A 141855-nucleotide genomic window follows, 5' to 3' on the forward strand; every position below is an offset into this window, starting at 1 on the left:
ACAGCCAGAGAAAACTCTTCAAAATTTACTTGGATTGTGGGGTGCCTGGGCGGCCCAGTTGGTTAAGTGTCTCACTTCAGCTCAGGTCATGATCTCATGGTTCATGGGGTCGAGCCCCGCATCGGGCTCTGTGCTAACAGCTCAGAGTCTGGAGCCTGCTTCGGATTCTGTGGCCCTCTCTCTCTCTGCTCCTGCTCCGTTCACACTCTGTCTCTGTCTCTCTGTCTCAAAAATGAATGAACATTAAAAAAAAATTTTTTTTTTAATTTACTTAGATGGTTGTCTACCTGGTTATCAATTTATATCAATTTGATACATAGATTCATCTGCTTCTTTCCCTGCACCTTTGAGAAGCCTTCAGAGGGCTGGGGAGACTTCCTAAATAGTCACACGGTAAATACGGGCAAAGTGACTTGGAGACGGGGGAGCAAGATGACACGAGAGGGCATCACGGACCAAGAAGACGTGGCTTGCTGCAAAAGCACCAGTGATCTCAGCGGAGGCAAAGCCAAAACCAAAAGCGCATTAAAGCCCAATATCCATTAGGGAGCCAGACTCTCCGGACGCGGTTTTGACTGATGAGCAGGGGCGAAGCGACCGGCAGGACAGAGTCTCAGCCAGGACGGTCTGGTGGGAAACAGGGGTTTCGGTCATTTTTCACTGAGCTCATTTGTCACTGCAGTATTGGGCCTACAGACTGTTCTGCCCAACATTTGGCAGCCGAGGCGCTCAGTCTCAGTCTTGATTTTCCCAAAGTGTAATACACAGGTAATTAAATTTTCGAGTCTCCTGAGATTCACAGATCTCAAAATTTTTAAGCCTCGTGTCATTTCTTACGTTGCAATCCAACTAATGCTGACCTCCCCGAGGAGTCACTTCAGAGAACACTGAACTGGCAACGAAATGAAAACGTCAGGGGTGAGGGAGATACACGTCTCTGCTTTAATAAACAGCTCCCTGCTTGTATGCCGTGAGTTCAAATACGTTCCTCTGTGCCTCGTCTTAAAGTTACCTCGCAAGGCCTCAATTCATCATCCTGGGTTTCCCTGGAAACCATTGATAAGATTTCAAAACACTTCAAAACAACATAACCGCCCTCTTGAGATGTTTCCTCGGTTGCTGAGGAAACCTGTCTCTTATTTTGGCCTCGGAGTGGAAGGAAGGGAGATTCCTATGCCAGGGGCAGAACGGAATCTGAAAATTCCCGAGAGGATCAGCCCTGAGGACGCGGACCCTCGGATGCTTCCAGCCCTCCGCCCTTACCCTCCCGTGGGGGGCCCCCAGGCAGGCCCCAGGCTGGCAATGCTGTGTGAGACCTCTGTTCCGAAGGCCCCAGCCCTGCTCCCTCAACTCCCCTGCGTACCTAGAGATGCAAACTTTGGGGAAATGTATAGGCAGGGTAGTGGGTCGTGCGGTGGGTCCCTCCTCCGGGTTTCTTGCTGCTCTGCAGATAATTAATAGAAAGCATGCAAGACCAGATTCCACCCTCTCCTTCTGCTCCAGCCCACCTTCCCGGTTGTGAGAAAGGGTCTGGGGTGGGAGGCAGGGGTTGGTTAATGCTGCAGGAGGAAACGGCAGCTGGCCCGGAGAGGGGCACAATCAACGAGAGCCTTTCCTGTCCGCGCCAGCCGGGGTGCCCAGCTCCCCAGGGAGCAGAAGGGAGCTCAGCCAAGGTCAGCCTCCGCCCCTGGTCTAGGCGTATGGTGCAAGGGAGCTGCAGGAACAGGGAGGGGGGCACCCACCACGGGAGGGGTGGACAAGGGGGAAGTGCAGGGAACGGGGGGCACACCCTTGGCATCCAGGAATGGGCATGACCGGGCATGGGGCCAGGGCGGGGTGAGGTCTGAAGTAGGGGAGCCCAGCCCCCACTGGCAGGAGGCTCCTTGAGGGGGAGGAGGAAGGAGAGGGTGTTTAGCAGGGCGTGCCCAAGATGAACCCTGGAGGAAGGTTCCAGAAGGAGTCGGAGGTATCTGTTTCCAGCTTGGGGTTAAGAACTGCGTCACAGACGCCGAAGTCCACTTTTCAAAGAACGAAGACTTTTCAGGAAAAGTAGAACTGTGCGTCGCCCAGGCTCGGTTTTGACTGATGAGCTTGACTCAGGGTTAGGCCTCATTCCCGGCTCCCCCAGCCTCTCTCTGTGGGCCCGCTGCTTGGGAGGGCAGAAGAGGGCCTTGGCAGCCTGGCTCCTGTGGGGACCCGAGATGGCGGGGGACACAGAGGTACGGGCGGCAGGGGAAAGGCAGGGCGGGGCAGGCAGAGGGGAGGCCGGGGATGCTTCATGTGGGAGGCAGCTTTTGAACTAAGCTTAAAATGGTAGGTACCGTTTCTTACAAATGAGAAGGAGGAAAGACCTTCGGGAGCAGAATGATGGAGGAAGTTCAGTGCCCAGCTGTCTGGAGCTCAGGTCTTGGGGACGGGGGAGCTGTGGGGGGGGTCTGAGCAGGTACAGGGGACTCGGGGCCCCTCTCTGCACAGGTGGGGCAGCCCACAAACCCTCTGGTGGCTTAATGGCTGCCTAGTGTGCCCCCCTTGGAAAGATGGTGTACCTGGCTCTCCCAGGAGGATGGCGACCGAGGCAGGATTCAGAGGAAAGACGGCCGGGTGGATGGGGACAGTCTGGCTTTTCAGACCCTGCCAATGAGAAGACGCCACCCGTGTCAATGGTGGCTGGTAAGCTGAGCCACGTGGGCATGAGGGAGAAGTCTCAGTTAGCACCCCCCTTGCTGGAGGCCGTACCCTACCAGGCGGGGACAAGGCTCCTTCGCGGATACATGGGGAAGGAGAAGAATTTGCTCCAAAGGGTGACTCTCATGCGGCCCCGGGTCGCATTCCGTCTTGCCTCCTCGAGGATCTGGGTCCTGAACCTCCCTGTCGCCTGCATCTATAGTCTTTCCGGCTACCGCGCTGTTCCCGTGAAGCAAGCAACTCAAAACGAGCACCCGCGGAACCACCTTGTGAACTTGTCCGCTCCCCGGGCTGCGGTCACAGCCCGCCTTCCACCCTTCCCTCCCGCCACGTTCCTGCCCTCGCTTTGCTGTGTCAAGCCTCGCGCACACGGAATTGGATACAGCACAGTCCTTGCTCCCCGGGGCACCCACGCGTCCTTGGCCCCTGGGTGACGCCCCCTTGTGCATTTGCTCATTGAGGCGTCTGTAAGTACCTGAGAACTCCCCGTCCCCAGCGACAGGTGGCAGGTGAGCAACGACCCCGCACCCAGGTGGTTTCGCCTCCCTCCACGTGCCTTCTCCCACCCGAGGCGAATCGTCGCCGGAACCCGGCTCTGCTGCCGGCAGTCTTACCGCAGAGCCGTGGACCAACAGAGCTCCTCTGTCCACCCTTCCCCCTGACGGCCCGGGGGTCGTTCCCATGTCGCGGCGAAGGCCACCGGGGCTGCGGTGAATACTCCTGTCCAAGCTCCCTGCTGCACGTGGGCACTATGTGCCGGGTTTGTCTCTCTTCTTTCTAAACTGCTCTTAGGACTCTTTCCGGGGCCCTCGGGGCTGTTTCGCTCCGCAGGTGCACACCACAGCCTCTGCTGTCCCCACTCCATCATTCTAAGCGGAGTTCACGACTCCGTCACAGGGACGAAGCCGTCTCCCGGACAGCCACCTCTGTGCGTGACTCAGGGCGGATGCGGCTAAATCCACCACGAGCGTGCTGACGGCGCGACTTGCCTTGTACTGAGATTCGTTTCTGCTGCTCAGCTCTCTGTCACCTCAGATAGTTGAGAACGGGGGTCAGCGAAGCAAATGGTCACCCCGGACCTTCCGTCCACCTCAGCCGCCTGTGCCCCTGCGGGCTCTCTCGCTGGCACGTTTCCAGAGACTTGTGAAGGATGGACTGTTGATTGTTAAACGCCTGAGAGATGCTCCTTTGGCTTTTCTAGAAGGGCCTGGAAAGTTCAGGGTTTCCCCAGACATAACGGATGCCAGGCAAAAGAGAGGGAAGACGGAAGGAGGAGGAGATAAAAGAGAGAGACCACCCACGCATGGGTGGAGACCGAGGAGGAGAGCCACCGAGCGAGACTCTAGTTTTTGGGCATCACAGGAAAAAACTCCCTAAACGCGGAGGTGGAAGGCAATGGCCACGTTACTATGTTGATGAATTTTGTGGGTCTGGAATTCACGGGGGCCCAGTCAGGATGGCTTGTCCTTGTTCCACAGGGTGAGAAGCTTGAGTGACTGGAACCTTCTGGAATGTTCTTCACCTTCACCCTCTTGTCTGGTGCCTGGGACAGGCTGACCCGAAGGCTGGTCTCAGCTGGGACTGTTGACCAGAACGTGTCCTCATGGCCTCCTCGTGGTGTGGACTTGCTCAGAATAATTGGACTTCTCACATGGCAGTCGGGACTTCAAGAGCAGATGTTCCCGAAACCATGTGGTCTCTTGTCCCGACTTCAGACGTCACACAGCCTCACATTTGCCATACTGTCCTCCCAGCTTCGGGGTGCGGGGTGCAGAGAATGTGCATCAGCATGGGAGGAATGACTAACGCCCCTCTAAGAACTGCAGAGAGCAGGGGAAGGAACCTGAATCTGGAAGAAAGGGTAGCTCGCCATTCTGAGGAGTCCCAGGAGATAGCGGATAGTGGCTGGAGGTGGGGTGGTGGGACCCCGACCCGGGGAGCCTGAAGACTTGGTGCCCGTGGCCCCACTCCCCCAGAAGACAAGGGCTGGGGGGCTGCACAGAGCCCCAATCCAGCCACATATGGCAAAGAGCCGACTGTCCAGACACAAAATTGCTCAGCGGTCCACGGCTCATTCCGGTCAGATGTCCTCACCAGCTGTCATTGGGGCTTGGCGACTCCTCCCCGAGTGAGATAGAATGAGCTGAGATTCAACTGGAATAAATCCACTCTGAGAAAGAGGAGAATCTTTGCCAGCTCTAGGGAAATAGTGTTTGGGATCCATTGGCTTTCCGGCTGGAGAAAGGAAGCGGCCCAGGGCGCTGGCAGCAGGGGAATCCGCCTGGGGACCGAGATGTCCGGTGGTCTGGACGAGGCCGTGGGGCCAGCAGCGCAGTGGGAGCTGATGGTTTGTCAGTGGCTGAAATGGAAGGGACTGCCTCTGTTATTCCAAAGAAAAAACAAAGCGTTATGTGAACAATGAGTAAGACAGCCCGCGTTCTTCATGTTGCTGGTTTCCAAGGTGTGACTATTCCCCCCCTTGGAGCAGGGGGCGCTGGAATCAGAGCCTTTTTGAGAGAGGCGTCTGTGACCCCAGGCTGGTGCTGGGGACAAGATTCTGACTCAAGGGCTTGCTGATCTCGTCGTGATCCCCCAGCATGCTCTGTGAATGTTTAAATGTCACTGGGACGGTGGTCATGGCAGTGAGTGACCTTGGGTCCATCCCGGAGCCCCTCACAGTGACTGTGCGTTGGAATTCTCTCAGAGCTGCGGAAGACGCGACGTGGCCCAAACTACACCCGGTTCGAAACGTGTCGTTGATGAGGGCCTGCGGCTTGAGGGAGTTTCTCATGGGGGGGGGGGGGGGGTGTGGGGGGGGGCAAACGGAAAGAGCCTTCTGGGTGCTCTGCCCAGTCCCGGAGGGAGAGCTGCACAGGTCCTGTAGATTTCCTAGGGAGATGTGTAGGAACTCCTAGAGGGGGTTTTCAACATTTTTCACAGACACCTGGATTACTAAAAAGATTTTCTTCCATTGTTTTCCTTTAGAACAAAACAAAACAACCCTTTGGAAAAGCATTCTTTACACCGCACTTAGCATCTCTCCGTGGGTAGTGACCTCATTGCTTCCTGGTACCGTGTAGGCAGGGGCGGGGCTCCCGCAGGCCGGCCTAGCCTCTGCTCAGCCTAGGGCTCGGCCAGACCTCGACGGGTCTCTGTGGCCTGTGTACATGGCCTCTGGGGTCAGCCCACCAAGGATACATTTGGAAATAACTCATCTGAAGACGGAGGAGAGTAGGAGATCACAGAGCGGAGAGGGGAGACCCATCTGGACTCCGGACGGTGTCTGTCCCATACACTGGTCCACGGCCCAACCCATGCACACTCATACCTGTGTCTGAGGAAGGGGATCTGGAAATTAAAAAGTGGTTAGGAACGAGTGTGGTGACCTCAGCGGCTCTCTTGCGGCACCATTGGCTTCAAAGACATTGTAGACCTCCCCTCGCACAGCCGGAAGCAAGGTCTGGCATCTCGTACTTACCTGTGGCCTGGAACGTGGACAGGTCCTGGGGGCTGAGCACAGAATGGCTTCCACATCCAGCAGACCAAAGGGCCTGATGAGATGGGAAAGACAAGGAGTAGAGCGGAGATGATAAAGACCCAGCGAGGAGGCCTGGCAAGGAGGCGAGGACCTCCCGGGTCCTCGACAAATAGGCAATGAATCCACAACTGACCGAGTAAAAACTGGTCCAATTTCTCAGCTGTCAAGTTGGCAAAGATACTTAAAAATTATAATTCCAAGGGAGGTCTAAGAGACCTCACCTCCGGTCAAGAGGTGATGGGGTCTTAAAATGGATGGATTAGGCTGGCAATAGCTGATCCCTTTCATCTATCTTCAAGTCACCAAGGGAGGGCCAGGCGTCAGGCGCTTCCCAAAGCTCTGCGGTGAGAAGTCTGCGGCACCCCCTGTGAAGCACGATCGCCCGTAAATTGAACTGGAACCTAATCAAGCCTCTAGATCTAGCCATTCACAGGAAATAGGAGGTTTAGAATAAATTTAAATGATGCCCCAGTGACTCAGCCGGCCGAATCGGGAAGTGAGACATTCTGTCGGGCAAATGACCTGGAAAATGATCAGCTTGTTTCCAGCAAATAACTGACATGGAAAAACCAGAGGAGGAGGTGAAACTGTGAAGATTACAGGCGAATTAAGAGACACGTGAACTGAAAGCAATAAAGAGGGCAGATGAACCATTAAGGCCAAGTCCAGTTTCTTGGGACAATCAGGAAAGTTGAAGAATGAGTAGTTACTATGTAATATGAAGAAATCACTGATAGTGTTTTGAGTGGAATAATGGTATTAGGTGTGCATTTAAGCTTCGATCACCTATTTGTTAGGTGTAAATATTGGAGTATTTATGAGTGAGATGATATGATATCTGGCATTTATTTTAATTGCTCCAAAAAAAAAAAAAAAGAAAAAAGTTTTAGGAGGACATAGAAATACAAAGAACGGAAGGTGGGTGAATGTTGAAATAGGTGACGAGCGCTGTGAGGTCATCGTATTCTTCTCTCTACCTTCGTGTGTTTGAAATGTTTTCATGTTAAAAGATTAAAAAAAAAATCATTCCCTTGGTTTCGCAAAGGTGTAGAGATTTTTTTATTTCAGGTATTGTATTATCCAGCCCAGCAGTTTCCTATGGTTCCATATTTTATTTCTCTCCTCATTATAGTCTGCTTGCCTGAAAATGGTGGGACCCTATTATTATAGTAACTGTTTTAAAGGTCTTCTCTGCTAGGGCCATCGTCTCTCTGTCATCTATAGCATTTCTGGGTCTGTCTCTATGACTGATTTTTATCCTGCCCATGTGTCACGTTTTCTCACTCCTTTCTTTGTCTAGTACGTTTTGATTGGATATCGGACATTGTGTATGTTACATTACCGAGTGTCCAGATTTTGTTGTCTTCCTTTAAAGAGTATGGCAGGGTTTTGTTTTTGGCTTTTTTGTGGGTTTCTTTTTTGCTTTGTGGAAGCCAGTGAAATTATTTTTGCATCAGATTGATCTCTTTGAGTGTTGTTTTCATTCATTCATTCATTTTTTTTGGTGATAGGCTTAGAATCATCTTTATTCTGGGGCTAGTTTTGTCTGCGACTCAAGCATGACTTTTCTGAATTCTTTTCCGAACGCCTTGTGTCTTCAGTGGGGTCTCTCCACTGGGCTGGTTGCAACTGTACGATCTCTGGAAATTGCTTGCCTTCCAAATCTCCAGAGTGGCTCTTTAAAAAGTCTTTTTTATTTTTTAATTTTTTTATGTGGCGTTACTGGAGACTTTGTCGCTTACATTTCATCCAGTTTTATAGTTGGTTAGGTTTTTCAGCACTGGTTTCACCTCGTGGCTGGAAGCAAGAGTCCAATTTTACCATTTCTTAAAAACAAACAAACAAACAAACAAACAAACACATTTAATCAGTCTAGAAACTCCTTCTTCTAAATGAACCAAGGCAGAAATGAGGTCTAGACAGAAGTATGGTTAGTGTTTTATGGCCAGCATGAAGGACACCTAAGGTAAGAAGTGGCCATGACTCATTATATTGTCTTATTCTTTTTTTTTTAATTTTTTTAACGTTTATTTATTTTTGAGACAGAGAGAGACACAGCATGAATGGGGGAGGGGCAGAGAGAGAGGGAGACACAGAATTGGAAGCAGGCTCCAGGCTCTGAGCCATCACCCCAGAGCCCGACGCGGGGCTCGAACTCGCGGACTGTGAGATCGTGACCTGAGCTGAAGTCGGACGCTTAACTGACTGAGCCACCCAGGCGCCCCTATATTGTCTTATTCTTATATTACATTTGTGATCTTTGTAGGAAGAAAAAAAAAAGGACAGATAAAGAAAACAACCATAAATCAGAATAGAAAGGAACCAGTTCCCATAGGCTTCAAAGTTTAAAAAAGTGTTTTTTTTATGTTTCTTTATTTTTGAGAAAGAGAGAGACAGAGCATGAGCGGGGGGCGGGGGGCAGAGAGAGAGAGGGAGACACAGAATCCGAGCAGCTCCAACCTCTGAGCTGTCAGCCCAGAGCCCGACGTGGGGATCAAACCCACAGACCGCAAGATCATGACCTGAGCTGAAGTCAGGAGCTTAAGTGACTGAGCCACCCAGGCACCCCAGGCCTCGAAGACTTTTAAAAAAATGTTTATTTATTTTAAGAGAGAAAGAGAGTTCTTGTGTAAGCCTGAGGAGGGGAGGGACAGAGAGAGAAGAACAGAGAGAATCCCAAGCAGGATCCACGCTGTCAGCTCAGAGCCCTGCTCGGGGCTCGATCCCATGAACCGTGAGATCATGACCTGAGCCAAAACCCAGACGCTCAACCAACTGGGCCACCCAGGTGCCCCTCAAAGAGCTTTAAAAGAAATCCGATCCTTAGAGTGAACGATGAGCAAGCAGCCCTGCAGAAACCCGGAAGTCTCCCTCCTCCCCCCGAGGACACACTCGATACCCACACATAATAGCGTCTGGACCCAACACATTATAACCACGCATTGCTCTCAGTGGCATGCAGAAAGCTTTGAATTGCCAATAACCGTCCTTGAGTGGAGAGATGTTGGTAGAAACCACTTTTATCACGAGTGTGAATTCAAAAGAAACGAGCCTGTTCAAGAGCACAGAGAGGAGGGGAAAGAGAATCCCCATAGGTTTCTTCTTCAGGACCGCCCACCTGCTCCCTCAGGCTCTCGGGTCCAGGGCAGAGCGGGCTTCTCTGTGTCCCCGTGGGGTGGTTGGCCTGATGGAGCTCCCATCTGACACTCCAGGGTGGGAGGAGGTATGCTAGAACGCGGGGCAGGTGGGGAGGGTGCTAGCCAGCGACAGCCCCTCTCCGTCACGGACTGGGCTGTATCTCCAACATTCTGAGCTGTGCTCCTCCCTGATTTCCACTTGCAACACAGAGGATCCTGTTTCCCTCGATGTGAGGTTCAGGCTGACGTCGCGGAGGTAAGGAAGGCATCATTTTGTCTTTCCTCATTTAGCTCCGGTTATGTGCGGATGACTCGGGGAGCAAAAGCAGCCGTGGAAAACACTTGTTGCAAGGCAGCAGGTGGTTAGGTGCAGCTCAAGGCCGTAAGTTTTCCCGGCGGACTAAAAGGAACTTCAGCCGACTTCCTGTTTGTTGACGGCTTGACCAAGTTGAGCCCTAAAGCCACAGGTAATGTATTAGAAGCAGATATTCCTGCAGGCAGTTTTCAGGAGCCTACCATACGTTCGGATCTCTGAGTATGAAAGGGTTTTATAAACTAGGACGGCGCTTTTGTTCCTTGAAGCGGCTCCAAGCACAATAGAGGCTGCTGCTTAAAAGCGACATGAACGACGGTGAAGGAGCCAGGAGTTGGGCTGAGTTCTTCCAAGGAAGGAGAGTCGCACTGTTGGCCATGTGGATGGGATCAAAGTAACCCGACAAAACCAATACTGTGCTCGGCAAGTTTGGGGCTCTGCAGGCTGTCAGAGCAGACCATCCAGGTGAGAGTTTGAGCCACTCCCCGGCGAGACCCTCCCTTCCGCTCCCCTGCTTCCTCCCACCAGTGATTACTGCGCTGCCCAACGCTGGCCACCAGGGGGCCCAGCGGTGAGCGGAGCCAGACAAGGCGTCAGCCCAGAGTCCTGCAGGAGAGGCAGACAGTGTAGGGGCGTCTGGGTTAAGCGTCTGACTCTTACTTTGGGCTCAGGTTGTGTGTGATCTTACAGTTTGCGAGACCGAGTTCTGGGTTCTGGGCCGTCAGCGTGGAGCCTGCTTGGGCTTCTCTCTCTCCCTCTCTCTTTCTGTCCCTCCCCCACTCGTGCTTGTTCTCTCTCTAAATACATTGCCTTAAAAAAAAATAAAGATGGTGTAAATGACCAAGTGAGGTGAGTTCTCAGGAGGAAAGAGTCACGGATCTACGTACGAGTGGTTTACAAAGGAACCTGGCCGAGGCCACAGCTGGGAGGGTAACCCTAGGGAGGTGCCGGAGAAGGAGCCACCCAGGGGTGGGCCCGGAGGGGTGCAAGAGAGAGAGCCATCTCAAAGAGGGGGACCCCACTTGTGCCTCGGAAGCGTCAGAGAACCGAGAGCGGGTCTCAGATGTGACCCTTCTGTTCCTCTTGTCCTCAAGGACATCTCGGCCAAGGTTCAGCCTTCTCCGGGCTGGCAAGATGCCATTGCCTCCCAAGTCTATCCAGATAAGAGAGTTCTGGCTACCCATTCTCAGAGGGAGTGGAGCCCCCCGAGGAGGGGCCGGGCAGACACCCTGGACATGAGTGTGGGCGTTCTCAACAAAAGCACTCACGGCTCCCTACGTTTTTTAGTGGGTATCTCTTTAATTTTTTACGCAACTCCCACAGGGACGTTTTAAAGATTCACAAGCTGTCAGAGAATGTTTCAAAGTACTCTAAAGAACCAGACTCCATGAAACCTACCTCTTTAAAACGTTTTAGGGCTACGATAAACAAGGAGTATTTATGTCAGGGAGACAGATTTAAATTTATCTTCAGAAACTAAAGCCAAATGAAACCAAATGGAAGAACTGATGTTTCCTCCCCAACTACAGCTTTTGAATCACCTTACAGCTACTCCCGTGGGTGTGTAGAAAGCATAAATCGAAGGTGCCTTGTGTGGTTTAAAAAAATACCATCATGTGTAACCATAAAAGGCAAGCTCTATCTGAACTCATTCTCCAATCATTTCCCCCAAAGGCGGAACAGGTGCCGTGTATTCGAGTCGTTTTTTGTTTTTTTTTTTTTTTCCTTTTGGAACATGAACTCTTACACCTTTCCCTCACCTGTGGCCATTTCTGCAAAGACAGACTCCGGCAAGTTTTCCTCACCTAGGAAATCCGGATCCAGACGCACTCTTAGAGTTGAGGACAGATATCACATTGCAACAGACAGGGGAGACGAAGTCTGAAGATTTGGCTTTGCGGCAGCATCTCTTTCAAATACGAGGTTTTTAAACGAACGCTTCAGCGTTACTGTCATGAAAATGGAAGATTTCCAAGGGGGGGGAGGGTTTTAAGTTTATATTCAGACTCGGCATCTGGCGGGGCGGGGCTGCTCATCAGTGGGGCCTTGGCCTCTGCAGAAATGTCTTAGCAAAACGTCCCCCAGAGCAACCCTTCTCAGCTCAGCCGAGGAGTTCCCTGGCTGTTTGGTGGGGCCGCTTGGACCGTGGGCGGCTGGGGTCCGGAGGGGGGTGGGCGTGCGAGGGGTGAGCCCGGCGGGCCGCCTGCTGGTCCCCCGGGAAGATGCTTCTATTGCAACTGGAGACGACATCGTGTGTCAGGTCAACAGACGCCGGTCGTACGTGAGTGCGGTTCTGCTCCTTCCGTGGCCAGTCACGGCCCGTTCCTTTAGGGACCTGTTGGCTCACTATGGTTCAAGACTCTCTCACATCACCTCCAGCTCCCGCTTGCTCCGCTCAAACCACCTCACGGTTCGCAGGTTCGTTCCCGGGAGCAGCCCCGGCCCCGGGCCTCCTGTCCTCAGTTAGGAGGGGTTCTAGCATCTGGCGGTGTCTGGGAAAGGAGCTCAGGTCAAAGGCATCCTTGTTTTTTTATCGTAGTGAAGAACGCGGACAGAATCTGCCCACGGGCCAGGCTCCTGGCACGTCGGGGCGGTAACAGGTGCCCTCGGTTGACTCTGATCCGAGCTCTGTGTGGCTCCAGTGAAGCAGCCCCTGCTGTTTGTTTCATTTATTTCCTTGAATGTCAGGGTCGGTTTTATTAGGATGCGTTTTGCTTACGCATAAAAAAAAAACTTAAAGAAAAAAGCGAGCGCCTGGGTGGCTCAGTCGGTTAAGCGTCTGACTTCGGCTCAGGTCATGATCTCGAGGTTCGTGGGTTCAAACCCCACGTCGGGCTCTGTGCTGACGGCTCAGAGCCTGGAGCCTGCTTTGATTCTGTTTCCCTCTCTCTCTCTCTCTCTCTCTGCCCCTGCCCTGCTTGTGCTCTGTCTCAAAACTAAATATATAGATAAATAACATGTAAAAAAAATCATGCAATTATGTTCATCTCCGATTCCAACGGCACTAATAAATGCAGGTTCGTGAGTTATAACCCCTGACTGCACCCTCACAATGAGGGCGTTAGGCCAGTTTTTAGGGCCAATTGACCAACGAATCCCCGCTTGCCAACTCGCGGCAGAAAAATAGGTCCATCCACACACGCTCCGCACGGGGCCTTGCAGTCTCCACTGGCCCCCCTCTCATCCCAGCAGGATTTCTAGTTAGCCTCTGGTTACTGCAACCAACCAGCGGACACAGTGCTCCCCACCCCCAGCCTCCTCGGAGCGGGCGGTGGCCGTGTGACCGTGCCCTGGCTAAAGAAAGGCCAGAAGGGAAGGGAATTCTGCTGAGTGCCGTTGCCGGGAAAGTCCTGGTTTCCCTTGTAAAGGAGCCAAGCTTAGCTGACGACCCCACGCCACGTGCCCCCTGCCCTTATGCCTGCCTGGAAAACAGACCTGGCACCTCGAGAGTCGACAGCAGTCTCGGCGAGGGGACAAAGCCACACGCTAAGGATGGCCGCGCAGGGAGAACGGGAGGTTGGTTCCCTGAGCAAGGGCGCCAGCCCCCAAGCACTCTCCCTCCCTGGCCACCTTGTCAGGTGACAAAAACGAACCGCTTCCTTGACCCAGCCCCTCTTAGGTTTCTGTGACAGGCAGCCAGCTGCCGTCCCTGCGGATTGAATGATGATGATACGTGTCACACGTAGGCTGTTCGTGATGTGCGGCTGCCGAGAGCCTCTGTGTGGGGCGTGCCCCGGGCACAGGCTGGCAGGCTGCATCGGACCATGGCCCGGGTGCCGGCCTCTCCCTACTTTATGTTTCCTTAGCTGGAGGCTGCAGGATCCCTCTGGGATACTCATTTAAAAGCCTGGATAGTATAGGGGCACCTGGGTGGCTCACTCGGTTAAGCGTCCGACCCCACATCATGGTCTCGCGGTTCGTGAGTTCGAGCCCCGCGTGGGGCCCTGTGCTGACAGCTCAGAGCCTGCTTGGGATTCGGTCTCCCTCTCTCTCTGCCCCAACCCTGCTCTCTCTCTCTCTCTCTCTCTAAATAAATAAGTGACAAAAACCCAATTCTGAATAGTATAGTCTTCTACATGGACATCATCTTTTTGCACAGCTTCTAGGCAAGTGGTTGTTAAACTTTTGTGGATTATCGACCTGCAGGACAAGCCATTCAAAACTCCACGTAGCCTCCTCAAAAGATACACAGAGCAGAATGAACAAAAACGCAGCGCACCCCCTTGAGGGTCTCCTAGACGCCCCCGGACCCATCCGGGGACCCTGTCTGCAAACATCCTGTTGGAGGCACATAAATCAGTTTTGATCATCTGCCTCTCTATGCCCACTTTGCCGATTAACAATATGCAACGTAGGTACTTGCTTGATCTTTTTTAATTCTGCGGATTGGGGTATTCGTTCTATCCCCGCAGCCGATTCTAAATGACTCTCATTTCATAAATTATTACCTGGAGCAGAAGATAGATAGAATCATGAAAGTATCACCACGAGACAGTAGGAAATCAAAAGGCACGAGAAGAAAGGCCTTCCCCCAGGTGCAGCTTCTCCAGGATCCAGGAACCCCCTGAGCTTCCTTCTTTGGTGTCAGTCTAGGGGTGCTTTGTGGATGGCCCTATTTTTTCCCTTGTAACATAAATGAAAGCTTCTGTACCCACCGTTCTATTCTGTTCCGCTTACTGGGTCTTGGAGACCGTTTCGCGCCGACGATTATAGAGCGCCCTGTTCCCGTTAACGGTTGGACGGTATTCCACTGTGGAAATGGACGGCAATTTATTTCACTGCCCCATTATTGGCGGGCATTCATGATGTGGCAAGTTCTAGAGTCACTCTTACTCCAGCCAGCCTCTGTGCGGGCTCCACACCAGCCCCTGACGTCTGCGGACAGCACGCAAACTAATCACATCCGCCCGACCCAAGGAAAGTAAGAACGAAGAGGCTATTGCAAACCCTTCTCCGCTTCTCATCATCCCCACGTAAAACATTCTGAAGTCAGAAATACAATCTGTGCCGCGTATCACTTTCAGTGAGGCAGGCGACAGCTTCCTTCTCTTGCCAGGGGGTTTGGCTCACAGGAAAACATCACCTGGCCGTGGCAGGAATGGGCTACAGCAAGGACCTCAGAGCCAAGCTGCCCGGGCCTTGAATCTCAGCTCCACACCTGGATGCTGTGTGACCTTGGGAAGGTTACTTACCCTCCCTGGGCCTCACTTTCTCATCTGTCAGCTGTGGCTAATAATGATACGTATCTCACAGGGATGTTGCAAGGATCAAGCGAGTTAAAGCCTCTCGAGTTCTTAGGACCATGGCAAGGCACAAAGCAAGTGCTAAGTGTTGGCTGTTATTAGTCTGGGTGGCCTTGGCACAAAGCTGAAGGGCCGGTTGCTTTGTGGCGGTGACGTCGCCCCAGGTAAGCAATGCAGGGGCCTGCCTCAGAGTCCTCCTGGACGTCTGGTGGAGACACAACACGCACGCTCACACGCTCACGCACACACACACGCGAGAACACCCCCACACTTCCCGGGGACATCTGAGCCCGTCGAGCCTGCACTGGCCAGCGGGAGGGACTTCTCCGGAGTCCTGCCTAACGACCAGCGTTAACCAAATGACAAGACTTGCTTCTGCCCGCAAGAGGCCTCCCACTCGGCAGCTGTAAATCCCCACAGCCGGTGTGGACCGTGGTCCCTGCATTCAGAACACTGGGTGAGGCCCAAACCCGGGCCCGGAGCTGCAGAGCACAGTCTCCAGCAGGGGGCAGAAATCCCTGCCTGCCAACCAGGAGGCCTGGGAAGGCACAGGACAGGGAGGGCTTGCCTGCCGCTAAGCACCGGCGGCCCCCTTATGTCCTCGGCGGGGACGGGGGCCTGCGACACGGCTCGCGTCCGAGAAGCCTCCCAAACAATCGGCTGGATTTGAGTTCAAGTTCAGCGGGAGGGCGAGGGAACATGGGACGATGGCCCGAGTCCAGGGGTCTCAGAAGCGGGGAGCTGTGGCTGCGGAAACACGCGGACCCCACTAAACAGAATCCGCACCTGTCCTTCCTGCCCAGGAACGGAAGTCACTTCCATTTCTTTTCTGCCAGGGGTTTTACCGTGAAATCAAAAATTGAGCCTGGTCTTCACACGTTAGCCCACCCCAGACTCAGATGGAAAGCCTGGTAAAAAAATGCAGACTCCTGGGCTGCCACAAGCATCAGTAGGGGGGCGCCTGGGTGGTGCAGTCGGTTAAGCGGCCGACTTCGGCTCAGGTCGCGATCTCGCGGTCCGAGAGTTCGAGCCCCGCGTCGGGCTCTGGGCTGATGGCTCAGAGCCTGGAGCCTATTTCCGATTCTGTGTCTCCCTCTCTCTCTGCCCCTCCCCCGTTCATGCTCTGTCTCTCTCTGTCCCAAAAATAAATAAACGTTGAAAAAAAAAAAAATCAGGTGAGAGGCACCAGCGTTGAGCGTCCGACTTTGGCTCAGGTCGTGATCTCGCAGTTCGTGGGTTCGAGCCCCGCGTCGGGCTCTGTGCCGACGGCTCGGAGCCCAGAGCCTGCTTCGGATTCCGTGTCTCCCTCTCTCTCTCTGCCCCTCCCCTGCTTGTGCTCTGTCTCTGTCTCTGTCTCTCTCTCAAAAACAAATGACACATTAAAAAAATAAAGAAATAAAAACAGGCGAGTGGTCACAGCAATTACGGTTTTGAAAAAATAATCTGAAGTAGCTGAATTTTCTTTCTCAAGATTGGTAGGCTGGGACCCGTTTCACTTCCGCCCAGAGCTGTGGGTGGAAGATGTATAGGAATCCAAAATAATAATGTCTCAACCAGACTTCTGTTGTAATCTGATTGACTTGCAAAACACCCCAATCGGAGCGAATATTAAAAACACTTGAATGACACAGAGTGAAGTTTTATGTTTTGAAAACATTTTGAAAATAAGGCCGCTAATTGTCAGAAGGGAGGCAGGAGCATTGTGCAAAGCTGTTTTTTTTTTTTTTTTTTTTTTTGTCATTTAGGAAGAAAATGCTGCCCGAGTGCGTCAAAGATATCCAATAACACTTTAAGCACAATTTTGGGATACATTACATGCCACAAACAGAAAAGGGAGCTGCTTTTACTTAGGTATGGATTTATGAATGCAAAACCAATTTATTTTTGTGTTGATAGCTCTGATTGTCCTGTGCGTGGCATCGTGACGCTGGCCATCACCAGGTACCAAGGTACCTCTCTATGTATTTTGCACAAATCTATTATTTGAAAAATGATCGCTAACTCCCGGGGCCTGGGAACAATACATAAATCTCCAAGGGCTGTATAAATTAGTTCTAACTAGGTCAAGTGCCTGCATCCCTCACTCACATCCATTACCTTCTGTGTCTTTAATTTTCTCAACTCATCTCTCACATGGAAAATGTGATAATTAGGTATCGGTGGAGGTGTTTTGCAAAAATACTTGGAGAACTGGAATCTAATTTTCCGAAGAGATTTTTAAAAATATTTATTTATTTTTGGGAGAGAGAGACAGAGCACGAGCAGGGGAGGGGCAGAGAGAGAGGGAGACACAGAATCCGAAGCAGGCTCCAGGCTCCGAGCCATCAGCACAGAGCCCGATGCGGGGTTCAAACCCATGGACTACAAGATCATGACCTGAGCCCAAGTCGGACGCTTAACCGACTGAGCTACCCAGGCGCCCCCTGATTTTCCGAAGAGATTTTTAAAAATATTTATTTATTTTTGGGAGAGAGAGACAGAGCACGAGCAGGGGAGGGGCAGAGAGAGAGGGAGACACAGAATCGGAAACAGGCTCCGGGCTCCGAGCCATCAGCACAGAGCCCGACGCGGGGCTCAGACCCATGGACTACAAGATCATGACCTGAGCCCGAGTCGGACGCTTAACCGACCGAGCCACCCAGGCGCCCCCTGATTTTCCGAAGAGATTTTTAAAAATATTTATTTATTTTTGGGAGAGAGAGACAGAGCACGAGCAGGGGAGGGGCAGAGAGAGAGGGAGACACAGAATCCGAAGCAGGCTCCAGGCTCCGAGCCATCAGCACAGAGCCCGATGCGGGGTTCAAACCCATGGACTACAAGATCATGACCTGAGCCCAAGTCGGACGCTTAACCGACTGAGCTACCCAGGCGCCCCCTGATTTTCCGAAGAGATTTTTAAAAATATTTATTTTTGGGAGAGAGAGACAGAGCACGAGCAGGGGAGGGGCAGAGAGAGAGGGAGACACAGAATCGGAAACAGGCTCCGGGCTCCGAGCCATCAGCACAGAGCCCGACGCGGGGCTCAGACCCATGGACTACAAGATCATGACCTGAGCCCGAGTCGGACGCTTAACCGACCGAGCCACCCAGGCGCCCCCTGATTTTCCGAAGAGATTTTTAAAAATATTTATTTATTTTTGGGAGAGAGAGACAGAGCACGAGCAGGGGAGGGGCAGAGAGAGAGGGAGACACAGAATCCGAAGCAGGCTCCAGGCTCCGAGCCATCAGCACAGAGCCCGATGCGGGGTTCAAACCCATGGACTACAAGATCATGACCTGAGCCCAAGTCGGACGCTTAACCGACCGAGCTACCCAGGCGCCCCCTGATTTTCCGAAGAGATTTTTAAAAATATTTATTTATTTTTGGGAGAGAGAGACAGAGCACGAGCAGGGGAGGGGCAGAGAGAGAGGGAGACACAGAATCCGAAGCAGGCTCCAGGCTCCGAGCCATCAGCACAGAGCCCGATGCGGGGTTCAAACCCATGGACTACAAGATCATGACCTGAGCCCAAGTCGGACGCTTAACCGACTGAGCTACCCAGGCGCCCCCTGATTTTCCGAAGAGATTTTTAAAAATATTTATTTATTTTTGGGAGAGAGAGACAGAGCACGAGCAGGGGAGGGGCAGAGAGAGAGGGAGACACAGAATCGGAAACAGGCTCCGGGCTCCGAGCCATCAGCACAGAGCCCGACGCGGGGCTCAGACCCATGGACTACAAGATCATGACCTGAGCCCGAGTCGGACGCTTAACCGACCGAGCCACCCAGGCGCCCCCTGATTTTCCGAAGAGATTTTTAAAAATATTTATTTATTTTTGGGAGAGAGAGACAGAGCACGAGCAGGGGAGGGGCAGAGAGAGAGGGAGACACAGAATCCGAAGCAGGCTCCAGGCTCCGAGCCATCAGCACAGAGCCCGATGCGGGGTTCAAACCCATGGACTACAAGATCATGACCTGAGCCCAAGTCGGACGCTTAACCGACCGAGCTACCCAGGCGCCCCCTGATTTTCCGAAGAGATTTTTAAAAATATTTATTTATTTTTGGGAGAGAGAGACAGAGCACGAGCAGGGGAGGGGCAGAGAGAGAGGGAGACACAGAATCCGAAGCAGGCTCCAGGCTCCGAGCCATCAGCACAGAGCCCGATGCGGGGTTCAAACCCATGGACTACAAGATCATGACCTGAGCCCAAGTCGGACGCTTAACCGACTGAGCTACCCAGGCGCCCCCTGATTTTCCGAAGAGATTTTTAAAAATATTTATTTATTTTTGGGAGAGAGAGACAGAGCACGAGCAGGGGAGGGGCAGAGAGAGAGGGAGACACAGAATCGGAAACAGGCTCCGGGCTCCGAGCCATCAGCACAGAGCCCGACGCGGGGCTCAGACCCATGGACTACAAGATCATGACCTGAGCCCGAGTCGGACACTTAACCGACCGAGCTACCCAGGCGCCCCCTGATTTTCCGAAGAGATTTTTAAAAATATTTATTTATTTTTGGGAGAGAGAGACAGAGCACGAGCAGGGGAGGGGCAGAGAGAGAGGGAGACACGGAATCCGAAGCAGGCTCCGGGCTCCGAGCCATCAGCACAGAGCCCGATGCGGGGTTCAAACCCATGGACTACAAGATCATGACCTGAGCCCAAGTCGGACGCTTAACCGACTGAGCTACCCAGGCGCCCCCTGATTTTCCGAAGAGATTTTTAACACATAAACGTATCCTTCTGGATTCACCAGGTGCACAGGGTATACACCTACTTCTGTCCACACACAGGATTCTATTTGTACGGTGTGATGGGACAAGTCGTGACGCCGACCTGTCGGCCTGGATCGTACCATACAGTCTTCATTCTGTGGACGTTGTTTCTAACCAGGCTCAGAGTTGAAAATGAAAGTGAGGCAATTCTCCGGATCTCTTCCCTTCTGGGGGAGAAGGAGGGCCCTGGGATTGTTGGGGTTGCCAGGCAACCCATCCTGCGTCCTGCTCCTTCAGGTGTCCAGGTAGGCCTGTGACAAGACCGTTCCCCGGGGCGGGGGGGGGGGCTATAGATGTTCACCAAGTGCTTCCGCGTCTGCTGTTCTCACCTAGCTGTGATCATCCACACTTTGGGTGTGAGATGACTTTGCATTTGGGACGGAAAAGGAGATGTGGATGTGTGAACAGTAAAACAAACCCTTGTTTTTCCGAGTGTGAGCTCCAGCCGAGCAAAAGACATGTAATATTATAGCAGGAAGACTGGTGAACTGAGTAGAGATATAAACATTTCTAGAAAAAATCCAGAATAGTCTCCCCATACAACTTCTATGTGCTTGAGGGGCGCCTGGGTGGCTCAGCCGGTGAGGCGTCCGACTTCGGCTCAGGTCATGATCTCACGGCTTGTGAGTTCGAGCCCCGTGTCGGGCTCTGCGCTGACAGCTCGGAGCTCGAAACCTGCTTCGGATTCTGTGTCTCCCTCTCTCTCTGCCCCTCCCCTGCTCATGCTCTGTCTCTCAAAAGTAAAAATAAACATTAAAAAAAAAAACTTCTATGTGTTTGATAAAAAGAAACCCCTACAATTATACACAAAGCCATTCAGGAGCCAGGGCTTAGCTTCCGGTCCCCTGGATGGATGGGTTGGCAGGTCCCTGGAGTTGTCCACTCATCCAGCCACGCATCCGAGGATTTAGTGAGGGGGCGTCTGAACTTAGCGTGAGCTAGACATCTCCCTTGCTCAGCTTATGGTCTGGGGGGCCAGCCAGCAAAGGCACAGCTCGGACACAGAAAGCTTCAGATTACACTTGGGGTAAGGGCGGAGGGCTGTGGGAAAACAGGGGAAGGGTTTTCCTTGGTGCATCCCAGAGGACTTCCCAGGGGAGTCTGATTATCAGAGCGGAATCTTGAAGGAATAAAACCGGTCGGAAGCCCACATGCTTATTTGCAGGCAACAGAAATTGGAACTGGGTCATTTGCCAGAGGGCTGGGAGAGGAGCCACGCTCCATGCCGGTGTCCAGAACGGCCCGGTGAGGGATGTGCCCCTGCACACCAACCACGGACGCTGGCTAGCACCGATGCCATGACGGGGCGAGGAGGGTGCCCCGTGACCACCGCTGCCCGGAACGCCGGAAGGTCCATCACACCCCCTCCTCCCTCTGCAGGTCGCTGGTCTGTGAATCAGGGAGCTGCGTGGCGTAAGTCAGCCACACGCCCGCATTTAGCTGCAAGAGAAGCTGCAAGTTTGCATGCTCTGGGTTCCAAACATAGCCAACGTGTTCTCCGAGCACCCGGAAAACATGATCACGCGATCACCACGGGTGAAGAGGGTGGTCTGAGTACAAACAGCCACAAAGAGCCACAGAAACAGACGGTTTCGTGTCGTTTCTCCCTTATTTGTCCAAAAATTCAAGTCTTAAAAAAAAACCAAAAACGCGTGGATGTCTGTCCTCGGCCAACATTTTACTTTGCCAAGACAGGCATTAAAACCGCAATATCTACAGTTTACTATTATCAGTTACCCACATAAAGGACATTTTAACGCCAAAAAAGCACGAAGGACTTAATCTCAGAATCAGGAGTGATTATTGGGTGGACCTAAGTTTGGCCGAACGGAGGTGCTCAGCGTGCTGTCCTTACTTTTCTATTTCGTGTGGGCCGGGGGAAGCGTCATCAGGGTCAGCAAGGACTTGTGGGCGGGCGCTCGAGAGGCTTCTGTTCATCTGCTTTAAACACAGGGGGCTGGGGAAAATGGGGGCATGGGATTACACTTGAGGAGGACCATTCTGGTGGCCGTGTGCAGGATGATTCGAGGGGACAAGCCCGGAGTTGCAGGTATGGTCAGGATTAGAGGCGGAGCCCCCTGAGAGAAATGGAAGGGGTTGAATCAGAAGCCTTAATGATCAATAGTCTGGGAGCTGGTGTGCGTGGGGAGAAAACACCATGGTTTTTCAAATTCTTTCTCGGTCCATTCGGACGATAACGTTTCAAACTCCCTTCAGTTTCAAAGGCCTGGATCTTCCTTCCTGGAATACAGACTCCTGAAGGGCCAGGAGCCGGCTCTCCTCTCCCTTGACACCCCGCGTGCCCAAGACTGGCTTCCGGGCGACACACGGCAGGCGAGAAGCCCGTCGGCCCTCCCTGCCGCACGCACACTCCGTTTTCGTGGTCTTCTGCTGACCCCCGAGGTGAAGATTATAAAGAAGGTTGTGTTATATACTCAGGACATGAGTTTATAGACATTCTTCTGAAAAGCACACCAATTAAAATGGAAAATTAAGAAACATGACTTTGGATATTGAAAAAGTCACAGACACGACCGGTGTATTTTTTCGAGATTCCCTTCTTCTCTGTTCGGTGGAATCGGCTCAGAGAAGCAAAAGCTTTAGAAATACTATTCTGGCTAATCTCGGGGCGCCTGGGTGGCTCAGCTGGTCACGTGTCTGACTCTTGGCTTTGGCTCAGGTCATGATCTCACGGTTCGTGGGATGGAGCCCCACGTTGGGCTCTGTGCTGTCAGCAGAGAGCCTGCTTAGGATTCTCTCTCCCTCTCTCTCTCTCTCTGCTCTTCCTCTGCTCGTGTGCACTCACTCTCTTTCCCTCTCTCTCTCAAAATAAATAAACTTAGAAAAAGAGGAAGACTTAAAATCTATATAAATATATTGGGGGCTGGGGGGAGGGACAGAGAGAGAATCCCAAGCAGGCTCTCCACGCTGCCAGTGCAGACGCCAACGCAGGGCTTGATCCCCCAAACTGGGAGATCATGACCTGAGCTGAAATCGAGAGTCGGATGCTTAACCGACTGAGCCACCCAGGTGCCCCAGAAGACTTTTGTTTATATGTCAAGTGTACCTCAATAAAGCCAAAATTTGTCAAAAAAGAAAAATTTGGGCTAAGTGCAAATACGTTACATACTGAAGGTTTTCACACACACGCCCCGGCAGAGGTCCGAGAGGGGTGGACCCCCAGCCCCCTTCCCAGAATGCAGCCGTCAACGGGAACCCCTCGCTCCCGGGCACCTGCCTCCCAGGCGGTGGCCGTGAACTGTCGGGGTTCTCTCTGCTTCTGGTGCGGCGGGAGGGCACGGCTGGGGTGGACGGGGCTCTCGCTGGCCCCAGCTCATCCTGTTTGCCGCCCGCCCCCTCCCCGCCCCCGGCCAACCTCCTCATCTTTGAAACCAAGGTCACCACGAAGGTGAAACAGCACACCTTTCATAGACCACAGGTGGGCAGCAAAGCCTGGACACCTGGCAGGACAATTTTTCTCCTAAATTCAGGTTACTTGACGGTTTCAGATGAAGCCATCTCAACCTATTTTAGACAATACTGAATTTTATTACAGCATAAATCGTGGGGCCAAACTGACAGTGTTTCCCTCGTGCCCAGAAATGAACTAGTAGGAAAACTAATTGCTTTTGGGGTACACTTGAGTTCCACCCCCGCCACGTTGCCCCCTTTGAACACCCAAAACTAAGCTGAGTCCGATGCCCCCATTGCTGGGCTGAATACGTTCACACGGGTCGTAAACCCAGTACAAAGGCCGTTCTAGGCCCTCCAAGAGCCAAGCGATCCTCGTTCGGGATGCGTTTCTATTGTGGAGGTATGGTCAGTTGCCTCCCGCGATACGTTTATGGCACCAGGCTCTGGGGATTCAGCGACGAGTTTAGACACTGGATGCCCTTAAGGAGCTCAGTGTGGCTCCTTGAAGAAAGGAGAGGTGTGCCAGCTTGGGGGAACGGCTCAAAGGCAGGGAGTTGTGGGTGTAGGCGATGGTCGAGGGAGCTCAGCCAGGGACAAGCGCGTGGGAGGCACAGCCAAGGGTGAGGGTGAGCCCAGAGTTGACCGTATGGCGGGAAGCAGGAGGGGAGAGCGGGCCGTGGACCAGATGGGAGGGTGCTAAGTAATAAGTAGTAAGGAGAGCAGGAGAGAAGGCAAAGGTTGTGGTCCGGTCAGGACAGTAGCAATGGTTGGGAGATCGCAGGGTGCTGGGATCTGGTGACCCCTGGTGGGGAAGGTCCCAGGACCAAGCCTGGGCTTGGCTGCTGCACCAGGTGACACAGGGGTGGGGGCTCGGTGATCACAAGCGATTTGACATGGGCCCCACGTGACATGACTGCGCGGCGGTCAAGCGAGGACCAAGGCGGGAATTTATCATGGACGCAATGGTCTTCTTGGGAAATTAGAATGTTTTTCAACCAAATTCTTTTCCTGAATATTTGGTCCTCAAAAACACCTGCAAATACCCTCACTTCATATGCAAATTACTATTATTACAAGCGTTGAAATTAACATCAATAAAGAAATGGAGGTTTTAACTGAACTTCTTGGACCGGCTTAGAGAATATTCAGTAAGAATAGAAAAGTAACGTACTAAACCACTGTCACACTGACATCCAGGGGTGGCTCTTTAAGGAGGGAGCCATTATTCTATGCACAGATAAAACACTAGGTTTTATTGATTTTTAAAAGTTTGGTGGGGTAGGGGTGCCTGGGTGGCTCAGTCGGTTAAGCGTCCAACTTCGGCTCAGGTCGTGAACTTGTGGTTCGTGGGTTCGAGCCCCGCGTCGGGCTCTGTGCTGTGCTGATAGCTCGGAGCCTGGAGCCCGCTTCGGATTCTGTGTCTCCCTCTCTCTGCCCCTCCCCTGCTTTCTCTCTCTCTCTCTCTCTCTCTCTCAAAAATGAATAAACATTAAACAAAATTTCAAGTCTGGATGGGTACAGAAAAACACACGCACGCTAATAGGTTAAAATATGCAAATAAAATTTACTGCAACTTTTGTAGAATTCAATTTGTGCTACAAGACATGTTGCATAGGAAACTACTTCAAGCCCCTGAGGAAAAATATCCACGGTTTAAGGTGCAACTGGGTTTGTCTCTTCTTTGGGGAGAAGGTGAGAGACAATCTCTGGGAAGAATGAGGGTGGACAGGGGAAGCAGAATTTAAGATCATTTCGTGTGATCATTGGGGAACTGCGGGTCCTGCTTCTTGCAGCATAAAAAACGTAGTTTTTCTAGGTGTTTTTCTTTTTTTTTTTCCTAGCCAGTTGGTCTTCAGTATCTGAGTCGATAGGTACATAAGAATGTTTCAGCCCGATAGGGATCGTAGGCTGATTACACCCAGTGATCAACATGATGTGTTTCAAAACAGCAGATTCAGAGAACGAGGTCCAGGAATCCCAAACCGCCCAGCGCGGGTGCTGACCCATTCCCAGGAATTTCTCCAAGTGCCACATAATTCCAATTCTTCAGTCCTGCCCCTTCCTCCCTTCTGAGCTGGGCGCAACCATGGTGCGATCAGGGGCCCGACACCGCTCGCCCGCACACGGCCACGCTGATCTACAACCGTAAAGGCGGGCAGCATTCTGCCTCTGGTTCCAGGTGGGGCACGTTTTCATTTGTTGAAAACATACATCCTGCTCGGATAATCTCTAATTGTACAAAAAAAAAAAAAAAAAAGGTGTCCCTTACGCGGTTTTTTCCTGGGGGACATGGGTGCACGTCACATGGAACAGAGCGGAGTTTGGCCAGTGACGGCAGGCACGTCTGCACACACACGAGCACAGGGGTCCCTCGTGGTGAAGTCTCTTTCACGCCCATGGAGCAGAGAGGCCTGGAGCCCTGCCGGAAGCCTTCCCCTGCCCCCAGGGTAATGGCATCTGAGAGCTGCAGGAATCACCGCATTGCACGTGGCACCGTTCTCTTGAGTGACCGACCGCACGCAGGTGGGGGCCACAGCAAACGCCAGCTCCCAGCGGCCTGTCATCTCAAGGGCACCTGCTGGCTCGTGTAGGATTTTACTTTGCCCACTGAAGCTCACGGAAGGGTCACAAGTGCTGCTGCTGATCGTTTACTGTAACACGGGGCAAAGGTACAGAAGAGAACGGGAGTTCAGAGGGGACAGCAGGGCCCAGGACATTCCCAGAAAGGACGGGCAAGAGCTAGACTCATCTACCGAAAAACCACATTTCCTATTTGATTCACCCTTTTCACAAGGACAGAGCAAAAGAGGTCCAACACTTGAACAAGCGTCTCTCTGTGCTAAGTGTTCAAATGCAAAGTGAGGCTGGGAATCGCCTTTAAATACATATATACATCTGTAACATAATTTAAAAAGGTCTCTCTAGAACATAAAAACCTCAACAGCATCCGCCCCTATGAAGGTGTTTTTTTTTTTTTTTTAAACTTTTCTGGTCCATTAAAAAAATTAGATACCACCTGTCTCATAGGCCTCCCCCCCGTCCTTAAAAAAAAAAAAAAAAAAAAAGTGATTTTAAATTTAAATTTATACCTAACAAATAGAAAGCTATTTTGGTTGGCGACAACCTGTGGTAGAAATTCCCTTCAGCACCCCCTCTCCCCCCTCAACGGAGGAGGACGGCGGAGCATCGTCTGTGCTTGGTCCTCGGGGGCGGGTCCAGCCGAGAGGGACCCCGGATGTGTCCGAGCAGCCGGCCCCTCCTGCCTCCCCCGCTCCAGGTGACTGCCTGGGCATCTGGGACAGACGGGGGGTGGGGGGGGGGGTGCATGCCCCAGAGCAGCAGCGGACGGGAGGGAACCCGCTCAAATGACAAAGTCGTCATGGTCCACAGGACTGAAGGCCGCTGCCCTCAGGATGTCCAGAGAGTTCACCAGGATCAGAGTCCCCGTGAGGTGTTTCCAGCGCTTGGTGATGGGGTTTTTCATTTTGTCCAGGCCTATGTGCAGCTCCTGGATGACGTCCCGGTAGCTGTCCCCGATCTGGTGGCTCCACGTCAGTAAAAAGTCATAGGCGGGTTTCCACATGGCCTGGGTGGCGGAGTCCAAAATAAAAGGAGGGAGGGGGAAGAAAAGGTTAGGGGACAGCAAAGAGATTTGATCCTATTGATTCGATCCTCTTACCCGCAGCTCCTGGGCTCATTACTTATGCTTCTCTTTTGAGAGTGAGAAGCCCAGCGAAGCAGGGGGGACGGACACCGCCTGGGACCAGCACACTGAGGGAGGAACGGGTTTCGTGCGAGAGCCGGTTAAGTGGCAAATCGTGTCTGGGCCAACAGGAAGGATTTCTCTCCTTACAACCCCTGTGGCATTTTCCGTGTGAGCCATTTCTTTAGAAACTCGCTGTGTTAATAAAGGACGCCCTTATTCTTGGGGACTTCCTGCTTCCCGGGTCTCCCGGGTCTGAGCCATCTTTCCGGAAGCTTAAAGCAAACAAGGGAGGATACAAAGGGCCTCTGAGCAGGAACCCCACCAGCTGTGGCCGAAGGTACACAACATACCTGGTACCCATCCAACACAGACCCGGACGGAGACCGACCACAAGCGGCCACAAAGGGCTCCGTTCACACGGGAGGTAGAGTTTCTCCGTCCGACGGAAGGTAATTTAAGATCAGGATCTGCAGGGGCGGGCATTTCTGCTCTGGCCGCTCTGACTTCCCTCCTCTGGGCACAGCGGCCCTGCCACGGTCAGAACCAACTGTCCCGGCGGGGGGGGATGGGGCCTGCCCCACGCAGGGAGAGCCCGCCACGTGCTTTCCCGCATTAACTCGCTTATCCCCACCAACGCACTGTCGGGTGGATGTCGCCGTGACTGTGTGTCACAGCCCACGCTCACCTCGCTGTCCACGACCCCGTTCCTGTCCCGGTGGGGAGACTCGTAGGCGTCCATCTGTTGCTTGGACACCTTGGCGAGCTTCTCGGCCAGCTCCCTCCAGCGCTGGGCCACCTCCACCGCCGTGGTCAGGAGCACAAAGTCCTGGATGAGTCTGACCACCAGGCCCTGGCAGTCCATTTTCAGTAAGGCCTGAGGACAAAGGAGTAGAGCACCGGGCAGGTCAGAGGGCTGGCTCTGGTCTCAGGCAGAGCTCCACGCGGAGGCGGTGCACTCTTTTCCCCCGAAAAGTTTTAAGCCTAGTAAGTGCCCCCCGAACTCCAGCGTGGCTGCGGCACGGGACGGAGCGAGAGCAATGGCTTGCGGGGTGGCCTGGGCCTGACTGTGCTCTCCCACCAGGTTCACGGGCAGCCGGAACCTCACAATGACTGCGTTTCGAAACAGCGGCTTTGCAGACGTGAATTAGTTAAAACCAGGTCACGGTAGACGAGGGCCGCCCCTCAGCCAGTGACTGGTTGTCTCTATCAGGAGAGACATGTCCACGTCGGAAGGACAGAGGCAGAGACGGGGGAGGGGCGGCCGCAGGCAGCGAGCGCCAAGGATTGCTGTCAGAGCAACCAGAGGCAGCCCCTCCCTCGCAGCTCCCGGAGGACCCAGGCCCGCGGACACCTCCAGCGCTGGGAGAGAATAAGCTTTTGTTGTCCCGGGCCACCCGGTCTGTGGCACTTTGTCTCGGCGGCCCCAGGATGCTGACTCCCGGCGGGAGGGCAGGTGAGCGCAGCTGGCCCCGTTTCTGCACCCTCGGGACGGCTGGAGAGGGCGATGCTTCGGGGAGACAGAACACACGCCCGGGGCTTAGGGGACCGGACCTAGAGCCGGGCTGACGTTAGGTGCCGCGGGCCTCGGCCGGATGCAGAGCTCCGCAGGCAGAGGGCTCAGATTGGGGCCCGCAGCTCACCCGGACATCTGGGCTCTCGGGTTTGGGGGGCAAAGCGAAGGCCTCGTGTGGAGGAAAAGGAGAACGGGGAGGCCGGAGGCTGAACCCAGGGAAGCACCATCAGAATACTTTCTGGAACCGACAGGACTGCTCCCTTGCCTAAGCTGCAGGAACTTTCTAGTGTGTTTTCAGGACAGGAGTCTGGAGGGACTCAGGAGGGCAAGGAATGCCCGCCACCCTGGGCGGGAAGGAGGCAATGCGACAGAGGCGGGCCCTGGACCAGCTGGTGGCCACCGGGGACTTGCTTCCCCATCTAGGAAAGGGGCGGGATCAGGCCGGCTTCCAACACGGTGTGCTCTGTGCGACCCCGGGCTGGGGTCTTAAAGAAAGTCACATCAGCCGGCGCAAACCAGCAGGCCCACGCGTCTGCACACGGGGAGATGCAGAAGTCCTGCCACCCACGTTTCGTGACGGCTGCGGGGTGCACGCGGGCCTGGCACCATCCACGAGGCCTCTGCCGCCCAGCACCCTCTCGGACTACACCCCGACAGTGGGAAAAGTGGGAGCACCCTGGAGATGGTTCCTCAGGCGAGCATGGGGTTGGGGAGGCTAGAGGCAGAAAGGCACCTGGTGTTCGTCCTGTCCCTCCACGCTCCATGGAGCACCTGCTGTGGACACTTCCAGACTCCGAAGAGCACGTCAAGAACAACAAAGGAAGCAGCCCCTTCCCGACTGAGCCGAACACGTGGCTCGTTCGAGAACTCTGTCCGTATTTCGTGAGGATGGCGGGTGGCCTTGGATGAGTGCGGCTACGGTCTGCTGGGTCGCTAACTTTAAAGGGCGCAGCTAGGGGCGCCTGGGCGGCTCAGTCGGTTGAGCGTCTGACTTCAGCTCAGGTCATGATCTCGCGGCCGGTGAGTTCGAGCCCCGCGTCGGGCTCTGTGCTGACGGCTCGGAGCCTGGACCTGCTTCCGATTCTGTGTCTCCCTCTCTCTCTGCCCCTCCCCTGCTCATACTCTGTCTCTCTCTCTCTCTCTCTCTCTCCCCAAAATAAGTAAACATTAAAAAAATTTTAAAAATAAACAACAAAAAAATAAAGGGCGCAACTAATCGAGACAGAGAACCCTCATCTCGATGTCTGGGAGTTTAACAGTACGGACGATTAGTGACTTTTTTTTTTGGCAATTTCCTGAATGCATTAGCTGGATGCCCCAGCAGGTCAAGCTCTGCAATTTTTTTTTAAAGTTTATTTATTTATTTTGAGAGAGAGAGAGAGAACGTGAGCGTTGGAGGGGCAGAGAGAGAGGGAGAGAGAGAATCATAATCAGGCTCTGCACTGACATGGGGCTCGAACTCACAGACTTCGAGAGCATGACCTGAACCAAAACCGAGAGTTGGACGGTCAGCTGACCGAGTCACCCAGGCGCCCCAGGCTCTGCAACTGAAAACAGGGGTGACGGGTCAATCTGGTGCTGTCCTGGGTCCCAAAGCTGCAACTAGCTGCACCTGTGGTTAGCCAGAAGGCAGCTTGAGGATCCCGTGGTCCTTTTCCGGTTTGTTTTGTTTCGCAGTAGGCCACTTCTAGTGAGACTTACTGTGAGCCAGGCATGGGCTCATCCGATCCTCAGAACCCCCGTGAAGCAGGGGCTGAGCTCACCCCATTTTGCAGATGAAGCCGAAAGAGTGACGGAGAGGCCCCCACCCCGACTGAGCGTCAGAGCCGGACCCGCCTGCCTGTCCTCTGCTCCGATCCGGAGACGCCAGGTGGCTTGTCCGGGGTCCCACCGCTCGGGGCGACAGAGGTGGAGGCAGGGTCACGTTTCGTGGCACTCAGGCCAACGAACGGCCTCCACGGTTCTGCGGACACTTGCTACTCGACGTCAGGAACAGAACCCGATAAAACACGGGTCTGGGTTGCGCCTCGTTTCAACTACTTATGTATTTCAGAAAATGGGCTATTCCCAGAGCTGGACGGTCGGCCCCCCAGTGTCCCCACTCAGCTTCCACTCACACAAAGCAAGCGTGTGTCTGTGCACTCGCTCAGCCGCCCGGCTCCGGAGGCGACCTCATTTTCCAGGTAACGGAACGTGTCGGAGTCGCGCCTCTGTCCCCAGGGGCACTGGGCAAGGACGGGGTCTCCATCCCGTGGAGCACGGGGAGCACAGGGACGGAGGTGCCTTCCTTTACCAACTTCAGCTCCGGTGACACAACTTTGATCGAGCCACACCAGCTTCAAGCGTCACAAAACTGCCACACCACCACCAAGGGGCAGTTTAGACACTTTTTTAAGGGCACATTTCGGGTGCCACCAGAGCTGGGTAGTAGAGAGCTTCGCCATAGGAGGCTCTGACACCTTTCCCTGTAGCTTCCTCCTCAATTTTCACACACACACACACACACACACACACGTCATCCCAGAAAACCCCATTCAAAACGATGCTGATTCCGGCTGCAATCTCAGAGTGAAGTCGAATTTCAGCCAGGTGGCCAAACCTGGTGGACAGAGGGCCACACGTGGCTCTGTGGGCCACGCGGTCTCTGCCACAGCCACCTGAATCCACCGGCGTGGAGGGAAAGCAGCAGACACGTGTGGGAACCGCCGGGCACAGCTCGGTCCAGCGCGACTTCCTTCACAGGAGCCAGTCTGCCAAGCGCTGTTTTGGGAGACACTCTTGGGAACACATAATGAAGTGTCATTTTGGTTTTGCCGTATGCGAATCCCGCGCGTGCTTCTATTCCCGAGATGTACAAACACCAGAAGGGCCGCACTCCCCCATGAGCGGCGGGCAGGGGAGCCCCTGCTTTGGGGGCACAGGAGCCCCGGGAACCTGCCTAAATGCATGCACACTGGTTCGCTACCTGCCTCCTGTTTGGGGCGATAAATAGGCTTTTCTGCCGATTCGCAGAGAATCGCTGCACGCCATCCCGTCCAGCCCCCGTCTGCCCCCACCTCGCGATTTTCCCTGTGATTTCCATCAGCGTCCAAGGCTCTGGGGGTTTATCCCACCCCACCTCACTCCTGGAAACAGCCGCCCCTCCCTCGATTTGTACCCTAGAGTAAGTTTCTCTTCTCAGAGAACCTTCTCCAAAGAGCCCGCACCCGGACTCAAACGACCCCAGCCATAGCCGCCACCAGTGACCCCCGGCCACCCTGGCGGCTCCAGCAACCAGCTCTGAGCGCTGGCCTCGGTCCCTCCAGGGAGGCCTGCCCCTGTCCCCGACGGCCCTTCCCTCCCCGCCATGAGGACAGACCCTGTGTCTTGTTTGCGAGGGATTCCCGGACACGAGACGTAACTTCTCCTATCGGAAGCATGTCGCGGAACGAAAACGTCGGGGCTCCGTGTGCCACCCTCCACGCACACACTCGGCCCCCCAGATCTACTCAGGGCCACCGCTTGAGCCAAGCCCTCTCCTTCAGCGTCGTCACAGTTCCTGGCACAAACACACTCAGAGACGTGTTTTGCACAAAGTGGACCAGAAGCAGCAGTAGAGAACCTCAACGTGCCGACGGCAAAGAGCCGGCCGTGGTTTGTCCCCCCAGAGAGCAAGAATCCCGACACGGAGCCCAAAGTCGATGAAAGTGAGGAGGGGTACGCACCGTGCGGTCAGCCACCACAGTAACAGCACCTGCCACTCACAGCTGTGCCCCGCCCCCCCCACCAGTGACGCTTGTGACGTCGCCGACGGATGGCTTCTCGAGCTCGGGAAGGGCCCACGGCTTAGTGTCCCGGAACATCTGTGGACAGGCGTGCAGAGCCCCTGGGACATCTCAGTGTGGAGAGGCGTGCAGAGCCCCTGGGACATCTCAGTGTGGACAGGCGTGCAGAGCCCCTGGGACATCTCAGTGTGGACAGGCGTGCAGAGCCCCTGGGACATCTCAGTGTGGACAGGTGTGCAGAGCCCCTGGGACATCTCAGTGTGGACAGGCGTGCAGAGACACACGGACAAGGAGGCACCAGCACCCGGCCCTTCCGCAGACCCGGGAAGCAGCAGACACGCGCCCCAGGGCTGCCCGCACGCTCTCCACCGGGCACCGCAGAGGAGGGGACAGCCCCTCGGACAACCCCACGGAATTTATAAACAGCCGCAGCGTCTACGCCCCAAACCGCTCAAAGAGGTTAACAACGGGCGATGGGGCCGGGGACCCCTCCGCCTTCTGCTTCTGTCCTTCACGCGTGTAACATTTCGGTGCAAAAAAGAAACACAGGGTGTGTTTACAGACAAACAAAAATCAGTGAGGACTGTTTTCATTCAGGAAAAAACAACACCTGGGGTGAGTCAAGGAAGTTATGCAAACTCAAAGACCCCCCGCGCTCTGAAGGTCGACACTGATGTGCAGGACGACAGAGCCTGTCACCGGCGACGCAGTGAGAGAGTGACCGCAGGCCCTGGGACCCACCAGCCACCCGACGGCTACCCGCCAGAGGAGGAGGGAGAACGCGGCAGACCGGCCACCACAGGCCTGGCTGCGGGGCGCGCCCTGCGGCTGTGGACAGCCAGGTGTGAAAACCAGACGGAGGGGGCGTGGCCCGGGGAATCCGTGTCAGAATTACTCATTTGTTTCCTTCACACAAATCTACGTGGAGAGGAGTACGAAAATTAGGTCCCCCACCCCCAGGCGTCCTGATCATCGGAAGGAAGGACACTCAGGGTTGGGGCTCTCCACTGACTGCTGCTTCTGGGTGGCTCGGAGACTGGTACAGGGGGCTCCACACCCCACATACCGCCATCCTCTATCACCCCAGCCTCTGATCGGACCCCATCTGTGTATGCCCTGGCGCACCCCGGTCCTTGCCCGCGCGGTACCCCCAACCTGACAGCCCCTCCCTCATCAGGTGGGCTTCCGTGCTTCCTGCCCGTATCAGGATCCACCCTGCCCCAACCCTGTTCGCCGTTCCCTGATCCGCCGGGGGGCCCTTCTCTTCGGGGCTCGGGACAAGTAAGTCCTGCGCTGTGACTCTTCACTCCGTGCCTTCTTCAAGTCAAAGACCCGTGTTCTGGGGAAGCCCAGCACCCAGCATCGCCCCTAAGCACACAGGAGGCGGCAAAGACACGCTTCGTGAATATCGAGTACCAATGCTCTGTGGCGGCTCTTTCATTCTGGGCCCCAGGGCCTCTGTCCACCCGGCCTACCCTCCTCGGTCAGGGCCAGTCACGCCCCTTCCCGACAGCAGCCCGGCAGTGCCCCTCACCACCAGGTTCAATAAGGTCCGGGGTGGGCCGTCGACGGGCTGGCCATCCTCTGTCACGGGCCGTCCCGGCTTCTCCGGCAGAGCTCGGTGAGCCGGGGACAGACGGGGCATTCTCTGACGGTGGTCACGCACCGCGTGGGTGAGAAAGGGCAGACGGAGGCAGGCGCACCAAGGAGCCCACGTGGTTGTGCAAGATGGCCCTCGGAGGAGCTCTGATATCGAAAACCCGCACTGAAGCAACAGCAAGGACACGGAATCAAAGAAGCGGGGCCAGGGCGCGGGCTGGCCGCGTGGGCGGCACCCCTTCAGGTTCTCAGCCCGGGCCGAGGTGTGCTCTCATTCACTCGTGCATTTCCTCAAGTAGCGGACCGTGTCCCGGGGGCCAGGGTCCTTTCGATAGCGGCGTTTATATCCGATGCGGACAATAAGAAGAAACCGGAACACGAGTAAACGAGGCCACTGTGGATGGGAGAAAGCCCAGTGAAGCCCAGGGTCTGGGGCGACGAAGTACAGTGACCCAGGGCCCCGGGTCGCTTCGCGGGAAAGGTCTGCCAGCACGGCCTCCGGGCTGGTTCCCCGGGGACGTGACAGCCTTCCACCTGACGTTGCGGGCAGAGCTCCAGGCCTGAGGCAGGGCCCGGACCCCACTCGACGGTGGGCAGGACGGAACCGCCCGGTTCTCATTTCGTTCCGGGCTCCTTCCCATCTCCCCGCAAACCTACCGTCTCAAACCTCCCCCCTTTCCAATTCGTTTACTCAGTTTCCAGACCACGGACGCATAACCGAACAGAAAACCATCTTCGGAATGCAAGGGGGTGGGACACGACTCGGTGGCCGGGGTGGGTCGTGGCGGCCGTGCTGTGACAGCCGGAGGGCCGGCTCACCCGAGGCCGAGCCTGCAGAATACCACTGCTCAGTGATGTGAGCGGCGGGAGAAAGGAATCACGGTTTTCAGGACTCCTCTGCGTGCTGGGACAAAGCAGCCTGGGGTTTCTGGAGGTTTCGCCCACGTTCAGATCCGCCCGCTCTCAAGATGGTGACGGATTCAGCCCAGGGCCCGCGCGAGGGAAACCCACAAGCCTCCGAGCAGACCTTGCTGTGCCAGCCTTCCCACCCAGGGGCGCAAGAGACCCCCCATCGCTCCCACAAACGAACCCAGGGACGGCCCCCCGAAAACCTGTGCTGTCAGAGAAGTCCCCCAAGCGGGGCAGAAAGAGCTTCGCTTAAGTCTGAAAAGGCCTGACATGAAGGACCGGGATGAACAAGCCGCCTCCTCGGTCTTTATTTTTCCACAGCTGGGAAGGGCCGCTCTCGCTGTGTTGTTTTTCACCTCCGCCCACTCGGGGGAGGGGGGTGTTTTTTAGGCGGCAATGAAGGGACAATCAACACTGTTCATGTGCCATGAGAGCACCCGATTCTAGAACCCGCGGTGAATCCCAGCTTGAGGCCCCGCGAGAGAGGGACACGCGCCCCTGCCCGGTGCTCGAGGTCCGTGGAGGGGAGAGGGCCTCGAGGGCTCGACGCAGCTCCGGGGAGGATTCCAGGCCGGGCCAGCGAGGGGGCAGATGCCCTGAAGAGAGAGATGTCCCACTGCTGTGACAGCCATGCCCAGGGCCCACGTGCCGTCCCCCTGCTGTCTCGGGCCCTCCCCAGCCACGACCATCCCTCGTCCTCGCCGCGGAAGCTGCCACCACCAGCGCCCCCAGCCTCCGGGCTGCCAAGATCGACACCTTCGGTTCCCGTCCCTTCTTCTGGACGAGGTTTGGCTCTCACTGTGCGGCACGCGCCTGGCATTTTACATTCCTGGGGGCGCCGTCAGGCTGCAACGCCCGCTCCCCGCCGCGGTGGCTCTGCCCCGCGGACTGGGTATCTCCGGCTCCCGAGAGCCGTGTGCGCCACGGACGGACCTCAGCTGCACACCGGTGCCCACTCGTGTGTGCTCAGCACACACACCCGGCTCGGCCATTCCCAGAGGCGCTCACACAGCATGGCAGGTGCCAGGTCGGGCGGCAGAAATCCTAGGGCCGCTGAGACTCACTTCGTACACAAGTCAGGAGGCGAGAAGGCTGTGTGGAGCCTGACGGAGCAAGGAAGGAACACCAAGGGGCTTCCAGTGGAAAATCACAAGGGTTTCCAGAGGAACAGGCCCGGGGATGTGTCCTAGTGGGAAGATGGGGTGGCGGGGGTGGGGAGGGGAACGAAGCAGGCTCTCCCCATCGAGAGGACGTCCCCCACGGAAACGAGGCGGACGCCAAGGGAAGGACGTTATCGAGTTCCTCCAAGTCAGCTTCTCCAAGACAGGCCACCGGGAGCAGATGAACTGTTGAGAGCGGGTGGGGAACCCGGGCCAGGGAGGCCGTGTTCGCTCAGCAGTGCAGCGAATGCTTTCCCCCCTCACCCGGTGGCCCGGGTATGTCCTATAGTGTGACACCAACCCCCCCCTCCCCCCCCCCCCCCCCCCCCGCTTTCCTCTTCTCAGATCGCAGTTCCCAGAGGCCGTCCTCAATCCCTACTCACACACACACACACACACACACACACACACACACACACAGGAGGCGGAGGAAGATGCCTCGAGCAAGTTAGACTTCGGGGCGGCACAGATCCTGCGGGGAACCTGATGAAACCTGCACCTTCTCCCAAGAGATCGGAGCAGAGGGGGCTGGAGCGCAAGCCTCCCTGCGCCCCCACACCCACTGGGCACCCGGGAGACCCGCCTGAGGCCTCCAAGGAGCTCGCAAGCCCAGCGGGAAGCCGCCTGAACGGGGCTCTCCACGCTGGACCCCGAGCCGTCTGGGGGTCCCTACACAAACGCCCATCTCCAGGCGCGCGTGCGTGTATTTCGGGGAGCGGAGGTGAGCCCAGATGCCGGTCCGGCGATTCACCGAACCCACGCCCGGGTGTGCGGGGCGGGGGCGGGGGGAAAGGCGGCAAGACTGGACTTGGCCCCCCCTCCAGCCCCTGCCGGGCACTTACCATCATGAGCTCCTTCTGGAAGGACTTTCGCTCTTTGTTCTCCGTGTTGTTACAATCCTCCTTGAGCTTTTCCAGAACGGACGCCACCCGCTCGGGCTCACTGTCCAGCTCGGCCCGGCAGAAAAAGGTGAGCGGCAGGTTGCCGTAGCCCAGGGCATCGGCGAAGGAGCGCCAGCTGCTGACGTTCTCCATGAGCAAGGTCCTGACCGAGGCGTAGATGTAGGTGAGGAACTTACAGGGCCGCAGGATCTGCTCCAGCAGCACCGAGGTGCTCAGCTCGGGCCCCGAGAGGAGGCTCGGCCTGGCCCTGCCCACCACCAGCACGTTCTTGGCGTGCACGAGGCCGACCTTGCCCTGGTGGTAGCCGATGTACCACTCCTTGGTCCACAGCTGCCCCTTCAGCCGGATCTTCTCCTCGCTGAGGAGCGCGACGCTGTCCCCCTTCCTGTACTCCAGCAGGTAGTGGTTCTTGCTCTGCCGCACCACGGTCTTGAGCAGCTTGCCGAACTTGAGGCTGGACACCGGGCGGTCCTGGAAAGTCGGGTATTTGGTGGTGGCAGCAAACGGGGACAGGATGATTTTCCCGACCTCGTTCTTCTTGAGAAACCGCCTTTGCCCGGAGGGCTTGATGGCGCTTTTGGGGGGCGGCTGGGGAGTCTGCACGCAAAACTGCGTCAGGATGGCCTCCTGGTCGCCCTTCACCTGAACCCGCAGGGTGAAGTCGGACAGCTCGCCGGGGTTCTGGCAGGTGATGGGGAAGATGAGGCGGCTCACCTTGCCCAGCTTCATCTGGAACCCCCTCACCACCTTGGCCTGCTCGCTGGCCTTGACCTCGTAGTTGGTCATGTTGGAAAACATGCAGACGTGGAGATCCTGGGGCCTGGACAAGACGAACTGGTGCTTACCCCAGAGCTGCAGGGCCACGGGGGCAGGGCTGGGGGCCTGGCGGGTGACCTCGCTGACCAGCAGCGTCTTCGGGGCACAGTCGTGCCCAAAAATGGTCACCACGGTCTTGAAGGATGGGTGAATGTGTTTGGGCCCATAGAGGCCCACGGTGATCTTCTTGTGGATGAAGTCCCACACCGTGGAAGGGTAGAGAATGTTGGGGCCGTGGGCCACAACGGCCAGGTACATACAGGGCTCTAGGTTGTCCAGCTGCACCTGGACCGTGTCCCCATAGCTGTAGGTGAGTGGGATGGGGACATAGGGCCCCTCCTTCAAGTCACTCCTCAGGCACTGGAGACCCACCGTGCTTTTGCTAAAGATGTCGTTTTTCACCTCGGCCGACACTTTCATCTCCACGATGATGAAGGTTTTCACCTCCAGGGTGCTCACCTTCACCTCCAGCACCGGGCTGACGCTGCTGCACCTGTCGCTGTTGAGCTCCAACGGGGGGTCCAGCAGGGCTTTCATGGAGATCTGCTGCGTCTCCCCTGGGGCCACGTGGCCCTCGGGCACGTGGATGCTGATGCCGCTGTCGGGCAGCTGCACGGCGCCCCCGGAGCTGTCCAGCTTGCACGCGATGCTCGTCTCCACCGCCTGGGTCTGGCCCCACCCGGGGCTCTGGCCCAGCAGGTCCAGATCGTGGCAAGACCGGGCCAGCTTCCGGTGGCTCAGCCAGGCGGCACGGAAGTCCTCCCGGCTCTGGAACTGCTCCGGGGCCGGGGATTTCAGGCCCGTGAAGAAGCCCGAGGAGTCGGGGGCGTCGGACTTGGCCTGGAGGACGGAGAGCTCCGACAGGCTGTAGGAGCGCTTGCTTCTGAAGAAGGGGTTGTCCCGCTTGCCCGGCGCCTCGGCCTGGAGGCGGCCTGCGGCCGGCAGCTCGTCAAAGATGTTGCCGACGCTGTTGGTGGTCGCGGAGCTGGATTCGGTGAACGAAGACGTGCCCGTATCAAAAAGGAGCAAATCCACGGTGCTTCTGGGGGTCAGCTCGTCCAAGCTGGGCGTCGCCGGCGCGTTCCCGTTCAGAAACGGGTTTGTCTGGGCCCCGTTCCAGAAGGGGTTATTGCTGTAGGTCTTGCTCGGTCCCTTGTCCTCTGTCCACCCCCCGAGCAGGTCTAACTCCTTGGCCACCTCGTCTGGGCTGTCTGGAAGATGGTCGATCACCCCGCTGTCGCTCAGGGTGGAGTCCCGGTAGTTCAAGGGCTGCACGTAGGAGGACGGAATGTAGCCCATCTCCGTGGTGCTGTGGGCGTACCACCACTCCCCGCCGGACGCGTCCAGGACGTAGAGGTGGTCGCCCTTAGAGAACTTGAGGGTGGTGAAGTTGGCTGGGTGGTAGTCCTTGATTGCGATCACTTCCTTTGCATTCCCGAACGGTGTGGGATTGTCTACGAGCAAGGCACTGGGGGAAGGCACTGCATAAAACACAAAGAAACAGGGGGTGAGGGCGAGGCCCACGGGCGCCGCGGAGCACTGGCCGGAACCAGGGAGGAGGGAGAGCGCTCTGGGCGACAGGCAGCTGTGCCATAAAGAAGTCCCAGGGAACTCCGCTGCGCTCCCGGGGGCCGGCACTGCTGTCCCAGCCCACTGGGCGGGAGGGGCTCATACTCCCCCATTTCCCCGGGATCGCTTTTAAGATGCCATCTCATTTTTAAACCTTTTTTAAGCTCTAAAGATTTTATTTTTAAGTGACCTCTGCACCTAACGTGGGGCGCGAACTCACAACCCCGAGATCAAGAGTGGCAGGCTCCACCGACTGGGCCAGTCGGGCGCCCCCGATGCCATCGGATTTTGGCCAGAGTTTTCCTCATGTAACTAACTTACCCGGAGCTGCCACTGGGTCGAGAGAGAAGCCGAAAGTGACTGGCTTAAAACCTGTCACATTCTGAGTGGGGTGACCCATGGCCTGTAGCCAGGGACGGGACATGAAGAGCCTGGAATAGAATCTGAGTTCGTGAGCTGGTCCCACGCTCTGCCTTGAACGCAGAACACATGAATGGGGGGAAGGTTCCCTGACAAGCAGACCTGTCTCTTATGTTTCCAAACTGAACCCACTCTTCATCAAAATAAGACTCTGGAAGGGCGCCTGGGTGGCTCAGTTGGTTAAGCATCTGACTTCGGCTCAGGTCATGATCTCATGCTTCGTGGGTTCGAGCCCCGTGTCGGGCTCTGGGCTGACAGCTTGGAGCCTGCTTGGGATTCTGTCTCTCTGCCTCCTCCCTGCTCATGCTCTCTCTTGCTCTCTCTCTCTCTCTTAAAATAAATACACTTAAAAGAATAAATAAAGTAAGACTTTTGAGGCCAGTGCCTTCCAGCCTCCTTTAAATGATCATTCAAAATGACAGCTTGGAAAGGGGCTCTCCCGCATGCCTTGAAAATGAAAGGTTTATGTCCGCTGTCATTCATGTCATCTCCGAGCAAGTGTTTAAGTCTGAAAAACCCCCAACTCGTTCAACAGCGACTCGAGCTAATTTCGGGTTCACGGCATTCAACTATGTGTGCTCCCGATGTAGGCAGCAATGGGAACCACGAAAGTCAGCTCAACAAGGGGTGTGTGTTTTGGAAAATAGCGGACGATGAAATACCTAAGTGTCTTCTCTCCCACCCATACATGACAAAGCACATCCAGAGAAGGAGGAAAGCGCCTTGTGAAAGAGAAGATAGCCCCCACCCCAGCTGTGCCTTGTTTCACAGGGTTTAGGGATATTCTGGCTTCCTGTAAAAAACGTTAAGAAGGGCCCGTATTTTTAGTGGAACCTATACCCACATCTTCTCTAATATACGATTAAGTCAAGAAGCGTTCTATTCTACCAAACCGGCCCTCCAAAAAAACAGCGTCTGCCAGTTTCCCTTTCCTTTGAAAAAAAATAATGGAACTGGAATTGTATTTCCTTAGCAAAGTCTGGGGAAATAAAGCAGCAAGTTTCTGTTTGTTTCCATGAACCAAGTTAGAGAGAGAAGCTTGGTAGAAAGCTCATCTGGGCGGTGGAGGCCGTCGCCTCCCGCCCTCCATGTGGGGCGGTGGGGAGAATCTAGCTCTGGGTTCACTGGGCACGGGCTTCCGTCCAGACCTCGGGAGCCCGACATACTCTCTCAACGGGCTCTGGTGGAGATGACGTTCTGATGATGTGCTTGGCATAATGATGCCTAAGGACACACAAACTGTTATGTTAAAGGAGACACCGCCCCCACCCCTCCTAATTTTATTTTCTCCATAGCACTTATCATTAACCAATATACCACGAATATTTTAGCGGGGGGGGGGGGTGCTGCATCACCCTATTGGGGTGAGAGCCCTCTTAGGGTGTTTTGCTCACGGTGGTATTCCTGGAAGGCAGCCTGCCACATAGCAGGTGTTCGACAAATATTCGTGGAATGAATGCTCCTCCGGTATGCACACACCAGAGAGGCCATAGTCATGTGCTGGGGTCAAGGTGTCGGCCAAAGGCAAAGCCAGAGTTCTCCGTGGCTGTGCCCTGCTATAAAATCACCCCAAGGAGAAATCACTTCACAGTGAAGGGAGGGGAGTGAATAAACACATTCAAGTTTAAGAGAAGGACCCTGAGGGAGAGGTGGGGAGACAGGGGACGGGTCAGGCTGGGGTCGGGGGACAACAGCAGACCTCTCTTGCTTTGTTTTCCAGCCACCGTCTCCTGTAATAGAAACCACTTTGTGTTTCCTTGACACATCTAATGAAAATGTCACATAAAAATTAAAACCAAATGAAAATTAGAGCGCGTGCCAGCTATTAAAATCTTGTTAGAGTCCCTCAGAAGTCATATCCCTATTATGTTCCCCAGAACAATTCCCTTAGAGTGATATTTTTAAAATTAAAAACCAAAGCTATTAAGCAGGCTTTGTATATAGCCTAAGAGAACGTATCAATGCAAATTATCACTTTGGTTTCAGCAGACTGAAGAATAAAAGTGGTTTCACTTAAAATTCCAAGCACTCCCCTTAGCTGAGAAGCAGTAACATATTTCACTCAAGGATCAGGCTCATCCAATGGGAAATGGCGATCCTTCCGTGGAAATGGACTGTGGTAAGAGCTCCTGCCAGACGGGTCCCTCCATCAGTCAACTGTCACAGAGCGCCCGGGGACACCTGGTGGGGCGTCTATCCAATCCAACGCAGGAGAATCCCTATCGAATCCCATCTTAATGAATTCTGGGGAGCGCTGCTCAGATTCACAGCTATCCTTGATTTCCATACGAAAAAAAAAAAATCCCTGCGTGTCGGGAAGTTCAGTGCACTGAATAATACATTTCTTACCCCTCCGCCTCGGTTCTTATACGGGCGGAACATTTATCAGGGGGCAGAGGATTTCACAGAGGGCACTTTGGCTGGAATACATTCCCACCTGTCTACCGTGGGGACGCAGGGGAGGCCACCCGCTGCCCTTGGGAAATGGGTTTGAAGCTCCTCCCCAGCGGACCAGCCCCAGCTCACATCCCAGGATGTCTCCTTTATCTTTTTCCCACAATCGCGGTGTTCTTTTAGGACCCTGATGCCTCTCAGATCATTATCATAATTTTTAAAAATTCAGCTCTCTCATTTCGAGAACCCGGCCCAAACCCCACAATTTATGCTCACGTTTTCCAACTTTAACCATGATCAGCTAGGCTATAAAGTAAGAAAACAATGCCCATTACTGGGCTATGAAAAAGAAATGGTTCCATTATTTATAAAACTACCTGGTAACTGTTACTGTTATTAATAAAATCTCATGATTTCTTTTGCCAGTATGTTTGAGGAACATTTAAAGCAGTGCTCAAGGCTCCCAGCATAAAGCAGAGACAGGAAGCGACTGAGGATACAGTGAAGGGAGAAGGGATTAGAAAGAGACAAATGGGGGACATACGGTTGTTAGGACATCAGGGAAGAGGGCCACAGTGTGACCCAGGAGACAGCAGTTTGGTTCAAGAACTATTCACTTAGCACTGACTTTGTGCCAAGTTAAAGATACAAGGGTAAAGGTCCGCTCCCACTGCTCAGCTTGTATTCTGGACGGCCCAGTGGGTAACCTCAACACGTTGTGGTAAACGCTGTAGGGAAGCCGCCTAACGGTGGATGATGAGGATGTAACCCATGACACCAGTAAGCACCTAGTGAGGTCAAGGTGGACTTCTAGGAAGAAAATGACCCATCCATCTCACTGACCCAGTTGTAAGTGTCTGTTAGAGGAACCCAGAGGCTCAGGGTGATTGACCCTGGGGCCACCTCTAAAGCAGGGGTCAGCGAACAACGGCCCCTGTGCTGTTTTTGTAAATAAAGGTTTATTGGAACACAGCCATATCCATTGCTTACTCTCTCCTGTGACTGCTCTCGAGCTGCCGCAGCACAGTGTGACGGAACCCGGAGGGCCTACAAGGATGAACATACTCCCTGTGTGACCCAGGTCCCTACCTTGATGTCACCCAAACTCAACGAGAGGAGAAAAGACAAACATATTCTGTATGAAGAAGTTTCATAACCAACGGGGAATTCATAACCTCCCAACCCACCAACAAAACAAAACAAAACAAAACAAAACAAATGGTTGTTCCAGGGCTGAATGTGTCGTCATGAAGTTTAGAGAGCTAAAACTTAACATCTGAATGGGGCCTTGAGAGCCTTGAAGGCAGAGAAGTCCTTGGGTCTCAGAGCACTTGCAAATCTGCCCCCTCAGCCACCGTTGTGTCTCTTGGGAGCTCACCTTTGACATCATTAAAGCTCGTTTCTGAAAACCCTTCGGTCAGGTCAATCAGGGTCCCCTCGGACTTGCACCGAGGGAGGCCGCCGGAGTTGGCTGCTCGGATCCGCTGAGCTGCCATCTTGAAATCTCTTCCTGGGGGGACCGCTAACGTGTCATATCTCCTCCTCCAGGTATCCCGGCGCTCGCTGAAGCTCTCCTCAGGCAACCATGCCGCACACGGGTCAACTGGGCGATGTGCTTCTTCCTGAAAGTGGGGGAAAAGGAAAAAAAAAAAAAGGAATTTCCCTTGAGCAAGCATGACATAGGTTGGACAGGAATTTTGTGGGAAGTGGGAGCCCTCCTTCTTCCAGGGCCATTCCAGTCAAGACAGACCCAGGACATTCTTCCTGGCCCGAGAGAGCAAGGGGGGGCCCACTCCCCGGATCCTGTGTGCACCCTGTGCCCATCTCACCCGCTGTGCGGGCGCACAGAGCCGGGCAGCACATCCTGGCCTGCTGTTCACACCCTCTCTTCCTGGGGTACAAAGGGGCTTGTGAAGTTTGTTCTAGCACCTGGCCGGCCTGTTCATCACGAAGAGGGGGACGAACGGGATCTGTAGACTCCACGTGGCCGGTTCCGGGGTTCAGGGCAGAAGAAATAAGTCCGTGTGCCCAGACAATGGCTGGTCCCGTTAGAGGCACAGCCCCGGCCGCAACGCTGGATACTCCGGAAAGCAGCACTCAGCACAGCACCTCTTGTGGCCCCGCCTCGGGGGGGACCGGGGGGGCTGCTCCCTGCCTGCCCACACTCCCCTAAAATCCTCCCTGGATCCCCAACAACCGACAGTCCAAAATAAGATACACATGTCACCACTTCTGCGCATAAGGCCTTTGCAGAACGTGTGCCCCTGAAGCTGGTATATGTGCCCAGACAGTGTCACCGAGCCTCCAGAGCCACTCTAGGGCCTGTTTCTTTCCGGAAGGGGCACAAAGGCATCTGGGGGGCTCTCTCAGGAGATGGTGACGTGATCAGCTGTGGGATGACCCTCGGCAGCCCACGGAGCGGAAAGGAACAGCCAGGAGCCAACCTCAAAGCGGCAAATACCCCATGCTCTTCCCCGGAAACGGGCGGCCACGCCATAGCTGGCCGCACCTGTTGGGGCACGGAGGGACCCGAGGGCAGGCGAACTGCACCCTGTTTCAACACGGCTCGTGTGACCGGTCTCCGGTCCCCGGCTCCCTGGCTGCGCCCTTCAAGGACAGCTGGGAATACGGCTTCTGGCCCAGATGAGTGGCCTTCACCAATGAGAGGGACCCGCATGGCCCCAACACCGCCTCCTGCAGCGGCAGGGGGGTGGGGTGACCTAGCCCGTCTGCCTCTACCCTTCCCCCAGGCTCCGCACGCAGCCTCCCGGGGGCTCAGTGCCAACCGTGCAGCGAACACACGCAGGTTTGGGTCCAAGCTCTGCCGTCCGCGGGGACGTCTTGTGTTCAGCGTTTAAGTCGGTGGCCTCAGTTGTTACACCTGTGACGCGGGGCCAAGACAGCACTGCCCTCACCGGTGTGTGGGGAGACTGAATATGAGAATCCGTGTAAAGCGCTTGGAACGGGGAACAGGGGCTCACCGCGGCCCCGGGGAGGATTTCTTTCCTTCTTTCCTTCTCAACCACCGAACGCCACACTCCTCACCGGAATGCTCTTGGAGAGAAGGGGGAGCAGAGCTGGCCGCGGAGGCCGGTCACCAGGCCAGAGGCGGCTCTGTGCCCACCAGGCAAGACGTGGCCACGTGCATGGGGGAGCCCGCGGGCCCCGGGATACAAGCAAAGCCCACCCCTGGAGCAGCCTGGTTTCAGAAAAGAAGCGTGATAAGATCCATCACTGAGACGAGAGGATGTGAGAATCCTTTGGGTCCAAAAGACGGGTCTCACCTACTGGCAGGAACAGAGAAAATGGGACTCGTGTATGGGGGCGGGGGGAGGGGATCGGAGAGGACAGGCAGCGGGGCGGTGCGGGGGGAGCTTCAGGACAGTTCTGAGACCATGACCTGTGCTTGCCGGGTAGACCTGCAAATTAACCACCCAAGATTCTAGGTCTGACGGTGCCTCCTGGAGATACAGCAGCCAGCCAGACAGACAGACACGGCCAAAGCCAGCTGGCTGTGAAATCTGACTGGCACCCTCGGCTCGTCCCATGAGGGCCCCCCCTTCCCCCCACTGCAGAGCTGCCCAGGGCACTCGGTGAACGGGGTGGGGAGGGGGAGGGCGAGTTCTTCGCTCTCACGGCGAACAGGGCTGGCGTGGCCCTGTTCCCGAGGACCCCGAGGCAGGCTGGGGGGCCCCCGTGCTATAACACTGAGAGTCCAGCCCGATTAGCTCTGCCTGGGGGAGGCCCGGAAAGCTACCCAGAGTAGGGAACATGCCGGAGGGTTCTGGAGGCCGAGGAAGGGTCGGCAGACAGAGCGGGGCCCGGGGGCTACCTGAGCGCTGGGGACCGGCAAAGTGAGGAGAGAGAAGGCAGCCCGCCCAGGTGGCAATGGGGCTGACCTTGGAGACCATGACCTTGGCCCTGGAGACCACGGGAAGTCACAGAAGCTTTCCGATGGAGGACACCTGGCTGCAGATGAGCAAAACGGAAGCAGCGATGCCGTTACTGACAGTGTAGTTATGGACAGGCTGCGGGGCGGGGGGGGGGGGGGGGGGGGGGGGAGCAGGTGCACGTGGCGATCAGCAGGGGGCACCTGCCCCAACACCCCCACAAAGGCCTGCAGGGCGACTTGGTGTGGTCGGGGGTGCTGATTTCATGCAGGGCAGGGAGAGCGAGAGCCAGCAGCTCCCCTGAGGTGCCTGCAGGACAGGGCACGGCTTCCCAGCGAGCACTCGGGAGAATCTGCGGGCTGGCAGATGGAACTGGAGATAAACGTTTACGAGTGGTCAGATTCCTGCATTCGCTATCACCACCGAGAAGGCAGCGGCTGGGGGGGGGGGGTGGTGGTGAATCCGGGCTTATTGTTTTTGTTTACTGTTGATGGGGGACCTAGTTTTTTACCCTGAGCCAGCAGAGACACAAAGGCATGTTAGCAGTTACATAAAGAGATCTGCAGTCCTTTTTAAAAACAAAGATACCCCCAGAGAGGGTGCCATTCAAGGAAGAGATAAGCCACTGACTGTACATCCTGACAAGCCCAGCACTCATTAGCCGGGGTGAATTCAGTCGAGGCACCAGAGCGAGGCTCCCGGGCAGCCAGAAGCGTCGCGTGCTCACCGAGTTATCAACGTACTCCTTCATGCTACCCCTTGCCGGGAAGAGGGACGCTTGTCCCGTGGCGCTCAATGCCCTGTGTAAAGCCCAGAATGGCAAGTTTTCTTCAGAGACAATGGGAGACCATCCTTGGACATGTCCTGACAGCAAAGAGGGCAGCCGGCCCTCGCTGGACGAGCCTGGCAGACTCTCTCTTCCTGGAACCTGGAACCTTCCCTGACCAGATACCAGCAGGGTGAGGGTTCCCAGAGAAGCTCCGCATCTCCACTCATTCCAGAGCCAGGCATGGAGAGATTGCTGGAGTAACTTGCCCAGGAGGCGGGTGATGCTCCAGGAGGCGGGTGATGCTCCAGGAGGCGGGTGATGCTCCAGGAGGCGGGTGATGTTCTAGGAGGCGGGTGATGCTCCAGGAAGCGGGTGATGCTCTAGGGGGCGAGTGATGCTCTAGGGGGCGGGTAAAACTCCAGGAGGCAGCATGGACAAAATGCCTCGAGTTCTCCCCAGCCTTGCTAACCACTTCTCTCCAGACCCAGAGTGCACCAGGCCCGTGCTGCCGGCGGCTGTGGGATCCCCCATTCCTCCTGCTGTCCCTTACAGAAGCGCCCTTTTGTCTCAAGGCTGTCCCATCGACGTCAGGTCACTGCCCTGCTCAAAACTCCCTGGTGTTGCTTCCTGCTTTTAAATCCGCGAAGTTTGACCTCCCTGCCCCGGCATTCAGAGCCGCCCCACGACCCGGCTTCCACCTGCCATTCCGGGCCTGTCACTCACCTGCACCCCAACGTGAGTCAGTGACCACACGCGGCCCTGCTGCCTCTCAGGTGCGCCCGGCGCTCTGTGGCTCCTGCTCCCTGAGCACCCTCCCCTCCCCTGCGCCTCCAGGAAAACGGTCCTCTCCACCCTTCTTGCTCCACCCTCCTCCCCACAGGCCTGCAAGCTTCTCCAGTGACTCATGTGCTGCCTCAGATCTGCAGTCATCGTCCCCGAGCTCCACATTCAAGTTGCCGGAGCTCAAGGAGCACGCCCCCGGAATCAGTCCCTGCTTTGGTCAGAAAAGTCGTGTCGGGGTGAACGGCTCAGTGCTCCGATCCGCTTTGTAATGAGTTCGAGTTGGTGAAGCTTCCTTACGGCATCTTCCAGCACAGGACACTGTTGTCAAGTGTTATTGTATCCACTAGGCGCGATGCCATTTTCCCCATTTACTGTTTTTAAATTATTTGCTATTTTATTACTATTTTCCTATGTGCGTACGTCTTTTAACGGGCCTGCAATCAAACAAACAAACAAAAAACACGAGGAAGGTGATGTGAGGAACCATTCATCACCTGCCTTGCCAGAGAGAGACGGGGAATGTTGTACGCGTCTCCCTTTGCCCTGGGGAAAAACTCTAAGGAGCCACGGGGTCACATGGCCAAGGCGCTGAGCCCCCTCACAGCCTCATAAGGAGACACGGCCGGGTTCCTGCTCAGCTGGACAAGAAACCCCAAACCCAGCTCACCGAGGGCCCCCTCAGAACGGAACCTCCCAGGTCCGAACCCAGCTCGGGGGCTGCCTCGGGCCCCCTCCAGGCTTCACCACCGCGGTCGTGGCTGAATGGCACGTTCAACCAGCCACAGAGCTCGGTCTCCCTCCTCCCCTGTGCCCCAGAAGCCACCCCCCTACTCCGTGGAGGCCGGTGGGCCCGCAAGCGTGTGTATGCCCAACGCCACGCACGCCCCGTTCAGAATACACCTCCACCTGACCTTCCACGTTTACAGTAATCGGCATCATTCCACCAGGTCCACTGTGTCCAATTCTGCCCTCGGGGAGCCTACCCCTCAGTTAGCCCTCAGAATGATTTTAGAAGTCAGGACTCTCTTCAACGCCCTGCAAAAGCCTCTTAGCTCTTCGTGTGCTCACAGTGCCCTCAAGGCCTCATATAACGGGTCCTCGCTAGCTCTGTGGACCCTTTTCTGGAAGTTCTTTCTCTCTTCCCAACCTCAGGGCCTTTGCACCTGCTGTCCCCTCACCTGAGAGGCCCAAACCTAGATGCTCACCAGGCTTGATCCCTCACTTCATTCGGCTCCCTGCTTGAATGTCACCAAATCAGCAGGGACAGGTGCCTGCTCTGGTAACATCCCTAACCCCACCCTCTCTCCCTACTTTCCTTATGGACCCAACAAATCACATGCTGTCCTGCCTCCAGCCTGATTTCTCCAAGAGAACGTTAGCTCTAGGAGGCCACAGCACTCACCCTGCTTCTGCGTCCCCTCTGCTGTGTGAGACCCGCGTGGAGCAGGAGCACGAATGAATGAATTCTATTTGAACAAAGACAAAGGCTTCGGACACCATTTTGAAAGGTATCCCTGGGATAATCTTGCAAGAGTCAAAATCCCCCGTGAATGTCTAGTGTCCCCCAGATGGCCACGTGACTTGATTATACAAAGCAGGATGATTCTGAGAATCCTAGCCTATTCTGGAAATCTATGTGCACATTCTTAATCACTGATGGGTTCCCCGGGGGAGGGGGGGCACCTCAGTCAGATGTGCCTGGATGGCACGACCTACAAATCTGGCCACCCGCCCTCGGCTACAGTCAGTCAATTCTTGAGGACGGCCTGTGGCTGCACACACCCTTGCCCGGGGCGGCTGCCACAGGACCTCAGGGCTTCTCAGAAGTGGGGGGGAGGTGTGTGGCCACGCCATCCCCCCCATCCTCCCCAGGCCACGCCTGGACTCGGGAACCCCCCGCCCCCTTGGTAGTAGTCAAGTCTGGGAAGACGGGAAGGGGCATTAAAGCTTCCTTGTGTCTGACTCATAACTAATGAGTTTTTCTTTTCTTTAGCGCAAAGGCTGATTCATCTGCGGAGACAAGAGCCTGCTCCTAGCTCCTCCCCGGGAACGAGGAGGCTGGCCTCGGAACAGACAACATTGTTGTACATGCACAGAATTATTTCCAGATTCTCGAGGCAAACTTGGGAACCTAGGCCCAGCCCACCGGCCACCCATGCAGACCCGCCTCACTCCTCGGGCTCCAGATTCACAGAACATTCATGTGGGGGCCTCTCTGCCAAGGCCCCGCCCCAGGAACATCGCAAAAGCAAAGCAACTGAGAAAACCCAAAGAACGCGAGCGTCTGTAGGGTCCCTGACTCAGGACCCCAGGGTGTGTGTGTGACACGCGGGGCTCCCCTGGTGGCCCCGACCTGAAGGTGCAGAGGGCAACCTGTGGACCCGGCCCCGGGCTGCGGGGGAACCAGGGCACCCAGACCGCTCTGGGTTCCTCCCCGGTGAGTTCTGTTCGTGCCTTCTTGGAGATGACTCATCTCCACATTTGATTTTGATTTCTGGAGTAAGAGTGTCGTGTTGATTGCATCAGATTTCCTCCGGGTTAAAAAGCAGGCACGAGTTTCAACCCGCCCTCGGTGATTTCGGTCCCCGGACTGTCAGCACAAACTGCATCCTGTGTGCCCACCTGGCCCACTCCCCAAGCAACAGCGGCCTCCGGAGAAGCAAGGAAATTCGGAGACACCCCCTCCCCAGCTGACCTGTATCCCCGTGGGCAACAGCCCGGAGCCCGACGCCCCGGGGCCCTGACCCCACGGGCCAGCTGCGGACAAGCCGCCACGCGTCCCAGCACGCCTGTGGGGCCTGCGGGGGCCATTGGGGACACCTGATTCCCACGGGGGTCACACCGAGGACACCGGAAGGTTGGAGCCCCGCAGTGACCCAGCGAGGCCAGGGCTCTTGGTCACCTCTTCCCTCTGAGGCAAACAGCCCTGCAGGAGGCCCATTCCTCCCAGCTTCCCAGCTCTCTGCCGCGTCCTGACCCCCGACCCGTCCGGGCTGGGCAACGACCCAAGTGGAAAACCAGCACGTGACCCGTGTCCCCTTTCCAGGCTCGCTCTCGGTTGGCGGGGACGGCACGGGCTCCAGTTACGAGAGGGGAGCGGCCGGCCCAGAGAAACCCGAAGCTTCCACGCCACCTCGCACAGGCGGCTTCAGGAGTCTCCTCTCCGGGGCTCTGCCGCCGTGTGCACCTGCAGCACGAGACGGCGCCTCGTTCTGGGGGTGCCAAGAGCGTGGGTCCACTGGCGGGGGCCCCGGGGAATTAGCTTCCCTGACCCGTGTCGGGAGTGGGCCTCACTGAGGCTGGACGCCCGGGTTTTAGTTCAGGGCAGTGGCAGCAAGGGCCACTCGGGGCCCCCAGCACCTCCGTGAAAACCTACCGAGCGCCGGCTTCTAGAACAGGGCTCTGTGCTCAGCAGAAGGAAACGTGAGAGCAGACGTGTTCAAGGCACCCACGCCCGAGGCACCACTGGGAGCCTAGAGCTTGGAGGAGGGGAGGTTCAGAGCGCTAGATGCTAGAAGGGGCACGCGCGGAAGCCCTTATCTGTTCCCCCAAAGCTCAAGAAGCACCTCCCAGGGCCCCACGGGTGGCAGGGGTCCCTCAGGTTGCGGGGTGCCCACCCACGTCCCCACCTCTCACTCGATGCTTCTGCTGTCCAAGGAGTGAGGGCCAGGCAAGCCGGCCTGTTTCTCCGGCCTTTGTCACAAAGGAGGACACCCGGGATCCGGAGCGTCCCAGGGCTGGGCCTCCGCGGCCCAGCTTCCCCCTGCCCGGCCTCCTTCGGCCAGCGCCCTGCCGCCCAGGGTCCTGGGGTGAAAACCGCAGTCCCAGGCTCTTCCCCCCAGTCTGCCCGCATGCTTCTTCCCATTTCCCGGACTCTCACCAAACACAGGAGCTGCTCCTCTCGTTTGCCTCCAAGGCACCCCTGAACTCACCAGGGGGCCTACTTTCTCCCCCATTAAAGCCTGCCCATCTGAGAGGGACCCTCGGCCCACAGGGCCTTTGCCAATGGAATCCCATCTCCGTTCGAGCTCTCAGTGTCCCCTCTGGGCACCGGCCGCTTTGAGCCTGAACATCACAGCTGTTGTCATGCTCGTGACTTGGTCCCCTGACGACCACGCTCGTTTCCTTGCAAGCGGGGGACACGGTTCCTCGGATTCCCCGGCACTGAACATGGGGCTTGGCCCAAGCTGTGCGTGGTGTCGCCTGCTGAATGGACGGATGTCTCACGCGACCAGTTCTTCAGCACCACGGGGCACCGAGGGCCACCAAAAGGCACAAGCGGGTGGAGTCCCTCGTCCCTCCCCTCCACCGCTTATCATGTAGCTGGGACAGCAACACGCGTGACACATCAGGAGGAGAACGAGGTGGGTCCTACCGCGTCTTCCCGGCACGCCCGGGACCGGAGGCCCACAGACCTCTCGGTTCGCCCGTCATCCCGAGCGCGTTATGGCGGCTGCTGGCCACGAACGGTGCCTCATTAGCCTGCTGCGGGGAACGGCTAGGAGTTCAAAGAATAACCCTCATGTGGTGCTCGTCAAGCACGGGAGGTTCGGGAGGTCTGGTGGTCTGCGATCTGCCACGCTGGGTCACATGGGAAGGCCGGGCCACCTTGTGACGGGCCTGGCGGCAGACGGGCTGTGAGGGAGGGTCTTGTGACCAGCCCAGATGAGAAATACTCACCACCCCTGGTCCCCGGCCAGTGGCCAGGGAGAACGAGTGTGGCCATCTCTGAAATGCAGTCAGAGCGACGAGAAGAGAGGTCCGCTCACTGGCCTGGGGGCTGCTGGTCAGGGGACGGACGCCCGTCTGACACGGTCATCAAAAGGCAAAACAGCAGCACTAAAAGGGATTGTGATTTCTAAAGGTGGGTCATTGATTAACTGTCTTCCTTAAATAAAAAAAAAAACAACTAAATTAACAGTTGTCTTTAGATCAACCCACTTTTTATAACAAGTGTATTTAAGGAAGTTATTTTTTTTTTAATTTTTTTTAATGTTTATTTATTTTTTGAGACAGAGAGAGACAGAGCATGAACAGGGGGAGGGGCAGAGAGAGACAGAGACACAAAATCCAAAAGCAGGCTCCGAGCTGTCAGCACAGAGCCCGACGCGGGGCTCGAACTCACGGACCGTGAGAACATGACCTGAGCCGAAGTCAGACACTCAACCGACTGGCCACCCAGGCGCCCCTAAGGAAGTTATTTTAAAGGCAGCTTTCTGTTGCTTTGAAGAGGAAGCTAGTCGATCCTTTCAAAAAATATTCCTTAGATACGCGGATAACTTTTCCTGAACACATTAACTTGGAAACAGCGTTTTCATCAAGGTTCGTGTTCGATATCACTCTGGGAAACGAACACCTGGCCGGTGCCACTCTCTGTGCAGACGAGGAAGCGGAGGCTTATCTGGTTTTCACGGAGAGAGACTGCCCCTGAGGTTTGTTTCTGAGACCCCGATTAAAGTGCGAGATTCAGACAAGGAAGAGACGGGAGGCGGCTTCCTCGGTTCCACGCTGCCCCGACCCCACGGACCGCTCTCGTTCATGACACGCGCAGGCCATGTCTGAGGCTCAAGTTCAAGGCAGGGGTTTAACATCCTCAAGACATGGCAGGAGCCGCAGAAGCCGAAAGGGCCACGTGGATGAGTGACCATGTTTGCAAAACCCCGCAGGCAGAGAGCAGGGCTGAGCCCGCTACACGGCACAGCTGAAAACCAGCCACAGAGGCGAGCGGATGCCAGACATACTGATCCACAGCCTCCCTCCTGGCCTTTCCGATTCAACGAACCTTGCAACGCGGGCTGCCTGATGGGAGCTGAGCGGGAGAAGGGAAAGTCAACACAGAAAGTTTCATGAATGGGCTGGCTAGCTCCGACCCGGCCAGCTGGGCCTTCTCCGTGGTTCCGCAATCGGAGAACACCCTGACCCCGCTCCTCCTGGCGGGAGCCAGATTTTTGCTGCTATAAATGGCCCGGCGGTGGTGACCATCTTTATAACTAATCTTCCTCAGCATTCTGGATTATCCTCTTAGGACGACTTTCTAGCAAGAGTATGAAGCGTTGCCAAACACTTTCCTGGAAACAAACACTAAAGTTTAAGTTCACATTCCTTTGGCCACGATGGTCAGAAATTTTCGAATATCTACTACTTCCTGCTTTCTGTTTTAAAAAAAAAAATCACAGGCACTTGCTTTTTTATTTTATTTAAGCTTATTTACTTATTTTTGGGAGGGGAGGGGCCGAGAAAGGGAGAGAGAATCCCAAGCAGGCTTCAAGCTGTTGGTGCAGAGCCCTATTCGGGGCTCGATCCCATGAACAGTGAGATCATGACCTGGGCCGAAATCAAGAGCCAGGCGCTTAACCGATGGAGCCCCCCCAGAGGCCCCCCCCTTATTTCCTGCTTTATGACTATTATTTCGTATCCTTTGCTCAATTACAGCCTAAAATTTCATCCTAGCCATTGCAAATGTCTTCCCCGCTCGACTGCTTTGTACATGCACAAACCCATTTGCTAACTTGATAAAGTCTCAATTATGCAGCCACGTATCAATCTTTCCTTTGTGATTTTGCCTGGAAACACAGAAAGGCCTACCTTAATGAAAAACCTGATAAACATTCACATCTATTCTCCTTTATTTAAAAAAATGACTTGTACAGTGACATTAACGTACAAGAAATTTATTGTGCTGCTCGGTGAGGAACTTTACAAAATTCATTACCGAACGGCTAAGCAATCACTCCTATGTCAGTTCCCGATCAATTCATCCCCTGCTGATGGATGTGATGTCATCTCAGTGCACTCAGTGTGGGCGGACACCGGGGTTTGAATCCCATCTATTCTGTGCCATCGGTCTGCAAATGTTTATAACAACATCAGCCTGTATTTAGTACAGTAGAAGTTGGGCCACATTTGCCTACCTGGAAGGTCCAGCAACTTTGTACTTCAGTCTCTTATCAGCAATTTTTATCTATTGTTTCTTCCCAATGAACATTAAAATAATCTAATAAAATGTCTCTCCACCTCCTCATTCCCTCACAAAAGTAACCCCTCTGGGATTTTGTTGGCATGGCATCGGCAAGAATTGGCATCTTTATATACTTTATTTTCTTCTAGAAACATGGTGGGTCTCATTTATTTAAAAATGAGTCCCAGGGGGCGCCTGGGTGGCTCAGTCGGTTGGGCGTCCGACTTCGGCTCAGGTCAGGATCTCCCCGTTTCGTGAGTTCAAGCCCCGTGTCGGGCTCTGGGCTGACAGCTTGGAGCCCGGAGCCTGCTTCCGATTCTGTGTCTCTTCCCTCTCTCTGCCCCTCCCCTGCTCACACTCTGTCTCTCCCGCTCTTAAAAATAAATAAACATAAACCAAAAAAAATTTTTTTTAAATGAGTCCCAGGATGGCATAGAGCAAAGACTGGCAAACTCTTTCTGTAAAGGACAAAGAATAAATTAAACTTTGGGGACCACACATTCTTTGTCACAAATCCAGGCAATTCTGCCTCCAAAGTGTGTTGATCTGACCCTTCTCTCACTGCAGCAGCCCCCCACCTGGTCTCCCACGTCTCATTCCCTTCTCCCCTGACCCCTGAACACACACTTTCCTTAGAACAGCTGGAGGTCCCTCAACAAAGTCTCTCCAGTGGCATTTCCCTGCACTTAGATTAAATCTAGCAGACTTACCAGGGCTCCCCGATCTGGCCCCACCCAGCCTTCCATGACCTTCTTTCCTTCTTGGTACTTTTCCTGTTCCGAATGCAAATCATCTCTGCCCCAGGACCTCGGCACCGACAGTTCCCTTTGGCGGGCAATCTCCGTCCCCCCGAACTTCACTTTGCTGACAGCTGTTGTCACTCGGGTCTTGCTCACTGCTTCAGAAGGTCCCCATGTAACCACTCACCACCTCAGCCACACTCACCCCGACCTCTCTGTGCCTGACTGTCCTCGCCTGCCCGAGGAAGGCAAAGCGGTATTGAGAGCTCCCACGACAGGTGATGCCCTTACGCGGTGCACAGGGCCTGAGGCACAGGAAAGAGTCCGCAGAGGTCAGAGGGGAGGCTGTTATCGGGACCCAGCGCCCATACAAGCCCTGTACTTTCCGTCAACAAGCGCTCGGAGTCCCCGCGAAATATCCTTTTTTTCCCTCGCTATTGTCCAACTGCACCATGGTGGTCCAGAGCCCTAGCGTTTGCTGTGGCGAAGAATTATACCAAGGTGGGTTCACGGGTGCCTCATCAAATGACCTCTGATACCTGCAGATAGGACTTCACTGCAAATAGGCTCTTGGTGGATGATCCGGTGCAGACGAAGTGACTGGGACGGCCCCTCGTGCACTATGACTGGGGTCCTTATAAAGGGGAATATTGGGCACAGAGGCGAGGCAGTGGGAGGACACGCGAAGAAGCTGGCTGGCCACACACCAGGGGCAGAGGCTTCTCACGGCGTCTGCCCCACGGCCTCAGAGGGAGACAGCGCTGCGGACCCCGTGATCTCGGCCGTCTGGCCTCTGGAGCCCCGAGTGTGAACTTGTCGCTTTCAGCCGCCCGGTCTGCGGTACTTTGTTACGGCGGCCCCAGGAAAATACACGCCTGTCCCAGCGTACTCCCCCTGTGTCTCCCTCTCCGTCACATCTAATACGACCGGAACGCCAGGAAGCAGACAAGAGTCAAGGTCCTAAAACAGAGAGTCACGGACTCAACTGAAACATGTGACCTTGCCTCCACACTTCCAGAACATTCCATTCCCGGGTCCCCAGCGACCAGGGCACCGCTGATGAGTGCTCACCTCAGGCTCCTGAAGGAGGAGTCGGGGGTCGGCAGGCAAAGGGCAACTGTGGACTTGTACCACCTAAGTGTTATTGGAAAAGTCTGGCCAAGTCACCGCAGCGGCCTTTCGAAGGCATTTTTTTTTTTTTAATGTTTATTTACTTCTGAGACGGAGAGAGCGAGAGAGAGAGAGACAGAGAGAGAGACAGAGAGAGAACCTGAAGCAGGCTCCAGGCTTGGAGCTGTCAGCACAGAGCCCGACGCAGGGCTCGAACTCGTGAGATCCTGACTGTGAGTTGGTTAAGCCCAAGTCAGACGCTTAACCGACTGAGCCCCCATTCGTACGCTTGGCCTGGGCCTCCAGCCCCACAGCCGGCCCCGCTCCGAGTCCCCGCTCTGTCCCCCGCGGGCCTCGGTCTCCTCACCTGATGCTCAGTAAACCATTAAATTATCACCTGCATCTTCCTCCTCCAACCCTCGGACTGCTGTGGGGACTGAACTTAGGGGAGGTGGCAGAGAAAACACGGGGCTCCAGGGTCGATCTGAGCATGAGCACCAGCTTGAGCTGTGTGCTCTTGGCCGAGTTACTGAACCTCTCTGAGCCTCCGGCACCTGCAGGAGGACAGCAAAACCTGCCCTGCCAGGTGGGCCCACAGTGGGCACTCGAGGTCTATCATTCCCCGCCGTGTTCCCTGGGGAACAGACACAAATGGGAATGGCACTGGTGTCCCCACACAGCTCCGTACCAGGGACTCGATTTCGTGGTGTCCCACAAGCCACAGATCCTCTGCACTTCCTCTTGGCAGCGTCATCATCTATTCAAAACCAAGGTCCCCACTTTCTCACCTTTGAGGACCTCCTCCCGCCCCCACTTTCTCAGTAATGTCACTGCTCCAAGCTTGAAACTCTCAGCTGCATGGTGCCTTCGCTTCCTTTCTATGAAACAGGGATAACACCATCCACCTCCACAAAGCGTGTGGATGAAATGTGCTGATACGTAAGTGCCGGCTCCCCAGGTCGGGGTCCCCAGCCTCGGGACGTGAACATCCTGGACGGGATCGTCCTTTGTCAGGCACCCGGGAGGACGTTCAGCTGTACCCCTGGCGTCTCCCCACTAGCAGCCAGGAGCGTCCCCACTCCAGACCACCCAAAATGTTTCCGGCCACTGCCAAACGTCCCCGGTGGCGAGAGCACCCGTTTTGAGAACCGCTATCCTCCGCGAGGGCTATGATTAGTGTTATTTTTCCTTTCGATCAGAGCCACCGGCCAGCGTGATCCCCTCTCTGTCTCCTTTCTCTTCCGTCCACAGCCTCCAGCTGGTACGGCCCTCACGCGCCTGAGCCCCAAAGCGGTCCCCGTCACCGCTGCTCGACCCTGGATGTGCCGCTGACAAGCACCCGTGCAGGCTTTCAAATACTTCCCAATCCAGAGATCTGCCAAGGCTCTCACGTAACCGCGACGCACAGACAGGACAGAGAATCACCGAGCAGCCTGCACCCACGCGCCCACCCACCGAGGGGTCGCGCCCCAACACAGAACCAGCCTCAAGTGCAAATGATGGGCTGAGGTGCCCCCCACCTGGCCTCCTCGAGACCCAAACAAACTCTACCGGGTGAGGACGTGGCCCTTCCCCGACACCCTTGAAATCCCTGCCCCCGTCTCTGTGGCCTCATTATTTGGGAAAAAATCCTCATTTGTTTTGCCCCCAAGATAACATCTGCTCACCCACCCCCGCTATCTCCCGCCCAGCCTCTCCCCTGTGACTGCCCTCATGTGTGATGCTGGGTCAGCCCACCCTCTGACCGGCTAAAAGTATCCCCCCTGTTGAAAACCCAATGCGGCCCGCTCAGCCAAGGCTGTTTCCCTTGCCTGGAAGGTTCTCCCCGCCTGCTGCTGGCCAAACCCTTCAACCGATGCTCCCGAAACCGCTCTGCCATCACCGAGTCCCCCGCTCCAACTCCCAGCGCAAAGGCGCCCCGAAGCAGCAGCCCTTTCTGGGTGCCACACACAGGTCCCGAGTCAACACGCCCCCCACACTAAACTCTTGGAGGCGAAGTTCGTTTGCAGACCTGCACGAGGCACACACAACAGGGCTCTTGGGGTCACTGGTCCCCCATCGGGTGCAGACTCCGAATGCCCAGGTGATGGGAGCTCTGCCAATGGATGGGCAACTCGGTCTTAAAGAACGCTTCGAGAAGCGCCTGGGTGGCTCAGGTCATGACCTCACAGTTCGTGGGTTCGAGCCCCGCATCGGGCTCTGTGCTGACGGCTCGGAGCCTGGAGCTTGCTTTGGATTCTGTGTCTCCCCCTTTCTCTGCCCCTCCCCTGCTCATGCTCCGTCCCTCTCTCTCTCTCAAAAATAAAACATTAAAAAAAAGAGAGAGAGAACACTTTGACCTTGAGAAGATCCATGTGTGTCCTAAGAGAAAAGTGGGGCAGAGCAGGGACCCCCGGGACGGTCTCCTGGTGTGGTTACCGTGCAGATAAACCTGCAGTCCCGATCGAGCCCAGCTCTGCTGTGGGGGGCCGGGGTCTGAACCGAACCAACCACATAAATGCACAGTCGAGCGCTTGGAAACAGTCGCTGTGCATCGTGAGGCCCGGAGGGCACAGCGTTCCATCTTCAGAAGCAGAGCCCATCCTTTGGGTCTTGGCAGAAGCCCAAGGCAAGGGCGAGGGGACTACGCAGTAGCTCTACGTGTAGGTGGAAAGGGGGGCCGGGCAGGCGTCTGCAGGAGGAGCCGGGCCCCACCCATCTGCCCACCGGCTGCCCCCTGCCCGCTCCAGGCGGTCGAATCCCTCGAGATCCATCCGGCCAGAAGTGTCAGTCACATCCACCACTTTGGGACACTTCCCGTGTGCCAGACACGGCAATCGTACCCCTGGGCCCACGTGCCCCTCTGTCCACGGAGGGGGCCTGCCTGACGATGTTTGCGGGGGTTTTATCCCTAACGGCCCCACGCTGGAAACAGCCCTGTGTCCACCAACTGGAAACGCTCACATGTGACAACACAGAGGAAGCCCACGGGAATTATGGCCAAGAAAAAGCCCAACACAAGAGAGCACACACCATGTGACCCACGAGCACGGTGGAAATGGAATCTGGGAACCAGAATACTGGTCGAGGGGAGACGGCGGGATGGGCAGGGAAGAAGGGCCCGGAGAAGGTTCTCCGGCGACGGGAGGGTGGCCACGCGGGTGGAAGGGTGCGTGAAAGCTCACGTGCTCGGGACCAGTGCACGACGTGTGCAGATACAGTAACAGCACGCCTCGCTCGGCGTATAATGAAGCAACCAGAAGAGAAACGCGGAGCTGCTGACCCAAGTCAGAGAGCTCACCAGTCCCGCAGAGCTGAGAACCCAGGGCTCCGGGTCCCAGCCTGGGGCACTCTCAGAGGGACAGAACATCCACCGTGGCGCCTCCAATGATGGGAGGGCTTCCCTGCAGTAGACAGAACGCTCTGGTATCAGCTAGAATTATCTGCAGCCGATGCCCCAACCTGGCCTCCACTTGCCCACATTCGCCAAGGGGAGCGGGGGACGGGCTTTCCTCCTAGTCAAGGTTGAGGGGTGAAGGCTTCAGAGCCCCGGGCAAGGGCTTACGTGGCCAGCACTGTTACCGGCCCACACACCCACAGGACACACTCCCTGAGCCCCACGGCCCGCACCGTCCAGCGCCTCCCCGCTCACGAGGCTGGGACAAGGTGGATGGGTCTGTTTCCCACGGCCGCTGGAATCAGTCGCCATGAACTGGGCGGCTTCAATCAAAGGAACTGCTCTGTCCCCTCTGTCAATCCTGGTCTCTCCTCGACTCCGGGCGCTCTGATCTCGGCTTCCACACCACGGTCTTCACACAGCTGCCTTCTAAGGACACAAGTCACGGGATCAGGGCCCACTCGACTGCGGCGTGACCTCCAGTTTGTTTTTTTTTTTTTTTAAGTTTATTTATTTTGAGAGAGAGCAAGAGGGAGCATGTGCACTTGTGAGTAGGGAAGGGGCAGAGAGAGGGAGAGAGAGAATCCCAAGCAGGCTCTTCGCCATCAGCGCGGAGCCCGCTGTGGGGCTCGACCTCATGAACCACGAGATCGGGATCTGGGCCAAAATCAAGAGTCAGGCGGTTAACCGACCGAGCCACCCAGGCGCCCCAGACACGACCTCATCTTAACGGAACCGATTACATCTACAAAGACCCTGTTTCCAACTACATTCACCTTTCGTGGCTCCGGTGGACACAGCTTTTGAGCGAGGCCACCGCACCTGGCACATCAACGGACACAGTGAGAGAAAGGGCCTGGGGCTGGCTCCTGCCAGGGCAGCCTGGTGCGCACCTGGGCCCGGCGGGCCGGGCAGGTAACAGAGGAAAACGGTGCGTGGCTCGGGATGAGGCCAGGCCTCGAGGGCACAGGGGTCACCAGTAAAAGCAAGAGCCCACTTTCCTGGTGACGTGGGCCACCCGCCCCACTCAGATACAAGAGGCGCAAAGTCATCTCAGAGGACACACAGGTTTGAGAAGACAACACAAGGTGCACTTGATAGGCTAACTCTGGCTTCTCCCTCAGGCCCCACGAGAAGAATTTCACGGAGCCCCTAACCGGCACCTTTCTCAACCGGCACACGCAGGGCCCGTTCTGGTGACCTGCCCAGCAAACCGGGTCACCAGCTCTGGTCCTCAAGCCCTGAACTGTGCTGTGATGCAGAGGGGGCACCGTGGGAGCTGGGCGCTCCGTCCCCAGTTCCTGTCCTTGCTGTCTCCTCCGGCCCACTGTCCCTCGGGGTGCTCCGTGAGCCCGTGCAGGGCAGAAAGGAAGCTGCCAGGAGGCTCCAGACCCCTTACACCAGCAAGCTTCTCTGGGCGCCAACGCCAACATCTGCAGTCACCAGCCCGGGCGCCCCAGGCACCATGGGACCCAATCACTTGGCTACGACTGTATTTAAATGAGCGTCTCTCCAGCTGGGCTGCAAACTCCGGGTCAGCGAGGACGGTGTCCTCCAGCAGGCAGCCCCATAGCGCCCTGCACAGAGTGACAGCCGCTCAGCAAAGACCTGAACCAGTGAACGGCCCGCGGGTTGTCCCAACCTCACCGTTTAGGGACGTGGCTGCCTCTCCAAAGCCAGACTTCCTAGGTTCGCGGCCTTCCTGAGGCCCGTCTAGCACAGGCTACTGTTCTGAAAACGACGAGGGTCGTCAGAAGGGGGAGTTTTCCTTAATTTCAGTCAACTACAGAGATGCATCGGCCACACGCCACGTCAGCTGCTACAAGAACAGAGAGAAGTAAGCCTGTTCCTGCGGAGCCGGCCCGCAGAAAGGCCGAAGGCACACGAACTCCAACAGAAACCGTAACACAGGCAATCCAGACAACCACACCCACCGCTGTCAGCTAAATGCACCCCCTCCCCCGACCCTGCCGCGAAAAGATCCATTAGATCCTGACCCCCAGCGTCTGTGAACTTGGTATTTGGAAACAGGGTGCAGATGCGATCAGGTTGAAGTAAGGTTAGACCGGATTAGGGCGGGCCCTAAACCCAATCACAGGTGTCCCTCCGAGAGGAGGAAGATCGGGACAGAGACACTCAGACAGACACAGAGGGACGAAGGCCACGTGGAGACAGAGACAGATCCGAGAGATGCGGCCACCAGCCGAAGACCGTCAAGACGGCGGGTCCCCCGTCGAGACTTCCCAGACGCCGGGAAGAGGCAAGGGTGGGCTCTTCCAGAAGAAACGTGGTCCTGCAAGTCTCCGGATTTCACACCTGCAGCCTCCTGGCTGTGAGAACTCGTTCCCGTGGTTTTGAGCCACGCGGTTTGTGGACGCGAGCACGCACAGCGCCTGTTGGACACTGAGTGACCGGCAGGCTCTGTTCTAGGCGCCTTCCGCGCACCTGTTCCCGAGACAGACGATCACTGCCTCCACCGTACAGTCGAGAAACTGAGATTCGGAGAAGTGACAGAACTGGTCCAAGGTCTCCCCGCTCCCAAGCGTCAGGGCGAGGGGCTCCAGGACCTCCAGCAGACCTGCCTGCCCTCTCCCCGAGGCTGGGGTGAGCCTCGACACAGCCAGGCCGCCCCGAGCCACGGGGCCGCCTCGTCTCTGCTGATCCCCAAGCTCACGTCTCTATGGCAGCCATCTGCCTCCCACACCCACTCAGGACGGCGACACGCTGGCCTCGCCTCCCCCCCTGCACCCCTGCATCCCCATCCCAGCAAAGGGCACCACGCAGAATCACCCGTCCTAGACGCCCCCTTCCCCAACCAGTTAGCACAGAAAACCGCTTCTGGAAAACAGGATTTCTCAACCCTGGGGCGACTGCCATCCGGGGCCTGGTCGTTTCTTGCCGTGGGGCTGTTCCGTGCATCGTGGAGAGGCGGGCGGCATCCCAGCCTCTACCCACTGGATGCCAGTAGCACTCCCAGCCCCAGCTGCGGCCACCGGTCATGTCCCCAGACACTGCCCAATGTCCCCGGGACAGCACTGCCACGAAGGGCCAGGCGGGGAGTTTTGCGGGCTCTGTGGGCCTCTACCGTGACCCCTCAGCTCCGCCTCCGAAGGCCCAAGACAGCACAGATGACGAACGGGTGGGCGAGGCTGGCTTCCAATAAACGTCTCCAAGGCAGGTTCGATTAGTAGAGATGATGAAACAGATCTGGAGAAGCAACGCGCCCCAGGACACACAGGTGCTGTGTGATGCCCCCGACCTTCACCTTCACCGTGATGCTACACAAGCCCTCCCCTATTACCTCCTGGTCTCTGCCCTCCTCTGGGTCCCCGGGCACAGCCACAAGACGGAGGGGTGGCCCTGGAGGCCTGTGGCAGCACTCCTCTCAGTGGTCTGGACGCTGGTGGAGCAGGAATCTCCCCGGCTGGTGGCCCCAGGGGGCAAGTGAGGCGAGCTCGGCGTGCAGGGACCGCCGGTGCTGAGAATCCTAGAGGACTGGCTGCCTCCACCTCCCCGGCTCCTTTCTGGAAAGTTTTTGTATCACCCTTAAAAATGCATTAGAAATAAAAGGGAATATGCTCTGTTTCCCATAGCAGTGCTATTCCGCGAATTTCTGACTGATCCATTCTTTACTAAGACCCAGGAATATTAGGTAGGATACCGCCCAAAGCAGCAAGTGGCCCTTCAGAGATTTCCTAGGCCGCACCCATCTCCAACGGAGAAGGGGGAAGGGGAGGGGGGGAGGGGAGAGGAAGGGAGGGGAGAGGAAGGGAGGGGAAGGAAGGGAGACAGAAAGAGGAGGAGGAAAAAGCCTGGTTGGCTCGAAGCAGGAAGAGACAAAGGAGGCGAAGTCCAAGGCCCCACCGCCCACCTGCTGTCGGGCTTCCGTCTGCACCTGCTCTGTGGGCGGGAAGGGTCGGTGCCCAGCCCACGCCCAGGTAGGGAGAGGGCAGCATCCTCGGGCGTCCTCCACCACAGCCAGCCCAGGACAGGATTAGTTAGTATCTGGAGCCAGGGGGCCAGAGCTGGACAGCTGCAGGGGCACCCGCACCGTCAGGGGCGCGGGGACACGACCTCGGGACGCCCAGTGCGGTCGCTTAACATCCGGTTGTCGGGAAGGGCTCAGTAAACATCTGCCTCTTCTTATTTTTTTGAACCTTTCAAAAACTTTTATTTATTTAAATCATCTCTACACCCAACGTGGGGCTTGAATTCACGACGCTGAGATCAAGAGTTGCTTCCTCACCCGATCGAACCAGGGGGCGCCCCTGCATCTGCTTCTCGTCTGATGGGCCCTCCAACCGGGGGAGACAGGCAGCCGAGACTGGCAGCGACCGACCAGGTCAGTCGGGGTCTAAGAAGTGCAGGTTCCTGGGCCCTGCCCTGGCGTTTCACTGGGTGGGAGGGAACAGGCTGAGCTGTCACTCGAGAGTCCCGACAGGAAGGGGACGGTGTGCTCGGATCAGCATCCTTCGAAAGGACTTTCACAAAGAAGCAATTGGGTCAAGCCCTGGTTCTTGGGACTGGCATGGGGGCAGGCTGGGGGAGCTGGAGCCCAAAGCGAGCGGTCTCTCTCCAAGAGCTGGGAGCAGAGAAGAGAGCTCGTGGAATTTAGTTAGAACATCAAAATAGAAACGAGCCTCAGCGTCACATGCAATCACCAAGAGGAAGAAACAGCCCAAGAGTCCACGGACGGAAGAAGCCGACGACACGGTCCAGCCACACAATGGACGTTACTCTCCACAAAAGAGAGGCAATTCTGACACATGCCCCAACACGGATGACCCCCGAGAACACTCTGGCAAAGGGAAGAAGACGGTCACAAAAAGTCACACATCGTGGGGCTCCAGGCAGGCACATATCCACAGAGACGGAGAGCAGGTTCGCGGTTTCCAGGGCTGGGGCCACGGAGGGAGGTCGAATGACTGCTTGCAGGTCTCTTTCTGGGTAAAATGTTTTGGAACTAGACAGAGGTGGTGGTTGCACCACTTGGTGAATATGCCGAATATCGCTCAATTGGGACGCTTTCAAAATGTGCCCGTCAGGAACCCATTAAGGGGCTAAAATGTTGTGTCTGTGCTGGGCCAACGGTCCGAAAAGACGCCTTCGCTGAGAAGCGTGTACACACGGAGGCTTCTGTCAGTTACAACCAGGAAGAAACCACTACAGGACAAAAGGAACTTCCGTGCAGTCAGGAGAAAGGAAAGGAAAACTCGGGGGGGAAAGCAGGCGCAGGAAGAAGCCGCGAACAGGCGGGATGTGGCGGGTAGTGGCCAGAGGTGCTGACAGAGAACCCGGGAGCGCTGGGGTCCCGCTGCGGCCGCACACCCCGAACAGAGACAGGTGTGGGGCCAGCTCGGGTGTTTTTTGGGGCTCTCAAGACCCAACTCCGGCTCACTAAGCCAAAGCGGGAACACACGGGGGTGCCCAAGGTCCAGCTGAGGGAGGCCAGGGCTGGGCCCTGGAGCCACTCGGACGCGGACACGCAACGTCCCCCAGCCTCCAGCCCCTGTCACCGTCCCTGCGGGACCAGCTCTATCCACAGATGCGCTTCTGTACGAGGTGGGAGCGCAGTCGTGAAGGCACCACGCTCGCGTAACTGCAGCTCCTCATTCCCATCTTACAGATGAGCAAATTCAGGCACAACGGCGGGTCAGTCGTTGGGGCCACACAGCTGTTAGTCACCCAGACAGGTTCTCTCCAGGGTCTGGACCGCAGCCCTGCAGAACCACACTGGTCAAGAGGGTTCTTCTTCTCCCAACCGGTAAAGCAACACCCAGCGGCTGCACCCCCCCGAGCCAGGATGCGCTCACCAAAGCGTCTGCTCCCCTCACACCAAATCCGTGAACCGGGAGCCTGGCCTCCGTGGCCTGGGTCTGTAGGATGGAAGTCCCCCCCTGAGTCTGGACTCTGGGGCCAGCAGAGACTCTCTGGGTCGTGCTGGTCCAGCCTCGCCGGAGGACTGCAAAGTGGGAGTGCTGCCTTCTGTTTCCCGGCCACCCCCCGTCCACAGGGCCCCTCGACGGGCCTCACGCAGCCTCATTCAGATTCACTCAGACGCCCACTCCCGTGTGGTGCCCTGAAGAAATTTCCACAGAAACCTGGCATCCCAAGGTGGGCAAACTATTTTCTGGTGACTTATATGCAACTCTGCCCCCTGATCAATCTTCACGCCTTGGCAGATGGGGGCCTGGTTCTCATTAAATCCCTCTGAAATCAAGAAATCCAAGCCAGATAGGAATCTGGTGAGCACTGTTCCCGGCAGGCCCATCCAGGAGCCCCTGGACTCCGCTAGAGTCGGGCGACTTCTCCAGATGGACAATTCCAGAACCCTGCTTTTAGCCTTCCACCACGGGACCCCAGATCTCTTATTATGGGGACCCTGGGTGATGGTGCTGAGGTTGGAAGGTTCTGTCTGACCTCACTTTAATCCCCGTTCAGTTTCTTTTTTCTTTTTTTAATTTTTTTTTTCAACGTTTATTTATTTTTGGGACAGAGAGAGACAGAGCATGAATGGGGGAGGGGCAGAGAGAGAGGGAGACACAGAATCGGAAACAGGCTCCAGGCTCTGAGCCATCAGCCCAGAGCCCGACGCGGGGCTCGAACTCCCGGACTGCGAGATCGTGACCTGGCTGAAGTCGGACGCTTAACCGACTGCGCCACCCAGGCGCCCCTCCCCGTTCAGTTTCTATGAGGTACAAAGCTCCCTCATCTATATGACAAGGCTAGTAGTTAATATGTGGCTCGCTCTACCTCTCCCTGCGGAGATCAAGAACAAATCTAAGACAGCTTTGCAAACTGTAAAGTGCTGCGTGAAATTTAAATACGAAACAAAGCTACAGAAGAGATCTTCAAACACTATACAAGTAACATTTCTCTCCCTGAAGCTTCCTCTTTGCCCGATCTGACTTTGGCCCCAGGACTTCCTGTACCATTCATTAAAAAGAAACAGCCTCCTTTGAAAGCCACAACTCATTAATTCCTCTTCTAATGCTGCTTCAAGACCTCAACGCCGTGGAACCTAAACAATTCGGGAGGACCCACGGATGGCCTGCTGGTAATGTGGATGCTGCCCCTTGATCTGGACGCTGGGTTTCCGTTAGCCACCTGCACGGTGCCTTTGCTCTTCGTGTGTTGTTTTTTTTGAAAATCCAAAGCATTTTCATAAGGCAAGTCTTCCCCGTTCTGTAACTGAGCAAATAATATCTGCATTGAACAAAAAGCAAAAGAAACAAAGGGAAGATAAAGAAAGAAGAGATTTAACCGGTTTCTGTCCAGTTCCACATTGGTTTCCGCTCAGTACTCCAGCCAAGGAGAGAGATTCGGTGCCTTGGTCGGACCCGACCCCCGCTTAATTTATCTCCAATGTATCTGATCTCCAAGCCTGTCGTGGGCTTCCTTCCAAGTCCAGAACTGTTGCCTTTTTGAGGGTGCAAATCCTTTGAGAAACCTGGTAAGGGCTTACAGGCTTTCTCTTCAGAAAACCACCTGTACCTGTAAAGTTCTGCTACAGACTCTCTAGAAGGACCACGCTAGGAGGCCGTGGGCCCCAGGTGAAACACATCTGCTCGCTTCTGATAAACATGATGTTCGAGAGAACAAGGAGCAACCCAGAGGGTGGTGGACACTGTCAGAGGCCAGCCTAGGCCAACCTAAAGCATCACTCGGTGACACAATTTCAAGGACAACTGAAGGAGGCTGCACATTCCAGCTCCTACAGGGAACAGAATGTAAACAGGATTTCCAGTGACGACAGAAAAGGAAGGAAAAAGGATCAAGTTGTGTTTACTGAGCACAGAGTCCAGGGAGGCCTGGGGGGTGGATGGGGGGCATGGGGGACGGGGTCCGTGTTCACAAGGAAGGAGCCAAGGCGACAGGCACACCACACAGTGTAGAACATGACAGACCCTCACCAGGGCGGACCCCTGACCTGTTGGGATAGCAGACGGCCAGGTGGTCAAGGGAAGACACCGTGACCTTGGGAAAACGCTGAGCTTGGACAGACGCCGGCTTTTTTTAAGCTTCTGCTTCCTCTCCTGTCAAATGCAAGGCTTGGCCCCAGGGTCTTTTAAGTCCCTTCCTACTCTCGACAGAGCGGGAAAGCAGGTCCCAGGCGCATCACAGGTAGAGCTCCAGGACATGTGTCTGCCCGACGACAGCCTACAAAACACCACCAGAGTGTGCCAGGAAGGTCCACGCTGGCGCCTCTGCCCGGCCGTCCCGCAGGCCAGCTGCTCACTTCTTGGAAAGAGGGGCCCCAAGTCATTCACTCTGGCCAGTGGGGCATGTTAATCCCTCTTCTGACCTTTGGGACCCTCGGGACAGCCTGAGGTGGGGAGGGCGACGTGCCTGACGGGCAGCGTGGACCGAAATGTCAGGGGAGGGCCGCCCCCTTGACCACATTAACCGCATGTTCGGAGGAGCCACATGGTGGATGCTCGGTCCGTCCCTCAATAAAGACACGAGAAAAGGAAGGCCCAGAGGGGCTAAATGGCTAGTCCAAAAGGATGGGGTGGTGCCAGGTCCCGAACGAAGGAAGAGGAGGGAGGGGGGAGGCGAGAGGGAAGGAGGGAAAGGAAACTGCATGTAAGTCCAGGTGAGGGTGAATGCAGATCTCTCCTCCTCACCTGCCCGGGAGGACCATCAGCCGTCACTGCCTGGCCCAGGGACACGCCCGTGGCCCCGCGCCCATCCCCCTGATGGATCCGAGAGGGGCAGCCCCTACCGGAGAGCCAGTCCACGACCTGCCTGCTGACCCAACGACTCAGCGAGGACTGGTCCAAAAGGATGAGCTGGCCCGAGCGACTCCCGAGTGCCGGAAGCCAATATGGCCCAGGGGCAGGTCCCGCTGAGGACTGCGGTGCATTGGCTGGAGGCCATTCCTGGGCCAGGTGCACGCTGGGTGAGCAGCAGAGGCCAGGTGACAGGGCAGAAGCATGAAGGGATGGGGAGAAGGGGGGCGGGGGTGGGCATCCAATTCTTGGAAAGCAGCTTCATTTCTCAAATCCTGGTTCTCGGGTCCTCCGTAACCCACTATGCTTGGTTTCGATCCTTCTAATAATCCTTTTTCTTCCTCTTGAGCAAGTTTTTATTTAAAAAAAAGTTTTTTAATGTTTACTTATTTTTCAGAGAGAGAGAGAAAGAGACAGAGCACAAGTGGGAGAGGCACAGAGACAGAGAGGGAGACCCAGAATCTGAAGCAGGCTCCAGGCTCCGAGCTGTCAGCACAGAGCCCGACACGGGGCTCGAACCCACGCACCGTGAGCTCGTGACCTGAGCCGAAGTCAGCTGCTCAACCTGCTGAGCCACCCAGGCGCCCCACTCCTGAGCAAGTTGGAGTGCATATTTAATTGGATTTGATCTGAAGGAACTTTCTAGACACTGGCTCTATTTTTACAGACAAGTAAAGTGAAGGCCAAGGAAATTAACGTAGGCAAAATGCTCACGGGCTCGTAACTGAAACTCGTCTATGCTCAGGACAGATGAAAGCGCTAAGCTCTTTGCGTGGACGCTTTCTGACCAGAGAATAAAATACACTCACTCTGCCCTTCCCGAGTGCAGCCGGCCCGTCAGCTTTAAACAATGAACTAACAAAGGGGTAAACTCAAGCCAGAGAGATAGGAAAATGTGGGAGTTTCTGATTAGATCGGTTCTTTGTCGTCTGAGCGGGGGTTTAGCCAGAGATTGGGAGGCTCTCGAAATAAACAATGGTGGACTCTTCCTTCACTCACACCTTTTATCTCCAAACCCTCAAGTATGTTAAAAATTTCTCATCTGTCCTCAGGCAGGCCGGGTAGGAGGGTTAACACAACTAACACAGGAGGCTTTTAAGAAGGCAGGTGCCATTCTGAGTGTAACCCCTCACCGGGAGTGGCTCGGGTTTCTCATCTGTCCACATTCCCCAGATTGTACTTTGCTGGCCCACGACCTCACTCAGATTCAACTGCACCCTTGACTTAATGAGGCGGCACCGATGTGAGGCATTTTCACGCAGAGGTTTTGAAAGAGGCTGAGCGCTGTCTCAGGTCGGACGCATGGCTGAGGGGCTGCCCTCTGCCTGCTCCTGGGTCACCCCCTCTGACCCTGTGAGGTCAGCCCCTGCCCCAGGGGGTGTCCACACTCGGCAGGTGCAGAACGGGTGCCTCTAGGTCATCTGGCCAGGGGCAGTCCAAGCAGGCCTGGGTGTCACCCCGTGGACAATGCGGGACTTAGCCTGCTCTGTCTCAAGGGCATATGAAAGAGGCTCTCAAGACCGTACACACTGGGGCCAGACCCAAACCGCAAAAAATAACCGCTTAGTGGTAGCCAGGGGGTGGGGCCGGGGGGGCAGGGGGACGATGGGAGTAACTGTTTATCGGGTGCAGGCTCTTCTCCCAGGGTGATGAAAACGTTGCAAACCAAAGAGAGGCGGTGGCTACACAACACGGGGAAGGCACTAGATGCCAGGAAATGGTACGCTTTAAAACGGTTAACTGAGGGGCACCTGGGCGGCTCAGGTCATGATCCCAGGGCCGTGGGATCGAGACCCGCGTCACGCTCGCGCTGAGTGTAGGGCCTGCTTAAAATTCTCCCTCCCTCTCTCTCTCTCTCTGTCCCTCCCCTGCTCACTGCCATGTGCATGTGTGTGTGCATTCTCACTCTCTAAAATTAAAAAAAAAAAAAAATAGAGCATCTGGGTGGCTCAGTTGGTTAAGCATCCAACTTCAGCTCAGGTCGTGGTCTCACAGATTGTGGGTTCGAGCCCTGCGTCGGGCTCTGTGCCAGAGCCTGGAGCCTGCTTCGGATTCTGTGTCTCTGAGCCTCTCTCTCTCTGCCCCTCCACTGATCGCGCTCTGACTCTCTCTCAAAGATAAATAAACCTTAAAAAAAATTTTTTTTAAATAATCAATCAATAAATAAAGTACAATGGCGAATTGGATGTTACATGAATTTCACTGCAAAACAAAACAAAACAAAACAAAACACTCCCAAACCCCACACAATCAGAAAGGTCTGGAGATCCCCGGTCTGAAAAGAATTAGCAGGTGATTCTGACGTAGTCTAGACAGAGGGCACCTGGCCAGGGCCGGCCCTCCTCCAGAAGAGGAATCCAGGTAGCTGAAAGGCACCTTCCTTTAAGAGCAACTCATTCCTGAATCGTATCCTTGACTTTCAGGTAAATTTAGAGTTCTAAAAGAAACGTGATCAGCTGTTTACTCTAAGAATTAGCTCTGTGGCTCATGTTTGTGGCTTGCAATTTGTTTCCACTGGCGAGCACTGGACCCGGAGACCCTAGCCCACGTGAGCCACGATGCGCCCTCCCAGGACCAAGGTAAAGGGGGGCGGGCAAGGAAGGAGTGCCTTAGGGCACACGAAGTGGGCTCCAGGATTGGGATTCTCTACTTCCTAATGACTCTCTGAACTTGAACTTGAATGAGGTACTCCCTTGAGCCACATCTCTGATCTGTAAAATGGGCAGGACAACAAGAGTGTCGCAGGGCTTGAGCAGATACAACGTGCGGAGGGAGGGTGGTGACTGGAAGCCTTCCCAGGCACTGGCAGAACCGTGGGAACGAGCCTCGGTCTCCCCTGCGGAGGAGGAACGGAGCTCTGCCCTCGGCTGGCACACTTCCCGAGGAGATGTAGGGCCAAGTTCTGGTACTTGCTGGAGACACGGCGACACGGTCGTTCACACTGGTCTTCAAGTGATGAGAAACAGAGTCAGGGCTCATTTCTGCTCCCTGCCTTGGTCCATCATCTTGAGCAGCCAACATTAAAGCAGGTGCTTTAACAAACCATGTCTGGCGGTGGTAACAAGGCGCTCGCTAACAGGTTAAGACTCTAACTCGGAGTTGCTGGGATTACAGGCAAATCACAGAATCGGGCACCAGCAAAACTCTGCACATCCCCACTGAAACCCTGGGAAGCCCCACCGCACGATGAACTTGACACAAATCACATCTTGAATATTAAAATGCACAAAGAAAAAACTGCATTTATGTTCCCGTGGGGGGGAAGCCACAAACACTGACCACATGTGTTAAGAACCTCCCCCCCCCCTTTTTTTTTGGCCACAGCCAGCAGATGATCTCTTTAAATGCTATAGGACACACATCCACTCCCCTAAATTTCAGTCCCCAAAACAAGCTCTCCAGGCTCCTGGGAGCCCTTTATGCCAAGACAGAGACAAGGGGCACCACTCTGGCTCCTGTCTAGAAGGAAGGCGCTGTCCCACCAGCCTGCTTCCTCTTCACAGGCAACTTGCCGCCCCAGGAACCCTGCCTGGTTCAATGCCAGGAAAAGCAAGCCACGTGAATACCACTCAGGTTGCTGCTGGGGTAGGAGAGGGGTCCCAGGCAGGGGCTCCCACTAACTTCCTGCTGTTTACTCAGGAGGGGGTGGCCTGCACTTGCCAAGCTGCACCCCACATCCAACCCCAGAGATGAGACCACGTGGGGGTCGGACAGGGAGTCGTGTTGTACAACCCACTGGTGTCTATCACGTTTATCTAGAGAAAAGAACCAAGCTTCGTGTTTGCTCGTTGATTTCAGAACCCCTGGCATTCTGGCCAATGCCAGGCCAGAAGAATGCTAGGAATTTGGATGCCTTTCACTGGGTTTTGCTGCAATCCAAACAGACCACAGCCTCCAGGGCAAGGGGCTGTACTTATAAGGCAAGGGCAGAAGTATTTTAAATCCTGAGACCTCAGTGTTGGGGGCAGGGCGGGGGGGGGGGGGGGGGTGCACTGACCCTGGGGTCAGAAGGCTCCTAAATTCCTTACATCACTATTAAAAGCCCCCAGGGCGTAACCTGCAAACATCCCAAACATTCTTTCCGTCCTAAAGCACTTGCAGATACTGGGGAACAAGGAGACCTGATCTATAAGGTGGGGGGATAAGAATGTTGGAACAGAATCCAGCCATCTAGCCCCCTCCCCAGTTGAACAGAGGATACATAAGGCTTAAGGAAAAACCTGGAATAAGTCAAGCAGCTGTCCACTTTATTTGGAAGGGCTTTTATCACTCAGACACGATCTGGAAGGCAGCAGCCTCTAAGCCATTCCTTACGAGCTCCCCTCTCCTACCCAGAGGCTCCATGCAATTCTATCTGATCCTTTCACCCGGGGGGAGGACACGTGTGTGGTTTTTAAACACAGGAAGCCCGCACCACGCTGTGTAGACGACCCCACCGAGGTGGCTGTCCCATGGCTGGCCAAGCGAGTAAGAATCACGAGCTGCTAGGATCCCACTTTGGAGTGGAATCCCACGCGGACTCCACTTCCCCGAGGAGCAGGGAGTTACATCCGGACTTATCCGGTCACGACATGGTGCGCCTGGAACTCACGAAGTAACACTGTATGTCAACTGCACCTTCAATAATAAAAGTTAAGAAAAAAAAAGGAAAAGCCAAGAAAATACCCGGGAACGTTCTACGAGGACACCATTCTCTCTTTCTCGCTGCTGCGGCACGCCTGCTCCTGGTGACGGCTGGTAATGCTTCCTCCTGACGTCCTGCCAACGCGTTTCCGGGACAAATGCCCTCCCAGAGCTCCGGGGTGGGCGACCCGGAACCGCGGCCACATGGCACTCTCTCAACCCGCACCCCGTCGCCGGTGGTCATTGTTTGGGAGCTCATAAGCTCTCCCGTTGTAAGAATAACTCCTTTGTGCATACACAGGACAGCCAACCTGGGCTCTGCCCCATGGCTGTCAGGGCAGAGCAAGCTGCCCATCTGGTTTCTGGGTAGAGCGAGAATGTTCCACTGGTGGCACCAGGAAGGGAAGTCACCGGTGCCAGGCACACCGGTGCCACCTGACCTTCCCGTGTTGGGGACCCTGAGAGCGGAGGAGGGTAAGAAGACAAGAGAGCCCCGAGGGAGGTGTGTGCCGTGCCATAAACGGCCAGGAAGCTTCCAGAAGTGACTCCTCCCTCGGGAGTTGCTCTGCAGGTATACGGGCCCATCTCCCCATCCGGGTCTGTGCACGTTGGCCACGACACCACACACACTCTCCACGAAGCAGGCCCGGGGCAGCCACCCACCCCAACACCCTGCCTGCGCGGCTTACCTGCCACGGGCTTCCAGACGTCAGAGCAGAAGTCCCGGGAACCGGCCTTCCTTCCAGAGAAGGGGGGAGCTGCAAGACACAAGGAGGGCGCCTAGGGTTCAGGGCGTCGGTCGGCCGGAACCCCTTCTAGGTCTAGAGTCCCCTGTGCTCCGAGCCACGTTCGCACGGCAAGGTGGGGATGCTGGGGACCCTTCCCGGGCAGCCGCCCCCACCCTACTCCCCAGGCGTCCCTGAGACCCACTGCAGCCCCACTTTCCCTCTGCAAGCCCTGCCCCGGCAGGGCGGACCCCAAGCATGCATCCCCCCAGTCAACCTCCCGCACAAGGACCTGTGTCAGAGTTGGCCTCCCGGGCAGCCCGGCCTGCGACAAGGGCTTTTTTTTTCCCTTGGCTGTTTTTTTCCCCAGTGCCGTGTCTTCCCTCACCTGCTCTTACATCTGCTGCAGAGACCGGCAGTCTTAGCTCCACACGACAATCTCAGGAGCTGAACCCCAGAGACACAGTCCAGTCGCCTTGCCGGCAGTGGGGTTTGCCTCCTCACGCACACCACGCAGGGCCGCTCAGGAGGAGGTGGTTCGAATCCCACCTAACTAACGCGACACTACAGAGCCCACGGCAGCGAAGGACTCCTGAAGCGGGGATGGCAGGACAGAGCGGCGGGGCTGAAGGTCACCAATGCGTGACTCCCTCTCAGCCACTGCCTCCCGGCCCCATCACGTCGTGGAATGTGAGGCTGAAATCTCATTCTGGAGGCCCTCCTTAAATAAGGCCCCCTGGCCCCCTGCCCCTTCCCCGGAACAGACCCTCTTCCGTGTAAATATGTCACACGTGATGAAAAGGGGCATCATTAGGAATCATTCCCTGTGATGCTGAGACGGGGCGGGGGCGGGGAGTATGTTGTCTGCCCTCCCATCCCCGCCCCCCCGGGGGTTTCAAACGTAAACAATTTCCAGATGTACAGAAGGGCGTGGGGACAGAGGAAGAAACCAACCCGAAGCGAAGAGAAAATGTGGCATGTACACAGTTAATCTCGAGGTAGACGGAACTTCTAAACCTCGCAAGCAATGAATGAAATCACAGAGGCAAGGCAGACAGCTCGATCAAAGTCAACGAGCGCTGAAAAAGGCAACAATGTGAGAAAATATATTCAAACACGACAGAAGATTTAGATCCCAAAAGAGCCAGAAAAAGGCGGGGGGTGGGGACAGGACGTTCAAGGCACAGGAAACCAGAGGCCGCTGTCCACCCGGCACGTTGGTTTGGGATGCGTCCACCTTGCTACCCATGGGGGCCAAGGAACTCCCCGAATATTCACCAAGACTCAAGGAGACTCAAGGGACTTCCCGAATATTCACCAAGACTCAAGGAGACTCAAGGGACTCCCCGAATATTCAGCAAAGCACTCGCGGCCCTTGGAAGACTGATGGCAAGACAGAACGGAGACCTCACCACGTTAAAAGGGGATAATGTGCTCAAGGCGCCGAGAAAGGACAGGAGGTGGTGACAATGTTAACACAAGGGGGCTCACGGGGGCTTCTGCGTCTTCAGACTTCTCTGATCCCAACTTGTTCGATGGTGAGGACAGGATAGCCTGCGTTTCCCATTGCGAAAAGTCACTCCTCCCACGTCACGATACCAGCCTACTCCAGAACTCGGGGTGCCTCCTTTCCTGTTCCCCAAACCCCTCAAATCTTGGCTGGGGTCTTGGGAATCTCGAGCCTTGTTCTGACCGGGTGCCAGCTCTGGGGGCCTCGTTCCCCCGCTCTGGTCCCTGTGCGGGCTGGGTACTTGGGAGGCCGGCGAGGCCGGAGTTCTGGAGGAGCACCTCCACGTGGTCCCTGCCTTGGCCTCCCTCACCCCTGCTGCGGCTCACCCCGCCCCGGGCTACCCAGAGCCCATCTCCCAGGCACAAAATAAACGTCTGCTGGGAAACTGCAGGCTGCTACCTCGTCTTAACTCGAAAACGTTGCCAGGATTTTTCTTCGTGAAGAGATTACCACAACACGCTTACTCACTGCTGAATGAAGGGCTGAGTCACTCGGCACTTGGGGTAAGGACCTTGCAAGCTCTCTGGGCTCTCCATTCGCTCCTTCCAGAGGATTATTTAGGGAGAGAACTTTCGCTTACAGACCCGGGGCCCTGAAGCTGAGTTGTATTGCATCACACGAGTCTCTGGCAGACGGGGGGGTGACTGGGTCAGCTCCTACCTTATACCTAATACCCCGTTGTTGCCCAACAAGCTGGCTCAGAGCTGTCTGTGTTGGACGCTGGGCAGGTACTTGGTGCGCGTGCACACACACGCACACGGAACCCTCTGGCAATTCGGTGTTGAGAGTGCAGGAAGGGAGGGGGTCTGGCTGTGAAGGGAGGGGGTCTGCCCGGGAGGTCCAGGGGGGATGGACTGGGTGGACAGGACCTGCTGGCCCCCCTCCAACTCCCTAGCTCCATGCTCTATCCCTCCAAAAGCCCCAGGTTTCTGCACAGCGACCAGCTTTCCTGGAGGAGAGCTGGTGTGGTATTTCGGGGAAGCGCTGCTCTCCCCAGGGAGTGGCCATATGCCTGAGTGGGCCCCCCAATCCCCACGGCCCCCCAGAAGAAACCACAGGACTTAATGTATGTTCGTCAAGTGGGCATCAAGTCCTGAAGTCGGGAAGATGCCTCACTCCCTGGTTTTATTTCAAGAAACGTCAACGCTGTCATTGGACAAAATTAAGGGGAATCCCCAAGAACCACCGAGCTGTCAAAAAGCAATGCGGAGGATACACAAGATTCTGTTGATCTGGGGAGTCTCCAAACACAAGTGTCTTTGCCCACAGTCCAATGTCCCTGGGCACCTGTCAGTAGCTGTTTTCGCAGCTTACAGTCTCGGCTGAAGACACAAGTACAGAGGGTTTACCCTACTTGAAAAAGGTCTGGAAGGCTGGGTGCCTGAATACCAAGAGGCTTGAGACATTTAGATGGGAAACTATATTCATACCAACACAGAGGTGACAGCTTGGTCCTACATTCTCACCCCAGGACGGTCACCAACAAGACGCTCAGCCAGGCCTTCCATTTCCTCTGTTGTGACATGGGAATTGTGCCCGCCCTGCCCCGCACGTTCCTTTGTTGGAGTCTTGCCCGAACCCCCAGGACCTCAGAATGTGACCTTATTTGGAAATAGGGTCTTTATGGAGGGAATGGAAGGAAAACGAGGTCCTTAGGGTGGGCCCTGATCCTATCTGACTTTACAGAGGGGGAGATCTGGAGGCGCGCATGCATGCACACACACGCGCGCACACACACACACGCACACGGATAACGCCATGTGAAGGCAGAGGCAGAGATCGGGGGATGTGTCCACAAGCCAAGGAACGTCAAGGATGGCCAGCGAATCACCAGAAGCAGGGGGAAAATGTGGAACAGACGCGCCCTCACCCCCTCAGAAAGCACCAGTGCTGTCGATGCTCGATCTTAGACGTCTAACCTCCAGACCCGTGAGACGGTACATTTCCGGTGCTTAAGCCACCCACGGCGTACTTGGCTACAGCAGCCCTAGGAATCCGTAACACCGTCTCTGCGAGACGGGAAAAGAAATTCCCATGATCCCTCTCGTCCACCTCAGGGGCTGCTGTGGGAATGACAGACTTGCTGAGGTTTCCAAGCCACCACGAGGGACATGTATGGATCCATGTGCTGAAGGAACCTTGGCACCCTGAGCCTGCCCGACTCTGGAGTGTCTCCACGACAGGAACTGGCTCACCCTCATCACACAGCTGTCCTAAAAGGGACCACAGTAGGAGAACAAGAGGAGAAAGCAGAACCAGATAAATTCCCGTCCTCTATCCGCGGCAAACTTTGGCCCAGGGGCCAAATCCGGTGCCGCATCTGTCTTCGCGTGGCCCACGAACTATTTACATTCGTAAATAGTTTGGGGGGAACAAACACAAGAACGTTTCGTGACGCGGGCATTCTATGAAATGCAAGTTGCAGTGGCCATAAGTCAAGTTGTATTGAACATAGCCATACCCGTGTGTGTACGTTCTGTCCTTAGTTCTTTTGTACGTCCAGGACTCAGCAGCCGGGCGGGAGAGGGGACACGAAGCCGGAAAGAGTCACTGTCTGACTTTCTACGGGGAAAGTCGGCCGACCCCATTTCCCTCCGGGCCCTACTTGCGCGATGGGGCAGAGGGCCAGGCCGTGGTTGGCTCAGGCCAAAGGGAAGTGGGCATATATCCACAGGTGCCTGGCTAAACGCCAGACGTGCTGGCCAAGATCGTAGGTAGGAGGAGATATGGCAACAAGGAGGGAAAGAAAACAATAGGGGTTGTGGCCAGAAACAGAGAGAGAACTGGCCCCAAAGGCAAACTTCATCAATTCAAAATTGTTATCTAGACCTACCTCTAACCTCAGTGATGGAGGCATCCCTGACCTCCCAAGGGCAGCGGTGACCCCCCCCACCCGCCCCGACCCCCAAGGGCAACACCAGTAGTTTTTATGCAAGTGACCCTCAAGACAAAGCGGGATCTCCTGGCCTGACCGTGGACTTCACCCCAGGCTTTTCGTCATGGAAGAAAACCATTCCACTCCAAGATAACCAATTAATAAAACTGAAAACGTGGCACTTTGGTAACGGGCAACGACCTTTGTATCTAATGTTATCAAAATTGAAACTCGACTCTGTTAACGGACAACGTATTTAGCCTGGTGGTGGATTACAGAGCCAAGTGAAAGTGCCTGAAATCTCACCTGATGTATGTGCTGAACTTTCCTCACACAGGATGGGGACCCGGCTCATGGACTTTTCCTATAATTACACAACATTTCAAGTCTTACAGGGTATGTGAGAAGCAATAGCCTTTCCTCTCTCCTGTATTAAACCTGTATTGAAAGTTAAGCACAAATGGGGTGCCTGGGGGGCTCAGTCGGCGGAGCGTCCGACTTCGGCTCGGGTCATGATCTCGTGGTTCATGGGTTCGGGCCCCGCGTCAGGCTCTGTGCCGACAGCTCGGAGCCTGGAGCCCGCTTCAGATTCCGTGTCTCCCTCTCTCTTTCTCCCTCCACTCATGCTCTGGGTCTCTCGCTCTCAAAAATAAATAAATACAAAAAAATTAAAAAAAAACAGAAAATTAAGCACAAGGGGACAGGGGTTTATTGAGACAGACCGCCAGCCACCCACGGTGGTTTCTTTACGGGTCCATCCGTTCACTCTCCACGACTTGTGGGTTCCTCCGGGGCACCTGACGTGGGAACAAGTCCGTGGTTGGTCACTGTGTGCGATGGCCGGCATTTCTGGCTGTCCCTCCTCCCCAGAGGGAGGCTTCTGTTTGTGTGTGTGACAGAGGCACTCTCTGTCCCCTCTCTGTCTCAGACACGTGGATTCGCACTCCTGTGGCCAGACGCTGCCTCTCGTCCTCTGGGTTTCTGTCCCCTCTGGTTGCAGCTGGTGGGGGGTGGGGGGCCTGTTATGGAAATCCTTCTGTATTTAACGATCACATGAAACAAATGGCCAAGTGTGCACAAGGGCAGCTTCCACGAAAATCAGCTGGAATATTCCGCAAAGGCTCCATGAACGTGAATCGCTTAAGAGCAGGTGGCCAAATGAGACGGCACTGAACACCTGAGGAAAAAATAAGACGACTGGACCCAGGCTGCTTCCCTGGCATCTTTGTGCTGTTATGTGACTTGAAGCCAGAAAACAGGGGGGTTTGCTGTGGTTCGTAACAGACCCTGCTCTCAGACTCGCTCAGAGAAGACCTTCACCCAATGGAAGATGCGTGGGCCTGGGCTTTCGCATTAAAAAAAAAAAAAGAAAGAAAGAAAAACAAAAAAAAGGAAAGTTGTTCTTCTAGGCTTTGACTAACTTTTCCACCTTGCTGGGTGGTTACGTAAGGACGCAGGCGATCTGACCTGCTTGTGATCCTGGGCTTCCCGTGGGGGACCAGAAGTGTAAGTCCAGCGTCTGGCCAAGTGACAATGAAGGAGACAGCTTCCCCAGGGCAGCATCCGGGGCTTTTGAGTCTGGTCCCCGTAACTTTTCCCCCGAATACATGGGAGGGAGACGAGCTCCAGTCAGGGAGGGAGTGGCGTCTGGGAGCGGCCCGGGTGGCGGAAGGCAGCCGCGTGGATGCAGGACGTCCGTGGGCCCACGGGGCAGCTTGGCCCTTCACCAGCTCGACGGCCTCGGGTAAGCGGCCTAACTTGAGTCTGCGCCTCGGTTTCCTCAAGGGTAAAACAGGGCTCTCCGTGCCATGCTAGAGTCTATCCAATTAGGGTTTCTTTTTCCTCTTTGGAAAGCGCAAGACCAGATATTTGGTGCCGACTAAAGGGCAGAGACCCCACAAAACGCCTGGGGAATAAATAGACGGGTGAGAACCTAACGTTTAACATTTGCATCAGGCGACGGTTCTCCACCTAGCCCGGGTCAGACCCGCTGGAGGCCTCACCACAACAGACCGCTGGGCTCCACCAGGTGATGGTGACGCAACGGGTGCCTGGAACAGACTTCGAAAATCACTGGAACAACGCATGATGGCTGCACACATACCTTCCCACTCAGCCTCTTGGCTGTTTCCCACAATGACACCGTGAGGTGGGCAAAGGCAGGAACCGTTGTGCCCATTTCCGAGATGGGAGAACGAAGACTGGACGCTTTAGATGGCCGAGCCGAGGTCCGGTGGCGGAGAGCGGGGGTCACGAGGCACAGTGCCAGGCCAGCACCCGTGACCGAGCCACAGAAGAAAGGTCAAATGCAAAGCCAACAGAGGAGGACAGAGCAGGCTGCGGTAAGACTGATGTCTTCAAGGCAGGGAGAAGATTAAAAACACCTCTCAGGGCTTTTCAAGCAGGAGGAAGTCAAATGGGCCGCTTGAACGAGGCGAAGGGAGTTCAGGAGTGAGTCCTGGGCGAGGGCGCAAGTCGAAGTCTGGTGTGCTGAACACCTGGACGCTGTCAGATACAGAACAGGGACTCGGGTCCTGGCTCTGTCCGGATGCTGTGACCGTGGGAAGTCTCACCCCTTTGCCTCAGCGGTGGGCAGCGCGGGGAATCACCTGACTCGGGCTTTGTTCCAGAACCCCACAGGCTACCTCCTCCCCCGGGGCGCCCTCCGTGTTTGCTCGCCCCTCCCCGACGGCAGGGAGAGCCCAGGGCCGCCAGCCGCCTGACCTCTCGGATTCTCCCTCCTGGGGTCCAACCTTCACCCTGGCAACCTGTCACCTCAGCAACAGTGAAAGAGACAAGAGGGAGAAATGCAGCTGGAGCCCCCCGGGGTCGGCTTTTCCAACCGATTCCAGTTCCCTTCCACGCCTGACTCATCCCAGACTAAGGCCCTCGAGAGCCCCCTCTGCTATTCAGCCTCGTAAAGGGGCCCGGGGGGCCTCCGCCAGCCTCGCCGCGGGGACCATGGAAGCACCCACAGTTTAGAAAGCCCAGCCAGAGCGGGGGAGCAAAGGGCAGGATACTCTCTAGGGGCATTAAATGATTCATAATTCGTTAAATTTGACTACATATCACAGACCACTCCCCTCCGCAGATAACAAGCCATACCCGCGAAGCGTATATAGAAACTGGGTCAGTGACAGAATCACTGACTGGAATAAACATTTTCTGAAGCCCGAGACCCAAATAATGTGACAAGAGGACCATTCTGTAGTTTTAAATATTTACCCGAAATGAATCTGCAGTTTCTAGATCTCCTTGTTGAGATAAGCACATTGTTATCCCGAAATGCAAAGCAGTCCCCATCCTCGGGGAATATCCTACTTATTAAACTTCAAAACAAAAAAAACCAAAAAAACCCAAAAAACCCGCAATCTTCAAACAAGAAAAAAAGAAAGAGTTAAGAAAACCTTGCAAACTTGGAAAAGCCACCGGAGCGGTGTGCACCCGGGGAAAGGTCTCCCTTGGGGGCACGGGGCTGGGTGACCACAGTGCCCCCCTGCCCACCGGCAAGGCTGGCAAAGGGCATAGCTGTGTGGAACATCAGCTCCCTCTTGGTCCCCCCAGCTCCCAGCTACAGGGTGAACGTGTGGAACCGGGTCCTGCTCAGAACGCAGCAGTCCAGGTGGTCATCGGGGGGCGTGAAAGGTGGGTTCTCACTGCCGTCTCGCACTTCCCAACAAAGCCACCTGCACCCGTATGATCGGTGTCTCCGCCCAGTGACTGCTCTGGACACCTGCTTCCGCTTGCCTTCCTGATCAGCAACCACCGATTAAACACGAGAGGTTAACACCACTATAAACGCGGCTCATTCGGGTTTGGGGGACACGAGCTTCGAGGGTCAACCGGCCACTCTGTCGTCTCACAGATCCCCACTGGGCCTCTGCTCCTCGTGAAGCACAGCGGGACAGCGCGGTAAGTAAGAAACTGGGGTTTTGCATCCTGGAGCTGGAAGGAAGAGAAAGCAGGCAGGGAAATTCGAGGCTGGAAACGGAAGACACGGAGGGACAAAGTCCTCGTCCGAGCGCAGAATGAGGAGCAAGGACTCCTCGGAGGGGAAGGGGCTGCTGGGGCACAGAGAAGGCGCCACCCAGCAGGTCTCAAGGGAGGACGCCAGGCACACGGCACACAAGTCCTTCTGCAGGTGCGCGGCCCGTGATCCCCGTGCGCCCTCATTCCCACACACATCTGAACGTTCTCTGATGATCCTTGGAACACCTCCTGTCACACTGATGGCCGACAGTCATTAAGCCAGACCTTGCTGGCTGTCTCGGCTCTTGCTGGAGGGAGCCGAACTATCAGCCTTTCTCACGTCCCCAGGGAACCGTCACCAAGTCTAGACTACACGAAGGCCACACGGTATTGGATCTGTTGCCCCCTCGCTGTGCTGAAGAGATGCTCTCCAAACGGACAGGTGCAATCGCAACACCCCAGGCCTCAGCCGTCACTCAGCCTGGAGGGACACGCTCCTTGGGGCGGCCCTGGGTCAGTGCCCCAGCCTCCTGTCCTCCAAGGAACGGTTCTATGGCATAGTCACATGGTTCCTAGGACGGTCCCCAGCATGAAGGAGCCCCAGCATCACGGTGGCCATGAGCTCAGAAACTCACTCACCTTGCACTTGCTTATCCCCGCTCTCAACTCACACTCCTGGCTCCCCGCTACCGGTCCCCAAGTCCTTACCTCAGGCTCTGCACTCGGGGGTCCCAAACCAGAACACAAGGCAAATGTGAAACAGAAACTTTCCCTTTCCACCACCATCCCACTAATAACATACATTTATATTCAGCTAAACTGGGGAAACGCAAAGGGTCCTCATACTCCAACTGACCTTTCACATTAAAATAAATTCGCTGTGGCTCACGTGCAGGCTGGAGGCCAAGGCCATCAGAGCTCATGGCTCCCAAGGAGTTCCTGACGCTAAGTTGGGCCTGGATCCCGGTTCAGGCCCCGCAGCCCCAGCCCACACCAGCAGGGACGCCCACCCCAGCCTTCTGGAAGCGCCATGAGCTGTGACTTTCAGTCAGCCGCATTCAGGGCTCTGCTCAAATGTCGGTCACTTCCTCGACCCTCCAAGGACTTGGTGGCCTAAAACACCACCTCATTCGCTTTCAGTCTGGAAGCCAGAAATCTGAAACCAGTCCTAAAGTCAGGGCAATGGCAGGTTCCGTTCCTTCTGGAGGCTCCAAGGAGAGAATCTGTCTCCTGGCCTTTTTTGGCTTCTAGGGGCCACCTGCGTTCCTGCCTCGTGGCCCCTCCTCCATCCTCAAAGCCCACCACCCCGATCTTGGTCTCGGTCATCACGAGGCCTTCTCTAAGGTCAGGTCCCCTTTGCCTCTCTCATAAAATGACACTTGTCACTACATTATATTTAGGAGAATCCAGGGCGATGTCTCTCTCCATTAATCACATCTGCCAAGTCCTTTCTGACCATATAAAGCACCCCTCACAGGTCCTAGGATGAGGATAGGACTATCTCGGGGGGCCGTCGTTCAGGCTCCCATATATCCATCCAAACCAGCACGCTTCCACCCCTCGACCCCCTCGGCTGGCTTCGCGGATCACTCTAGACATTCTGTGCTGTTGTTTTGTTTATTTCCTTTCTCTTCCACCGGAGGAAAATGCTCCGCGAAGGCAGGGACTTCATCCTGTTCAGCCGGAACGCCCTGGAACACAGCTGGCACGCGGTGGACACTCCGGGAGCCCCTGGAGGAGCCAGCAGCCATCTCTGTGAGCAGCTAACCGGCTGGGCCCCTGGGGGCGGGAGCCGCCTGTCCGCTCACTGCCGTGTCGCCGGCCCCAGGCCTACGCCTGGCCCCCCGGGACCACCAGGACCTGTGGCCTGATAGTAAAAGAAAGTCCCCCAGGTGGCTGCGATCTGCCGTTTGATGTTGAGCAGCTCATCACCCGCCTCCCAAGGGGTCCCAGCCGCCCCGTCCTCCGCACACCTACCTGCCCGCCGCCTCACCCGCTTCCCCGGCTCCTGAACACAAGGTGCCCTGCTTGCCGGCCACCGGCCCGCGTGGAGCCCGGCCTTCCGGAGCCATCCCAAGGCTCTTCCCCGCTTTGGCCCCGTGTCACCCCCAGCCTCCTTAGCACCCACTGCCAATTCCTCTCACTGACCAGCTCCACCGCCTGACCCTAAACTCCTACACACACATCCCGCCTGCTCCAGTAGGGAAGGCCTCCCCAGGCCCTGCCCTGCCCGTGCAAAAGAAATAATAAACCCAGGGTCCAGCCCCTACCCATCCCCCCGACAAAGCCTGTCACTTCAGCTCTTGGCAACACCCCCTACCCCCCACTTAGAGGGTGGCACTTCCGGGGCCTCCCGCACACGTGAGCTCCTCCCTGTTCCCTGGGGGTGAGTCTGATGAGCACTCCGGCTCTCCAGAAGGTGCTACATGTCTCCAGGCTCTCTCGCTCCTGCGCCTTCCAGCAGGCAGACCCGACTCTGCGTTTACGAGCTACCCGCCGCCGCTGGACAGGCCGTGAGCCCTAAGGCGTCTCTGTGACTCCCAGCCTCAGCTCGGTGCCCACGGCGGCCGGCAGGAGGACGGAGCAAAGCTGGGGAAGCCAAAGGTGTGTCCCCAGGTGCCACAAGCCAGTCGGCCACGAGCAGGTGATGCCCTCTCCGTACCTGGGAGAGGCCCAGGCACCACGAGAGACCAAGATCCAGGATTGCCAAGCACAGCCGGGGCTCAGGGGGCATGGGATCGGCAGAGAACACACGCTGGATCTCCAGAGACATCCCATTAAATGTGAATTTCGAATCCGCAGCGAATAATTTTGTTAGCGTGAGTATGTCCCAAACAGTCAAATATAGCTGGATGTCGTGCATTTTTACTTGCTAAACCTAGCACCCCTACAGGGGTGGGGGGTGACGGGGTGGCCACTCCAGGCTGTGCCAGATGGGACTTCCCAAGAAGGCTCGCTTCAAGGGGAGAGGTGGGAGGAGGAGGACACTCAGCGGCCAAGCCCGCCAGGGCCAGTCCTGCCAGACTTCACCAACAAAGAGGTGCGCTCCCAGATAGTAACTTCCCACTAAAGAACTTTGTTAAAAAATAAAATAATTCTTGCCGGCTACGGGAAAGGGGTTGTTTCCATTAATATTTTTCCATTCCTGCATCATCTGCAAGAGCTCACAAACACACAGCCGCTCTCCAGCCACAAAGATCGCCATGGAAACAGATCACCTCCATCCCCAAAATCATGACTTCGCCTCCCATTCCACCAGAAACAGACTACAGATTGTTACCAGAAAAATCCTTGTGCAAACAAACACAAGCCAACTGCCACTGAATGGCAGGAAATGCAGCCGCTGTCTCTAACTTTAACTTTCTCCAGGAATGCACTTGTTCTAAACACGCGGGGCACATTCTCCCCAGACCCACATGCGGAGCAATCTGGACCGCAGAGAAAAATGCGGATTTAGACCTGCCGGGGGGGGGGGGGGGGGGGGGGGCGGGGGCGCACATGGAACCCGGGTCCCAGCACTGACTCACGGATTTCTCTAGAATGACAGAGACTGACAGGAGCTCCTTGGACAGGAAAGTACTCCCAGACCAGGAACCTAATTTCACAGGCACAGCCATGGCCCTGAGACTGGACCACAGGCCAGAAGTGGAACCCTCCAAAGCAATGCTGCAGATTATCCCCTCGGGAGAGGTTTCAGAATGTACGTTATTGGGACTGTTAACGCCCCTGTGGCCCAGTAACAAACTGGGAAGCAACCCTTGCAACACTCAAAGCCAAGAAAGTTTCATTCTCCAGCAAAATTCAAAGATATCCTGCAATCCAATAAGGAAAATGGGTTAAAAACCCTGAAAGGGACCTTCACCTCGGAAGAAACCAGAAAAGCCAATAAACATTAATATATTAGCTATAGTCATGAAAGCATAAATTAAAGCAAATCAGATGCCCTCTCCCTTCCATCAGACCTCCTCCCAAAACGAAAAGTCACACAACATGGGACAATGGTGGCGGTGTGGAGCAAACCGAACGACCCGGAACAGTGCTTGCGGGAAGTGACGCTGGCCCCTTGCTAGACGGCTCCCAGAGATGGGCATCTGCATGCAGGCTGTAACAGCAAGGGCTGTGAACGCGCTCTGGTGCCCGCGAGTAAGTAAACTAGGGTATTAACTAACATACAGTGGAAAACCACAGTGCGGTAAAAGTCAATAAACTACAGCTATATGTTATCACAGCACAGGTGAACCTCAGGGACACGGTGCGCAGCCAGAAAGGAACTCTCAGAAGAATACACATCAGTTAGCCAGCGCTGCGTAACAAATGACCCCACACTACACGTTTACTATTTCGTGGTTTCTGCGGTCGGGGATCCAGATGTGGCTCAGCTGTGACGTCAGGCTACACTCAGGACGTCAGCCAGGGCTAGGGGCTCATCTGGAGGCCCCCCGTCCATGCTCACGTACTTACTGGCGCCATTCAACCCCTTGCTGGCTACTGGACCGAAAGCCTCGGGTCCTCGCCAAGTGGGCTTCTCTGTATGGCATCCTACTTTATCAAAGCAAGCAAGAGATAAAGGCTGTTATCCAGCAGTTAGAATCTAGGTAACCTAATCATTAAATGGCACCCATCACCGGAAGAATCCTATCTGAAGCAGGTTGCCGGGCCAGCCACACCAGGGGGAGGGATGAGCCAAGGGCGTGGATCCCAGGTGGGGATGACTGGGGACCCTATTAGGGTCAGCCAGCCTCAAACAGAACGTGCATGCTTCCTTCAATACAAACGTTACGGATGTGAAAACCAGAGGGCAGTGCTTAAGGACCCAATGTTTACTGGCTAATGTGGAAAGACTATAAATAGCAGGGGGAAACCACAAAGTTCAGGTTAGGGGCCACGTGAACGCTTACGCTATCTTGGATAAAACACACTGGCACGGGGGGAGGGGCCGGGGACCTCAAAGGTAAAGTTCTATGTCTTGGCCTGGGTAGTGGCTACAGGTCTATACAGGCGCTCATTGGGTTTGTGAGTTCCTGTTCATCCCCCAAAGCGTTCTTTGTATCTTCTCAAGATTTAGGGACCACGGCACCGGCCTTCTGGCACCTCATGGAAGAGGGAGGACAGGTGCCCCGCACACTACAGCCGCCTCCTGTTCGCCCCGCCCTGCAAAGAAACAGACCAGCTTCGACCTAGAAGGGAGGCCCACCTGGAAGTCCTCGTCTCCCCTCCCGGCAAACTAAGTTCAAAGGCCTCCAAGCTCTACCTGGAAGCCTTCTCCTCCAAGGCTGGATTATGACTCAGAACTGGCCCCGCGCGTCTTCCCCCCACTCCCTTCCCTGCAGTTAAAGGCGGGGTCAGAGGCGCTGCAGAACTCAGTCTCCCTGCATCAGACCGGAGGCTCCCCTCCAGGGCCTTGAAGTGCCCTGTGCTCCCCCGTGGCGGGCGGTGGCCGTGGGTGTTGCCTCCTGAGGCAACTGCAAACAAGAACCACCGATGGCTGGAAGCTGGGAGCCACCCAGACCACATCCTGTTTGGCTGCAGCATCGATTCAGTCATGCCAATATTGCCGAACAAAAGAACTTTCTACGCAGGCTTACAGAAGAGAGACGTGCCGTCTGCAGCAAGGGAACCAGCCCAGCCAGAGTTCCCGCACGGGTCGGCACTGGTCGGCGGGCACAAGTGGCCTGAGCGTGTGCCAGCCTGACCTCCGGGGTTTGCGGGCCAGAGCGTCTGGGTTGAGAGGAGAGACGGCGCCTGGGACCGTGCATTTGGGCCAGCCCTCCGCACCCTGGTCAGAGCCGGCTCTCAAGCGGTTGTTGAGTGAATGGGTGAACGAAGCGCCTCTCCAGATGGCGTGAAGAAACGCCAACCATAAATGGATCGTCTGAGGGAGACAAAACTGCTTCGGGCAGCAGAGCGAACCCCCTGCCAGGCCCATGGCGGTGGCGGTCGCCTTGTTCTCCGGACGCCTGTCCCGCGGCCCGACGGCATCTTGAGAGGGAGGAAGGGACCCAAGGGAGAAAAGACTTCTGGAAGTCCAGCCCCCTAAACACCAGGCCTTCTCCGGGAGAAACCGCACTGCCTGTTTCTACCAGAGAAGGGACCAGAAAATGTGTTTTCCCTCACATACCTTAAGCATGTAAGGAATCTGGACGAGCTTCTTCCAGGACTGGATGGGGAAGGTTGTGGTTTTGAGATGCAAAGTGCCGCCAGTCTCAGTCGGGGATGGAGAGACACACACCCGGGTTTGAGAAGCAAAGGACCTTCTGGAAAGCCCGGCCAGCCGTGAAGGGGTCCCCGGTGCAGTCAGGACCCTAAAGGCGCCCTCCCGGCTCTAGGTCGCCTCCCGGGAGCCCTCGGGGCCCCAGTGCTCATCCCTGAGCAGGGTGGAGTCCAGAAGCTCCCAGGTGGCTGGCACTGACCCAGTGCAGGGCCCGAGAGCTTTGATGCGCGTGAGTGCCGACGCATCGGCCGGGAAAGGCCACCTGTCCCACCTGAGCACCTCCGAGCAGACGCTGGACCCCCCCCCAGCGTTCAGGGGCCCAGCTCCCACCCTCTCTTACCTGCAGGGCTTCAGCAGGCAGCAGAAACGCTCATATCTCAAAAAACAGGCACAAACGGGGCCCACCTCACGGGGCTGCCGTGGGGAATGAACAGCATGTGCGAAGCACTTGGAACAGCACCAAGCCCACGGTCAGCGCCACAGAAGTGTTCACAGCTGTCATTCTCTGATGACGGCACCCCAGGTGCACACACACGGGCCCCCTGGGACGCTCTCAAGCCTACTGCTCCTACCCCCCTGCCACCTCCTCGTCCCTTTCTCGCCGAATCTTGTCCCTCTACGCACCGTCAGGCTTATCTCCCAGTTCACCCTTCTGGCAAAATTTCAGCCCCGGCCCCAAAGCGTGAAGCACGAGCCCACTTCTCCCGAATGCCACGCCACCGCCAGCCCAGGGCCCAGACTGAGACTCTGCTGATCGCGGAGGCCCCGGCCACTCAAAGCGCAGTCTCCGGTCAGAAATGCACCTACCCCAGGCCCTCTGTGCCAGAATCTGCATTTTAACAAGATCCCGGGGTGATTCCGGAGCACCTAAGATCTGAGAAGCGCTGGGCTGGGAGACGTCGGGTCCAGGCGGAGACTAGCATTCTGTCCACCCGCCCTCCTCGAGGTGGGTCCTGGAAGAAAGACTTCTTGCCTAAGACTCCAAACTCTGTGCCTGTGAGCCTGTGCACCACAAGTCTGTGCGTGTGTGTGTGTGCGTGCGTGCGCACGCGTGTGCAGCTGGAATGTAACATTGCTTGCTCCCTGAACCCCGACTCACTGCATAAACCAAAAACATCTCAAGCAGCACACCCTTCAGAGCGGCCGTGTGTACTCTGTGCATACAGACAAGAGACAATCTCACCCTGTTTTCCGTGCATTGACCCCGAGATGCTAACAGGACCAGCGGGGCTCTGGCCCCCAACACCTGTGCTCGCTACGAAGCCCAATGTTCTGGACTCCGATTTTCAGAGCAGCTTATAAACGGGCCCATTGTCTCTGCTGCTCTGCTACCTTTCTCAAGTTCACCTGGCAAAAAGATGATCCGTGTTTGTGTTTAGAAGCCAGCTGCCTCACTGGCCAGGAGAGCAGCTCACCTCTAAACGTCTGGTCCGGGAGAGAACAAAGAATGTGCTGACGGAGAGAGACAGGCCACGGCCTGACCCGGAGCGGTCCGGGCCCACTGCACTTGGCTTTGTAGAGAAGGGCCGTTTCTGGCCGGGGTGCGGGGGGCCCCGGGCTCCTCCTGGCAGGGGGCACCCGGTACCACTGGCCGGCATCGGCAGGACACCCTCATGCTGACACCGACCGTGGCGGAGGCGTCGCAGACACGGGGGCAGAGGGCCAGCCCGGCCACCCCGCCGTTGCCCACTCGCTTCTCTGCCGCTCTTCTTGTCTATTCTTAAAGATGAACTTTCTTTTCCGACTAGATTTAGGTTTATAGAAAAGCTGGGGAGAAAACGCAGGGAGTTGCCCTCTACTGCCCAACACCCAGGTTCCCCGGTGACTGACCTCTCGCGTGAGGAGGGCGCATTCGTCCAACGTACCTGACGCAGATACATTATAATTAACCAAGTCCGTTCTTCACCCAGATTCCCTGGGTTTCTCCCCGGTGTCTTTCTTCTGTTCCAGGACACCACATGACATTTAGTCTTGTGGCCCGAGGCTCCTCGGGGTGGTGACAGTTCAGCTCCTGCACCCTACCCCCCGGCCGTCCCCTTTCCAGGCCCCAAACTCCGCGAAGTGCCAGGCAGCTGCTGGCTGGGCCACGCGCGGCCTATCCCCAGGGGCAAGGCCAAGATGTGTGCCCGGAGGATGCCACACACGCCTGCAATCAGGGTGAGCTTTATGATTATCCCCGTTACAAATCGCCACGTGTCCCGGACGGGCAGGCCTGCCGTGGCTAAAGATGAACTGTATCCCCTCCAGTGTGGGCGCACTGACTGGCTAGGACCCACCTAACTCCCTCCCGCCTCCCACTCATCAGCCAAAAAGCACCCCAACACCACCCAGTGAACACACGGGGCACCACGGGGAGGGAGGAGGTAGAGAGAAGCTGGAGAAGCTGTGCCCGGCCACGAATCCCTGAGTTTTTTCTGAGCCAGGAAATCCCATGCCAGTGAGGGAAGGAGCCCCCAGTCTCCTCGAGCACCCAAGGGCCACGCTGACATACAGGGCCAGCCCATCACCAAGGCAGGAGCCTCGGGGCCCAGACAGGCCGAAGATCCCAGAGGTGCCCACCTCCAAGTTGTGAGTCAGGATCACTGGTAGCTTAGAGCCGTGCGTCCACAGGCTGAGCCACCCCACCTGCTCTGCCCAACGAAGTGTCTCACGGGGAGCACCGCGGGCCAAGGTCACCATTCTCGGGGATCTCTGAATGACTGTTCCCGGGGCTGGCGAGGCGCTGACCCACGATAACGGAAAACATTCCTTGTCAGAGGCTCAGGAGAAGTCTCCCAACCGCACCTGTCAACCTAGACCCGGAAAAACACGTGGCAAAGGGCTCGCAGTCCACGGGGGCAGCGTCCCCTGCAGTCGCCCCAAATCCAGGCTGTAGAAAGGGCAGGAGGGCTGAGGGAAGTGCAAGAAAGCATTTCCTGTCTGTTCCAGAAGGCTCAAACTGTGTATTTCTTCTCCCAAAGCTAGAATGGCTCCCAGACCGGTGCCTGCCACGTAAAGCGTGGTCACCAATGCCTCGCTGGCTTGACTTCAGGATGGACAGAGTGCTGAAGGACTTATGCCAAGGGAGGGCACCCGTCCAGAGGGCAAGACTGGTCGGGCAAGCACAGGAGGGGGCGGTCAACTCAGGGGTCGTCAAGGGTTCCACCAGTAACACCGCCCGGAAGACAGCATTCCACCTGACGCCGGGGCGACAATGTCGCCGAATGGCACGCGGTGACGTCAGTGCAGCCAGAAAACGCTGTTCCCACGGCCGCAGAGTGAAAAGGCAGGTTTGCAGGACTGAGCACGATGGGCCCTACTTCTGAGAACGTCCTAGTGATTTATCTCGCAGGGAGGGAGCCACCGGGAGTCAGAGGAGTTTTCATTTCTTCTGCAGGCCGCGTTTTCTAAATCTATGATTAGCATGGATCCCTCCTAAACAGAACAGACAATGAAGGGCCAAGCTTTGCAGTCACTGGGTGGCCTTTAGTCTCAGATTCCAGGTCCCTGAGGACACATGGGTGTTTTAGAGGTTACTCATTGCAATGGACTTTCGTTACATAGGTTCTTTAAATAATCTGCAAGGGGGAAGGAAGGTGGCTCTCTGGGAGCAATGCCAGGGGAAGGCTTGTTCCCTCGTTTCACGAAGAAACTCCTCTTCTAAGTGGTCTATTCAGAAATAAGGTTCCCGGGCGCCTGGCTGGCTCAGCGGGTTGAGCTTCCGACTCTTGATTTCAGCTCCAGTCATAATCTCATGGTTCGTGGGGGTTCGAGCCCCACATCGGGCTCTGTGCTGGCATGTAGAGCCTGCTTGGGAGTCTCTCTCCCTTTCTCTCTACCCCTCCCCCGCTCAAGCTTGCGCTCTCTCATACGAGAGAAAGAAAGAAAGAAAGAAAGAAAGAAAGAAAGAAAGAAAGAAAGGGAGAAAGAAAGGGAGAAAGAAAGAAAGAGAGAAAGACAGAAAGAAAGAAAGAAAGAAAGAAAGAAAGAAAGAAAGAAAGAAAGAAAAAAAAAAGAAAGAAAGGAAAGAGCCCCCCCTCCCAATCTACTGTGTGATGGGAGGACACACAGGACGATTCACTAGAGTTTTCGTCTTTACCACAAGCCGTGTGTACCCATAAAGTGTACCTATAAAAGGGCTTGTCAAAAGCACTTTATGGAAAATCTAAGTAAATAAATGCCACTTGGAAACCGCAGACCCGCCAACAAGCACATGAAAAGATACTCCATGTCAATAATCACTGAGTGCAAATCATACACCCCCGATATCACTTGACTTGCGTGAGCGAGGCTCCGATCAAACATACAGAAACAGAAAACAGGAGAACCCGGGACACTGGCGTCCTGGTGCGGAGAATGGAAAAAGGTACAGCCATGGTGAAAACAGGATGGAAGTGCTTCGGAAAGTTAAAACTAGGGGGCGCCTGGGGGGCTCAGTCGCTTAAGGGTCCGACTCTTGGTTTCGGCTCAAGTCATGATCTTGCCGGTCGTGAGTTTGAGCCCCGCGTCGGACTCCGTGCTGGCAGCGTGGAGCCTGCTTGGGATTCTCTCCCTCCTTCTCTCTCTGCCCTTCTTCTGTTCACCCTCTCTGTCTCTGTCTCTCTAAAATTAATTAGCTTTAGGGGCACCTGGGTGGCTCAGTCGGTCAAGCATCCGACTTCGGCTCAGGTCATGATCTCGCAGTCCCTGAGTTCGAGCCCCGCGTCGGGCTCTGTGCCGACAGCTCGGAGCCTGGAGCCTGCTTCGGATTCTGTGTCTCCCTCTCTCTCTGCCCCTCCCCTGCTCACACTGTCTGTCTCCCTCTCTCAAAACTAAATAAACAAAAAATAAATAAAACAAAATAAATTAACTTAACAAAGAAATTAAAACGAGAACCACCGATAGGATCCAGCAATCCCACCTCTGGGAATGCACCCAAAATAACGGAAAGCAGGGTCTTGAAAGCTATTTTTGCACACCCAGGTTCAGAGCAGCATTACGCTCAAGAGCCAAGAAGTGCAACCACATGTCCACGGGTGCACGAACGCGTGAAGCAAACGGGGTCTGTCCTCACAGTGGAACGTTGTTCTGCCTTGAAAGGGAAAAGAGATCCGGTCACACGCTACAGCGCGGATGAACCCGGACGACGTCACGCTGAGTGAAATAAGCCCGTCACAGACGGACACACACTGGATGATTCCACGCATCGGAGGGGGTATGGAACACAGTCAGTAGAATCAGGGGGTGGAAAGGTGGTCCCCGGGGGCGGCGGGGCGTGGGGGGTGAGAAATGGGGAGGTTTAGTGTACGTTTCACTTTTGCAAGATGCAAAAAAGTTGTGGAGATCTGTTGCACGATCGTGTGAACACGCTTTACACTACTGAACTCTACACTTCAACACCATTACGATGGCAAGTTTCGTATCAGGCGGGGTTTTTTTGGTTGTGTTCACAACTAAAAAGAAGTTAAAGTTTGTAAGAGAGGAAGGTCGTACACAACAGCCTCTTCTGTTTCCCCATGTTGTTTCTGAAGAAATTCGCATCTGGCCACACCCTACGACGACACGCGCCAAACTCCTTGCCAGTCGGGCCTGGTACCCGCAAGCCGGGTCTGAAGCAGCGGGGGGAGGGGGGGGGACAACAAAAAAAAAGAACGTCCACTCCCCTTGTTTTATGTGACAAAAGTGACCCTGCTCCCCGAAACTAACAAACAAAAAAAAGAAAACTGTGCCTGAACAGCACTTGGGAATCCAGACACAGAAACCCGAGCGATGCAGGTCGGCTCAGTGGAATCGGCGGAGAGGTCAAGGGCAGTCAAGGTCAGTTGCCCAACGAACGCAGCCAAGGCCCTGGAGCCGAGACTCACTTTTCACCTTCTACGTGTCCGTAGTACTTGGAATGGCTACAAAAGCACTTATTACTCTTACAATACAGATTTAGGCACGCGAAAAGTTTAGAAAAAACACCATCTTGGGAATGAGAACCAAGACGTGTATTCCCACGGGGGAGGGGTCACTTTAACCTGGTGATTTTCCGTCTCAGCTGGGCCTACAGTCTAGGATGCTTTTAAATTTAGAGACGCAGAGACCCCAGCCCCAGGCCAACTAACTCTCTAGGGAAGGGACCTGAGCAATGTTTGTAATCCTCACAGGTGATATTCTAGACCTGCTGAGGTTCAGGGGCGCCTGGGGGGGGTGGGGGGGCTCAGTCGGTTAAACATCTGAGTTCGGCTCAGGTCATGATCTCACAGTTCGTGGGTTCGAGCCCCGCGTTGGGCTCTGTGCTTATGGCTCAGAGCCTGGAGCCTGCTTCGGATTCTGTGTCTCCCTGTCTCCCTGTCCCTCCCCTGCTTGTGCTCTGTCTCTCTCTCTCTCTCAAAAATAAATAAACACTAAAAAAAAATTTAAATCTGCTGAGGTTTTTCTTCAAGGAAAAGTGGGGAGCCTGGGGGGCTCAGACGGCTGAGCGTCTGGCGTTTGTTTTCAGCTCAGGTCACGATCTCACGGTTCCCAGGATGAAGCCCCGTGTGGGGCTCTGCGTTGACAGTGAAGCTTGCTTGGGATTCTTTCTTTCCCTCTCTCTCTGTCCCTCCCCCCCCCTACTCTCTCTCAAAATGAGTAAACTTAAAAACAAAAGTAAGGATGCTGCCTGTGCCGGGCTCGGTGCTAATGCTGGCGACTTCTGAGTTCTGACCAGTGCAGCTGCACTGAGACGTAAGGTGCCGAGGGTCCCTGTTTGGGGGTGGGGGTGGGGCAGCCATGTAGCCTTAAGGCCTCAGGCAGAGGGTCCCACGGGGCAGGAAGCAGCAAAAGCAAAGCCCAGGGGTACGAACACGCATCACTTAGGGGACCACCGTGGAATCTGGGGGCCGGGCCTGGCAGATGTAGGCAAGAGCAGGTCGGAGATCCAACTGCTCGGAGACCAGCCTGCCAGTCCCCGGAAGCAGGCCACACCGAAAAGTTTAGGCTGACTCTGCAAAGCCAGGAAGGCCTCGGGGACCTGCAGGCCAGATCGTATTTCCAGTTCTTGGGAAAACGCAAAGGCCGTGGGGTGAACCGTGCCCAGCAGGCTGAAGCCACCAGTGTGCATTCGCTGGGGGAATCAACGAATGGATGGATGGATGGATGGATGGACGGTTAGAACAAGGGGGACGCCCGGAGTCACAGAGCCACACGGCTCACAGCTGACGTCAGCGCGCGCGGGACGTGACGCGACTGTGGAGTCCCACAGAAACCCACCAGCACACATATCAACGCCACGTCCCAAATACAGAGAAGGGGGCTTCTGAGCACCGGGGCAGGGGCTGGGACCTAGACCCTCGCCGCACCCCAGAGGCACCCCCAGACGAAGGCATTAAACGCCCCAAACCAAAAGCAGACGCACACGGGACTGGAAAACCCAACTAATTAGAATCTCCACACAGCGAAACCCGGGTGACAGGATCGGCGGACCCAACAACACACAAGTCATGCGTCTCGGTGAAAACTGGGCCGGGGGCCCCAACGAGAGGAGGGGTGGTGGACGGGAGCTCGGCCAAGCCTCTCTCGTGGCCCAGGGGGCACAGTCCACGAGAACCGCACGCAGTCCCGACACACGTCAGGTGACCTCGGCGGGAACGCTCTCCGTGTCGTTTCGAGCTAAGTAGACCAGAGCCCCGGGACTTGGTGTAACCCCCGCGTCCAGAAGAAGGAGCTCGCCAAGTGGGCCGAGACGCCAACTCTTCAGATCAGGTGGCGACAAAGCCAGCGGCGGTCCATCAGCCAGCGAATGGCTTACGCGTGGCGTGAAATCCATCAGAAACAAAACGACCCAGAAAACGGGACCGGAAATGTCGAACACACACAAAAGAGGAATTTTACAGCGACAAAACGAAAACCGCAAAGTGGCAAAAGGGTCTGGTTATCATGCTCACCGAAACCGTTAGCGGTCGTCCAGAGAAAACGGCGGAACCGCGGTCACCTCCAGGAACGTGAGCCCAGCTCTCGAAAATCCGATGGGCCCACACGCGGAACACACATAAACCACATAAACCCAACCTAAATAAAACCTGACATAAACCACAACATCATCGAGGAGCTTAATCTCATCGACCTGCCTCAAACTCCCTGTCCTGGAGAAAATGCAATTGCTGTGCAAGTAACCAAGGAATACTCGAAAATACTGGAAGCATTCCTGAGGCCTTTATTGAGCCCCAGTGCAGTAATACCAGAAGCTAACTAGAAAATAAGAGGGAAGAAAGAGGGAAAAAGAGAAAAGGAAAAAAACTAAATACTTAAAGAACAAAGAGAATAGCTCAGGGTCCACCTGGCTCTGGGCCCTGATCACGTGACTATGTCTGGAAGGCCCCACTGTGAAAACCAACTGTAACCACACATCCCCCCCACCCCCGCCATGGTTCTTTTTTTTTTTTTTTAATTTTTTTTTTTCAACGTTTATTTATTTTTGGGACAGAGAGACAGAGCATGAACGGGGGAGGGGCAGAGAGAGAGGGAGACACAGAATCGGAAACAGGCTCCAGGCTCCCAGCCATCAGCCCAGAGCCCGACGCGGGGCTCGAACTCACGGACCGCGAGATCGTGACCTGGCTGAAGTCGGACACTTAACCAACTGCGCCACCCAGGCGCCCCCAACCCCCCCCCCCCCCCCCCCCGCCATGGTTCTACTGATGCTGCCATTTCCATTTATTCCCTCTGGGTTCCAACATTCTGGAACTTTCCATCAGTCATCACCTCTACCACCAAGCTAACCTGAGTTCCAGATTTCTGGGCGACTACAACCCAGAGGGGGCCTGCCTACCATTCATCCCAGCGGCCAGGTTACGGAGGACCACGTGGCCCTGGGCGTGGCCGCCACCACCTAATGGAGGGAAGCCCCACCGGGGGTTCTCCAAGGGTGGCAGGAAAAGCAGTTGCTCCTTCACCCATCTGGGCAGGGGGCTTCTGGTACTGTGCTGATTCTTAGTTCAACGGATAATGGCCATTCAGAAAGGCACCCCAAAATGGGGGATATCTGAGGGCAGACCTCTCGGGTACAAAGACTGCTGTCTGAACACCTACCGCTCAGGGCTGTGAAGATCCACGATTCCCGATGATCGCAACGGAGAGCTCCGTACGGTGCCCGATGTGGTGTCCCTCTTGCCAAGTGCCACCTTCGATGGGAACGAGAGGGAAATGGTCACACGGCCACACGGCACAGCGGGAGGGCTCACGTGGGCTTGCCAAGTGAGGGCACAGTCGGGAGGGAATGTGGACACTCTCTCCTGCCCAGGTCCCCAACCTCCCAGCGTTAGGGGCTGCTCCACCCTTGGCTCCTGCTGGGGGACTGGAACGGTCCAGACTACCCACCTGGCTGTCACCTGCCCATGCCCATCTCGCCTGAGACGTCATCTTGCCTGTGTGCCCACGGCACTGCCCCCACGCTGCTCCCTGGTCTGGTTCCGGAAATCACCTCGCTTGCCCTGGGGGGTTCCCTGTCCCGGGCACCCAGCTGGGGGGGCAGAGCAGTGAAGCACGACAGCCTGGATTCAAATCTGCTTCTGCACTCACAGCTCCGCCAGGTCCTTTACCCTCCCGGTGCCTCAGTTTCCCCGCTCCACAGAGATGGCAAGAGTCCTTCCCGTCGCGGGTGGTGAGGACAAAGAGTTTTTTGGGAAAGCCGTGAAGCCACGGGATGGCACAGAGCAAGTGTTACTGACCTCTCTTCTACTACGATTAACCATCACTACTAACATATGCATAACGTATCTGTGTTATGCAAGAACGTCCAGGAAAATGACTTTGGTTTCCAAAGTTTCTGAGTATCCTTACAATTCAAAGCAAGATACGGGAATCAAAGACACAGAAACCACCCCCCCCCCCCCCCAGGGTGTGGACGGGAGACTGAAAATGAGACGCCGGTGTTTAACACAAGCGCGGCGGGGGTGGGGGCTGGGGAGAAGCGCGCGGCCCCTGACATGCAGTCAAAGCGAGTTAATAACCCTGCTTCGGTGCTGAGCCCAGAAGTACCCGTGAACAACCGTCCTCCAGGGACACGTCTGGGGTGGTCATTTTCAGCGATCTGAGCCCCTCCACTCTGCTATCCACAACCATTACACGGAGAGCCCCGCGGTCAAGTGCCTCGGCAAACAACGCCGTCAGTTCACATCCAGGCACTGGCACCACGTAAAACTCCTCACTGCCTGGTATTTCCAGGTCCTCGTAGGGTCCACGGACACATCCACGAGTCTCTTGGCCTCAGTGTCCTCATTGGTAAGTCGGGAGCAAACGGTTTCGCTGCCTGCAGGGGCAGGTGCAGGGGGAGGTAGCTACCACTTCTGTCTCTCCTCTCCTCTCCCACGACAGTTTCAATGTGCAGATTCCTTGCTTTGTGGAAGACAATGGAGGGGGCTGGGGGGGAGACCGGTGACGACCACCCCAGCCCTCACCCGCCCCTGTACACGTCCAAACGACTACTGCTTACTTCTGAGCGCTCCCCTCCAGCCCCGACTGCCTATTTGCAATTCCCGGCACTAAAACCCGAAGGCAAAGGACAACCACAAACCACCTGACGTATTTGAAGTCACACTCGCTCAGGATCCCCCCCACCCCCCGAGTGCCTGAGTCTCAGTCGTCTGCTCAGCCATAATTCGGCATTGTGTCCTGCCTGCCTCGTTTACCTGTTACTCCCAGCCTCTGCGCACCCCCTGCCCACCGCCCCCCAGGGGATCACTGCCATTCTCTCCCTTTTCCTGCTCATCAAAATAACCCAGCTCCTTCCCAGAAAAATAATCAAACTCCCAATTTAGCCAGCAGCCAATTTCTTGACAATTCCACTAATGACAAAAAAGCGGTGTTTGTGACATCATGTTCCAGCTTTTCAGTCATGTTCTTTTAACCTTGAAAAAGTAACAGTTTTACCCCGAGCACGTTGAGGACGGCGGGTTGTCCTCCTGGGACAGAAGGCTGTACTGAAGTTTCCCCCCAAGCGGAACCGGGATTAGCCAGGTCAATGTGGGTTAAACACAGAAATCCGCTGGACGGTCAGCAAAGCCACGGCCTCTCAGCGGCTCAGGCTGCTGCGGTCCCTGGAGGGGGCTGTCAGGAGGGGAAGGACGGCCTGGCCTGGGGGGTTGGGCCTGACCAGGAAAGCCAGGGCTCACCCCGATGCCCCTGTGTGCCACGGCCTGGGTGCACACGTCGGAGACAAGCGACCCAGGAGAGGTGCTCTGGTCTCCGTCACAGGGTCCCTCTGATGTTGCTTCTGCTGAAAGACCTCCCCTTCTTCCTCAATACCTCTTCCTTTCTGGAACACAAAAATGCTGTGGCTCTCTTACTAATCTGACAGCTGCCTTAGCTTCCTGTGTCATTCCTGTTAACAAAGGTAATGCAACCCCGCGCAGAGTGGTCATTTAGTTGGATGATTTTAGGAGACTTTCCTAATAGGTCGGGAGGGAGAAGTGGCCGGTCACCCGGCAGGGTCACGGGAGTCCCAGGTGGGGAGAGGAGGGCTGTGAGGAAGTGATCCGGGGTGAGGGGAGGGTGTCAGACCCCTTTCAAGTCACGCCCACATGTTTAATCAAGTTTTTCCAGGGCCTGGAAGTTCAAAGCTGAATGAAGCCCAGAAGGACTGTTCCATCCAGCCACCTGCCCCCGGCATCCCCCGCCAGGGTCTCCCAGAAAGCAGTCACCTCCTTTGATTTTCTGTACTCACCCAACCATCCACTGCCCCCGCCCCCAAGTCACCTGCAGGCGCCTGCCCAGTTCTTTGTCTCTCACCTAGTGTCCTGAGCCCCCAGCACAGCTCGTGAACCCTGACCTCTCGTCCTGTACTGGTGGCCACTTCCCTAACCTCGTGAGCCCTGACCTCTCCTCCTGTACTCTGGTGGCCACTTCCCTAACCTCGTCTCCTGTACACTGGTGGCCGCTTCCCTAACCTCACGAACCCTGACCTCTCCTCCTGTACTCTGGTGGCCGCTTCCCTAACCTCGCGAACCCTGACCTCTCCTCCTGTACTCTGGTGGCCACTTCCCTAGACAGAGGCCTCCTCCAGTGGTTTCTCCAGCCTCCTGCCTGGCACACAGCAGGGTCAGTGTGAGTGAGGGAATGAAGGACTTTGAGTCAAACAACAGCTAATCGGGGGGAACAGGGCCAGGGACAGTGCCCCGGAGAGTTACAAAAGGCTCAGCGCTCAGGCCCAGTCTAGGGGCTCCCCGCGCCCCAAACTCCACCGAGAACAAATAGCCAGAGCGAAGGAGCTGTCCCCAGGCCTTCCCGTCAGCCTCCACAGTGCTGCCTCATGTTACAATAGGTGAGCAGTGACTCATGGCCGCGGCTGTGCCAAGAGGAGGCAGCCAGGCCCCCGTTGCAAAGCCACGCTGAGGACACAGGCCAAAACACATTCCACCCCGAACGTAGTCTTCCTCTCTTGCCAGAACGAAGAAGTCCTGTGACAGCAGACCGCGGTTAGGAATCAAAAGGACGGCCTCACTGTCCGTGGAAGGCAGCAAGCACTTTCTCCTCTTAATGAACCTGGAAGTTGAAAACCAAGTCTGGGGCGCTGCCCTGGGCCAGACCCACCAGATCCAACCGCAGTCCGTCTCGTCACAGCTGATCAGAGACACCGCCCCACAAATCACCCCCGTGCCCAGAATGACATGGCCCTGGGGGGCAGGGGGGGCCCCTAGCAATGACAGTTCCTGAAGCAGCCGGCGAGGAAATCATCAGTCACTCCTTTCCAGGGCGGAGGGGGCCCCTAGGACCTCCGACAGAAACTCCTCCTGTGTCCTCAGACGCACACTTCCCCCCAGATGTTAATGTTTTTGAAACCCGCGTGTAAGTGCACATCCTAAAATTCAGGTGTGCGTTTCCAAGCCCACCCCAAAAGCTCACAATGCAGAGCATGAGGGTTTGGGGTACCGGCAGGTCTAAGGCTGGTCTTAAAGTTCACCCGGTTGCATGAATCGGATGTAGAAACTCTTCTCAAGGTCACTGCCTTTGGAGGTGTTTCTCGGAGTAGCGATTACACATTCGTCCAACCGTTAATAGAATTAGAAGTCCTCTGGAGAATTTGAGCACAATAGTGGTAAAAAAATTCATCCAAAGGAAAAACTTACATGTACTGAAAGAAAGATGTGTGTATGGAGATGTTCACTGTAGTACTGTTTATAATTTCAGAGGAGCTGGAAATGGTCTCTGAACAAGGATTTGTTAAAGAGGGTACCTCCCGTACAAATCTGACGGTCATTTGGGGGTCCAAGTCTGTGTTTGCTGATGTGAAAATACGTCAGCAACAATTTTAGGTAAAAAGCAGTTTTTCAAAAGCATAGAGTTCATTCAAAAATAAGAGGGACTTGCTACGCATCAGGTGCGCACTGAACAAGTCCCCACTCTACCATGCTGCTCTGTTTGCAAGGGCTTGGACTTGACCTCTGAAGACGTCAGACAGACCCTAAGAAAAATGTCCTGTCCACACCAGAGTGGTTATCGTGAGTGGCCGACTTCCAGTGATGTGAATTTTTTTCTCCTTTTGCATCTTATAATATATTTTTTTAAGTTTACTTTTATTGATGTTGAGAGGGGAGAGAGAGAGAGATAGAGAGGGGGGCGGGGAGGGAGCATGCACGAGCAGGGGAGGGGTGGAGAGAGGAGAGAGAGAATCCCAAGCGGGCTGACAAGGAGCTCGAACTCACAAACGCTGAGATCACGACCTGAGCTGAAATCAAGAGTTGAATGCTTAACCGACTGAGCCACCCAGGCGCCCCACGTTGTGTAATGTTTCTAAGATGAACATATGATTACTTGACTAATTTTAAAAACCTCAGGGGGAGACGTCTTTTTTTTTTTTTTAAAAGAAGGAAAAATCACAATAAACTCCTCCAGAAAAATGTGTTTATCTAGAAAGTACTTGCATTAAACACACGTTTCTCAGTCCCCCCACTCGCAGCCCCCAGGGTAGTCCGGGCAGGTCAGGCCTTTTATTTTTTTCAACGTTTTTTTTTTTTATTTATTTTTGGGACAGAGAGAGACAGAGCATGAACGGGGGAGGGGCAGAGAGAGAGGGAGACACAGAATCGGAAACAGGTTCCAGGCTCCGAGCCATCGGCCCAGAGCCCGACGCGGGGCTCGAACTCACGGACCGCGAGATCGTGACCTGGCTGAAGTCGGGACGCTTAACCGACTGCGCCACCCAGGCGCCCCCGGTCAGGCCTCTTAAAACGCAGGCTCAGCGGCCACCAGGGACCGGCTGCTGGTCCCCCCGCACGTGAGACCAGCCAGAGCCACAATCCAGCCCAGGTCTGAGCCTGGGGCACAACCTGCCGACTGTATCCCTCCCATTTCCTCCTGCTCCCAGAAATTTGAGGAATGGGGCAAGGATTGGGGAAGTGATCCTTATTTAGACATCTACCAATACATCACGCCATGAGTCTGCGCCTGTACGCGGTCCAGAGGTCAGACTGAACACCTAAAAATATCGAAGCCCTGCACTCCGGTTTAATTCAGATGGCGAAACATCACCAAAGAATCTCTATTTACTCGGTATTTAAGAAAAACCTGCGGTGCACACAGGACTCAAAAGAGGCCACGGTCACAAAAACCTCCCAGGATAGGTACGGGGCTGATGCGGTAAAATCCACACCTCCGCGTCGACATCTGCCAGCTCCCAGAAATAAGCACTACACCACCCTTTCCCAGACAAGAAAGCCGGGTCTCGAAGTTGTCCAGTGTCAAAATCAGAAGTAAACAGAAAAGCCCAAGTTCCAGACACGGACAGGTGCATGGGACTGAGAAGCCCCAGGTGTGCCCCGAGTCATGGGAAGACGCCACGGCAAAGAGGAACTTCCCGGATTCCGGTCTGTGGAAAACTTAAGTTTCACCTATTTCTGCTCCCGGACAGCAGCTTGTGTACAAAGAACAGGGCTGGAAGAACAAGATAGGTGGCTGGTCGCTTCATTCTTCATTTTCCTTGAAGATTTTCCTTGAAGCACGTGTGACTTTCGCTTGTGCAAGTCAGGCTGTTTCCTAATTGACTGAAAAGAAAAGGCCATTTATAGGAGACTCGGCACAGTGCCTGACAAGGAGGAAAAGCCCGATGAATACTTGAAACCACAGAAAAACCTCCATGTTAAAAGGTGGATAGGAGTATTTCAAGTGTGTGCGTGTGTGTGTGTGTATCCCTTTCAAACAGTAACTACAGTTCCGAGAGATGAGCATCTAAATGTCAAATTACCTGAAACTGACTATCTCGGGCTCTTAAGATATTTACAAATAAAATACAAGTGAGGGAAACGACAAGGCTCGCACCTGGAGAAAATGAACTCTTGGTGGCCTTTTCCTTTCTTCCCACAGTCACTATACCACCTGTGACTGCCAGCATCCGCCACAGCCCTGATTACGGAGCAGAGAAGGTCCTTCAGGCACCTGTCTCTGTGACCAGCATACACTTGTCCCCAGGCGAACAGTCCTGAAATCATAGATGGTTCTAATAAAATACGAGCGAAACACGTGCGCTGCATGAACTCGAAGAAATTCATTTTGGACGTACAGCCAGTGTCCGATCTCCCGAGACGTCACCCTGAGCCAGCACCCTCTGACGAGGGCCTGAAACGTGAACAAAATGGGACAGTGCGGTTTCCTCATCCGGCACTACAAAGGTAAAATATCCAACAGGTGTCGCCAGGACACCAGGACTCTGAGGGACAGAGCTCTTCTCCTGTAAACGTCTTGAACACTGATTTCTGTAACCACAAAGGGGGAAAAACAAATAGCCCAACTTCCGCGAGGGGTATTCAGGATGGGGGTGACGGAGAGGAAAAGGGAGACCAGATCAGAGCAGACGACCGCGTTGACTGTGACCGTGGACCTCCGTGCCATCAACTGAGCGATTCCGGCACTTTACGTGAGTTATTTACACGTATTATTGTATCAGCTCCAGTGACGGTTTCCGGTGAAATTTCAACACAGCGCCTTGACTTTCCATTCGTCCAAAGGACACGTACACATATGTGATACCACTTCGCAAAGCCACGATTCTCAGGGTCATAAGAAACAGAGAGTCGAACGCATGTGCAGCGTTAACATATTCCACTTACTTCTTTGTATTCAAAACCTATTAAAAATTCAAATCCTTTCCATTTGAATTTGGGGCAGTAGCGGAAAATGGGTAAGCAAAGGTGGGGTGAGCCTCGCTGAATGAAACGTTAAATGGCAGAGTGACAGAGGTGCCACTCGACATTTCCGAGTAAGCTGATTACCATTCACAGGCCAGAATCCTTAAAAGCCAGAAATTACTTTCGCCACCCAGTGTGCGTTTTGAACTGTTAAGATGTCTAAGAAGAGAATGTTAACGTGCTCCCCAAATGGTTATACGGGAGGTCACCACCTTGAGTGTTCAGCTTTGTCAGCCCCTCTCTCCACCTGTCAGTTCCCACGTGCAGGGGACACACTGTCTGTGCACGGAAGGTGTGGCGATCAAGTGTAACCGGTGCTGAGCAGTGTCCAGCCTAGCAGGTCAACAGACATGCAGGGAGCAGGGTCAGCTCCCCATCTTGGGGACCCAGGAAGGGATTCTCGAGAAGGGGCCTGCACCCAGGAGTCCCCCAGCCAGCACCCTCCAAAGGCGAGCAAAAAAACGAGCCAGATGAGCACAGGGCGAAAAGGCATTTGGGGAAGTCTTCTGTAACCTGTTCTTCCCGATGACAACCACCCACAACCATCTCCTTCCTTCCCTCAGGGGACCTGGGGCCACTCACCCACTCATTGCCCTGGAGCATCGCAGGCCCTCTGACCCAGCCCTGGGTCCCTCTTGTCTAGACACCATCAAACGACAGTCCTATTTCTTTTACCGCTAACATTCTTCTCAGTGGTCCACGCTCGGTGTTCTCGATTTTTTTCTAGAAGCTTCCAACCACCACAATCACACGGGTCTAACAAGCCAAACCCAGGGGCCCCCTGTCTTCCTGATGTTGCTTCTCTGATCAACCCCACAACCACCCTGTTTATGTCAGGCTCTCAACCCCCTTCCTCTACACCCCATCTTCTGCCCGGCTCGGTGGGACACAGAGCCTGCGTGGTCTCCCGCTTCCAGCAGCTTCTTTCCTCCTCCCCCTTGGCTTTCCTGCCCCATCTTCATGGGGTGACCCGAAGCGTGCTCCCAGGGGCCCCAGCTCACACTCAAAGTCTCCAGTGAGCTGTTCCACATTCATGGGCTCAACCCTAAGGAAACGAGGCCCCAGTCGGCGCTCTCAACCGGTCCTCATCTCATCACCCTGTAAGGGAACAACCCCAGGGACGCCTCCTCCAATTCTGCATCCCGGGGGCCTAGCTTCCCTCTTCCTGCTAACAAGCCTGGCTCAGAAGTTCAAGGACGCTCCCCCCTTCCCACGTGCTTGCTGTCTCCCAAGGAGCTCTCGCTGTTTTAAAATAATTTGGCTGCTAATGATGATAGAGAACAAATAATCAGATTATGTGTGTAACCAAGCTCAGACTCACAAAGCCCTTAGTTTCTCCTTTCTTCGCTTGGGTGGTCCTGGGAAGCTCCTCTCGACTCTGGCGCTCTGCTTTAAAATCAGCTCTTCAAAAACCCACCCAAGAAGCGATCGCCCCAAGGACAGGCCTCCTGGCTTGATCCCGATCCCTTTGTCCACGAACACCCTTCTCTGCTCTAGACCAAGGCACCACCAGGAAGTATGCTGATCGCCACCCACGGAAGGAAAGGGCCAACGGAGTAAGGTCTCCAAATGGCAACTGGAAAGGTCGGGGACCTCTGGCTGCCTTTCCAAGAACCTGGCCCTAAAAACCTTCCCTGGCCTCAAATACCGGGTCTGCCCCACCCAGTCCCAAACCACATCTCCAGTCCTTCCTACAAATTCCCCCACCTCGGCGGAGTGGAGCCCTGAGTACTAGAGTAGAACAGGGATTCTCACGGGGAGTTTGTAGAAACTGCCCGTGTCTGGGCCCCACCCTCAGAGATCTGGATTCCACCGGGCACCAGGCTGGCGAAGGTGGATTTTTACAAAATCTCCCAGGAGATTTCAACGTCCAGTACGTTTTGAGGCTGGCCGAATCAGGCTACCAGCGACATCCACGTCCTCTCCCGGCCCAGCTGCCGGGCACACGCAGTCCGGGCAGAAGCCGGGCGACTGGGTCACGGGTTCCCCCACTCGGTAAGGGGGCCGGCTGCGGGGGCTCGGTGCAACGGAAGGCGGGCTGCAGCCGGCTCCCACTGGCTCCCGCAGGTTGTGCGACATTTAGTGCCGCAGCTGGTGCCAGAGGGGGTGTTTACACGACAGCACCCTAACCGGCAGGTGCCGCCAGAAAGGCTCTTTGTTCCTTTCCTCGGAGAGTGGGGTTTTCAGTGGAGCACAGGCCCGGGCGGGCCGGCAAAGGAACCTCCGTTCCCTCCAGACCCGGGGACCCGAGCAGGCTTGCGTGTTCCTAAAAATGGGACAGGGTTTCCTGCCTCAGTCCCACAGACCGGGGGAAAGAGGAAGACAGAGAGAGGAGAAACGAATACCAGGAATTCTGGAACCACAGAAGCCTTCCACGGGAAGTTTTCTTCTCAATTTGTTCAGAGGAGTGGGGTTAACAGGAACCGGCAGAGAGTTTCTCCAGAGACAAGCTTTTAATGAGCAGATAAGCATAATCGCGGGGCATGTCATTTATTTGATTACGACGCGGAAGGCGGAATCCTTATCTTACATTGACTTAACAGACTTCCCATAATCTTTACCTTGTTCTAGTGACCTCATCTGCCCGGAATACCCTCGCTTCCTGGTACCAGAACAGACTTCACGGTGGCTCCTGTCCGAGTTACCCCAACTTCAAAACCTCAGTCTCCCAAAGAAATCAACCCTGACCCTGCGGACAGGGCGGGACACAGCCACCGCCCCCCCCCCCCCCCCCCCGCCAGCCCCGGGGAATAAAGGTGCCAACCGGCTGCCTTCCATTTAGGCTGCAGAGATTTTTACGGGTTTTAGAGATGTCTCACCTTCAGAGTGCAAGCTTTTTTAGGATTGTGCAAGGGAGGCAGGTACTCTGCTATTTTCCTGAGCGTGGCTTCATGTGACCCAAAGGTATGAATGCCTTTCATTTTAGCACACTGGGAGATGCGATCACGAGCTCTGGGCTCAGGCAGATATAGGCTGATTTCTCAGCTCAAGCACTTTTTGGACCACTGTGTTGTGAGAGCTGCTTAAATTCTCGTAGCTTCCTTGTAAAATGGAACCCCTCGCGGTGTCTGGAGGGATTTTTAAGCGTGCACTCCAGGCCCGATGCTTCGTAAGCCCTTCTTGACCCCAAACCGCCCCAAATTTCAACTTCAATTAGGTGAACCCAGCCCACCTCTCTACTTCCTGAAATCTCACGCGCTTACTGAGCGTTTGGTTCGGGCGGGCACTGGGTCACCTGGCGGATGGGGGGCCGTGATGCCCCGGGTGGGGTTCACCCTTCCTTCCCTGAAACACACCCCTTTATTTCTAAAATACCTTCTGCATTCTCTTGCCTTCGAAAGGCCGAATACTGACATCCTCTCCCTTAAGACGTGCGGCCAGATGGCACCAGGTGCTGTTACGTAACACACGGATGCCCCAGGGCCCACTGAAAAGCAGGCTCAGGCTTCCTGAGAGATCCTGAATAAGTCGCGGGACCGTGCCCTGGGTGTTCGGGGACTCGGTGAATTATTTTTCTGTCCTTCCCGCGGAGGGTGAAGGCGGAAGGTGGGGCTTCTATTGTGCCCATAGCTGGGGAGGCCGGAGGCGCAGAGTCCTGGGAGCTGAGTGTAAACACTGAAAGACCCCGGGCTCCCCTCTGGGCCAGGAGCAAAGCCAGCCAGAGCACTCTGGGTGATGTCTAGGCAGCTGCTCGGTGACCCTTTTCCCAGTAACTGGGTGGTCAGGCAGTGACCTCGGGGCAAAGATGCCCCAGTGTGCATCTCCAGGGCCTTCGAAAATATCCCGGGGGCCTGACTCCAGTTCTCAGAAGAAAAGTCACCGCACTGCCCGGTTCAGGTGTTGAATTTGAAAATAACAGACCTAAGGAAAACCCACGTGGCTGGCCCAAGGCCCACTCGCTACAACAGCAGCTTCTACTCAGTCAAAACAAGGCTGATGCCCTAAACAGGGAGCCACAGACATTTGCGTGGAGCCCGGCATGAGGTCGGCAAGGGTCGAACTCAGGGATTCTTAACCTTGTTTGGGTCAAGGGCTTCCCCTAAGAAGCCGAGGGAAGCCAGGGGGCCTCCTCCCACAAGGAACTGGCTGCGATCTGAAGATTTAAATGTGGGAGCGGCCTCCGAGGACCCAAGGGCGTAAACCCCATTCACATTAGCATACCTTATCGACGGACTAGAAGCCATTAGAATAAGAAAGAAGTCTGCACCAGCAGCCGCAGGAAAGTAATTCCAGGCTGCTGGGTAACCAGAAATCAAGTTAGCAAACAACAGCAAGGGAGAAAATTCAGGAAGACTGCCTCTTCCTCCCTCCACCGAGAAAATTAAGAGCATAACACTAATTGGCAGACGGCCCAGTTAAGGACACTTAGCTGCAATTTGTCCAGCCCTCATTCTGGGTCCTTCTGGAAATCCCCCTGTGTCTGGGCTGCGATCAGCTAGACCTTGGGCAGATCAAAGTGCTGGTGGTAGCAACAATAAACACACGAAACTATCAAATGACAAACAGGCGCCCTGCAGACCGGCCTACAGAGAGGCTCTGCCACCGTGGTTTCTCTGCCGGGGGAACAAAAGGCAACGTGCGTGCACCGCGCCCCACGCGGGCTTCGCACACCAGGTCCGAGTCCCTAGTAATTGTTTTCAAAGGCCACAAAGTGTGGGGCCTGCGTCTTGGAACAACAGGAAAAAAACTAAAGCTCACAGAAGCTTCTCCGGCACCGCAGATCTGAGCTGCTCATTGTTCGTTTAGTAAACAAGCGAGCTGTAAGACAAATCCCTAGGAAGCCAGGTTTGTTCACTTTCTGAGTCCTCCCAGAACTAACTGTTCCTTCTGGGATCAGCGTGGCCTTGGCATTCCACAGATGGACAGGCACGGGGGCCTGTGCAACGGGGGGCCCACTTAATGTCAGTCTCCCCTCACCCTCCCCACAACCGCCCACATGCGGAAAGCAGAGCGAGGAGGCGGATTGGGGGGTGCTGTCTCCTCCAAGCCCCCGCCCCCTCCCCGACCTGTTGGACAGAATGCACTGAGCAGGGAGCCGGGAACGTTCTCCAGGCTCCACCGGACATCAGTAGAGACTGTTTCCTGGTCAGGGCGGCCAGGTGGGAGGTAGACTGTTTTTATTTGATGACGACAGCAACGTGGAACAGCAAAACGCTCCCTAGCCCCTTAAAGTACAGCCGCTGTCCATCCAAGAATGTCAAAACGCTTTGCAAACCACCCATTAATTTTTATGGTGGCCTGAGAAGCAGATTGAGAATCATTACCTTCATTATTACAAGGCAAGGAACCAAAACCACAGGGGAAGGTGGAGAGGCACCAGGCCAATCAAGTCTTACCCAGTGTTCTAAGCTGACTGCGCCCTCTCTCTCCACCTCAGGCCTGCAGGAAGGGAACCCGTGGCCAGCTGAGAAGGGAGCCAGGCCAATAAACCCAAACTTTGGTGTTCAGAGACCATCACACTTGGAAGGGTGGGGAAGGGTAGAGTCGCATAAAGCGATTACTTTGATTTAGGCAGGAGAGGCTCCAGTTCTAACTTACTCATTAAATCGGCAAGACTGTGACCCCAAGAATGTAAACATTGAAGGCAGGTAGGAAGAGTGCGATCACGGATGGTTTCTGTTTTACTGTTTCTGTTTCTCTTTATTACGTTTTCTACCCAAAGCATATACTGCTTTTTGTGATCAAAAGTTACACGAACTTATTACTGATGGAGGACACAGTGCAAATCTGCTGCATTAACTTGCCAAGAATCAGCACGAATAAAATCCAGCCCAACGTCCCCTTCTTGAATCTCACTGGCCGGGAGACTTCCCCGGCCTCTCGGCACGTAGAGGGCCCGCCGCCCGCGCGCCGCCCGGCACCCCGGGGAAGGGCCAGCGCCGGCCTGGTCCCCCGGCTGCAGGAGCGGCCGCGGGCCAGGAGCCGCCCGCACTCCCGGGCACCACCAATCCGCAGCGCGGAGCCGGCTTCCCGGGAAACATCACTTGGGAGAACAACGTGCCTCTCTCCCGGCCGTCCCCACCCGCCGGCCGCCCGCGCTATCAGCTCGCGGCTGCTCGCTCACCGGACAGCCGGGCCAGAACCCGGGATTTTCATTTCCATCCTAAAACGAGGGATCTCCGAAGTTGAAATATGCATTGTCACCAACAAGTTTAACCCGGGACCGCGCTCCCCCTCTCCTCCCCAGGGCCGCGCGAGGGGGCGCCCCGGGGACGCGTGCGGTCACCGAGCCGGGCCACCCCGCAGGGCCTGCCTGGGAGGCGCCAGGGCCAGGAGAGGGGGGCTCCGACAGCGGCTCGGCGCCCGGAACCCCGGCCCGGCCGCCTGCGCCGGGGTGACTCGGGAGCCCAGGAGGCGGCCAGGGGCGCGAGTCTTCCCGAAGCCTCCCGGCGCCGGCCGTGCCCAGGCAGCCGGAGCTCCGAACTCAGGCGACGGGCGAGCGATCGGCGCCCACGAGGGTGCGAGCCCGCCGAGCCCCGGCAGGCGCCGCGGGAGCGAGGCCGGGCGCGGGGCGGGAGCGGCCCGCAGGGGACGGCCGGGCTGCCGCCAGCTTACCTGGCTCGCACTGCGTCCCCGCGGGCTCCTGCGGCTCTCGTCGCGGTCTGGGAGCTCAGCCCGGCCGGGGACGCGCGCGGCTCCGCGGAATCTCCGCGCGAATCTCCGCGCGGCGGCGGCGAACGGCCGGGACCGCCGAGAGTGCCCCGAGCGCTCGGCCCGCGCCTCCGCGGGCGGAGGGTGGTCCCCGCGCCGGGGCGGGGCCGCGAGGGCGGGGGCGGGAGCGGGGGCGGGGCGCGCGAGGCGGGGACCCGGGCTCGGAGGGGAGGGGTGGTCTCCGCGCCGGGGCGGGGCCTGGGGGCAGGGCGGTGCCTGAGCCGCGGCTACTTGGGAGACGGGGAGTGAGGGAGAAAGGGGGACAGGGAGGGGGAGCAGGGAGCAGGCCTCCGCAGGCCTATCGGACGGAGGCGGGGCAAGAGCGGAGGGGGCGTGGCCGATCATGGGGCCGGGGGGGCCAGAGGCAGGGGCGGGGTGTGGACCAGCGGGTCCCCCCGCTCCCCCGAGGCCGTGGGGGCGGGGTTTAGCCCAGGCGGCTGCTAGGCCGGGGCGGGGTAGGAATAAGTAGGGGGCGGGCCAACATGGAGGGGCGGACCTCGCTGCGGCAGCCGAGAGGCCGAGGGGCGGAATGTGGATAATTAGGGGGCGTGGCCGAGCCGTTGTCGCCGGAGGCCGGGGGTGGGGCGAGCGTGAAGGGGGCGGGGCCGACGGGCCTCCGGGAGGCCGGAGCCGGGTGTGGTTTGCAGGGGCGGGGCTGTGCCGGGGCCGCCGGAGGCCCGCCCGGGAGAGAGCGTGCCGGCGGGGGGTGGCGCCGCGGCTCGCCTACCCCCGGCGGGGACCTGGCCTCGGTGCCTCCCCCTCTTCCTCCTCCCGGCGCCAGCCCGGAGAATGGGGTCCCGGTCGCCGGGCGCCCCCGGGGTCGTGGTCCCTGGCACCGAGCAGATCTAAATGCGCCTGGTTCAGAGTGACCTTTCGGTCACGCTCCTGTGCTCCCCGCACCCCTGTCCTCCCACCCCTTCTTGGAGAACTCCAAGAGGGACCCCTGGGTGAGGTTTGGATCCTCCAGCGTCGGCCAGGACGCGGAGGGTGGTGCCTAACTCTGAGAATCCTGTTTCTAACACCGGTCGAGGACGGTGGAATGCAGGCGGTTGCGGGGCTGTGAGGGCAAGTGCAAAAGGGAAAAGTAAGACGAAAAGAAAGGCAGTCACGGTGAACGTTACAAAGAAGGAGTACTTCCTGCTGCGCAGAATGCAAGTGGAATACGTAGCATCATAACCGTTTACGTTTCGCCAAGCCTGTGTCCCTAAGCCAGGCATGCAATAAGCGCTCAATAAATGCTCAGTAAATTGAACCACCACTGACTTGCGTGGCAAGCACTTTCCATGGGGTGACACACTTAATCCTAAATCCCATACTTGGCTACTCTCTTTAGTCCATCTCACACTTGCGTAGACTGAAGCTCCAGGGTTTGACTGGACAGCAAGAAAGTAGTAGAACCAGAATTTGACCTGAGACCACTCTGGAGACTGGATTCTAACCACTTCCGGCAATTGCCAGCCTTCTTACTGCAGCACGGAAGTCCCCCCTGCACGACTGAGGGCCCTCGACAATGCAGAAACCTGGAGGAATCAGGGGTCTTTCCTGGGACAAAAGCTATCATTGGCTGACCAAGGTCCATAGCTAGTTACCCCTTGAGTCCTTTTTCGCCATTAACCAGTAGGGCAGATACTTTTATTATTCTCATTTAAAAAAATTTTTAATGTTTATTTATTTTTGAGAGAGAGAGAGAGAGAGAGAGACAGACAGACAGACAGAGCACGAGTAGGGGAGGGGCTGAGAGAGAGGGAGACACAGAATCTAAACCAGGCTCCAGGCTTGAGCTGTCCCTGATGCTGGGCTCAAACTCAGGAACCATGAGATTACGACCTGAGCCTGTCGGAGACTTAACTGACTGAGCCACCCACACGCCCCTTATTATGCTCATTTTATGTGCTGTATCAGGATCTCATGGGAGCACAGGATTCTAAATGCAAACCCTGGATTTTCAGAGGACACAGGAAGACAGAGACATGGTTCAAGAAGGGTGAATATTGGTGTTCTGATTTTGGTATGGGCAACTGAATTCCTGCAAATGATACAATTAGCCCTAAAATGTATGTTGCAGCCTTTAAAAGGAGGCAGTCACCCTGAAAGGGCAGGTGGAGAAGACTCAGAGAGGAAGAGAACATCAAAGGGGCATTTGGGGGGCCCAGGAAATTCTCAATGGTATCAGGACAGGCTAAGAGCACTGACCCAGGAGCCAGCCTGCTGGGCTTGAATCTCTGGCTGTTTTACCTCTCTGTGACTCAGTTTCCTAACCAAATATGAAAATTAAATGCTGCATGTAAACTGTTTAGCAGATTAGCACAGATCAGCATTCAACACACAGAAATAATCAAATAAGAAAGCCAGAGTTGGGTCTGGGAGAAGCTGGGTGACAATGTTACACGTTTAGGGGTAAGTTGTGTGCGGACTCTTTTTGCCTTTCCTGTTCTTGAAGGCAAGGAGGTCTCAAGAGGTTACTTCCTGTTGAGTGTATGCTTTCTCGTTCCACCAATTTTTATTCCTCGCCCTTCCAAAGACAAAAGAAACAAACAAACAAACAAACAAACAAACATGTAAGCTATTCCTAACGTTCAACAAGCATTTCTAGTGGGAACATGTACAGCAAAATCAGTAAATTGGGGTTTTAGGTACGAAACTAACGCATGTTTGTTTCAAAGGACAGGGATGATTAGAAAAGTGTGTTGTGTAACAATTTCATACCTTCTCCCTAGAGTCCACGGGTTAACAGTGCATTATTATATGTCCCTGCAGAAACATTTCCTAAGCATTTACATATGTGTTAGTGTGTTTGTGCCTGAATTTATCTTACACGGGTGTGTGATGTGAATGTGTGTCTTCACTCTCGTATGTGTAAACACAAGCTCAAGTACACAGAGGAAGCCAGGCTGGCTGTAATGGGCACTGAGATGGGGCTTCCCGTGGCTGAATGCCAGCCGCACCGCTTAATGGCTGGGTGTTTACTCATCTGAAAATGGGTGCAGTGCTCGCAAGGATTCGATGGGAGAGAATGCATGCAGATTGCTCTGTGTTGCGTGTATATTATTTATACACATAAGCCCTTGTCATCATTACTTACACACGCACATATCTACACGTGTGCTTTGAGTCACATAAAACCCAAGAGAGCAATCTCAGGTTTGTATCATCTGTGCACAGAAATACCTTTTTTTCAAGTCCCTGTAGTTCTTAAGGGGACAACTTGGTAACTTTGCTCTGAGGGGAAAGAGTCGAGGAGACAGGCTGAGAAAGCGAACTTCAGACTTCACAAAAGGATTCCTCCACGAGGGTGGGCTCTTCTAGAAGGGTCTGTATTCTGTGCGTAGGAAAAATGCCATTCTAGGAAGATTCTTGAGTGTAGGAAAGCAAAATGCACAGATAGGTTAGAGGAAGGGAGTGGGGTGGTTTGGACTGTCAACACGTGCCTCTGTTATTTCAACCCGCAGTAGTTTAAGCTTAATCTGCACCAATCGCCACCACCGAAGATTCACTCAAAGTGCTTCTCAAAATAGACACAGCGGCCCCAGAGATAGCAGGTCAAAGAAGAAAACTCCCAAGGGCCACATACGGTCCTGAACTCCGCCAAAACTTGCTCATGTTATAGCATTCTCGCCGCCTGCAAAATACACTTCCCATTAGGGTGGAACCACCCAGAAATTTCACGTAGGCCCATCATGAAAGTATCTCTCTATGGACGAGGGCGTTCTCAACAAGGAAATAAAAAGAATACTGTTCTTTTGGTGACGTGAAATCAGGAATGACCAAATTGCCCGTGAGAAGAAGAAAATAGAATAAAAAGATACAAAACACAGCTAAGGGAGAAAAGAGTATAAGGCATAAGGCATTTTTTTTTCCCAATCGACTCCATAAAACAGGCAGTGAATCATCAACGTGGCCAAATGGAATTTCACATTTGTTGTCTGCAACCGTAGCCTGAATAAATGCCCTCTGTGGGCTTAAGTGGAGGGAGAAGGTGGTCTTTGCGTGATTCATAAGCCTGAAGAATGAGGTTTGTGTACTTGAGAAATATTTCTTGAATACCTACTGTGTGCCAGGCCCTGAGAATATGAGGCTGGGAGAGACAGGATCAGCTCTGCTCTCGTGGTGCCGAGAGACCAGAAGTGGTTTGAGACGGGAAAGGGGCCAGCTTGCTCGTGGCACCTGCCCTAAAGGCAAGCACCAGAGGCTGAGAAAGGAGACACCTGCCTTAGGTATGATGGCCAGGCAGGGCCCTCTCAAGAGAGGTGACATCAGACAAAGTGAAAGGAGCCAGGGAAGAGCATGCCAGGCAGAGGGAACCGCATGTGCGAAGACCCTGAAGCCAGAAAGAGCTTTTCACCTTTAGGAAGCTGAAATGATGCCCTATGTGTCTGGGGTGAAAAAGTGAGGTGAAGACAGAGGGACAGGTGAGGACAGAGAGATGGTGGGTGCTGGGTCCCCAAAGCCTATTGCCTGTATAGGGATGTGGGGCGTCCAGATACTGCCCCGTCCTCTGCCACTCCTGCGGCAGCTCAGAGAAAGTTGCTTTGCCAAGAAATCCGTCAGGCACTAGCTTTACGAGAGACTGTCTGTTTTAGTCAGAAAATGTTGGGTGACCCGTTTGCCATTCTGGGGAGCCTCTGAGATGCTGTGACACCTAGCCCTCCATCTTGCTGGTTGTCCTTAATTAACCCGTACACACAAGGGCATAACTAGGGCATCACCGGAGCGTGTGAGTCTCTCGTGCAGAGTCCAGAAGGGACGCGGACAAAATAGTCAGCTGAGGGGAGTTCTGGGGCTTTCAGGAAACTTCTAGAAATACTTCTAAATAGATACTCCTAGTCCTACTCATTTATTCAGTGATTCATTTAACAGTTAGTGTCTGGAATGCTTATTGTATGTCAGGTAACATGCTAGACCCGGGGATAAGAAAAGAAGTGCATTCTAGATCTTTCTGGCTAGGAAGTGGTGAGAACAAGCACTTATGCTGTAGAGTGTTAGGTAGTCAAGTAAGTGGCAGGACGCACACAGGACAGCCACCTGACCCAGCCTAGATGAGGGGGCGGGGACCCTCGTGGCTGGATGGCTGTGACTGAATGCAACTGTGACAGGTGTAGGAACAGGGAACAGGGGCGGCATCCAGGTGGAAAGTGTGAGTGCCAGGCTTGGAGGCTGGAGGGGCTGTGGGCTCGGAGGGGGCAGCCTGCGTGTGCGGCGTGGCTCGGGATGTGTCCACGGGCCAGACTCCCCGGGGAGTCCTGTGCAGCCCGGAGCACCCCAACAGCTCAAGGCCAGGCCTCCCCACAGGGAGTATTTCAATGTCACACCGTGAGAATTTAATAAAAGTGCTCAGTCGGCTTGGGAATAGACAGCAGAGATGACAGTTCTACAACCCGTGGCCAATTTTGTGAGGAGGAAACAGTGCGATCAGCAAAAACGTCTACCGGGAGGCTGATATTTACCTGCTCTCTGCAAGTGGCTTGGCCGCATGGCCCAGGGCAGTAGCTTTCTTTCTTTCTTCTTCTTTTTTTTTTTTTTAATCAGTTACTACTGGTCATACCAACGTAGGTTTAGATTGGGCTTAAATACGGCTTTAAATTGGGGTTAGACTTTCCAGAACCTGGGAAGACCATCACAATGCAGCAGTGGAGAATGCGGCTTCCTTTTTGTGCTGTCCTCACCGTGAAGCACACTGCTTCCCCGTCCTGTCCAGCAGTCACCCCAGAAAGACCCAAGGATGTCCATGCGGTGGGAAGGAGAACCTTGGGAACCTTCAGAATCCCGGAAGTCTAAAGCCTTACAGGAGGAAATTATTGTTCCCAAGAAATAACTATTTGTCAGAAAAATAGTACCGTAAAATAGCACCTCAGTCTAAAAACCATGGCCTATATAAAATCTAACTACAAATATAAATTTTTTAATTTATAAGGAAGCCACAGGCAACATTTGAATCTCTTCCTAATGATAGAGCACGGAGGTGGACAGATACTCCTTAGCAAAACCTCTAAGTTTTTCTTCTGTTCTGTTGTTATGTCTACTGGTGGAGTGGGTTTTTCCATGGATAAGATGTTAGGAAGGGCATTCTCACCCTTCCTTCCTCCCTCCCTCCCTCCCTCCCTCCCCTCTTCCCTTCCTCCCTCCCTTCCTTCCTTCCTTCCTTCCTTCCTTCCTTCCTTCCTTCCTCTTATACTATTGTGTGATAAGAAGCTTTCTTTGTCTCTTAGCCATCTTAGCCGCATTTTTGTCTTCACTGCCCTTTCTGGGGACTTGAGATTACTATTTAAAAAATTTTTAAGTTTATTTATTTATTTTTGAGAGAGAGAACCCCTCACTCGTGTACCCCAGTTTTCCTCTAAGGAGTCACCCTCTCGTATGTGTGCTTCTGATGGGGATGACCCCACCCCCAACTTCTGGCCCTGCCCATCAGAACCTCCAAACCTTAGGGAGGGACTCGTGACTCAAGTAAGCCAATGGGGCATGAACCTCAGACTTTTCTGGAAGCATGGTGGGACAGAAGCTGCATGGAAGTGTGGTGGCCTTTTGCTGTTGCCAGGAGAGGGCCCACCTGAGCCCATTAAAAGGGAAAGAGGAACCTGGGATGGAGAGAGACACGTTCTGGCAGCATCATTGGAAGCCCAGGCATATAGAAATTTCCAGGTGCTAATGATGGTGATAATCACCGTGCTTTATCAGGCCCCGCCAAGTCCCTTAGGTGGGCAACTATACTCAATCCCCATAGCCACCCTTTGAGGTAGACATAGTTTTCATCATCCCTTCTTTGAAGTTATGGAAACTATTTTAAGAGTACCCACGATTTGCCTTGGGGCACCTGGGTGGCTCCGTCAGTGGAGCATTCGACTCCTGATTTCCACTCAGGTCATGATCCGTGGGTCGTGGGATCAAACCCCCATTGGGCTCCGTGTTCAGTGTGGAGCCTGCTTCAGACTCTCTCTCTCTCTCTCTCTCTCTCTCCCTCTGCCCCTTCCCCCGCCGCATTCTCGTTTTCTCTAAAATAAAATTTAAAGAAAGAGTATCCAAGACTTGTTTTAATCAGGTATGGTAAGACACACGGACGTGGAAAGGACGGTCATGAAGGAGGAAGTTTATCATGCGGTCCCTTAGAGAAGGATGGGACACACAGCCACGTGGAGAAGAACCAGGGTCAGTGGGGAGGCAGTGAGAGTGGGAGATACGGGTGAGGAACAGGAAGGGACGGTCAAGGCAGGGTGAACAGGCTTAGGGTTAGTCATTTAGAAAAACCGCCTCAGACTCTGGGGCGCGAGGACTGTCACTAGCTGTCTGGGACCTGGCTGGAGGGTGATTAGGGCCACTGGAAAGGGGCTTAGGAGCGGGAGGCCCAATAAAGAGTATAAGATCTGGATTGACTGAATCCTGTCCTGGCAGGGCAAGTTGTTCACTCTCTTGAGCATCGAATGTCCGAGTAGCGGAACCCAGGAAATCAAAGATGTGGTTGATACAGAAACCAAGGCTCAGGGAATTTGGATGACTCAGAGGAGATCCCGGCTAGAAGAGAGGGAGAACCGAGCTGTGGGTGGGCCTCACACCAGATTCTGAGATTCCAGCCACCGTTTGGTGCCTGGATCCCCGTTGCTCTAGTTCTCTTGGCGTCAAAGGGGAGGGTCATGCTTGTTGTGACTCTAAGATAGTCTAGGTCTTTCCCTCATGATTCATTCCTCCCTGGCTGCCAACAGCCCTCGCTGCTTATCTGAAAGCAGGCAGCTCGCCCCGGAGATGAATCCAGAAGCTGTCAGCAGACCTCTGCTCTGGCCAGCGGAGTGTTTAGCATTCGCTGGAACCGTTACATAGGAGGAGGGGACGGTGTTGGGAGGCGGCCTGCTATGGGGTTGGCCTTGGGGTGATCCCTCTCCAGTGGCCTCCCTCTAGGCTGATTATTCAGGGTATCAGCCTGAAGGGCCCCCCAGCTGCTCTCCCGGGACAAGGCCACATCAGGGATCAGGTGGGTCAGAGGGCAGGCAGCAGGTGACCCGCAGAGTTCACCCTGCTCCCTCTCTGGGTAACTGGCCGTGTTCAGAGAGGGCACGCTGGGCAAGGGGGTCAGCGAGGTTACCTTGTCTTTTCCCCTGAGCATCAGAATCTAAGCTCTCATAGACTGAGGGATGGGGACCATCTGTTTCTGGAGTCTCAGACGTGAGGGTTCTTTTCGACAGCAAAACACTTGCTCTCGAAGTGTGCATCCAGTACCGAGGTGTATTCAGAACGTACAACTCCAGACTGTGCACTAAAAGACTCCCCAAACCTCCGCGTCTGATGCAACTTCCCGTTTCTTCCTCCCAGAGGCTGTGGTGTGGAGCTCAGGCGGTGGGAGGCTTCCTCGTCCTTCGTGGACCAGACCCATGTCGTCTGCACAAGCCCCCCTCGACTCGGTCTTGTTATTGCATCTGTCACGCGGGGACTTGCACTCTCGGGTGATGGGTCCTCTGTTCATGCCCTCGCTCAGAATGCAGACCTCGGGTTCCCAAGGCTTCGCCAGTTGTTTCCACGAGAAGCTCTTCCCGACATTTATTCTGCTCCGTGCCTTGCAGGTGGACCCCCCAGTCCCAGCGTGGGGAGTCTCTGCCCGCCTCACCGTCACGTCCCGTTTCTCCAGCAGCCGCAGGAAGAGTCCGTCAAAGGCACAGACTGTCTGCATCATCTTAGGAGCCACAGCGCGCTTTCCAGGGCAGCACCTTCCCCCAGGAAGCACCGAGTCAAATTTAACCCACCGTTCTTGAGAGCTTCTAGAGTGCCAGGTGTGATGTTACACACTTTACCTCGTATTATTTTCCCTTCTGCCGAAATCGTTCTCGATGATTAATTAGGTTTGCTCGAGATCGCACAGAGCCAGAAAGTGGCATTGTCAGAAACTTGAACCCGGGTTTCTTTAAATAGTTTTTTTTTTCATGGTTATATATTTTTGAGAGAGAGAGAGAGAGAGAGAGAGAGAGAGAGAGACATAGAATCAGAAGCAGGCTCCAGGCACTGAGCCGTCAGCACAGAGTGTGATGTGGGGTTTGAACCCACGAACCGTGAGATCATGACCTGAGCCAAAGTTGGACGCTTTACCAACTGAGCTACCCAGGCACCCAGAACCCAGGTCTCTTTGACATCCGATGTCCTTCCCAGCAAGCCGTGCACCTGCTGCTGCTTCCTAACAAGCGAAGCCTGTGCAGTCCTTCGTGTCCTCCCTGCTGCCTGCGTGACCCGGAATAGCTCACTCTGTCTTCTCAGTTTGGGTCCCATAAGCAGATGGGCTAGATTGCCTCTGAAGTCCCCACCAGCCCCAAGATTCCAGGTTCATTTTTTCATTTAACAAATATTTACGAGTCGTCACGGACTACCTTGTGTGTCCCCCTCCCCCAAAGTAGTAAAGATTGTGGAGGTGGAAACCACAGTTTGGCGGCTGAGTGAAGGGGCCTCAGTTTCCTAGTGGACCACGTGTCCCCACCCCCCCCCACCCCCTCCCCGCCGTGGAATGGAGAATCCCAGAAGAGGAGCGGTGGCGGTTTGGGAGGAAATGCTGAGGTCAGGTTTGGACGCGTCATGTCTCGGATGCCTTAACTACGGGTCTGACGCTTGACTGAGAGGTACGGGCTGGAGTTGTAGATTTGGAGTCACCGGGATGAAGGGCTTAACAGAAGCTTAATTGAAGATGGATGAGAAGGCTCCTCTACGAAAATGTAAGAGAGAGAAGGCTCAGACAGCAGCCTGGAGAACGCTGGCATTTTTTCCTCCGTGTGCAGGCCCTGACTTTGTCATTTACGCCCAAGCACCTTGGCCTTCACGTTCCCTCCAACCTACCAGGCACCTGCTCGGCGTCCTAGACTTGCTGTTCTGTTTGTCAGTCCCGCGCTCCCCCAGACCCTCGCCCTGTCCCATTTTTGATCAACTGTGTCCTTCTTGGAGGCACCTTCTCCGACCACCTCTCTCCCTTTAGAGACCTCCTCGACCGCTACCCTTGACCAGCTCTGACTTTGCCTACACACAGAGTTCTTTGACATCAGATTGCACACTTGTTCATTCCGTGTTTGTCCGTCACCCCTTGCTCTCCCTCCCTCCCCCTGCACGCTGGATTGTAAATTCCGCCAGAGAAGAGGCTACTGCCACGGCTTTATGCACCGGCAAATAGGTGATGTTGCATAGCTGTTTGTTGAGTGAGTAAATGAGCATCCGAAGAGGAGTTGGAAGAAGGCTAAGGAAGGGCAGTCAAAGATAATAGGGATCCGGGGTAGATAGGAGACTTCGAGACAAGTAAAGAAAAGATTTCAAGTATACAAGTGCATCAGCAGGGTCCAGTGTCAGCAGGATGGCTAAAAAGAGAAACGCAGGAAAACATCCATTGGATTGGCAGCAGGGAAATGAATCACTTTAGCAATAGCCACGGAGGAGGGGCAGGGGGGCAGAGGGCAGATGGCGGAGGGTTGGAGGAGGCCTGGGAGGTGAAGGCAGACGGCCAGCACTCAGGACTTCCTCAACGTGTGAGGACAAGGAGGAAGATAGCAAGAGGGTGACCAGGTTTTGTTTTCCAACTTGCTGTATGTTGCCTGGGGGCGCGGCATTCGGATAAAGGAGAAGGCACGGCTGAATGGGACCCTGGGGAGCACCATTTCGGAGGTGGGGGTACTTGGGATGGTGGCCACGAAGGCCGGGTGACGGGAAGGAGCAGGGTGGCTCTGTGTCTCTCTGCGTCTTCGTCATGCATCCATTCGCCTGTCCGAGGTCAAGTCTGGATTAGACGCTCTCCTCCTGCCTCATCACTTCCACTGCTCCTGGTTCCCATTAAGTGGGATTTGGAGAAAATTGGCTTTGGTAAATACCTGTTTTCTGCCGGGGAGAGTGCTGATAGAAGCAAATGGAAGGACCACAGCCCACTGTCTAATACAGGAGGACATAAGTGTATGCTTGTGTCTTCCCCAAATTGGTATGTTGGAATCCTAACCCCTCACCGACCTGGGATGGTGTTTGGAGGTGGGGCCTTTGGGAGGCAATTAGGTCACGAGGGTGGAGTCTTCCTTGTGGGACTAGCGCCTGAGTGGGAGACCCCCCCAGAGAGCTCCCTTGTCTCCCCACTTCCCACCACACGGGGGTCACAGCGGGAAGGGGCGGGCCCCAGACCTGGAGGAGGGATCTCCGCAGAGCGGGCCCAGCCCCCCCAAGCTGGGCCCATCCGGGACTCCCATTCCCCGGAACTGTGACAAGTCAGTGTCGGTGGTGTTTGTGGTAGTGGCTGAGCTGACTGGAAGAGAGAAAGGAGTAGCAATGGGTTCACTCTCCAAGTCAAAGGAAAAAATCGGAATTAGAAAAACAGAGCCCTGCGATGCCCACACAAAGGGAAGGGCTAAATGTGGCGAGACGGGGGTAAACAGGGGTAAACATGCGCCAGCTGGAAGAGAGCTGGAAAGGGAGACGGGGCATGTGGGCATCGGAGCCCGGAGGGAAAAGCCTCCCAGGGAAAGGGCGATCCCGGCGCCCGGGTACCAGACGCACGCGCACCGTGTCCCGGGGAGGGGGCCCAAACCCCTGCCCCGCGGTTGGGTACCATCTGTCGTCCTCGTGCTGACGGTCCCCAACTTACACCCAGGTTCGGTTCTCTCCTGTCATCTCGGCACCCCGTTCCTCCCTGACCCGAACACCTGCCTGCCCCCCGCCCGGCCGCTGGCCCAGGGCCATGCAGGTTCCAGGGACTTTGGGTACTCGGTTGGGCAGTTCCAGGCGCACCAGGAAGGGTGGGCCGCCCGAGTCTCCCGACACAGAGAAGTCCCCCTGCTGCTGTTCTCACGACGATGGGTGTTGCTCACTGCAGATTGTACCTCAGGCCTGGGTGTGTTCCCTTTGTCCCCAAGCCCAGGAGGGCGAAGCCTGCGCTTGGGGTCTTTTGCCTTTGAGTCCCACCCTCTCCCTCGGTGTCTCAGGGCTCAGTCAGTGAGTACCCACTGCAAGAAAGAGCATGAGAATGACAATGGCACCATAGTCAAGAACCTCCTTGTGCTGCAGCAGCTTCCGAAAATTTGCTCCTATGTTTATTTACTTTCATTTTATTAAAGTTTATTTATTTATTTTGGGAGAGAGAGAGAGAGAGAGAGAGAGAGCGAGAACCCCAGGCAGGCTCCACGCCGTCAGTCCATAACCTGCTGTGGGGCTCGGACTCACAAACTGTGAGATCATGACCTGAGCTTAACCGGCTGAGCCACCCACAACCCCCCAAATTTTTGCTCCTTTAAATACATATTTCAAAAAGTATCCAATGACAAACCATAACTGTGTGTGTGTGTGTGTGTGTGTGAGCACGTGCGTGTGTGTTCCGTTTGGCCATCTTCTACAGAGAACATTCTGGAGCACCTCCATCTCCTCAAAACTCTCCCGTCGCCTTTCAATTTGTATCCTTTGTTTCGCTTCCCAGAGGTTTAACCCTTACACGCGTTTCAGTTTCTGGGGATTTTGGATTCCTTCAACTTTGTGGAGTAAGTTTCGATTCTCAAAACAAAGAATTCAAGTGGCTTGGCCATTTATGAGTAACCTCAGACTTTTTTTTTTTTTTCTCTTGCTGTAAGAATATCTCATCTTGGTACCATTTGCAGAAACACTTTGGTTTCCCTAAATATTTATTAATGGAGTATTTTTATCACCGAGCACGCCTTCTAAATATTTACGTTTTAGGAATCGGCTTGCAAAGTTCAGTTTATAGGATCGCCAGGAAGAAGTGAGAACAATGTCAACTTCACAGGCCTGCAGCGGTTTTCACAACAGCGCTGGAAATGTGTTTGGCCGTCGGCGCCCCCGCCATTTTGTGAATAGATTCGGTTCTGCCGTGTTCTGGGCAGTGGCCGCCATGTTCAGAAATGCTTATCCAACAAGAGACGCAGGCAGGTATCTGTGGCGTCCTCACAGTCCCGTAGAGGAGAGGGGCATCTGAGCATCACAGGTGGAGATTCCAATGTTCGGTTCATGGCTGCGCCCGATGGACACGACCCAGTGCCGCCACCCTGGGCACCAGGACACAAGACACACACCCCTCGTTGTCACATGGTTAGGGCAGCGCCTCGGGTCCTTGCTGCCTCTCCAGAACCTCTCCCATTCCTAACTGTCCACCTTTGTCCCCCTCTTGGCTGGATGGCACGGGCCTTCCCTCTCCTGACTTCACGACATCTCTCAGATCTTACAGAACCATCTGGAATTTAGATAGTGCGTCTGTTTTCTGGCTGCCTGTAGCAGATGTATTCCAGTTTTTGGCGTGAAAATTGTGATCCTCCCTCACTGGTGCCTTCAGCACCTCACTTGGTAAGAGAGAAAGGGTTCCCTTAAGCACGTCTACACTCAAGGCTCTGAGGGTTTGCGCTGAAGTTTTGCGTATGCCTGCAAAATAAATGCGACTCTTGCTTTTTCTTTGGCGTGCGTTACTTCACATGGTGGGGGCTGCTTTATTCTCTACTCTGTGTTAGCTCTTTCTGTCCAGGGTTTGCAACCCATGGGGGGTATCAGACGCATTTGGTACACCCCGCACAATTTGTTACGGCAGATACGTAAAGGACCAAAGTTAGCTAACGATTTGCATCAGAATAAATTGAGCTGCTACCTCCAGGACAGCATCTGTTTTGCTGGGTTGGAAGAAAAGCATCCGAGTGACAGCCAGAGAGCGGTGGCTTGCCCCTCAGCCCCGGCAAAGCCCCCGGGGGCTGTGTCACGCCTGTGAGCATCCTCTGGTCAAATGTAACTCAGGGAGTCAAGCTCGAGAAAGCCTGCGTTATGTCACTTGCTTTCCAAAAAATGCTTCCAGCCCTTTCCTTTCTCCCTAAGGTGACAGGGGCAGTTCTGCGAAAAGAACTTGTCTGACGGGGCTACGGAAACCCTTCCGCAGAGCTCAGAGGAGAGTTTATGACAAGATTCATGCTTGCGTAATAGTTTTGATGTGCTTTCTACCACTAAGTGATTTGTGCTAATGGAGGAGGTAATGAGAAGATAATGCAACATGGGCACTAAACCTAAGCGTCTTTATTTTCAGCTTCAGAGTGTGTCCCTGGGTGCCTCCAACCAGCTGTCCCACCCAAGTGTATTTTCTTAGGTGGGGATTCGGGGCGCACCTTCCTATGGGTGCTGAGCAAGCCCTACCCACGCACAGGAAAGTGTCGCTTCCAAAGTGGCTAGAGCGGAAACATCGGAACCTCATATTTATTATAGAAATCCACAAATCGGACACATCTGCATTCCCTGAGTTGAGTGTTGGTGAAAAACAGGCAAACAGAAACCAACACTGTGTCCAAGGCTAGAAACGTCACAATCTATCAAGGTCCTAACACTGGGTGGTGTCACCAAGATTTCATGAAACTGACCACATAGCAGATGTGTCCTAATTAGTCACTCTGCTGGAAAAAATGTTTTCTAGATGTCCCGGGGACTTGGTCTAAAATTCGATATTCTGGGGCGCCTGGGTGGCACAGTCGGTTAAGCGTCCGACTTCAGCCAGGTCACGATTCGCGGTCTGTGAGTTCGAGCCCCGCGTCAGGCTCTGGACTGATGGCTCAGAGCCTGGAGCCTGTTTCCGATTCTGTGTCTCCCTCTCTCTCTGCCCCTCCCCTGTTCATGCTCTGTCTCTCTCTGTCCCAAAAATAAATAAACGTTGAAAAAAAAAATTAAAAAAAAAAAAGAAAAAGAAAATTCAATATTCTTCCAATAACAATTTTATCTTTCAAGTCATCTAGATATTATCCTTGGGCCGCAGCATGGTATCCACCCAGTTGAGCCCCTTGAGCTGTTACTCGGAGTTTTGATTATTCAATTTTTTTTTGCGTGTTTGTTTCTTATCTTTTCAATGACAAGGACTCTGTCTTTTCCTAACCGGGATGCTCTCACGTGCCAAGAACTGTGCCTACCCAGAGGAGAGTTCCAGTGAATTTTAATTCAGTCTGTGACTCTCAGAGCTACAGAACAGATTTTCGGATCCCACGTTCGTAGGACTCTCGGAGGTCATGCTCACGTTCTGAGGCACTCCGAATTCAACCTCTGCATTTTGAGGGGACACGATCCGGCCCCTAACAAATGTCATAATCGAGAGTATGGGGTAGCATCGGGCCACGTTCGGTACCATCACTGCTCTCTATACAGACAGGACCCACGCCCCAGAACTGGGGTGCAGAGAGCATGACCTCATACTGGGGGAACCAACCACAAGACTGGGCCACGGTGGTGGAGGTGTGTTGCTGCATTTGTTCAAAGCCTGGACTGCTTGGATGACTGTGTTCAGGGCTCACGGGGCCCCCATCCTGCCCTCCTTTACTCGGTGCTAGAGCGTGGCTCCTTGTTGGCTGACCCCAAGGAGTCCGGTGCTCTGTCTTTACTGGTCGTCTCTGAACAACGGTGAGCCGTGGGGTTTCACTGTAAAACGCATCATTGGAATGATGGGCTCTTCCCCAAGCTATGCACCTAGGATTTGATGTGGACGGAACGGGCAGACGGGGCAGGGCTCACCGGTGCACGCTGATGCAAAGGCTGCTTTCTTCTGTGGTCCCCCCTTATCTGGGCTCAGTAGGTGTTTCTGCAGAGAATGGGAGATAATGTCGAGCATGCCTTTTGTGCTAGAATGGCCTCCTGAATCTGGCATGACCCCCTTGAACCCGTTCGTCAGTGAGCCCAGCTCGTTCCTGGGGGGCTAGCTTCATAGTGAGGCCACCTTTGGATAGATGCCTGAGACCTATGCTCCGTGCTTTTTCTTGCCTTTTTTTTTTTTTAATACCCCAGGGACTAAAATCATACAGATGAATGCAATTTCTAGAGCGATGGAAAGAAATCAGGAACAAATTACAAAATGCCCCACGAATCCTCATACTTTTGGTGTCCTAAAATAGGCTGAACATAAAACTGTATATTGAAGTCTTGCTGTTTTAGTAACAGGCTCTACGCTTTGGGATTATGTTGAGAAGCAAGGTTTCGTCATGAGTCCCCTGGTATTTCCAGGAATCTGCCTGTAAATGGACCTGGAGACAGAGGCTGCTTATACTCACCCCTTTTCAACTGAGGACAGATCTGAGCTCTGAAAGGGCGCTAACACTGCATCTCCGTTTTCCAAGTAATTAACACCCTACAAGTGTGTGTGATGTACAGTCTGAATGCACACCCATTTGCGTTTCAGCGTGAAATGCATTGTCAAAATCATGTACTATTCCCTCGGCTGCGTATCCAGGATTTGCTATCAAATGTCATAGCTCATTTATAAGGGATCTCAGAAAAAGGTGGTGATGGCTGGGGGTAGTACATCGTCATAGAAACTGGGACTTTCTAACCGAGAATGAAGTATTAGGATTGTGGTATCCTGGAATCCTGAAAATGCAGAATTCTTTAAAAAAATTTTTTTTCTCAATGTTTATTTTTGAGAGACACAGAGAGACAGAACATGAGTGGGGGAGGGGCAGAGAGCGATGGAGACACAGGATCCGAAGTGGGCTCCAGGCTCTGAGCTGTCAGCACAGAGCCTGACTTGGGGTTCGAACTCACGAGCCGTGAGATCATGACCTGAGCCGAAGTCGGATGCTTAACCGACTGAGCCACCCAGGCGCCCCGAGAATATGTGTTTTAACAAATATGAAACCAAAAGTCCTGTCCAAGGTGGAAGATGAGAGTGTTCCAGGACTCCACGCCCCCCAAATGTGTTTCTTCCCCGGGACACCTGCTACTCTCATGCTTTTGATGAGATCTTCTCTTTGCTTTGATTTTTGCATCACTAAACATCTAGCTTAGTATCGTCTGGAAACACTTACATGGAATATAACGCTTAGATCTTAAGTGTTCGGTTTGATGGTTGCAAAACCAACATTCCGGTCAAAATCTACGATACGCCAATCACTCTGGAAGCTTCCCTCTTGCCACCTTTTGTCAATGCCCCGCCTCATAGAGGCACTACGGCTCTGATTTCTGTAACTGTGGCTTATCTGTCATTTCTCCAGCTTTATGCAAATGAACCATGCAGTATCTATCTGGGATCACGGAGATTTGCGGTCCACGTTGTATGGATCAGTAGTGAGTCGGTACTTGGTCTCTAAGTACTAGTCATTGTATGAATACACCACAGTGGTTGCTTTTTCGGTCCTCCTGTGAGTGGAGACCTGAGTTTTGTGGTCCCGATTTGGCAGTCAGGAAGAAAGGTGCTGAGAGCATTCTTGCGCGAGTCTTCCGAAAGGATGCTTTCAGTGATCTTGGATAAATCCCAGCACTGGAGTTGTGGAGGGTGGTGTGGGTATATGTCTCGCTTCGCAAGGGAGTGCTGGTTGGTTTTCCAAAGAGGGTGCACCATCTCTCCAGCACATGGTATTGTCAGTCTTGTTAATTTTAGGTATTTCAGTGAGTGTGGTTGGTACCTTACGACAGTTTTCATTATCATTCTCCTGCAGAATCGCGAATGCGAATGAACTCTTTTCATGATATTTTTTTGTCCATTCATATATCTTCCTTTGTGAAGAGCCTATTCAAATATTCTGTCCGTTAAAAAAAAACTCTATATGATTTTAACCCTTCTTAGTTATTAAGACTTGCTTTGTAGACAGCACATGGTTTATATCAGCAAATGGTCCGTATGCATTTGCAAAAAATGTGTGTTCTGCTGTTGGGTAGTCAATCACATCAATTGCATCATGTGAATTTATGGTGTTCTTTGCACCTCTGTCTTGCTGACTTTCTTTCAGCACTCTTTTTTAAGTTGCTAGCATTGCCACAGTATAGTGATCTCCATCTTCCTTGACACAAGGGACTTTTCTGAGCGTCTCATGGATTGGACCAATTTATTATTTTTTTTTTATTTTTTTTTCAACGTTTATTTATTTTTGGGACAGAGAGAGACAGAGCATGAACAGGGGAAGGGCATAGAGAGAGGGAGACACAGAATCAGAAACAGGCTCCAGGCTCTGAGCCATCAGCCCAGAGCCCGACGCGGGGCTTGAACTCACAGACCGCGAGATCGTGACCTGGCTGAAGTCGGACGCTTAACCGACTGCGCCACCCAGGCGCCCCGGATTGGACCAATTTAAAAGACTGAAATTGCGTGGAGGCGAGCTACTTGAACTGAACAATGTTAGAAATCCCAGATGGTGAGTACCAGAAGTATCCATGAAATGTCTGGACCTCCCTAGAGAATGTGGAGAAGGCTTTCAGGGGAGGTCACCGGACCATTACTATATAATATGTACGGAGTGTGATATGCTAAATCTTATCTGGAACCCAAGAAACCAAGTGACACTTCTTTCCATGACACTGGCGTTTTGAACTGAGTATCCACTATTTTGCAAGCAGTGTCCCAGGGACTGGGGCACAATAGTGGTGAACGCGATTAGTCCCTCCTCGATAAAGGTTACATGTTAGTGGAGAAGACGTATCACAGGCAAATTGAGACATAAAGTGTGGACACTATTAAGGCTGTCAAGACAAACAAGGCAGAGTATGAACGGGGAAGCGTACTCACAGCCGTATTAATCACGGAAGCTCTCTCTAAGGAGGTGACATTGTGCAGAGATCTGGATGAAGTGCAGAAGTGACCCATGCAAAGATTTGAAGGGTGAGAACCTATTTCAAATAGAAGGAAGAGCCAACGCAAGGGGCCTGAGGTGAAAGCAGGCTTGCCGAAGCGGAGGGATCAGCAGCTATGCCTGGCATTTACAGTGTCTTATGCTTGGTCAGGAATCTTTCTTTCCCACTGACCTTCATTTTGGAATGGGCATTGGGGGTGTAGAGCATTTTTATTTTGGAATGGGCATTGGGGGCCATACCCAATGTGCCTTCAAACCAAGAGTCCTAGTTTGGTTATCGCAGCACCTTGCAACACTTCTAGAAGAGGGAAGCTTCTGTGTCCTCGTAGAAGTCATAAGAGGGAGAAGGATGGACTTCCCACGGAGGTAGGGACATGCGTGTTGATGGTGGAAGAGGTTGTTCCAGGAAAGAGATGCTTTTCCCTTGGAACGCTCTCATGCCTGTGGAGCAAACAGGTCAGAAAGGTACCCACCGCTGCCACCAGTGAACACATGAAATACAGGTAGGGTGACCAATTGTCTCATTTTCCTGGGACCAAGTCAATTCCCTGGACATGTCCTTGGCAAATCAAGACAAGTTGGTCTCTCTGGGTGCAGACCCAGGCTCTGGGCTCAGACTTCTCGTTCTTCCGAAGCACGATCCTCCCCCGGGGAGTCTCAAGACCCGTTGGCCACCCAGGTGAGACTCAGGACACTCCAAGCTTGAGGTTCTTTAGAGCTAAATGAGGTTGAGCTCTGTAACAAGGAGCCAACTTTCTGTATGGACCACGGTGTAGGTGAGGGGAAGCCAGTGGCTTCGGTGACACCTCTCAAAGGAATCCCCCGTTCCGCCAAACCTCGCTCAAGAGTTGGGGAACCCGAGAGGTGACGCCAGGAGAGCCGCTGAGAACTCACTGCAAAGGTGGCTCATCGTTCCACGCCTCCTTGCAGAAAAGGATCCTTGAGCAAGAAAAGACAAACTTGCCAAGATGGCCAAGTTTTACCTGGGAGAGGGAAACACGGGTCTCGGCTTGAATCTGAGCTTCGTTCGCCCATAACCGGACACTCAGCTGCAGATCAGCAGCAGGATGAGAATCTGCACGTGGCCCGCGTGAGGCTTCCCCGGGAGACACCCCAGCGATGACCGGGGGGCAGGGGGGAGTGGGTGGAAGGAAAGGTCGGGAGCTCACACAGCAGACGGCAGCCAGAGAAAAATCATCTCTGGGAATGACTTACTGCGATTGAATTTATCTCCGGGGTGGTGTCACCTGGGCCACTGACCTCGTGTAGCTCTTTAAAACTGACGAGGTCCTTTTCATCTGTCACGCTGAGCCACGTGCCATGCTACGACGAACACAAGCCAGGGAGCTCACGTTTCCTCTTTGACCCATTTTTGCATCGGCAGAGAGGACCAGAAGCACAACCCCTAAAACGAGAGACCAGCCACAGCATCAGAAGGAGGGAAGCGTTGCTGAAGGGACAACTCAGAAACCAGGCCAGGCCTGTGCTGCACACAGCTGCAGACTTGTGTCAAATGGAACTTGGAAGGAGTGAGTGAGAACTACCACCACCATTCATCCAACTAGAAATGTGCGCTGGGCCAGATGTGAGAAAACGAGACCCATCTGCTGGTTAACATTCCTCCGGTTTAACGACTCCTTTCCAGAAGATTTAGGTCCTGGTAACAGGAAGCGAGGCATAAAACATACGCAGGTTCTAGGAACAGGATCTTACTGGCTCGGGGGACAATTTGAACTTACAGCAGTAAACTTTCTTGCGTAAGAGGTGATTTTACCTGGGTTGTGCGCGGGCCGAAAATGCGGCTCTCCTTACGGGGTTGTTGTAAAATATATTTCATGTTGACTCGCGAAGCAGAGCGAGAGGAATGAGAAATCGAGGCCTCTCCTTTGAGGCACGAACATGGGAGTGATCAGGCATTTTTCTCCTGGAAAAAGGAAGAGGGCAAATGAAGCCGGAGAGAATGACATCTAAAGACCACGGGAACATTACCGTGTATTCGGACCAGGTCCGCGCCTCCCGCATCTGTGTGCATGCCTTGATTTCTGACCAGAGTGGCTCTGGCAGTGACAGGGAGCCAGGCCATGGGCACCTTAGGGAGCCACCAAAGTGGCCACCCCAGTCCTTCCTGTGGCCCGAGGGCAGCACCGGATGGTGTCCTGCCTTGTGCTCACAACACATGTCTCTTGTCTCTTGCCTCCAGCATCCCTGTCGTCGCCAAGGATTGACCAGCTAGGACCCACCAGGTGCCTGCACGCCCAACCCACAAGTTCAGGGTCAAGTGCTCTGGTGAGTGAACTCGGAGCTCCAGGCTCTCCTCCTCCCTGTGGGTGGACGGTTTGGATTTGTAATCACTTCTGAAAGCATCTCTAAAGCTGTCCCGAGAGACAGGCCACCTGTCCCAACGCGGCGGCCAGCTGGTAAGTCCTTTTCACACCCACTCCCCACCTTCCTGCCCAGCTAAATGCAGGCCTATAAATACTCATCAAAGATTTGCAAAAGAATAACTTTTAACAATTTCATGGATATTTGGAACTGTTGGCGGTTCTGAATATGTAGATATATGTGTTCCGAGCGAATGGACTTCACTTTGTCAGTTCCGTCCTACCCTCTCCTTTATTTCAAAGTCAAACTTGCCAGGGATTGGTTATGAGCCCCCTGTTCGAAAACAAATCAAATTGAATGGACGGTGTGGGATCACAGAAACTGGAGCTAGTGTAGTTCACGTTCATTTCCCCAGAGGGGGAAACTGAGTCCCAGAGAAAGGCCTGGACTTGCCCAGGGCCGCACGATCTATTCCAACCCCTGGGGGAGGGGAGTGGTGGGAGGAGCCAGGCCTTCCCAAGACTGGTTCACAGAACTTCTGTCGTGAGTGCTGTTATTTTGAGTTTTTTATTCCCGTTCCAATGTACACGTAAATACAACCTGACATCTTTCCGGTGTCTCACCCCTTGCGTAGTGTCAAAAGACAATTTTTAGGGGCGCCCGGGTGGCTCAGTCGGTTAAGCATCGGGCTTTGGCTCAGGTCATGATCTCACGGTCCGTGAGTTTGAGCCCCACGCCGGGCTCTGCGCTGGCAGATTCTGCTTCGGATTCTGTGTCTCCCTCTCTCTCTGCCCCTCCCCTTCTTGCGTTCTCTCTCTCTCTCTAAAAAAAGAATAAAAATAAAAAGAATTCTTGTAACTCATTGACGAATGAGGGAACCAGCAAGATATTACAACTTGTTCAAAGGAGAATACAAACTATCATACAGACAACAGCAGGCAAGATGCAGAAACGATTTTACCAAGAGGCGCAAACCGGTCGGCGATCAGTCGCGTTCCGGGAGACACCACTAATTTGCATTTTTACGCACAAAAAGAGAAAATTGCATTGGTACTTCTGTTCTACAACTTACAGACTTGTAACGTAGCTCAAAGGCAGTGAGCGGAGACCCTGGAAAGGTGTGCTAGACAGGACACACGGCAACCTTTTTTTTTTTTTTTTTGTACTCTTCAAAGTCTGTCAAAAGCCTTCTTGACGGCGGTAGGAAGTGACAGGTGTGACTTAAGAATGGAGAGTCTCTATAACAGACGTTTAAACAAAAGGTTCTTTGTAACTGTCTTCTCTTGTGCATCCGTACGGGCTACATCGTACTGCCCAACTCCCGCCTAATTACCGCACCCTCCCCTTTGTCCCTGTTTTTATAAACACGCTGGGTCAAATGAAATGATTTTATACCCTTGGTCGAATGACTTCCGTCCAACGGTAATTTTCTGTGTCGGTTCCCACTTCTGTAGCCCAGCCTCAAAGACCCTCCTCTTCCTTTAGCTGGGGTCCCAAGGACAATCCTCCCCGCCCCCCCACTGCACTGCATTTTACTTCTTGGACAGATATCGAAACATGGCCAGAATGGCCCTGAGAGGCTTAGCGAGCTTTCCCCTTTGCAGCTAGTCTGACTGGGGCGGGTCATTATAAGTGACCCCTCCTTTATTTTTGAGCCCCATACCTCCTGCAGGTCCGAGTCATTCCACCTGGACCTTGGCTTTGGGCCTTATTTTCATTTCTGTGATGGGTCTACTGTCTGCCCCGCTTCCACTCATGGTCCTTCCCTCCTGGCTTTGGGCGTGCTCATCCCAGGGATGAAGACCTAACACATCCCCATGCTCCCTCAGTTCATCCAGCCCAGTGTTCACTTCCTGCCTGACGCCTGCCCTTTTCCCGTCACACATCAACAAGTCACCCTGTGTGGTCTTGTTGTCGATTTCCCGAGCCACGTCCGGAGAACTTTGCGTCCCTTCGACACAGTGATGGTTCCCGCTGGACGGAGCATCTCTGCGGGTTCCCCCTGCATCCGCCCCACCCCAGTGCAGGGTCTGGGGCGCAAGCCATGGGCTTCTCTCCCGCACAACTGGCTATAAGGGGTCAGCGGTTCCAGATCTCAAGAACGTTTTGTGCTCTTGGAAACAGTCATAAGCACAGAGAGGTCTAGGGAGCACACAGTTCATTAGCATTCATTAGACAGGTATTTTATAAGCACCTACTATGTGCCTGCACTATTAGGCTTGTTCTCCTTAACCCTCAGGACACAGAACTGTTGGGTGTGATGTGAACTTAGACCAATGGTTGAAGTACAGCCACACACGAGCACCAGCAGCATGATCCTGGGAAAAACAGCATCTCAGGATTTTTTTTTTTTGTAATTTCAGTGAAATGTCTATATGATTTTTTTTGAAATTGTCACAAATTTTATTTAAACTAAAAACAAAACAACTCATTGATTTCTTCTACCCCCATATCCTGCCTCTTGCAACCATTATTTCCTATCTCTCTGAGCTTGGGTTTTTCTCTTTTTTCTTTTCCTTTCCTTTCCTTTCCTTTCCTTTCCTTTCCTTTCCTTTCAATTCCACTTATGAGAGAGATCACACAGTATTTGTCTTTCTCTGTCTGACTTATTCCACTTAGCACAATACTCTCAATGTCCATCCATGTCGTCTCAAATGACAGGATGTCCTTTTATCTCATGGCTGAATAATATTCCATTATCATAATATATATATTACATATATATGTATATATGCACACTACAATTTCTTTACTCATTTATCCATCAGTGGACACTTAGGTTGGTTGCATATCTTGGCTTTTGTCAATAATGCTGCCAAGAACATAGGAGTGCAGATATCTCTAAAAGTAAGTATTTTCACTTTCTTTGGATGAATACCTAGTAGTGAAATTGCTGGATCCTACGGTAGTCCTATTTTGAATTTTGGAAGAGCCCCCATCCTGTTGTCCACAGTGGCTACACCAATTTGCATTCCTGCCAACAGCGCATGAAGGTTCCTGTTTCTCCACATCTTTGCCAACACTTGTTATTTCTTGTCTTTTTGTTACTAGCTGTTCTGGCACGTGGCTGGCACTATCTCATTGTTTCGATTTGCATTTCCCTGATGATCAGGGATGCTGAGTGTCTTCTCATGCACCTGTTGGCCATCTGGATGTCTTCTTTGGGAAAATGTGTATTCGAGTCTTCTGTCCACTTTTTAAAATTAAATTGCTTATCGTTTTGCTCTTGAGCTGCATGTTGTGTTTTGGATATTAACCTCTTATCAGATATATGATGTGCGATTCTTCTCTCCCATTCGGTAGGTTGCCCTTTCATTTTGTTGACTGTTTCCTTTGTTGTGCGGAAGCCTTTTGGTTTGACGTAGTCCTACTTGTTTTATCTTTTGTTGCTTTTGCTTTTGGAGGCAGATTTAAAAGATCATCGCCACGACCTGGGTCAAGGAGCTCACCACCTATATTTTCTTCTATGAGCTTTATGGTTTCAGGTCTTATGTTCAAACCTTTAATCCACTTTGAGTTAATTTTTGTGTGTGGTGTTAAGACGGTGGTCTAGTTTCATTCTTTGCATGTGACTGTCCAATTTTCCCAACATTACTTATCAGATAGACTGTCCTTTCCCTATTTTATATTCTTGGTTCCTTTATTGTAAATTAATTGACCATTTATGCATGGGTTTATTTCTGGGCTCTCTATTCTGTTCCATTCATCTATGTATCTGTTTCTATGGCATCACCATAGTGCTCACTATAGCTTTGTAATATAGTTTAAAATCAGGGAGCGTGATGTTTCCAGCTCTGTTTTTCTTTCTCAAGATTGCTTTAGCTATTTGTGGCCTTTTATGTTTCCATACAAAATTTAAGATTGTTCTATTTGTGGCCTTTTATGTTTCCATACAAAATTTAAGATTGTTCTATTTCTGCGAAAAATTCCTCTGGAATTGTGATAAGGATTGCACCGAATCTGTGTATTGTTTTGGGTAGTATGGACGTTTTAACAATATCAATTCTTGCAGTCCATGAACATGGAATACCTTTCCATTTATTTGTGTCTTTTTCCATTGCTTTCATTAATGTCTTGTAGTTTTCAATATATGGGTCTTTCATTTCCAAAGGTGTAAGTGATTAACACTTTTGTTTGCAATTCTTCTGTTATTTCCAAGATCAAATGTAATTTCCATGAAGAGTTTCTCTATGAAGTAGAGGTGGTAATATGCCGGTGGGAGGTCCAAGAGAGTAGCATCGTGCAATAATCTACTGGATCAATGGACAATCAATGTTTTTACCTTTTTAAGTTCATTTATTTATTGTTTGGAGAGTGGGGGTGGCATGCAGAGAGAGAGGGGGAGAGAGAGACAAAATCCCAAACAGGCTCCATGCTATGAGTGCAGGGTGATGTGGGGCTCAGTCTCACAAACTGTGAGATCATGACCTGAGCCTGAAATCAAGACTCAGACATTTAACCGACTGAGCCCCCCAGACACACCGAGCACAGTGTTTTTGTAAACTGAAATTTAAGGTTGTGATGATCTTAGTTTAGCTGAATGTAGGATAATATTATTTCCACTTTCTTTAGCACAGTATCCCAATGAGAATATGGCTAGGCAAGGGATGACTTGGGAAAGAGTGTTATAATTTTATCTGGGCTACTCTTATTTAATATGTAAATCTATGATAGGCGCTGGTTTCCAAGAGCTGGCTTTTGTAATATTTCCTTTTCATAAGGACTGCTAAAGTCCTTTGTTAAACAAAAAGGTGCTTAGCACAGTTCATGTCAAATAAAAAGAAATTATTTTTAGACTCACTACCTATTCGCCCTGTGTTTATTGCTAGTTGAAATTAGTTGCGGTAGCAGAACATTTTTTAGCCGTGTGTTTTATCAAAAAGCAAGAAGCGATGCTTTAGATGTAGAGGGCAAATAACTATAAGCAGCTATTTAAACTTCTGAGCTAGTAGAGGACGTGGCTAATTAAACCAGCGTCGGGTCCCTGATTCGCGAACCTGCATTTGGCAAAAGCCATCAGGTTACTGAGTCACTCTTTCAGGGATCCCTGGTGACCTCCCAAGAGCCATGCACCGTATTTTGTCTCTGGGCAAAGGAATAAGTAAAGGTTGTCAGATTCCAAACAAGTGTCCCCGGCGAGCGTCTAGCACCATGTGTGACACGTAATGGACCAGCAGAACAACCATGGCGGTGGTTGGTCATCCGGGGCTGCAGAAAATACCCTGTGGGATATAGTGCAGCCGCTCTGTTCCTTCCTCTCCAGACTCCAGTGGTGAAGTCGACAGGCCCCTCTATCCTGGACCTCTCTGTGGCCTGTGACCTGCACCCCCCTGCCTCCTGAGATCCTCGGTGCCTTCACAGTTCTCCCCTAACCCCCACGTCCTTGTGGATTCCGATTCCTGCTGCTCTCAAACTTGCAAATAGCAAGACTTTAGGCCACTTAGGATCTCCATCAAGACCCTTTTACCTGGAAGGTGAGCCTTTAATAAGTTTGAATGATATATACATACACACACACATATATACACACACATATACATACATATATATATACACATACACATATACATATATATACACATACATATATGTATATGTATGTATATATATTTGCCATCTATAGTTTTCCTTTAGTGAATTGTTTGATGCTGTTAATCTTTGGACATTTTTCTTTGGGGGCTGGTATGTGTAAAATCATTTGTAAGAGTTTTTTTTAAACATAGCAATGGTGTTAATCCTTCGTTTTGTGTGTACATAGCCATGTGTATTCTAGTTTGCTTTTTTATTTCATTCATGGGTGTTTTGTTTTGTTTGTTTTATAAGAAGGTGATTTTTTAAAATGTTGCCCAAGCCAACGCCCTTTATGAGGTGGAAATGCTTGCCATTGGTACAGTGGGGTCCGTACCTGAAAGGACAGCTGTTGTGACCACCGTCACTCCCGTTCCTAGAAAAAAATTTCTCGCCTCTTGCCTATTTCTGTGATAAAAGGTGATCACGTCCCGAAGATGTGTGTTGGGCAATTGTTAAAGTGGAGGGGAACCTCTGCTCCTGAGCGGGGACCACTAGGGCATATGAGTGCTTTGGGAAGAAAAAGGACAGATTGGTCAAAACCTGCCTCTTGTGGAGTATGAATTAAACACACTCTTGCATATTAAAGTGTAATTTTTTGCTTGAATTGAGGGTCCATTTCCTCTCTTCTTTGCACCTGCAAGTTCTTGAATCTGGAGGTCTTTCCAGATTAGCAGGACATTCATGATTGCGTGTGGTGGCAAGGAGCATGTTGTAATCCTAAATAATTCACAGTCTCCTTGTCTCCGGACCAATGTGCACACACACATTACTTTCTCGGTAAGGGTTAGTGTCTCTCTCACACACACATGTGAACGTAAGTGTGGAGTGTGATTCCATTGCTTTATGTTGGCAACCATGACTGTGGATGCTGAACTTGCAAATAGCGTTATTTTTATTACAATATTTTGATGGGGGGTGGGGGAGAGGGGAAGGTGGGTGATGGGCATTGAGGAGGGCACCTGTTGGGATAAGCACTGGGGGTTGTATGGAAACCAATTTGACAATAAATTATGTTTACTATAAAACAAATAAAAAATATTTTGTAAGACTTAATGAAAATATGTGTGAAAACGCTGCTCTACATAAATAATGATCATTTAAAATTCTGATGGCCATGAATTAGAACTCGGCCTTGTAATTGTAATAGGTGATCTTGGATGTTTTAGAAGAAAACTATTATTTGAAAATGTACTAACGTCACTCAAATTTTATACATTTGGAATGTAATTAAATTTTACATATTATTTTTGTAACGTTTATTTGAGAGAGAGGGGGAGAGAAGGAATCCCAAGGAGGCTCCACATTGTCAGCACAGAGGCCAATGTAGGGCTTGATCTCATGAGCCGTGAGATCATGACCTGAGCCAAAGTCAAGAGCTGGGCGCTTAAACGACTGAGCCACTCGGGTGCCCCTAAGTTTCGCTTTTTAATCCCTTAGAACGTTAGTGTCAACGGAGTGTAAATTCTGTGGAAAATTTAAAAAATCAACACAGTGATTTTTGCTGACGTGAAGATACGAAAAGCATTTTTATAGAAAAAATATAACAGATTTTACTAGTTATGTATATATTTGTTGTGTGGCTGGCCCAAATATTGCTGGCTCAGCGACAGAACACCAGATACACACAATAATTATTAAATTCCGTCTTGGATACGTTGGCGACTTCCGATCCTATGAAAACCATAGCCTTATGCAAATTTCTGTTTCTGTTGTTATGACAGTATATTTGTCAAACTAGAAGGATAAAACAGATTTCACTTAACAGTGTGTTAGCTTGATTTGTAACTTTCGGATATTTATACTTGTGATACGTAGGCTGTGATTTGTAATCTGTATTTCTGGCCTCGTAAATGTCTGGCAACCCTGGTCAAAACGATCCCGTCAACATGTCTATCTTTGGTGTCCCCTTTTCACCTTGATGTGACATAAATTTTTCACCACATTTTTTTCCCCTCTTATTTTTATGGCTTTGTTTTATATACATCCTTACTCCATCTGGAATTCATTTGGTTTTAAGATGAAAAGTAAGAACTTAATTCTGTCTCCCAAATTCTTAGTCAATTTTACACATGTGGTTTGGCTGAAAAATGTTTCACTTCTTCACTAATTTGTGACTTTACCTTTATAATATGTTACATTTATTTATAGCACGTGTTTTGTCCCTTCTGTTTCTGGGCCATCACTGCATTCTTGTCATTCTTTTTCTTTTCTCCTTTTCAATCATCACTGTTTTGCTTTCAGGGTATGTTTTTAAGGTATTCTTTAGAATACGTCTCAGTTCAGCACCTTTCTTCTTCAAAAACGTATTAGATGTTCTTAAACATTTATTTGCCAGATGAATTTTGCAATGTTTGGCAAGTCAAATACAGTTTTCTTCCTTGTTGAAATGAAAACAAAAAGGGCGCCTGGGTGGCTCCGTTGGTTAAGCGTCCGACTTCAGCCAGGTCACGATCTCGCGGTCCGTGAGTTCGAGCCCCGCGTCAGGCTCTGGGCTGACCGCTCAGAGCCTGGAGCTTGTTTCAGATTCTGTGTCTCCCTCTCTCTCTGCCCCTCCCCTGTTCATGCTCTGTCTCTCTCTGTCTCAAAAATAAGTAAACGTTAAAAAAAATTAAAAAAAAATGAAAACAAAAATATTTATGGTATTTTTGGGGTACAAGAGAAAGAAAATTTAACTGACAGCTCTTATGGCATTATTTTTAAAAAAAATCCTTTCTTTCAGGCTTTGGAGACTATGAAAACACATTTTTGCATATTGATGAGTTCCGTTCTGCTTTGTTTTATGAGAGGAAACGGGGGCATGCTGGGAATCTGTCAGCAGTCAAGGCCTGTGCATGGGCTGAGGGCCTCTCACTGGGTTGGGGAGGCTGGCTTTGTTCAGCTGTGAGAAGACAAGTAGGGGAGGACGGTGGACAGGGAGGCCCGCTCTGAAAACCCCAGCAGATCAAGAAGACATTCTCTGAGGCCACCGTTGCTAAGAAAGTGGGTGTTACTGTGTTTCCAGGGGTCTGTACATTGAGAGCAGGGCCACACAGGGGAGGGGTCTGGAAAGGAGGAGGAGGGAGGCAGGGATGTAACCAGCGGGTCAAGATGGGCCTTGAGTCTCCGGGGTGACTTAGGGTGGGAGATAAGCCGAGGTGGGCCCAGATAGCTGGCGGCCGCTGAGATCGTCTGTGGACAAAAGACGCACTGCGCCGTGGGGCCTGTGGGGGATACGCGGCTGCTGCAAGCTGGGGTCCTGGAGTTTGCCAAACCTACAGGCCTCGTGATCTTTCCAGCGAGAGCTGGAGTGTCACTCAACAGCCCGGCATCCGGCTGTCGAATTCTCTTTTGTTCGCCTGGCTGGCTCCGTCGGTGGAGTGCGTGACTCCTCGTTTCGAGGTTGTGCGTTCGAGCTCCATGTTGGGTGTAGAGATTACTTAAACATCAGATCTTAAAAAAAAAAAAAGAGAATTCTTTTCGCTTAAACTCCTCTTTCAGGCATCGAAGACTATAACAACGTATTTTTGTGTATTGATGAGCCCCAGTCCTACTGGAAATACTCCACTTTCAAGGCAGGCTGCCTAGAAATGCTTTGAAAAGACTGACCGCAGAGCCTCTTCTGGGCTTCCTTCCATGAAAACCAAGCGGGACATTCAGGACAAGCTGCCCATGGCTCACACGGATGCTCCTTTCCTGGCGGACCTGCTGTCGTATAACACGAAGTGTGTGCAACTTGCTCGGCACACAAGCGGTTAAAGACACAGAGCTCTGGATGTTAGAAAACGCTCCTCTCCGAACAAGACAAGTTGATTTGCAGGGCCCCGTGCGGAAAGTTCACGATGCAAGAGAAGAGCATTCAACCTAGCACTGGCCCCCGTGTGACCGTGGGGGTGGCCCGCGCGTGGGGTGGCTCTCTCTCCGAAAGGGACGTGTTGATGGATGGCATACGAAACAACACATTCCAACGACCCAGGGTTTAATCTGGGCAGAGAGAACCGTCATTGTCCCAGGGGAAGTCTTTTGGCTGGAGAGCCTCAAGATAAACACGCTGAAAATATTTAGAAGATCAACACTGAAAGAAATGGAAGATCAATTAAGGAAAATTTGTGGACACAGAGAAAAGGAAGAAAGCACTAACTACCCCGGGGGCTTGTGGGGTGCACACTTCTGTTGCACTGTCACTCCCGGCTACAGTGATAAGAAGTCATTGCTGACCACAGGGCCAAAAGTTGATAAAACCCACCTGATAAATTACTGAGAGGCCCAGAGTCAAAGGAGGATACATCACCCAAAGAACCAAAGAAAAACAAAGGGGCAGAGATCCAAAGTTTGAATACTACAAGATTGAGGTATTCAGATAGATCAAATCAAAAGGAAGAGAAAGAGACGTAAGGATGACAACGAAATGTAAGGGTCAGGAGTGGAGGGAGAACAAGAGATTATTCGTATTAGTCCGTATTCGTTCGCTAGGGTCGCATAACAACGGGTCACAAACTGGGCGTCCCGGTTCTGGAGGCCGGAAGTGCCAGGTGAAGGTGTCGGTGGGGTCGGTTTCTTCTGCGGCCATGAGACAGAATCATTTCCAGGCCCCTCCCCGAATTTCTGGTGGTTTGCCGGCCAT

General features: G+C 54.2%; 1 protein-coding gene and 1 non-coding gene across 7 annotated transcripts; one reads left to right on the forward strand and one right to left on the reverse strand.

The window, feature by feature from the left end:
* The first annotated feature begins 12425 nt into the window (after nucleotides 1-12425).
* Nucleotides 12426-12510, forward strand: TRNAR-UCG (transfer RNA arginine (anticodon UCG)). The gene has a single exon. It is a non-coding gene; the product is annotated as a tRNA-Arg (tRNA).
* Nucleotides 12511-24622: 12112 nt separating this feature from the next.
* On the reverse strand, nucleotides 24623-110934 carry SH3BP4 (SH3 domain binding protein 4). Of its 6 annotated transcripts, XM_047872267.1 has the most exons (7): nucleotides 110761-110934; nucleotides 97118-97209; nucleotides 73505-73573; nucleotides 43213-43456; nucleotides 36576-38932; nucleotides 27474-27662; nucleotides 24623-26668 (listed from the first exon to the last, which is right to left on the reverse strand). In XM_047872267.1, the coding sequence occupies exons 4-7, from the start codon at nucleotides 43328-43330 to the stop codon at nucleotides 26444-26446; spliced, it is 2889 nt and encodes a 962-aa protein (XP_047728223.1). In that variant the 5' UTR covers nucleotides 43331-43456; nucleotides 73505-73573; nucleotides 97118-97209; nucleotides 110761-110934; the 3' UTR covers nucleotides 24623-26443. The 6 variants fall into 6 exon arrangements, with proteins under 6 accessions (XP_047728223.1, XP_047728222.1, XP_047728224.1 ...); XM_047872266.1 differs by lacking the exon at nucleotides 97118-97209; XM_047872268.1 differs by lacking the exons at nucleotides 97118-97209; nucleotides 110761-110934 and adding an exon at nucleotides 88913-89099.
* Nucleotides 110935-141855: the final 30921 nt, after the last annotated feature.

This window comes from Prionailurus viverrinus, chromosome C1 (genome assembly GCF_022837055.1).
Source record: "Prionailurus viverrinus isolate Anna chromosome C1, UM_Priviv_1.0, whole genome shotgun sequence".
NCBI lineage: Eukaryota > Metazoa > Chordata > Mammalia > Carnivora > Felidae > Prionailurus > Prionailurus viverrinus.

What these genes read in the sequence shown, in the direction of transcription:
- SH3BP4 (XM_047872271.1), bottom strand. Translation starts at nt 43,330, where the DNA reads ATGGCAGCTCAGCGGATCCGAGCAGCCAACTCCGGCGGCCTCCCTCGG. An exon ending in GAGCTTTAATGATGTCAAAG is followed by an intron (nt 38,933 to 43,212) that starts GTGAGCTCCCAA and finishes TGTTTTATGCAG; the next exon opens with TGCCTTCCCCCAGTGCCTTG. An exon ending in ACGGGGTCGTGGACAGCGAG is followed by an intron (nt 26,669 to 27,473) that starts GTGAGCGTGGGC and finishes TCCGCCACCCAG; the next exon opens with GCCATGTGGAAACCCGCCTA.